The following is a 144,179-nucleotide window of genomic DNA, read 5'->3' as shown; positions in this document are numbered from 1 at the left end:
AAAGGGGCTAATAATCCGGTCCAACTATCTAACAAGTTTGGATCACTTCGAGGGACATGGATGTGTCCAACCACAACCATGGTAGGACACATAGCTTGTCACCTTCGAGGAAAGTAAGGGGTCGATCTCCTGTTAATCCCCCGAAGAGATAGTTTCTTCACCTCTCATACAGTGGAACTGTAGAGGACTCAGGACAAATTTGAATGATTTACATCTTTTAGTCCAAGATTTTAAACCGTCAGTATTCTGCTTACAAGAGACATATCTAAAGCAGACTGATCATTTTGACTTACGTCAGTATAATGCATATCATTGTTTTTCTCCTCTGGGCGATAGAGCCACTGGAGGATTTTCAATCATTGTTCAGAATGATGTAATCCACAGCCCGGTTGTACTTAAAACAAGTCTCCAGGCCGTTGCAGTAAGACTTACTTTGCATGTTGCAGTTACTCTGTGCTCTCTGTACATTTCGCTTTCATCATCTGTTCAGCAGGTTGCTCTTCATTCTCTGTATGATGAACTCCCTAAACCTTGTATAATCATGGGTGATTTAAATGGGCACAATCCACTCTGGGGCAGTACTAATACAAACACCAGAGGTAAATTACTGGAGGATTTCATTTCAAATAATGATTTATGCATTTACAATGACGGTTCAACTACATATTTATATCCTGGCACAGGAACATATTCAGCTCTTGATTTATCTATTACTGACTCCAACCTATTGAGTGAATTCGAATGGTCAGTCCACGACGACCTTTGTGGAAGTGACCATTTCCCAACAATACTAAAACCTGTGAAGTGAATCCATCTGACGTTCCTCCATCATCGAGATGGAATTTTAAAAAGGCTAACTGGCCTTTATATGAATTTTTCTGTGCTGACAGACTCAAGCCTGAACTTTTTAATGATATTCCTGATGCCATACAATGTTTTTCAGATGAACTAAATACCATAACTGACGAGTGTATCCCAAAGTCCTCTGCAATTCCACACGTACGAAAACCATGGTTTAACGACAAATGCAAACAGCAAGGAAGAAAGCTGAGCATTATTTTCGTCGCCATCCTATGGTCCACAATTTAGACAAATTTAGAATTTTAAACGCTAAAGCACGACGTACTTTCAAGCAAAATAAACGCCACTCTTGGCGAAACTATGTCTCAAAAATCGTTTCGCGCACACCTATATCAAAGGTGTGGAATATGATCCAGAAAATCAAGGGTAAGGGCTCTAAATCTAGCATTCACCATCTCAAAGATGGGAATCAGTTATTGACTGATAAATCAGATATTGCAAATAAACTTGGTGAGACGTTGGCCAAACATTCTTCCTCATCTAATTATGTACCTGAATTCCAAAAATATCAAAAACAGCAAGAAAAGAAATCTCTTAATTTCAATTCAGATAATGGGGAAGACTACAATGAAACCTTTACGATACATGAGCTACATACTGCTCTTGATCAGGCTCATGATACTGCTTCAGGGGCTGAAGCACTTACCTGAATCATGTTTAGAGACGCTCTTACATATTTTTGATGACATTTGGACATCTGGAAATTTTCCTTCGTCGTGGCGGGACGCTATTATTGTTCCCATACCTAAACCTGGACGTGATCATACTGATCCCTCTAATTATAGACCAATTTCACTCACTAGCTGCGTTTGCAAAACCATGGAACGTATGATCAACAATCGACTTGTTTGGTACTTGTAAACCAATAACCTTATAACTAATATACAATGTGGTTTCCGTAAAAACCGTAGTACCATCGATCATGTAGTACGTTTAGAGTCTTTTGTGAAAAATGCCATAATTAATAAACAACATGCAGTGTCGATCTTTTTCGATTAAGAAAAAGCATACGACACGACATGGAAACATGGGATTTTAAAAGATTTACATGACTTTGGATTACGAGGCCGTTTGCCTCAATTTATATCCAACTTTTTAAATGACAGGCAATTTCAAGTCCGAGTGGGTTCAACCCTCTCTGACCATTACAATCAGGATCAGGGTGTCCCGCAAGGCAGTATTTTGTCTGTCACATTGTTTAGTATCAAGATAAACAGTTTATCCAAGGTTTTAAACAATTCAATTGATGGATCACTTTTTGTTGATGATTTTAATATTTCTTGTCGTGGTAAAAATATGCATACTATTGAACGGCAATTGCAGTTGTGTTTAAATAAAATAAATAAATGGTGTCTTGAAAACGGCTTTAAATTTTCCAAGTCCAAAACTAATTGTCTACACTTTTGTAGAAAATATAAACCGCATAAGGATCCAGAACTATCTTTAAATGGCACTCCCATCAAAGTTGTTAAGGAGGCCAAATTCTTGGGTCTAATTTTCGACTCTCATTTAACTTTTTTGCCGCATATTAAATCACTTAAAGCCAAATGCCTGAAGGCACTCGATTTGTTGAAAGTTGTTTCCAACTCAAAGTGGGGAGGGGATCAAGCTACGCTCCTCCACCTATATCGATCATTGGTCTGCTCGAAACGTGATTATGGCTCCATAGTATGTGGTGGAGCCTGCAAAAGTAACCTAAAACTACTTGATTATGTCCACCACCAAGGCCTGGGACTTTGTCTTGGGTCCTTTAGAACCTCTCCTATTGATAGTCTATATGTTGAAACGGATGAGCCTTCTCTTACACAACGTCGTCTGAGGTTGTCTTTGCAGTACATTACTAAACTATATTCTAGCGAGTCTGGCCCTGCATTTGACTGTGTCTTTAATCCCCTCTATACCACAAAAAAATCTTCTCTTGTTCCGCCTCTTGGGCACAGAATTAAGCCCTTCCTTTCTGCTGCCGGCATTGAGCTGGAAAATATAGCTCCTTCCCGTCTTCTCTCTTCTCCTCCTTGGCAACTGGTGAGGCCTGAAGTTGACCTAACTCTGACAGGGTTTAAGAAATCTGTAACTAATGAATTACAGTGTAGGCAAGAATATAGTCAATTAAAAAATAAATATAATACTCGCAGGTCCTTGTTCGCAGATGGGTCCAAGGATGGTGGCGCGGTGGCGTGTGCCGCTGTCATTGGATCCAGAACAATATCTTCTCGGCTACCAAGTGACAGCTCTATTTTCACAGTGGAGGCTGGCGCCATGTTGGCGGCTCTTGAATGTGTTGTTGGACACTGTAAATATGAGCAATACATCATCTTTTCAGATTCTCTTTCTTGTCTTCAGGCTATTAAAAGTCTTTCTTGTAAACATCCACTTTTATTAGAAATTATTGAATTGTATAATGAGCTTGCTACTGGCCAATGCGACATCTTTTTTTGTTGGTTACCCAGCCACGTTGGCATTTCTGGTAACACAATGGCTGATCTTGCTGCTAAGGCAGCACTCAACAAACCTGTGACACCACTTCTGATCCCATACTCTGATTACAAAGCTGCTATAAGATCTTATATCCGTGATCTGATGCAAAAGGAGTGGGACACCCAAGTAGGTATCAATAAGTTACATGAAATAAAACCCTATATTGGTTACACCTACTCGAGTTGTCAGTCCAGATTTGAAGAGGTCATCATACGACGATGTCGTATTGTCAACACAAGATATACGCATGAGTACCTATTAAAAGGTGAAGATCCTCCGTTTTGTATCCCTTGTGATGAACGAATCACGGTCAAGCATGTCTTGCTTGACTGTGTTGAGTACTCCATCACAAGGGATATCTATTTCAAATCCCGAACTATGAAGGATCTTTTTACTCATATAAGTCCTCATTTAATTATTGCTTTTTTAAAAGAATTAAATTTGTTAACAGATTTGTAAATAGCTAAATATTTTATGATTGGAAGTTTGAATTAGTAACACAGATTGTTAGTGGCTGTATCCTCGAGGGGGGTTAAAGTACTGTAAAATTATTGTCCTCCTGAGAGGGTATGTAAGTCCCAAAATATTCAAAGTCAATTTCAACTTCCCGGTTTTTAATCGTAGAATATGTGTAATTTTAATGTATGGCTAGATATATCTCAATTGCTAACAGCTGAGGGGGTGATGTAAATCCAGCTAGGGCCCATGCAGGAAGCAAATGTACTGTAAGTCCCCATTGTCCATAGTATGGTGATCTACCTTCAGTTGTTGGCAATCTATAGCCTGTTTTTATATTGTATTGTCATTTATAGTTCCAATATTTTAGATTTAATTGCTAGTTTTAAATGGATATCTGTGATACACTAGTAGTTTTACTGTTCTTCGTCAACAGGTTTTTTTATGTCCTACTTTATTGATCTATAATATAATTATAAACTGTTCTCGTCACGATATGGCTGAAATATTGCCGATGTGACGATAAATATTAACTCACTCACTCACGAGACGGATCTCCAGTTGAGCCACCATTACTCCTTTGTCCAATATAATGCTGTGGAATTGCAGAGGACTTTTCAAAAAGCTTCAAAGAAAAACAGTTATTGAATTTAGATGTTTAAACGTCAGTAGTATGTCTCAAGAGACATATCTAAACAATACAGATACAAATATTTTACGTCACCACAGCGCTTATCATTCAGAGTCTCCTCTAGATAAAGCAACTGAAGGCGCTTCCATTTTAGTATGACAGAGTATCATATATAACCCTGTCTCTCTTAATACATATGTGTAAAACTGTTGAAGTTCGTCTGACTGTGGACACTGCGTTGACACTGTGCAGCATGTACATATCTCCTTTCTCTGCTCACATTCAAGAAACCAGGAAAATAAATTACAATATTCACAAGAATTTGATCAGCTAAGAAGTAAACATAATAAAACAAATCTTTATTTACAGATGGACCAAGGATGGTGGCGTATTTACCTGTATCAATGTGATGGGATCCAGAACAAAAACATCTTATGATTTGCCAGATGCCATGTCAACATCCACCTTTAATCACCTTGCTACTGGCCAATATGACATTGTCTTTTTGTTGGTCGCCCAGCCACGTTGGAACTTCTGATAACACAATGGCTGATGCTGCACCTAAGGTAGCATTCAATAAATCCGTGACACTTTTTCGGAATCATACACTGATTGAAAATCAGATATTAGATCATCAGACATCTACTGCAAAATACGTGAGACATCAAGGAAGGTGTCATTAAACTATATATGCAATGAAACCGACTATTGGTTACACGTAGCTGTCGGTCCAGGTCATTTTAAGACTACAGCCATTTTGGCCACAGCAGATATACTCATGAAACGTTACTGAAAAGGCTACGCGTGGCTTGTGAAGAATAAATCACAGAGAAGCATGCCTTGTGTTGAATTTTCCATCACAAAGGGTAAATATTTCAGTTTAAATACAGTCACGGATTGTTTTGATGAAGTTGGTTATTATTTAAACATCGATTGTTGAAAAGAAATGGAAGTGATTAAAAGATTGTGTTTTGTAAATGGATTTATGTTATTTGATAATTGGTAGATCAGATTAGTATCTGACATTGTAATCGTCAAAGGGGAATAAAGCAATGCAAGAATATTGTCCTCATCAGATCAATTTTAACTAAGTTTCATAAATGTAGAATATTTTAATTGCTGGCTTAATTTGTCACAATCGCCGGCATCTGAAGGTATGGTGTAAGTCCAGCTAAGATCCACGCCGGAACCAAACGTATAGTTGCTGGTTATCTGTTTTTATCATGTATATTGACATGTTGTTGTATGGTTTCTTGCTAGTTGTAAATGTAATCGAATAATGCAGTGATATTATTGTTATTTTATTCTCCTTTTTTAGACAGGTATGTGTATCGTATAAGATTGTTTTAAGTGATATATGGTTTTCGTAGTCACGACACTGCCAATGTGACATGAAATGTTGACTCACTGACTAACTCCCTGTCGTATTTCCAGTGTGATGCAGGTAAAGGTTTCGGTTGTGGTGGTGTCACAGACGAGACATGTCATGGCTGGGTTTTTTCGTAGTGCATTGGTAGCAACTAAATGACGACTTGACCTATGGAGACCAGTGTGCTCATATCTACCCATGAAGATCCGGGTTAGAACTGGTCTTCATTAACCAATGCTTGTCCGAAGAGGCGACGGACGGGATCGGGTGGTCAGGCTCGCTGACTTGGTTGACACATGTCATCGTATCCCAATTGCGTAGGTCGGCGCTCATGATGTTGATCACTGGATTGTTTCGTAAAGACTCAATTATTAGCAGGCCGCCGCCTTATATCTGGAATATTTCTGAGTGCGGCGTTAAACAAACAAACATAACAGAAATAATCAATTACAACATCGTTGGCAACATATTTCACTGTCATAAAACATTACATGAATATGTTTCAATAATGAAGGGAATTATCTCTCATTGAAATATCAGGAGCATTTATTACAACTTATTTGAACAAAGAAACAACACATATACACGCGTAGAATACACCATGAACGGAATGTCTAGCTAAACCACTGTCGGCAGTAGTCGATATGTAATATATACATGAAGTATTGTTGGTCGTGGTTTGGATTCAAGATTTAGCATGTCTGTGAACCTTGTTATAATTACTCGTTTACCAAACCACAACACACAATGAGCGAAATATGACTGAAATGTTGCGAAATGCACTATTACTGACTGACTGACTGAGTATGGTTTTACGCCGCTTTTAGCAATATTCCATCAACATCACGGCGGGGGACACCAGAAATGGGCTTCACACATTGTATTCATGTGGGGATTCGAACCCGGGTCTTTGGCGTGACGAGCCAACGCTTTAACCACTAGGCTACCCCACCGCCCCAAATGCACTATTAGGTAACATTAATTTGAATGAGGAATAGCTAAAGCTCCACAATAATCTAGTCCATTAAACACCCAGCACGTTATTAACTGTGAGCACTCATATAGTCATTTGCAACAACGGTTCTGTAGTCAACAACAATCTATGACAAAGTAGCCTATACACATACCGTTTATGACAGAGGGAACTATTGTCGAAGCGATCGACGCATGACATAATGACGTTCACATCCCAAATCTGAAATTGTAATAGCACGCTAGGCATTCCCATAGAGAGTAAGGAGATGGCATTTCGACCTACAGGCACAATCTTTTCTATACATAAAACACCAGCAGGGACATCAGTGCCAGAAGCAGGAACACTCCGAACAAAACGAGGTCAGTTTTTGTTGCACACTTCAGATGTGGACGTTCGGTGCCGTTCGTGGTGACTTTGGCATTCGCTGGCTGTACACCCGTCTTGGTCTGAAGTAGCAGTCCCCTACTGCGGACATTGAGGATGGCCATGGTTGTGATGATAGCCAGGCAGCTCTGGCAAAGAACGAGGCTCAGGTACACAGACAGTCGACACACGTCTCCAGACTTGGGAATTGAGTCGTTGACGAAGTTCATGAACACTGCATATGACACCAATATGGAGATGAGGTAGGACATCTTCTCTCCGGAGTCAGCTGGTAGGAGGAACACACAGGCGTTGAGCAGAGAGAGAAGAGTCATGGGCAAGATGATACTCACTATATAGAACATGCTTTTGCGTTCCAGAAGAAACTCAAACGATGCAAAACTGGTTATTGATGTCATTTCGACGTCTTCCGCGTTGGCAAGTATGTCAACTAACTCCCATTCACTGTTCTCAATGAAGAAAGACGGTAGCCTCTCGCCAAAAGACGACTTAGATACTTCAAGTGTGTAACCATTGACAGGCATGAAGAGTACGCTGCATCGCTGCTGGTCAAACGGGTACAGAGAGATGTCTATTTGACAACTGGTCTTGAAACTCTCAAATAATAGAAGCTGTCCAACTCCTTCACTGTAAATGACTGGTGATTGTGCTGAAGTCGGTACAACGTTGTCGATACCATTAGGGATGACAACAGAAGGTACCCACACGTAATCTGCAGAGATGGTCACGTTTTCAATACCATCATACTCAGTTTTGTTCCAAGCCAAGTTTTGGTCGATCCATTTCATGTTGACACCAGCACTAAAAGTGAAAGTCTGTTTGGCTGCATTGAGACTGGAGATGGACATCGGCAATATACTAATGTTCACGTGTCTGCCCTCAGTGAGGTCAACACTAATACCAGCAGTTTCTGTTTCCCCTTGGAGATATGTCTTAAGTCTTCTTATTGTTGACCGGGTTGTATAGTAATTACTGGCGTCTGATAAGATGACGAGTGAAAGTAGTGTTAAAGCCGACATGAAATACATGATGTCACTGTGCAGTGGTGATGCTCAGAATGGTTTGCATTGATATATGCATGTCTTGTTTCAGTTCAGCTGATTGTTTATGTTATCGCAGTGACTGATTGGATCATACACCACCCATTAGCTTGAATATACAATGCCATGCATCCATTAAGCAAGGACATTACCATCAGGAACTTTGAAAACATCTCTTAGTTATCAGTAAGTGCTTCATAAACAGATGCTTGTTGCACTTCCTGTGAAAATGCCTGCCTCCACCTTCTGCAAGCTATCACTTTACATTGAATCATACTGAATTTACATTATGCACTAACAATGGAGTTGATTATGTAATGGGAACAATCTCAGATCCATGCTTTTGTAAATTCACATAAATGTCATGTTTGCTTCTATTATTCTATATTGATTGAGATAATGTGTCATCGCTGCGGAATGTATATTATTAAGCCATATCCAAGGACCTGTCGATTCTCAAAACAAATGTAATGCATTGCAAAGTAAATTACCAATAACTGTTGAAGTCAGTTCACTACTTATAAACCGGCATGTAAACCTAACAGGGCGGCATGATATATTTGCTTTTCCTACACACAGGTTGACTGAGAAATGCATTCTTGTGCTCTGGAGCTTAGTTAAATATGTTCGCTGTTATGACATACGTTTCATGGTCATATAAGTGTAATACAAGTTATAGGACTGGAATTCAGTTTTCAGGCTCAAAATAGGTTAGCAATGCGTGCGTTGTGAAGGCAATCAGCCAACCTGATGAGCACCGAATCGTTCGTCGGCGTTCCCCTTACTGTCTCTGCTCACACGACATTAAATACAAGCAAAGGAATCGTCGTTGGTTGTTGTTCAAACTAACACTTATCTATTTCCCTTTTCATCTCCGACAGCTCCCAAATCGCTGAAGGCAGGTTACTTCAACATCCGAATCTGCTCAGGTGTTTTAAATGCCAGAAGTTTGGCCATGGTGTAAATACTTGTACATTGTCCGTTTTTGTGTGCTCACTGTGGTGAGAAGACACACACAAATGAAGATTGCACAAGTACCTTTAAAACAATCCAGTGATCAACATCATGAGCGCCGACCTACTCAATTGGGATACGATGACATGTGTCAACCAAGTCAGCGAGCCTGACCACCCGATCCCGTCCGTCGCCTCTTCGGACAAGCATTGGTTAATGAAGACCAGTTCTAACCCGGATCTTCATGGGTAGATATGAGCACACTGGTCTCCATAGGTCAAGTCTTCATTTAGTTGCTACCAATGCACTACGAAAAAACCCAGCCATGACATGTCTCGTCTGTGACACCACCACAACCGAAACCTTTACCTGCATCACACTGGAAATACGACAGGGAGTTAGTCAGTGAGTCAACATTTCATGTCACATTGGCAGTGTCGTGACTACGAAAACCATATATCACTTAAAACAATCTTATACGATACACATACCTGTCTAAAAAGGAGAATAAAATAACAATAATATCACTGCATTATTCGATTACATTTACAACTAGCAAGAAACCATACAACAACATGTCAATATACATGTTAAAAACAGATAACCAGCAACTATACGTTTTGCTTCCTGCGTGGATCTTAGCTGGACTTACACCATACCTTCAGATGCCGGCGATTGTGACAAATTAAGCCAGCATTTAAAATATTCTACATTTATGAAACTTAGTTAAAATTGATCTGATGAGGACAATATTCTTGCATTGCTTTATTCCCCTTTGACGATTACAATGTCAGATACTAATCTGATCTACCAATTGTCAAATAACATAAATCCATTTACAAAACACAATCTTTTAATCACTTCCATTTCTTTTCAACAATCGATGTTTAAATAAAAAATGCAAACACAGGGCATATTTCTCTGTGATTCATTCTTCACAGGCCACAAGAAACCCTTTCAGTAACTTTTCATGAGTATATCTGCTGTGGCCAAAATGGCTGTGGTCTTAAAACGACCTTGACCAACGGCTTCGTGCAACCAACAGTCGGTTTCATTGCATATAGTTTAATGATACCTACTTGGGTGTCTCGCTTATTTTGCAGTAGATGTCTGATGATCTAAATTTGATTTTCAATCAGTGTATGGTATCCGAAAAAGATCCACGGATTTGATGAATGCTGCCTTAGCTGCAACATCAGCCATTGTGTTACCAGATGTTCCAACGTGGCTGGGCGACCAACAAAAGACAATGTCATATTGGCCAGTAACAAGGTCAGCTATGTTGATTAAAGGTGGATGTTGACATGGCATTTGGCAAGTCAGAAGATGTTTTTGTTCTGGATCCAATCACAGTGATACAGGTCAATACTCCACCATCCTTGGCCCATCTGTAAATAAAGATTTGTTTATTATGTTTACTTCTTAGCTGATCAAATTCTTGTGAATATTGTAATCTATTTTTCAGTTTTCTTGAATGTGGTCAGGAAATGGAGATATATACAAGCTGCACAGTGTCAACGCAGTGTGCACAGTCAGACGAACTTCAACAGTTTTACACATATGTATTAAGAGAGACAGGGCTATATATGATACTGGTACTAAAATGGAATCACCTTCAGTTGCTGTATCTAGAGGAGACTTTGAATGATAAGCGCTGTAGTGACGTAAAATAAATGTATCTGTATTGTTTAGACATGTCTCTTGAGACATACTACTGACGTTTAAACATCTTAATTCAATAACTGTATTTCTTTGAAGTTTTTTGAAAAGTCCTCTGCAATTCCACAGCATTATATTGGACAAAGTAGTAATGGAGGTTCAACTGGAGATCTGTCTCGTGAATGTGAGGGGTATAAGATCCTTCGCCTGTCCCGTAAGGACAGATTAACGCCCATATCTAAAGGTCCAAAAGTGTTTTGGAGAGGAACGTCTACAGTGGAAGGGGCGCCAGATGGTATTTCTCTATATTTTGTTTTCCTTTCTTCTTTTTCGAATTACCCATACCTGATCGTGAAGGAGACGTTTCAGAAAATTTCTCAGGCTGAAGTTTTATCTGAGATGCAGGTGCAAATTGATTGACCAGTGAGTTGTTTGATATGCTGAAGCTGCAGTAGGTTGAACTGATTATACCCACGTCAAGTCAGTCTGACATGAAATGTTGGACGTTCTTACAGAGCGAGTGACTGCATCGGAGAAGGTTTGGCGGACTTGAAGTTTCTTTGGTTTACAATTTTAGTCATCAAAGTATGGAATATTTTGTTTGTTTAAATTGCTTAACATTGCCACACAGAACAGGACCTTGGTGAGATGAGTGAGAAAGTGAGTTAAGATCCGCACTCTTTCAGCCACATGGTGACTGAAGAAGTTCTAAATGTATGGTAAGTACATTCAAATTATAAGAACCAAAGGACACTAAAAACAACTCAAATATCAGAGAATTCAAAACTAGCATTTAACTCTAAATGTGGATTTCTAAACAGAACAACACAATATACACACCGGGCTGAAGATCGCCAACAACTGAAGGCAGGTTAGACCTACTAGGGACCAGGATCTTCATGAAGCAGGGGGCTTTGGGGTAGCCTAATGGTTAAAGTGTTGGCTCGTCACGTTGAAGACCCGGGTTCGAATCCCCACATGGGTACAATGTTTGAAGGCCATTTCTGGTGTCCCCCGCCGTGATGTTGATGGAATATTGCTAAAAGCGGCGTAAATCCACACTCAGTCAGTCAGTCAGTCATGAAGCAGGACAGGATCACAGTTGGTGGACTTGAATCTATATGGCAGTCAGAACCCTCGTAGCAATCATCACAACTGTAGCATATCACAGAGTTACAAGATTGTCATCCGTGGATACAGTTTTGAGTCTGTTGACATGTACACATCAATTCTGACATTAGAATAACCTGCTTTAATCGACTGTGGAATGGTCGAAAGAACAAACGGCAATATATATGTGTATATTTTGGTAAAGATGCCTTCTTTCGTGATAATGAATTGATAAATATTAAGTCTAACTCACTCACTCACTCATTCACTATCCATCTCTGCAGATAGACAACTTGCCCTGTTATGGGTGATGTCACAAGAGTTCAATGTTCTATACACAGACACAGGAACCGTGATATTTGCACAGGTTTTTACAGATACAGATCGAGAGATGTCGTCTGTACACCTGAAGCGAAATACTACAGAGGCAGGTAACGATCTTCACTTCTCCACAGACCATAGAGATAACTTCGAAATAGCAAATGAGTTTGCTGGGTAGTTTATCCATAGCTGCAAGGACTAAAAATGTAGTCTAGGAATCAACGTTCGACGGATTTGGTCATGTTGAGTCATCTAGTTCGTCTGGACGTCTCTTCAAGATTGACCAGTTTATTGTGAGATAATGAACGGAAAAGATTCCGCACTACTGCTCCTCATCCACCATGGATACAGGGGTATTATACACAAGTGAATGAGTGAGTTTGAATTTAATCAGTATTTCAGGCATATCTCGACTGAGAAGTGGTAAATTTGTAAATTCATAAATTCATAAAAACAAACTTAGTTAATATACTTACCTGTTTGCAAAGAACAGAAAATCCTAGTCTATCACAGATTTACATTTAAAACTAGCGTATAACCATAAAACACCATTTCTATCTGCAACAATACAATATAGAAATGTGGTATAGATTGCCAAAAACTGAAGGTAGATCAACATAGTGGGACCATAGAGACTTTCTGATTAGGCCTTAATGATTTAGTAATTAGCCGTGGAAGATATTTTTCTATTGAAAAGACCCAAAAATTATGTTAATTCTGTAATATTATCTAAGATGAATTCCATTTTTATGATATTTGTCCTGTATATGTAAAGCTAAGAAATAATTATCTACCACAATTGCCTTTAACTCATTTCAATGTTTAACTATTGTCTCCCTTACTTTCCTGCAAAGAACCCTCAAACAACACAGAGTAGCCCTATTTATTTACAATGTATTTTTGTTAAGAAAAGAAGTGGTTAGTTAGACGTTGATTATATATGCAATTGCTAATATGAATCTCATTTGTGCATCTGCCTATGGCTTTTCATGCAATAAAGAATTGAACTGAATTGAACGTAGGAGTTGAGGTGTATGTCCTCAATCCAGTCCAGTGTTATGTATGTCAGAAGTTGGGTCACGGATTAAAGTCTTGTAAAAACTTTGTGGTGTGTCTCTCTTGAGGAGACCTCCATGGGGATACAGATTATGAGATAAATCATAAATGCGCGAACTGTGATGGCCTGCATTCTGCGTCAACCAGATCATGTCTGTGTGGCAAACAGGGTCCAAAGTCATGAAAACATATATCATAATTTGAGGCAAAAAAAGCTCTTCTCAAACCAGACATCACCTCAATCGAATATCAGTCGAAAACATCGTAAATATAAACAATACACAATCTTTTCAGACTCTCTTTCTTGCCTTCAGGCTATTAAAGATCTCTCATGCATACATTCAATTTTATTCGAAATAATTGAATTATATGATGAGCTTGCTACTGGCCAATGCGACATCGTCTTTTGTTGGTTACCCAGCCACTTTGGCATTTCGGGGAACACAATGGCCGATCTTGCTGCCAAGGCAGCACTCAACAAATCTGTGACACCACTTCTGATCCCATGCTCTGATTACAAAGCTGATCAACCTCAGTTGTTGGCGATCTACAGCCTGGTTGTATATTGTGTTGTCCTCTATAGTTTAAATGTTTTAGATTTAATTATTGGTTTTAAATTGTGTTGTCCTCTATAGTTTAAATGTTTTAGATTTAATTATTGGTTTTATATTGGGTTGTCCTCTATAGTTGAAATGTTTTAGATTTAATTATTGGTTTTATATTGTGTTGTCCTCTATAGTTGAAATGTTTTAGATTTAATTATTGGTTTTATATTGTGTTGTCCTCTATAGTTGAAATGTTTTAGATTTAATTATTGGTTGTATATTGTGTTGTCCTCTATAGTTTAAATGTTTTAGATTAAATTATTGGTTTTATATTTATATCTGTGACAATCTAGTTATTTACCTTCCTCCGTTGACAGGTTTTTGTAATCTAATTCAACATATTATCAATTTATAACTTTTTAAGTCACTATATGGTTGAAATATGGCCGATAAACTGATAAATTTGGATTGATAAAATTTGTAGATACACTTATTTAATGATTGGACGTTTAAATTAGCAACTTAGATTGTTGGTGGCTGTACCATTTAGGAGGGTTAAAGACTTATAACATCATTGTCCTCCTGAAAGGGTACGTAAGTGAGTGAGTGAGTTAAAATTTAACGTCACCGCGGCAATATTTCAGCCATATAGTGACGAGAAATATAGTACATACACTATACATACAAGTAGTTAAATAGCCAGTCATCGACGGACTGTAAAATAACTAAAGTATCACAAAAAGAGTTAAAACTAGCTAGCGAAAGGGTACGTAAGTCCCGAACCTTTCAAAGTAAACTAATAACTTACCAGGATTTTAAGCATAGTAGTTTTGTGATTTTTAATTATGGCTAACTTTGACTACAATCGCCAGCAGCTGAAGGGATGACGTAAATCCTGCCTGGGTCCATGTAGGTAGCAAAGGTACTGTAAGTCCCCATGGTCTCTGGTATGGTGATCTACCTTCAGTTGTTGGCGGTCTGGTTTCTGGTAACATAATGGCCAATTTTGCTGCTAAGGCAGCCCTCAACAAATCTGTGACACCCCTTCCTATACCACACTCTGATTACACAGCTACCATTAGATCTTATATCCGTGATCTGATGCAAAAGAAGTGGGGCACCAATGTTGGTATTACAATAATAATAATAATAATAGTAATAATCTATTTATGATGAAATGTGTGACATACCTTTAGAAAAACGGAGGCCAATTCATCAAACAAATGTATCTTTTCCCAAACATGAAACTAATTTATTAAATGACATTATTTCTATGAAACTTTCTGCGGACTGTTCATTACATGAAGTTAATTGTTGTGTCTATGCTGCCGCTCGAACCTTAGAGAAAATTCACACAGTTTCCAAAGAAAAAAATCTAATACTAAGAACAATACACCAAAGAAAAACCGGTTTCACGTAAAACTAACGGAAACTAGAAAATACATTTCCTGGATAGAGCTGTGCCTGAAACTAAGATCATCAGGGAGTCCAATGTCAAAACGGCAAAAGACAATTTGGAGAAAATTAAAATTGCAGTACAAGACAACCATAGAAAAGGTATTTCTCCAAATTGTCGATTCCCGTAAGGCAAAAATATAAGTTTGGATTGAAAGAAAGAATAAATGGGAAAAGAAAAATAAATTCATCAAACAAAATAAACTTTTTAGAAATAATGAAAAACACTTCTACAGGCAACTGAAAACAAAGGGTGATGGTGAGCTTGATAGACGGCCTTCAATGGATGCCAATGAAAGGTTCTGGAAACAGTTGTGGTCTATAACCGACGACTGTAACCTTGAGGCACCATGGGTCCGTGATTATGACCATGCAATGCATGAGAAAGTAAATAGGTCGTTTGTCTGTTACATCTCACCAGATTGCCTGAAAAGTGTCATCAAAAAGTCCAAATCTAATACAGCTCCAGGGCCTGATGGCATTCGAAACCGGTATTGGAAACTGTTCCCCTGTGTCCAAACACCATTACTTCACTGTTTCAATTCTCTTGTGGATACAGGTGATGTTCCTCCATGGTTCTGCAAAGGTCGCACAATACTTCTCCCCAAGAGAGGAGATTTGACTGATCCCAAAAACTTCCGCCCTATCACATGTTTGAATACTCAGTATAAAATATTCACAGGGTGTTTGACAAACCTGGTGTCATCTTACTGCTCTTCCAATGATATAATTTACAGAGAGCAGAAGGGGGCGAGAAAGGGATGTTGTTGGTGCAAGGATCAACTTCTTGTACAAAACATGATTTTGGAAGAGGCTAAAGCATATCACCGCAACCTCTCCATGTGCTGGATTGACTACAAAAAAGCATACGACTCTGTTCCTCACGAATGGATTCTGAAGTCTCTTCATTGTATTGACCCCCCAGAGCGACTACGTGATTTACTCAAGTCTTTAATGAGTTGCTGGTCGACTCAACTTGAGATGTACTCGCAAGGGCAGGTGCAGACTTCGGAATCTATTCCAATCAGAAGGGGGAATTTTCCAGAGAGACTCCTTTATTCCTTTGCTTTTTTGTTTGTCTCTAAATCCTTTGAGCTTTCTGCTCAATAAAGAGGAGGGTTACCATCCCGGACCTCCTCAGCACAGATCCCCAACACCGCTTACTCATCTCCTTTACATGGATGACATCGAGCTCCTTGCCAAAGGAGATTCCAATTTGAAAGAGCAGGTTCTCCTTGTCGAGTCCTTTTCTAATGATATTGGCATGACATTTGGACTCGACAAATGTAATACTCTTCATTTGAAACGTGGCAAGGTAGTTAATGATGGATTTGTCAAGTTACAAGGGGGCGGAGTTATTGAGTATCTTGTGGAAGATCAGGCCTACACCTATCTTGGAATGCAAGTTCGAGACAAGCTCCAGAATGCCCAAATTCAAGAAAAACTTCGGGCCGAGTACAAATCTCGCTTCAAGTCTTGACCGTCTGACCAGAAGGATCATAAGGATAACAGAGCCCACCACCCTCGTTCCTCTCTTAACCGTTTATACATGCCAATCAATTCTGGAGGTCGGGGTTTGATTAATGTCGAGGCTCTTCATGATAGAATTTTATTGTGTACTTTTGCACATATTTATTTATCGGATGATCCTCTAGTGATGCATGTGAAGACTCATGATGAAAGCAAGGAATTCCACAGCTATTTTAAGCGTGCCAAGGTTGTTGGACAGAATCTGAAATATGAGGTTGATTTTGTTGATGGCGATATACTGCTGGACGGTACAGTAATGGGAGTAAACCAGGTGAAGTCCTTCACCAAGTCTGCCCAGAGTCGGTCTTTTTGTGGAGAAGCTTTCTGAGAAGCCATTGCATCGTGTGTACATGCAGTGTGTTGAACAGAATAGCAATCCCACCGACTCCTTCGTCTGGATGAAGTCGGCTGGTCTTAAATGTGAAACTGAGGGCTTCCTTTCTGATGCTCAGGACCAGTCACTCATAATCGCCTAAATGTGATTCTTAAAGAGAATATTAACATGAAATGTTGACTTTGCAATGAATTCATAGAGACTGTCCAACACCTTGTCAGTGGATGCCCTTCCTTGGCACAAACAGCATATCCTAAACGACATGAGGGCATGGCTCGTTGCTTTTACTGCCGTCTCCAACATGCCTGTGGCTTTGACTCCGAGGTCCATCCATGGTACGACCCTGAACATGTCCAGGGCGTCATGGAAAATGATGCTTTCAAACTTCTCTGGGAATAGGCCCATATACAGCCTGAGGAGAATTCCAGCCAACAAACCTGATCTTGTGCTTTTTGATAAAGCCAATGAATATATTTATATCATTGAATTTTCTGTCCCTTTTGACAGCAACGTGATTAGCAAGATTCAGGAAAAGCATGATAAATATGCGGACCTCGCCTTTGAAATGTCTCGCTTGCATCCCATGCACACTGTCGTCAGGTTCCCCGTTGTTCTCGATACCCTTGGTTTGATACCTCCTGATCTGTTGGCGCAGATCAGGGGAGTGTCCGGGCTCTCCACCGGGAGCACAGCCCTTCTGACACTCTGGGTAATGCAGAAGGCTGCAGTGTTGGGGAGCCTTCATATTCTCTGGAAAGTTCTTGGTGGGTTCGACTAGGCAGTGTTTCCTAGGAGAAGTCCCATTCGCTGTCCGGGCTGCGTGTAGAGGGGGCGCGGGCCCTGAGCTAATGATGAGCCTTACCAGCCTGACTGTGCCAGGACCACCCGAACCCTCTCTGCTGCATTTTCATATTTAATCTCTAAAACATAATAATAATGATAATCTTTATTTGCACTGAAAAGGCCACAGGCCTATAGTACATAAAGTATGTTACATTTGAGAGGAATTTAGATCGGGTAACCATAGCATAGTAAATGAACATTGAAATATTTTTGATGAGAACTGGATTTTTACGACTTAACAGTGAAGAGAATTTTATCAGATTTGATTGGACATAGTAATATTTTTTAACATATGTGGTTCGCAACCGGTCATAAAAAGGACATATTAGGAGGAAATGTAATCCATCTTCCATTTCATTTAAAAATGCAAAGTGTATACAATATATTTTCTCTTTTTACATTCATATATCTGCCTCTTTTAATCAACAAATCATGAGAAGAACATCTGAATCGTGCCGGTGCTATTCTAAACCTTTTTACATTAGCACAGGATAAATATGACTCAATGACTATGGCATTTTTAAACAATGAATAAAACATGCATTTATTTGATAAGGATATCCTTTCACACCATGTTTGAATATACATATCTTTTAGTCTTGCGTTAAGGATTGTATGAATAATGTAGGTGATTCGACATATTGTGCATTCCATGTAATTCCAAAACCAATAGAATATAGAAAAGTATTTTACATTAGTTGCCCAGTTTATTTGTCCATATTTATCATATAACAACATCATATTATAACACTTCATGGGTAAGCTATTTGAAGGCATAATCAACGGTTTTACCGTGTATTTAATAACTTTAATGATTGTAAGAATGTGCATTGGATACCTACCGCATTCACCATAAGTCACTGCGGTAATAGTGTTAATTTTAACCCCAAGAAATTTTTTGTATGCAAACAGCTCCCTGGGGATCATACAACTCTTGCTGCCACAAGGCGCACCGAGTTATTGTGGCTTTCCCAGCCTTACGAGGTACCCATTAACAACTGGGACACAGAGTCACAGTACTTTGTCCAAGTTTACTGCACGTTGCTGTACCCGCAACTAGGTGTTTGCACGTATTCATGTGGCCACCATCTGGTCATATACCAACGGATTCGTGGGCTTTTTAAGTGCACTGGGCTGAGTACTGTACACTAGGGGTTGTGACAACACTGGAAAAGTCTGCACACAAAGTTGACTCCAAGGTTTTTACACCCGGTCACAGGTGGGCTCGTTCCCAGCACCTCATGCTTACTGGATCACTAGCCTTGCGCCTTAGCCAGCTCGCCCGCCACGCCCCCATTTGGGACATATTTTCGCAGTCCTAAAAAGAAACGTTTAGTTCGATTTTCCACTGCGCTGATTCACGAGTAGTTACTGGTTCCCCAAATGCTAGCTCATATTCTAGGACTGACCACTCCATAGTATCAAATAGCGTTGAAAAAGTCTTGTATTGCATCCCTCCCAGGAACTTGTACTTTGAAATGAGTAGACCTAGGGCTCGACAAGCTGAACTTGCTGCTGATTGTGCCATTCCGTTGAAGTCTAGGAATTCTGTCATTAACAGTCCGAGATAGTTATAGCACACAACAAGCATTGCGGCACCACACGTAAAGGTCTGGTTGATCTTGGGGATGGAACGGTTTCGGAAGTGTTTCACCTTTGACCTATTATTGTATATAATCATCTTGTTTGTTGGCTCCAGGTGTATAGACAGTCCAACATGTACATTGGATTAAGATCATTTTCAGACTCCGCTAAAAGAATGATGTCATCAGCGTATGCCAGGATTCCAACGAGAGATTCGTCGATTGAACCTCCAAGGTCCAGAGCAAGAATAGAGCATATAAGGTCGTTTATGAACAGGTTGAACAGTAGAGGTGAAAGCAGTGAGCCTTGCTTCAGTCCGCTTTTGACATCTAACCAGGGGGTGTAAGATCCATGTAAACGAACAGAGCACTGAACAATTCTGTACAAGGAGTAGATGACGTCCAACATTTTCCCTTTAATTTCCGAATCCATCCTTTTTTTTCATAGAACATTACGGTTTATACAGTCATAGGCTTTTCTGAAGTCAATAAAAGCAACGAAAGTTGATTTCTTCATACTCTTCCTTGTCTCTATTATTGATGTAACACTTGATATGTGCTCAGTTGTCGATGTACCGTGTCTGAAGCCGTTTTATAGGTCACTTATGAGTCCATGATCATCACTGAACTTAGTAAGTCTAGAGGTCAATACACCACTGTACAACTTGGATGAAGCACACTCTCGGGTGATTCCCCTATATGACAAGGGGTCTCTAGGGTCACTGGTCGACGACTTTGGAATTGGATATATAATTCCTTTGCGCCAGCTATCAGGAACTACACCCGAGTTAAAACAGAGGTTAAAGAGTTTATGCAAAAATACAAGAACACTTTCATTTTTAAGCATATGATCTATTCCTGGTGCATTTCCATTCTTGGATGGTTGTATTGCTGTGGCTATCTCCTGGATGGTTATGTCTCCATTCAGCGTGACATCATCAATATACTCATTAACCATCATCCATGTTTGACGTAGGGTTAAATAAGTTGGAGTATGCGTCCTTCCAGGTTTCCAGTACAGCATGGTGGTCTGAGCTCACACATCCGTCCACCAACTTCACATCCATGGGTATAGACTTCTTTCATTCCCATCCCACACCAGCTTTTCCATTTTGCTTCCAAAATTCTTGTTTGTTGGATATACAGAGATTATCAAGGTTCTGGATAAGTGACTGCGAATTGACTCTTTTAGATTTCTGTACTTGTCTGTCTAACGTTTTCCGTTTCTGGACGCAAACGGCTTTAAACACATGCTTGTTTGCACCACGGCACTTCACCCATTCCTTCTCGGCTTGACACATGTCCTTCCAGAGCTGGTCCAGATGTGGGTTCCACCACTGCTTGCAGCGTCGCCGTGGTTTGTTTTTCCAGGAGTCGTACTTCACGTGTCTTGTGGGTAGCTCGCTATGCATTGACAACACATCTAGTGAACCATTCATAAGCACTCTTTATGTCATACTGCTGTATCTCAGATGCGTCCAAGTCTGCTATCACGTCGTTTATCAGCCTCTTGTTTTCATCAGATGAAAGTTTTGAACACTGTTCATGGGTCACCACGCTCAAAACTGACAATACCCAGCCAGCCATGAACTCACTAATTAGGAGTTAATCATAAGGGTCTTCTCATAGTGCAGGCACCTTTTGTTTATAACTACTGAAGCAATCAGGCATGTCAAAATAGCAAAACAAAGGGATTACTGGGGGACCGTATCAGTATATACATGTGACACAAAATTAAAACTCTTATTTTCCAGTACAGTAACATACTCAAAAGTACTTATATTATAAACCATACAATGTATATTAACCATATATACTATCCAAAAAAGAAACGCATAGGCGTTTTGTATTTTTCAAAATCTATTAAGTACTTTTTGTGTTCAAACAATCGTCAAAATATGTAAGAAAAGTGTTGATAACAAGATTTTACACAATTGCACTAGCAAAAAATCGACTTTACCTGAAAATGTTGATTTTGATGAGGTTTCTTACAAGAATTAAAAAGGCATCGCCACAAGGCAACCGAAATCACATTCCAGTTGAAATTGTGCAGCAAAGTGCATGCACTGTCTGGCTATAAAAATCCAGATTACTTTCGGAAATCGGCATTCGTTTTGAAGGAGTTTCAAGTTCAAATCACTACGCTACGTCTTGACTGCGACACGGAACATCGCCATTGAAAGAATGCACGCTGGAGATTATTAATCTTCTGTTGCCAGGCGTCTGAATATTAGTCTGAGCACGATATCACGGCTTGCAGCTTCTTACATCCAACAGGTAATACAAATGACCGTCCTCGTACGGGCAGACCTCGAGTCACCACTGCAGCCCAAGATCGGTACATCCGGGTACTACATTTGCGTTTCGTACTGCCACGGGTAAGAGCACAGCAGCCAGTGTGCCTGAACCTCGGAGGATATCCGGTCAAACAGGTTGAGAGAGATTGGACTGAGAACCAGGAGACCCGACGTCGGGACCATGCTACGTCGTCACCATGTCGCTCACTGTCTCCGTTATCTAAAATGATCCATTTGGTTTTATAGACATTTCCTTCTTCTATACCGATGTAAAACTTCATGTACTAAAGTCTATTTGTGGACGAGTTATACATGTTTGAAAATACACAATATTCGCAACAGATTTCTGGTATATCTGTTTCTTTCTTGGGACAGTATATATACACACACTCATTCAAAAATATCAAAACTTTACAAGAAGAAATAAGCACTGGACTACATAGCACTGCATGAACTACATTTTATGTTAGCAGTGAAAAACATTACAGTTAAAAGTCCAACAAAGCAAAGGCAGGCTGAAGATGGATATTCTGTTCTGATGACGTCTGTTTAATGATGCTGAAGAATCTATGGTAGGTGGTCTGTTTCGTGTCTGGAAGTAGTCCATAAATCAGACAACATCTTGTTGATGACCATGGCATGGATAGTGTACAGCTGGTAGTGAATAGTGGGCTTATGCCGAAAGTGCCGTCACAGTAGAAGGTGTTGGCTCTTGAAAGGTGTTGTAGGTTGGAGGTTGTGGTGAAGAACCAATTAGAATCCGACATTAACTATGGTCGGATTAACAGCGGGCAAAACGGCAGTAGATCACTCTTTAACAAATAATAAGTGACTATTTTGAAAATTCAAAGACTATATACTAACGGAAAAATGTAACTGTGCATAGCATATAGTTGCATAAAATAAAAGCTATTTGAAAAGTTATAAAAATAATTCATAATAAACCCATAAAAATTCCGAGTTTGTTGTTATTTTTCAAACGTAAGCTAAGGTTTGTTGACAACAATCCGTGCTTTACATAAGCCTACTGGGAACAAGATGTCCTCAGGCAGTCAACTGAGTGATCAGTAGAAAATTCATTCGTAACTACTCGCCTCTTTCCGTGACCTACAAGAAGACTCGTACCCTGTCGTACGCCATTATTGCCAAGAATCGTGGCAAACCTATCACATCGCGAGTAGTAAAACGCATTTCGAAGCACCGTTGAACTGTGAAACTTCGCTAAACTATGCACAGCACAATTTAAACATAAACTTTGAGCTAAAGAATCAGCAACTTTAAACACTGAAACATATTTACAAAGGGAATGACTGTATTGCTGTTTTGCCCACGGGATGTAGGTACCTGTTTGGCAATTCAGAGTTATCTTTTTCCTTGGTAATAGTACTAGACTACTTTCATCTCGATGTCCGTTTGCGCTTACACAGGGCCCAGTCGTAAACATCGGCACCAGAGGGGCACGAGACGCCATCCGGCTTGCCGGAATGATACGAGTAGTTACGAATTAGTTTAGTTTAGTTTAATGATTTGTGGTTATTGAAATCGCATGTTTTTTTATTATAAAGTAAGAATAACATTGTATGATAAATACATTCTCACACTCGTGTGTTTTGGGATGGTTCATATCCTGCCTTAGGAGTAAACACGATGTGGTTTATTCTAATTCAGGATATTAACCATCCCAAAACACACTCGCACGATAAGCTATATTTATGACAAGATATAACTTTTTGCCAAATTGTCCGTTTTTTTGGCATTACTTGTGATATATGACTGATACTTTATATATACTACTGGAATAAAGTAACTGTGCATTTTTGTTAAGTCATTTTTAAAGCAACAAGATAATAACATGATTTGTGGAGTTTTCCTTAATCACTGTGTAACTGTTGACAGGATAATATCGAAATCTGTATGATTTGACAATAGGCACCTTAAAGAGATGTCGTGTCAAATAGACGACATTAAGCGATAGAAGGAAGATTGGGCAATTTTGCATGACCAGTTTTAGGTTGAAATTAACGTATTTTCCAAAACATTCAGAGGCTAGAGAATAATTAAACGTTTTTCATTTTTCAATATCATGTGTGTGAACTTCAGATGTCAAAAAGCACGCTAAAAGTAAGTTCCTTGTGCAAAATCTGCACGTGCCACGCGCGACACGTGACATCAAATTTCACACAAAGTACTTTGCTACATGTTTATTTAAGGTTATTTTTATAACTTTTCAAAGAACTTTTCTTTTATGCAACTATATTGTATGCACAGTTACTTTTTCTGTTACTGTATAGTCTTTGATGTCATACTTTTAAGATTGATTTTCAATTAGAACTTGATATTAACTGGTTCTCGTTGCGAATAGCCAGAAAACTGGTGATGCGGCGTAAAACAATACTCATCTATTAATTTGTCACGCCGAAGACCCGGATTCGATTCTCTACATGGGTGCAATGTGTCAAGCCCATTTCTGATGTACCACGCTGGAATATTGCTAAAAGAGGCGTGTGTCTCTTGCGTCGAGGTGTTCACCATCAAGTATATTCTGCTTTACAGTGTGGACTTTTCGACTGCAAGTGATTCACATTATGATGCGACAAATCTGAAAGATCTGTTTTCTCGCGTGAGCGGGCCTCTGATTGTTAACTACCTGAGGGAAGTTGATCGGTATCATAAATTTTAACCGTAACTAATTGCGTGCTTTTGAATTTAGTGCTGTTACATTTTCTGTTTCTAAATGACAGTGATATGAATATATACGTCTTTGAAATAAAACTCATTTGGATTATGTATTTGAAATGTTTATTGAAGCAGACTTGATCTCTACACTATATGGCTGGAAAAATGTCGATGTTATGTAACGCCCAACTCAACTCAACTCATTGTATTAGTATATGTCACATTCGATGGAAAAAGACCGACGTTTAACACGCACATAATTGGAGACTCTAATTTGAACCTAAAACTTGAATTGTGGCTTCCAATCCCTATAATTTGTATTACACTGGTATTACACAACCATGAAACGTATGTCATAACAGCGAACATATTTAAGTAAACTTCAGGGCACAAAGAATGCATTTTTCACTCAACATGTGTGTAGGAAAAGGAAACATAGCATGTCTAATGTCCCTTCAGGTCTGATGGCTGTCCATAAGTTGTGAGCCGGCCTCAATAGTTAATGGTAATTCAGTTTGCAATGTATTATATTTCTTTATGATAATCAATATATCCCAGGATATCATTTACTAGTATACATTATCTGCCAAATACGCATTATCTCAGTCAATATACAATAATAGAAGCAAACATGACATTAATGTGAATTTCTAAAACTGTAGATCTGAGATCGGGCACGGAATACACAATGCAGTTAGGCGATTGAAAATTCGTAGGAAATGCAAGGTAAAAGGCATTTTGATCTTTACCTCTGAGCAAAGCATCTATTGACGATGTAAACTACGACACCGATTTAAGCAGCGTGAGATTGTTGCCATGACAACCATTTCCTGTATTTCCATCTTGATTCAGTGTAAAGTGATAGACCTCTGCTTGCAGAAGGTGGAAGCAGGTATTTACACAGGAAGAGCTAACATCTGTTTGTGGAGCACTTACCGATAACTAAGAGATGTGTTCAAAGTACCTGGTGGTAATATCCTTGTTTAATGGATGCGTGGCATTGAATATTCCAGCAAATGGGTTGTGTATGATCCAATCAGAGTCACTGCGAAAACATAAGCAAACAGTTCAACTGAAACAACACATGCATATATCAATGCAAACCATTCTGAGCATCACCACTGCACAGTGACATCATGTATTTCATGTCGGCTTTAACACTACTTTCACTCGTCATCGTATCAGACGCCAATAATTACAATACAACCCGGTCAACAATAAGAAGACTCAAGACATATCTCCAAGGGGAAACAGAATCTGCTGGTATCAGTGTTGACCACACTGAGGGCAGACAGGTGAAAATTAGTATATTGCCGATGTCCATCTCCTGTCTCAATGCAGCCGAACAGACTTTCACTTTTAATGCTCGTGTCAAAATGAAATGGATCGACCAAAATTTGGCTTGGAACACAACTGAGTATGATGGTATTAAAAACGTGACCATCTCTGCAGATTACGTGTGGGTACCTTCTGTTGTTATCCCTAATGGTATCGTCAACGTTGTACCGACTTCAGCACCACCACCAATCATTTACAGTGAAGGGGTTGGAAAGCTTCTATTATTTGAGAGTTTCAAGACCAGTTGTCAAATAGACATCTCTCTGTACCCGTTTGACCAGCAGCGATGCAGCATACTCTTCATGCCTATCAATGGTTACACATTAAAAGTATCTAAGTCGTCTTTTGGCGAGAGGCTTCGGTCTTTCTTCATTGAGAACAATGAATGGGAGTTGGTTGACATACTTGCCAAAGTGGAAGACGTCGAAATGACATCAATAACCAATTTTGCATCGTTTGAGTTTCTTCTGAAACGCAAGAGCATGTTCTATATAGTGAGTATCATCTTACCCATAACTCTTCTCTCTCTGCTCAACGCCTGTGTGTTCCTCCTACCAGCTGACTCCGGAGAGAAGATGTCCTACCTCATCTCCATATTTGTGTCATATGCAGTGTTCATGAACTTCGTCAACGACTCCATCCCCAAGTCTGGAGACGTGTGTCGACTGTCTCTGTACCTGACCCTCGTTCTTTGCCAGAGCTGCCTGGCTATCATCACAACCATGGCCACTCTCAATAATATCCACCTATTTCAGCCCAAGACGGGTGTACAGCCTGCGGATGTACAAGTAGAGACGAAAAGCCCTGAACGTCCGTGTGTGAAGTCTGCTCCAAACGCCCGTCGAAGAGAACGCGTCTTGTTTGGGGTGTTCCTGCTTCTGGCTCTGGTGTCCCTACTGGTGTTCTGTATGTAGGAAGGACTGCTGCTGAAGGTGGACATCCTCAATGTCTGAGGGAATGCCTCAAGTGTAATTACCTTTTCAAATGCATGCTCCTAGTTGACTATGTGAATGAATACGTGATTACAGTCAATACAATCATGTGTTTAAATGTTTAAATGTGGCACAGTGTGGGCTTTCCTTAATGGTATTTACCAGTGCAGTTAGCAACATTCTCGACTGTGTATTATAGAATCTAGCTGAGATATATATCCACACCCATAGCAGTCAAATGAGATAACATTTATCGTGGAACGTTGAGAGAAGATGTACCCTTCAACATTAAAAACGAGTGTGAACAATCCAATCAATTCCAAGACTTAAAAACAGAAGTGTGGCCTTGAACTCATTCAACATCTCATCTCCATTTCTTACTGTTGCAAAATACGTAGACAGCTTTAGCCCCACCCCAGGTCAAATCAGTTGTGGAGGACAATTTGATCAGCCAAAAGAAAGACTTCTGCAAACGTCCATAAAATTCGTGCAATACTTTGACATACGTGTAGCTGGACCAGTGAACACAAACAAGCTAATCCATGGATCCACAGCTATGAGCAGCCAGACCTAAGGAACATACCTGCAGTAAACAACAAAGTGTGACACATTGACTTACTTTCACATATTTCCAAACGAAATACTTCTGTTCTGTGTTGTTTTTGGTTTCGTGCCTGAATTAATCTTGTGTATTACTGTGTGTTTATGTTTGTATGTGTAAAAATGTTCGCAGTGTACATGTGATATTCAGGGGGCAGTGGTGTGCTATAGATGGACTTTGGGACACCAGAAATGGGCTTCACACATTGTACCAGTGTGGGGAAAGGAACACAGGCCTTCGGCGTGACTTGCAAATGCTTTAACCACTGGGCTGTCCCACTGCTCTTTTTGACACAGTGATACTTTTGTATTCGTGTGTATTGATTTGTGAACTTAATTACTTTTAGAATAAAATTGTTCATTACATCACATATCTTTGGTGTTTGTTGGTATTCCCTTTCCCAATTGATGCCTTGGGAGCCTTTTAGCGTCACCTAAGCAGTCAACACGTAACACTGTCACTCTAGCCGTTGATAGGCAAAGATAAAAATACGATGGCTTAAATCATGGTTTATGTCGATGTTTTATGCAAAATCCTCATCAAATATATTCCGAAACAATACCCGTTGAAAGGAGCAATGCCATTAATTTTAAGTGCATCTGAAGTTTGCTATTGTTGTTGACACAGATTGCATATCGCCGAATGCTAGCAGAATGCCATATGATTGAGCTGGAACATCCTTCTGCATAGGTGTATTTGTTGTTCCACTGTTTTGATGACTTGTATTAATGATGTGGATATCTCCACCAAAATATAATTTCCTTCATCACTGGAACATATGTATGTAATGTTATGTAACAATAAAATGTATCACTTTACAATATTGTAATTAAATAGTTTTTGCTATATTTACCCCTTAGTTTAAAGATATGTCCACCACCGCTTTTTTATTAAAGTGAGTGAGTAAGTTAAGATTTTCAGTCATATCGGCGATATTTCAGCCATATCGTGACTAAAAAACTAAGTTATAGTTGCGTAATAAATCATGGTAAATTATAAAAAAACCTGTCGGCAAAGGACAGTGACAATAACTAGGATATCACAGATATAAGTGTAAAGCTGGTATGAAAATCTATAATATCTTAACCTAGTGTGGTGCTCTGCCTTCAGTAGTTGGCGATCTATAGCCCATTTTTATGTTGTAATTCCTAAATAGTACATAATTTTATGTTAATGCTAGTTTTAAATCTCTAACTGTGACATACTAATTACTTTACTGTCCTTTGGCGACAGATTTTATGAAATAAAACTATAAAGTATTTACTGTTTTAGTCACGATATGGCTGAAATATTGTCAAAGTAACTGTAACTTTTAACTCACTCACTCACTTCTGGTGACTCGTTTTGACTCGTGTTGATGTGGTATAAGATGACAGAGGCAATTGTACAGTGATGTAGAGACTTCCATACCATGCTGGATTAGTTTATAGCTGTTCTCGAAGATGCCAGATTAATCCAAAAGTATCTAACTTTCTACACAATTGCTTTCATCAGAAATTCACTTCTTATCGCACACTACGTCAAGACAAATTATTTTGCCAAGAAATTTCTGAGTGGATACATGACATTATGTTCATTAATATATGACTCCTTGATATATTTCTTTATGCGGTTCAAGTAATAATGGTTCAAGCTAGCCTTATTCAGATTCATTTCTTTGGTTAATCTTCTCATTTGATGAGATATATGAAAGTGCAGCTTTAGAAAACGTTTTCTGTGAACATTTATGCCTGAAAAAACCAGAATTACACCAACTTGCAATTATTTGGAACCCTGGATATTGTGTACGCCCCATTGATTGTCGTCGATTGAACCCGCCAGGCCTTATATTTGGTAGACAGCTGCTGCATATCTTCGTGTCATCCACTGTAGTATAACGCTCCTTGGACTTGAATATCTTGAATATACACTGCAGTATAAGCCGCTCCTGGTTGAACACATTTCCTTTTGACATGGCTTCCCAACATACTGGTTAAAAAAGACAGGCTTTAAGGAAGGGCAGCCTCTTCGTGGTGAGTGCTGTTGGACGCTATAGCTATTCCCTGTGTTGACCCGTAGTAGAACAGAACCTCGGCATCACATTGCTGGTCACATGAGGCGACTATACTGGCTAACCTGTTTGCCGTGGGCCCCGTGTTGATGGAGGACGGGATTCTGGTGGCTGAGGGCACTGGTTCCAGAAACAGCGTTCCTTTGCACAACACACCACTTCGACCCTTACTTCACCTGGTGGTAGAATCGGTCCGGTTCTATCAATCGACTGGCCATGTCAAGTCCTATGTTTGAACGTTTGACATCTACTTTACTCAGTAAAATCTCTTTTGTGTAGCCTTCTGTTCACAAAGGTGTTTAATATACTGTCCTAAAGCATAAACCTAGAAGGCGGTGGTTCATGGGCCAATGTGGTTGATCTTCCGGAGAATATCATTCCTGTATACTTTTGATGTCAGTTTGCTGGAATACTGCTTACATATGAGATCGCCCTTGCTGGCGCTCCGTGAGGGCAGGGTGCAGGGTTGCCGCACCACAATATATACATCATGGGTAAACTCAATAAAAAGAACCCCGTGAACTTTTAGAATCAGCGTCCATTCAGGAAACAAATGAACTGTAAGTCCCCATGGTCCCTAGTATGGTGAGCATCCTTCAGTTGTTGGCAGTCTATAGCCTGTTTTTACATTGTCTTGTGGGGCGGTGGGGTAGCTTAGTGGTTAAAGCGTTGGCTCGTCACGCCGAAGACCCGGGTTCGAATCCCCACATGGGTACAATGTGTGAAGCCCATTTCTGGTGTCCCCCGCCTTGATGTTGCTGGAATATTGCTAAAAGCGGCGTAAAACCAATCTCACTCACTACATTGTCTTGTCATTTCTAGTTAAAATGTTTTAGATTTAATTGCTAGTTTTAAATGGATATCTGTGATAATCTAGTTGTTTTACTGTACGTCCTTTGCAGTATATTAGCTAACTTTGTGTTTATACATTTATATGTGTACAACTTTCTTAATCACGATATCGCGGAGATACTGCCGATGTGACTTTAAATTTTAACTCACTCACTCACTCACTCACTCACTCACTTAGAATCAGATTCGGAACTTGATTCTTCTTCTGATGAATGTGTCTCGTTTTCTCCTCAATGAAGCAAAGGGTGAACGTAGCCTAACTTTATATTCACCATTTCTTTTGGCTAAAGGGCTACAACCTGGTGATTTCAATGATGACACAAAGCTGCGTTCAGGCAGTCGATTGGTTGAGTGTGTCAGGAAGTATCAATTAACCCTATGACTGCAACAAAATTGGCTGATACCTGCTCTGCTCACAAGACCTTATCGCTAACATTAGAACTTACATCCGTGATCTGATGCAGAAGAAGTGGGACACCCAAGTGGGTATCAATAAATTACATGAAATAAAGCCAACTATCGGTTACACCTACTTGGGTTTTCAGTCCAGATTTGAAGAGGTCATCATGCGACGATGTCGTATTGGCCATACTATACTGGCCACATAAAGAAACTGTGCACACAGAAAATATAAATATAGGCACACAGCGTATTTATACATAAATACATTTGTGAACATAGCAAGTATTGGAAACAATCAAACGCTCATGCACGTGCCAGGAGACGTGACGTCATTGACGGTGGCCTTAGGCCTTGCAATGTGTTACTGCACGTGCAGCCCGTACAGATTCACACAACATGTGAAACTCTGAAACTGCAATCGCCAATGGCTGAAGGGATGGTATAAATCCAGCTAGGGTCCATGCAGGTAGCCAAAGTCCCCATGGTCCCAAGAGTGGTGATCTACCTTCAATTGTTGGCGATCCTCGGCCTTTATTATATTTGTATTGTCCTAATCTGAAATCCTATTTTAGAGATATATGCTAGTTTTATTTCTTGATATTGTGATATTCTAGTCGGTTTTACTGTACTTCGATGACAGGTTTTTATAATTTACCATAAATTACTATGCATAACAATAAAATGTTCTCGTCACGATATGGCTGAAATATTGCCGATGTGACGATAAATTATAACTCACTCACAAGACCTTATCCTTCTCCAAACGTCTTATACAAGAGACCAAAGGTTTGCTAATGAATCAGTTTGGCATATTTTGTCTGAGTTAAGATGTCAAGATGTCATTGAGGGAAAACGTTTTACCTATCGTAAAGATGACCGTGTGTTCCTATTGACCACATTTCTCTTAACATGTGACTCCCCGGTACTACCTAGCTCTATGAAATTTTGTTTTTCGATTCGTATGGAACTTTTCATCTCAAAACAAACACGTTGTTTAATTGTCAGAAGTATGTTCATGGGCAAAATACGTGGAAGAATAAGCTCACTTGCTGCTAATGTGGGGAATTTGATCATGATGCCAAAACATGCACTTTCGCAATCAAGTGTTTGCATCACAAAGGCCACCATATGGGTTCTTCAACGGACTGCTCAGTATGGAAGGCAGTATGAGGCCACTGTTAAAAAAATAATGTCAGCTACTTTGAAGCCATAAAGCAGGCTCGTCTACTCACACCTGGAAACAGCAATCGCCCATCATATGCTTCTTTAGCGAAAACGTAACATCAGTTCCTTGCCAAACACCAGAACATCCCAAAAACAGTACTTAATGAAATATATTCATACACTATCTCCGATCAGACATCAGAAAGGTAGCGGCAAAGCTCATCAACCGTAACAGAATCAACGATTAAACCTTCGAAAGCTAATAAAGTTGACTCGAGGATGGGTCTCTACGTGTGTGACATGGTTCAGTATGGTTTTATCACTTCATTTCTAATTTAGTAAATTTGTATGTAATATTTTGCGGTGTATAGTTTCTTTTGAGCACTAGTTTAGATAACATCAAATAAAGAACAACTATCGGTTACACCTACTTTGGTTGGCATTATAGATTTAAAGAGGTCATCTTGCGACGATGTATTGGTCACATCATATGTGAGCACCATTGAAAGGTGAAGATACTCCGTTTTGCATCCATTGGGATGAAAGAACCATAGTCAGGCATGTGTTGCTTGAATGTTTTGCTTTTTTCCATCGCAAGGGGTCGATATTTCACAGTTTTATCCCTTACTGATATTTTTTATAGTGAACTGTACTGTTCACTATCACCATTATCCACGTGAAGAAGGGGCAACAACTAGCTCATAAGATTTGTCTTGCAGAAACGTTGTGAAAAAATAAATCAACTCCTGAAAGTTGTTATCCATAAGATTTGTCTTGCATTTTTTATTCAAGTCGTGTATTTTTTTAGCAATAGAATCGTTAAATATTTTGATGATGTTCATATGTCAGTGGTCTGACCTGTCTGCAACATGCCACATGGTGTTGATGATGTTCATATGTCAGTGGTCTGACCTGTCTGCAACATTCGTTGTTAAAACAGCAATGCCCTTGCAGCTTTTATCTTAAAATCATGGCCTTTACATGGTGTTGATGATGTTCATATGACCTGTCAACATGCCAGTGTCAGTGGTCTGACTGATGATGTTCATATGTCAGTGGTCTGACCTGTCCAACATGCCACATGGTGTTGATGATGTTCATATGTCAGCCACATGGTGTTGATGATGTTCATATGTCAGTGGTCTGATGATGTTCATATGTCAATGGTCTGACCTGTCTGCAACATGCCAACATGCCACATGGTGTTGATGATGTTCATATGTCAGTGGTCTGACCTGTCTGCAACATGCCACATGGTGTTGATGATGTTCATATGTCAGTGGTCTGACCTGTCTGCAACGATGCCACATGGTGTTGATGATGTTCATATGTCAGTGGTCTGACCTGTCTGCAACATGCCACATGGTGTTGATGATGTTCATATGTCAGTGGTCTGACCTGTCTGCAACATGCCACATGGTGTTGATGATGTTCATATGTCAGTGGTCTGACCTGTCTGCAACATGCCACATGGTGTTGATGATGTTCATATGTCAGTGGTCTGACCTGTCTGCAACATGCCACATGGTGTTGATGATGTTCATATGTCAGTGGTCTGACCTGTCTGCAACATGCCACATGGTGTTGATGTTCATGTCAGCCACATGATGGTCTGACCTGTCTGCAACATGCTACCTTGATGTTCATATGTCAGTGGTCTGACCTGTCTGCAACATGCCACACGGTGTTCAAATGTCAGGATTAAGCTACCTTGAAGCCTAAGGTCTGAAGGCACTCGATTTAGTTTTACCCGTTTTATTATTGTATTGTTTTCTTTCATGGTATTTTTTATGATATCATGAAAGAGAAAACTTATTATCTTCGATGTACCTGCAGCTTCACTGTGCATCAACGGCAGGTTTTAATGTTCTAAATGTATTGATCTTTAATATATAAATTGCGTTAGTCACGATATGACTAAAGTATTGCCGATGTGACGATGTGACTCATTCACTCACTGAATGCGGTGAGGCTCACAATACCCTGCTTTATCATTGCCAAACATCTGTAAAAGAATTTGACGCCATCTGAAAGATGAGCATAAGAATTTTGAATGGCATTCATCGGAAACAATGTTTGTAAATGGCAAGGCATGACCCTTACATATAGTGTAACTGTTCCGGAACTTCTGTCATATTCTGGGTCGGGCTATGCTGGAAAGGCCCATACAAGAAGATTTAGACAAAAGCTAACGAGTGACGTGGAGAGACAGATTATATTTCCCCAGTTATATTAATTACGTAATGCTCGAGCCTCAGCGAGAGAATTACATAACTAATGTAACGAGGGAAAGATAATCTGCCATTCCCCGTCATGAGCTGGTTATTGTTCTTATTGCCATATCAGTTCTAAAAAACGATCTAAAAAACGCTAAAATGAAAACAGTAGTTTCCCTATAAAGATACCCTTGAAACCAACGTTCACTAAAAGGTGTAACCTCCCTAAGGACTTATAAGGTGACCTCCTTCCCATATGGGCAACAATTATCTTGTTCCGCCTCTAGGAATAAGAATAAAACCATTCCACAGAAGCAACCTTTTAGTACCATACAGTACTGTCCAGAACTGTCCGTGTAATTATACCATACCACTGCCCCCTACAGAAGGTCAACAGAAACAATGTGATATACTTGAATTACTGTATCACAGTGAATGACGCTGCACATAACGGTACGAAGTACGTCAATGTACGTGTGCAATTGCATCCAAACAACTGACCATTTAAAAACATAACGGTTCCATACCGTACCCAGTGTGGACTTCACAGAGTCGCGGCTTGCCTTGGGAAAATTTGTTACATCCATGCCACTGCTGAAGGTCTTAGCACACAAATGAACATTCTTGAAACAGTCACATATTTGTTAGCGTATGGGCTCAACTTGGCAGTTGACTAGCATATTTATAATAGAAGGGGTGACAAAAAGGAATGGTGGAAGGAGTGCCATCCACATGTCAGTACTGCCTTTTAGTTGTGGTTTATGTCGTGTCTGATGGAAACGTGACGCCATCTTTAATTGTATATATGTCACGGTGTGCAACGTCCGCCATCAGACTATTTTAGGTCTACTGTGTTTTTAATGCCTTGAAGTAACTGACGTGCAATGCCTATATATTCCCTATATAGAGCATATTTTTAAAATCAGTATGCTGGTTAATAGGAAACAGTACACTACATTTGAGTGTTTCTAGTCTACTCATACTTTGAAAAGCTACGAAGCATGTATTACTTGTTAGTTAAACGTCAATTTATGATATTACGGTGTATATAAACATATGATCATTGTCATCAGTTTATCTGTTAGCACATCAATTTCCGTTATTTTGACTGCGTCATGTCTTATAAAATCACTTTATCTCTGCTTAATGATGGCAGGGGAAAATATTGACGGAGAAATATTATGTTTCACTTAATTTTCACTAATGGATGTGCTTAAATCTGCTATTCTTGTTTGCTCATTTAATTGATCAGTGCCGAGTCAATATAATAATCTAAGCAACAATCTATAAAATGAAAAGCTGTTGGATAGCCCTCATTGTGAACATCATCACTGAACACGGAAACATGTATGTTAAAATCCTGTACGTTTTACTCGCCACACTGTTATGTGTCAATACCATTGATGGAGCCAAGTCGGCATTAGGGAGACTGAAGACACATGTCCAAGAGGATAGAAATGCTGGCATCAGTGTTGATCTCCACAATGAGAAACAGGTTAACATAAGTATGTTGCCAATGTCGATTTCCAATCTCAATGCTGCTGAGCAGACATTCACTTTCAGTGCTGGTTTCTCCACGACGTGGCTCGACAGAAATCTGGCTTGGAACAAAACTGATTACGAAAATATTACGAAAGTGACCATCTCTGAGAAGCATGTGTGGACACCTGTCTTTGCCATTCCTAATGCCCTTGAAGACGTTACTATGTCGTCAAAGCAATTGCCGAAGATTAACATGTATGGAATAACAACACTTCAGTTTCTTGAGGGTTTCAAGACCACTTGTCAAATAGACATCACTCTGTACCCGTTTGACCAGCAGCGATGTAGCATCCTGTTCACGCCTGCAAACAATTTCGATCTTGTAATATCTACGACAGGTTCTATTATACAGGGACTGCCATCTTTCTTCATTGAGAACAGTGAATGGGAGTTGGTCGACATACTAGCCAAGGATGTACACGTTAACAAGCCAGGGATATCAAGTGTTGCATCCTTTGAATTTCTTCTGAAACGCAAGAGCATGTTCTATATTGTGAGTATCATCTTTCCCATGACTCTTCTCTCTCTGCTCAACGCCTGTGTGTTCCTCCTACCAGCTGACTCCGGAGAGAAGATGTCCTACCTCATCTCCATATTTGTGTCATATGCAGTGTTCATGAACTTCGTCAACGACTCCATCCCCAAGTCTGGAGACGTTTGTCGACTATCTATGTACCTGACCCTCGTTCTTTGCCAGAGCTGCCTGGCTATCATTACAACCATGGCCACCCTCAATGTCCGCAGTAGGGGACTGCTACTTCAGACCAAGTCTGGTGTACATCCAGCGAATGCCAAAGTCACCACGAATGGCACTGAACGTCAGCATCTGAAGTGTGCATCAAAAACAGACCTCGTTTTGTTCGGAGTGTTCCTGCTTCTGGCACTGATGTCTCTGCTGGTGTTTTGTGTATAGGAAGGATTTCGTCTGTACGTCGAAACTCCATCCCCTCATTCTCTATGGGAATGCCTAGCGTGTAATTAACATTTCATATTTGGGATTCGCAATAACATTTTGTCATGCGTCGATTGCTTAGGTAATTATTCAGTCTGTGGTCAACTAATGTCAGACCAAGACGGGTGTACTGCTAAACGACACTAAAAACACGAACGGCGCTCCACGTCTGCTCAAGACATATGGCGCTTACATCAACTTTTCTCCTGTTTGCTCTTATTTATTTGGCACTGATGTCCCTGCTAGTGTTTTGTGCATAGGATGGATTCAGCTAGATATAGATACCCAAACCGTTTTCCACAAAGCAATACAAATGTAACGTTTGTCGTTATTCTATGCTAACGTTGTTTAATATATCCCTCATCTTTCGAACATGTAACTGTTGTTTCAATTTTGTGATCCTTCAGTGATTTGTATGTGTAGATTATTTTGTTGACTGCGATATAATGAGCCGTATGTTCTTATAGTCAATGATATGTATACATGTATACTGTTTTGGGAAGTTATGTTACGGATTTGTTAAACATCCTCAGATTACAGGCATTACCCCAGCGGGTTAAGGAAAAACCGAGCAGCTGTCTTTGCTGCGGTTAATGGTTACACAACATTCTTTTTGCCATGACAAGGAATTGATTTTCCGTTATTCTCTGTGTATCGTAGACACACAGTAGTGTCGAATCTGCATAACAATACAATCTTATATGTAACGTTCCATAATGCCAAGTCCCGAATATCCTCTGAACAGACCCTCGAATACCACCTCCCGAAAGGGATGTGGCAGCCATTTACACGCTACGTTCACTTTACTAATAAATCCACTACGTATTCAGTTCCTAGTATGGCGATGTACCTTCTGTTGTTGGTGACCTATAGCCCAGTTTGTATATTGCATTGTCCTGTTTTGTAATAAATGTTTTAATGCTTACATGCTAGTTTTAACTTTGTATCTGCGATACCCTAGTTGTTTTATTGCCCTTTGCTCACGGATTTTACAAAATAATTTTTATTTATTTGACAGTATATATTGTTATAGTCACGATATGGCTGCAATACTGCCGATGTGGCTCTAAATCTTAACTCACTCACACAAGTTCAGAGTATCCTCTGAACAGACCCTCGAATACCACCTACCGAAATGGATGTGTCAGCCATTTACAGGCTACGTTCACTTTACTCATACATCCACAACGTATTCAGTTCCTTGTTCCTTAATACTGAGGAGTTTAGGGTGCAAACAACATAGATATCTCGTTTTGAAAAGATGTTCCGTACGTGTTTGTTTATTGTCAGACATTTACTTTCATACTTACATTTCCAGCTTCCGTTTTCATTTTGACTCAGTAGACCCCAGAGACACATCAGGTACTTGACACAGAATTAGAGCATACATGCGACTGACACGCGGTTTCTATCAAATTTGAAAATCTTTCAATCAGATATATTCGAAAATTTGCGTGACACATGTTCTGTTGAGAACGTTAGTGACGGTAACCAGTGCAGTTGACTGCAAAGTGTGTGTGAGGTGAAATGTGCTTTTACGTCGTACCTAAAAATATATCGCTCATATGACGACGTGCATGCGTGTGTATGTGTGGCTGCTTGTACTAACCCAGACTTGAGCTAGTTTTATAGTGCATAATGTAGCTCGCTGAGATACCATGCTGCAGTTAAGCATGAATACGCCCACTCAAACACTTTATACTGACTCTGCTGCCGAGCGCCAGCCAGGGACCAGTTTTTGATAGATGGACGGGATGGGATGCTGGACGCCCTTGCGGATACGGTGGATGCCTTTTGACGACAACCACAGTTTTCTGGGTGAAAACGCCAACAGGAGGTGTCATATGAATTTGGACGCTAGTTAGAACAGAGTAATTACTACTTTTGAAAATGCAATAGCAAAAAACACCACGGGTAGGTAGAACTGTGCATTTGAAGTATTTGGCTCCTGGATTGAGTGAGTGAGAAATAAGTTGACTATTTACAGGCCTTGGCGCTATAGCTGGGATATTGCTGGAAACATCACCAGTATTTCCCTCACAATTACATACTCACCTATCTAGCAGAGACTTGAAATTCAACAAACAATAACACAGAAAACCTTGCATGGAATATTTATTACTTCCATCCAATATTGGCACATAAATATTATCAAGACAAAGTAATATGAGAGACATTACCACAAATCATAGATGAGTCATGACCTCGAATGGGTATGTCCAGATTCTGTAGTTGCTATGTCATTGTGACTACAGTGATGGCAATCCAACTACAGCCAACCATCCTTCTCATGTGGAGACTAAATACCTGTCTAAGGAACAGTTATTGTAAGAAAATAGACATCATTATCATTCTCTGTGGATTAAAATCTCCTCTTGTGTTGGCATGTGCCAGCAATGACTGTGAAACAACATGGCTTGTCTAGTGAAGTTCTTTCAGGAGAATGCTTCTTGCTTTAAACTAAAGAGTGAGTGAGTTTATATATATACGCCACTTTCAACAACATTACACCATTGTCATTTCGTTAAAATGTAATAACCACCATGTTCCTCCAGCTCAAAAACATTACTTCCACCTTGATCATTTGGCACGATACATTCAGACACAGTTTCAAAATACAGTTTCAGGCCTGTAGAGGCGTAACTATGAAAACAAGAGCTTTGATCGTAACCCTTTTAACGAATGCGAAATCATAGACAATGAATGGATAAAATTTAATGATACATGCATTTTGCGAGAAAATATGATAGGTTGTTTGGTGAAGTTTTTACCCTACTGTATGTCATTTTAAGGACATTGGGAAAAAACCATGATAGTAATCTCAAAAATCAAAGCAGTTCACTTGGTGACAAGACAGCTAACGTGGTTGCAAAATTAGTTACGAAGCCAATCGAGAGGACATAAAGTTGATATCATACTGTCTTTCGATATTAAATTTTCAAAGGCAGAAATGTCATCATTTGCTAAAGGACGTGACCTTTCTGCAAAATGCCATTGTTCATATGTCAATGGTTGGATGTGTCTGCGACATGCTGTTCATGTTCATATGTCAATGGTCTGACCTGTCTGCAACATGCCACATGGTGTTGATGATGTTCATATGTAAGTGCTCTGACCTGTCTGCCACATGCCACATGGTGTCGATGATGTTCATTTGTAAGTGCTCTGACCTGTCTGCAACATGCCACATGGTGTTGATGATGTTCATATGTAAGTGCTCTGACCTGTCTGCAACATGCCACATGGTGTTGATGATGTTCATATGTCAATGGTCTGACCTGTCTGCAACATGCCACATGGTGTTGATGATGTTTATATGTAAGTGCTCTGACCTGTCTGGTGTTGATGATGCCACATGGTGTTGATGATGTTCATATGTCATATGTAAGTGCTCTGACCTGTCTGCAACATGCCACATGGTGTTGATGATGTTCATATGTCAATGGTCTGACCTGTCTGCAACATGCCACATGGTGTTGATGATGTTCATATGTAAGTGCTCTGACCTGTCTGCAACATGCCACATGGTGTTGATGATGATGTTCATATGTGTTGATGTGTTCATCTGACCTGTCTGCAACATGCCACATGGTGCCGATGATGTTCATATGTAAGTGCTCTGACCTGTCTGCAACATGCCACATGGTGTCGATGATGTTCATATGTAAGTGCTCTGACCTGTCTGCAACATGCCACATGGTATCGATGATGTTCATATGTAAGTGCTCTGACCTGTCTGCAACATGCCACATGGTGTCGATGATGTTCATATGTAAGTGGTCTGACCTGTCTGCAACATGCCACATGGTGTTGATGATGTTCATATGTAAGTGCTCTGACCTGTCTGCAACATGCCACATGGTGTTGATGATGTTCATATGTAAGTGCTCTGACCTGTCTGCAACATGCCACATGGTGTTGATGATGTTCATATGTCAATGGTCTGACCTGTCTGCAACATGCCACATTGTGTTGATGATGTTCATATGTCAATGGCCTGACCTGTCTGCAACATGCCACACGGTGTTGATGATGTTCATATGTCAGTGTCTGACCTGTCTGCAACATACCACGTGGTGTTGATGATGTTCATATCTCAATGGTCTGACCTGTCTGCAACATGCCACACGGTGTTGATGATGTTCATATGTCAGTGGTCTGACCTGTCTGCAACATACCACATGGTGTTGATGATGTTTATATCTCAATGGCCTGACCTGTCTGGAACATGCCACATGGTGTTGATGATGTTTATATCTCAATGGCCTGACCTGTCTGGAACATGCCACATGGTGTTGATGATGTTTATATCTCAATGGCCTGACCTGTCTGGAACATGCCACATGGTGTTGATGATGTTTATATCTCAATGGCCTGACATGTCTGGAACATGCCACATGGTGTTGATGATGTTTATATCTCAATGGCCTGACCTGTCTGGAACATGCCACACGGTGTTGATGATGTTTATATCTCAATGGCCTAACCTGTCTGCAACATGCCACACGGTGTTGATGATGTTTATATCTCAATGGCCTAACCTGTCTGCAACATGCCACACGGTGTCCATATGTCAGGATTAAGGTGCCTTGAAGCCTAAGGTACTAAAGTATTGCTGATGTGACGCTAAACATAACTCATTCACTCACTGAATGCGGTGAGGCTCACCATACCCTGTTTTAACATTGCCAAACATCTGTAAAAGAATTTGGCGCCATCTGGAAGATGAGCATAGGAATTTTGAATGGCATTCATCGGAAACAATGTATGTAAATGTCACATGTACTGTGAGATGAACAAGGCAAAGGCATGACCCTTACATATAGTGTAACTGTTCCGGAACTTCTGTCATATTCTGGGTCGGGCTATGCTGGAAAGGCCCATACAAGAAGATTTAGACAAAAGCTAACGAGTGACCTGGAGAGACAGATTATATTTCCCCAGTTATATTAATTACGTAATGCTCGAGCCTCAGCGAGAGAATTACATAACTAATGTAACGAGGAAAGATAATCTGCCATTCCCCGTCATGAGTTGGTTATTGTTCTTATTACCATATCAGTTTGCGATCTAAAAAACGCTAAAATGTAAACAGTAGTTTCCCTATAAAGATACCCGTGAAACCAACGTTCACTAAAAGGTGTAACCTCCCTAAGGACTTATAAGGAAAATACTACCCTGTGACCTCCTTCCCATATGGGCAACAATTATCTTGTTCCGCCTTTAGGAATAAGAACAAAACCATTCCACAGAAGCAACCTTTTAGTACCATACAGCACCGTCCAGAACTGTCCGTGTAAATATACCATACCACTCCCCCTACAGAAGGTCAACAGAAACAATGTGATATACTTGAATTACTGTATCACAGTGAATGACGCTGCACATAACGGTACGAAGTACGTCAATGTACGTGTGCAAATGCATCCAAACAACTGACCTTTTAAAAACATAACGGTTCCATACGGTACCCAGTGTGGACTTCACAGAGTCGCGGCTTGCCTTGGGAAAATTTGTTACATCCATGCCACTGCTGAAGGTCTTAGCACACAAATGAACATTCTTGAAACAGTCACATATTTGTTAGCGGCAGTTGGCTAGCATATTTATAATAGAAGGGGTGACAAAAAGGCACGGTGGAAGGAGTGCCATCCACATGGCAGTACTGCCTTAAGTTGTGGTTTATGTCGTGTCTGATGGGAACGTGACGCCATCTTTAATTTCTTATGTAAATGTATATATGTCACGGTGTGCAACGTCCGCCATCAGACTATTTTAGGTCTACTGTGTTTTTAATGCCTTGAAGTAACTGACGTGCAATGCCTATATATTCCCTATGCAGAACATAGTTTAAAATCAGTATGCTGGTTAATAGTAACATAACACTACATTTAAATGTTTCTAGTCTAGTCATGTTTTGAAAAGCTATGAAGTTTGTGTTACTTGTTAGTTAAACGCCAATTAACGATATTTTCGAAATACGCATCACGGTGTATATAAACATGATTATTGTCATCAGTTTACCTGTTAGCACTGCAATTTCCATTACTAGGACCATGACTGCATCATGTCTCATAAAATGTCTTTATCTCGGCTTAATGATGGCAGGGGAAAATATTGACGGAGAAATATTATGTTTCACTTAATTATCACTAATGCATGTGCTTTTAAATCTGCTATTCTAGTTTGCTCATTTAATTGATCAGTGCCGAGTCATTATAATAATCTAAGCAACAGTCTATAAAATGAAAAGCTGTTGGATAGCCCTCATTGTGAACATCACCACTGAACACGGAAACATGTCTGTTAAAATCCTCTACGTTTTACTCGCCACACTGTTCTGCTTCAATACCATTGATGGAACCAGGTCGGCATTAGGGAGACTGAAGGCACATCTCCAAAAGGATAGAAATGCTGGCATCAGTGTTGATCTCCCCAATGAGAAACGGGTTAACATAAGTATGTTGCCAATGTCGATTTCCAATCTCAATGCTGCTGAGCGGACATTCACTTTTAGTGCTTGTTTCTCCACAACGTGGCTCGACAGAAATCTGGCTTGGAACAAAACCGATTACGAAAATATTACGAAAGTGACCATCTCTGAGAAACATGTGTGGACACCTGTCTTTGCCATTCCTAATGCCCTTGAAGACGTAACTATGTCGTCAAACCAATTGCCGAAGATTAACATGTATGGAATAACAACACTTCAGTTTCTTGAGGGTTTCAAGACCACTTGTCAAATAGACATCACTCTGTACCCGTTTGACCAGCAGCGATGTAGCATCCTGTTCACACCTGCAAACAATTTCGATCTTGGAATAGCTACGACAGGTTCTATTATACAGGGACTGCCATCTTTCTTCATTGAGAACAGTGAATGGGAGTTGGTCGACATACTAGCCAAGGATGTACATGTTAACAAGCCCGGGATATCAAGTGTTGCATCCTTTGAATTTCTTCTGAAACGCAAGAGCATGTTCTATATAGTGAGTATCATCTTTCCCATGACTCTTCTCTCTCTGCTCAACGCCTGTGTGTTCCTCCTACCAGCTGACTCCGGAGAGAAGATGTCCTACCTCATCTCAATATTTGTATCCTATGCAGTGTTCTTGAACTTCGTCAACGACTCAATTCCCAAGTCTGGAGACGTTTGTCGACTGTCTGTGTACCTGACCCTCGTTCTTTGCCAGAGCTGCCTGGCTATCCTCACAACCATGGCCATCCTCAATGTCCGCAGTAGGGGTCTCCGACTTCAGACCAAGTCTGGTGTACATCCAGCGAATGCCAAAGTCACCACGAACGGCACTGAACGTCCACATCTGAAGTGTGCAACAAAAACAGACCTAGTTTTGTTCGGAGTGTTCCTGCTTCTGGCACTGATGTCTCTGCTGGTGTTTTGTGTATAGGAAGGATTTCGTCTGTACGTCGAAACTCCATCCCCTCATTCTCTATAGGAATGCCTAGCGTGTAATTAACATTTCCGATTTGGGATTCGCAATAACATTTTGTCATGCGTCGCTTGCTTAGGTAATTATTCAGTCTGTGGTCAACTACTGTCAGACCAAGACGGGTGTACTGCTAAACGACACTGAAAACACGAACGGCGCTCCACGTCTGCTCCAGACATATGGCGCTTACATCAACTTTTCTCCTGTTTGCTCTTATTTATTTGGCACTGATGTCCCTGCTAGTGTTTTGTGCATAGGATGGATTCAGCTAGATATAGATACCCAAACCATTGTCCACAAAGCAATACAAATGTAACGTTTGTCGTTATTCTATGCTAACGTTGTTTAATATATCCCTCATCTTTCGAACATGTAACTGTTGTTTCAATTTTGTGATCCTTCAGTGATTTGTATGTGTAGATTATTTTGTTGACTGCGATATAATGAGCCGTATGTTCTTATAGTCAATGATATGTATACATGTATACTGTTTTGGGAAGTTATGTTACGGATTTGTTAAACATCCTCAGATTACAGGCATTACCCCAACGGGTTAAGGAAAAACCGAGCAGCTGTCTTTGCTGCGGTTAATGGTTACACAACATTCTTTTTGCCATGACAAGGAATTGATTTTCCGTTATTCTCTGTGTATCGTAGACACACAGTAGTGTCGAATCTGCATAACAATACAATCTTATATGTTACGTTCCATAATGCCAAGTCCCGAATATCCTCTGAACAGACCCTCGAATACCACCTCCCGAAAGGGATGTGGCAGCCATTTACACGCTACGTTCACTTTACTAATAAATCCACTACGTATTCAGTTCCTAGTATGGCGATTTACCTTGTTGTTGGTGACCTATAGCCCGGTTTGTATATTGCATTGTCCTGTTTTGTAATAAATGTTTTAATGCTTACATGCTAGTTTTAACTTTGTATCTGCGATACCCTAGTTGTTTTATTGCCCTTTGCTCACGGATTTTACAAAATAATTTTTATTTATTATTAAAGTATATATTGTTATAGTCACGATATGGCTGCAATACTGTCGATGTGGCTCTAAATCTTAACTCACTCACACAAGTACAGAGTATCCTCTGAACAGACCCTCGAATACCACCTACCGAAATGGATGTGTCAGCCATTTACAGGCTACGTTCACTTTACTCATACATCCACAACGTATTCAGTTCCTTGTTCCTTAATACTGAGGAGTTTAGGGTGTAAACAACAGAGATATCTCCTTTTGCAAAGATGTTTCGTGTGTGTTTGTTAATGGTGGAAGAGAGAGTTTGGGGAGGTTATTATCAGACATTCACTTTCATTTTCAGCTTCCGCTTTCTTTATGAAAGAAGTGTCGGATGACTGAGACACAGGTTGCCCTGGCAACATCTGATATATCTATACCAATGTTCAAGATCATAATCACATGTAACCCTCTTGAAATCTTGGAAGCTGACATGACGTTTACGGATAAGTTCTTCTTTAAATTAAATTCAACATTAAAGGTTATTGAACATTATTTGCCTGTGTTTTGCTATTACCGTTTATGTTAATATGTGCAATTCACGAAATTGAGCTCTGCGTTTAATTGCGGTTTTACAATTTGATCACCAAAGTGGACAGTTTAATGACTAATGCTTAAATACGGGAATTCCTGGTAGAAAGTGTCTGTGATAGATGGTTGTGATCGGATGCTGGAGGGGGATGTATTTGCGAATGTCACACGAAATTGGACACTGAACACTGGGCATAACAGTAATTACTACTTTTGCAATTACAATAGCAAACAGTTACAAAAACACCATGGGTAGTTAGAACTGTGCATTTGAAGTATTTGACTCCTGAATAAGTTGACTATTTACAGGCCTTGATGTTACAGCTGGATGCAGCTTCAGTCATTCACTAACAGAGACTTGAAATTGAACAATGACAAAGAAAACATTGCATGGAATATTTATTACTTTCATCCAATATTGGCACATAAATATTATCAAGACAAAGTAATATGTGAGACATTACCACAAATCATAGATGAGTCATGACCTCGAATGGGTATGTCCAGATTCTGTAGTTGCTATGTCAGTTTCAATGTGACTACAGTGATGGCAGTCCAACTACAGCCAACCATCCTTCTCATGTGGAGACTAAATACCTGTCTAAGGAACAGTCATTGTAAAGAAATAGACATCATTAACATTCTCTGTGGATTAAAATCTCATCTTGTGTTGGCATGTGCCAGCAATTATTGTGAGACAACATGGCTTGTCAAGTAAACCTCTTTCAGGAGAATGCTTCTTGCTATAAACTAAAGAATAAGTTATATGTGTGCCCCTTTTAGCAATAGTCCAGCAATATCCAGTGCGGACACCAGAAATAGGCTTCACACATTGTACAGAGAAAGCTGAATGAACTGATACCTGCACCATTGTCATTTCCTTAAAACCTAATAGCCACCATGTTCTTCCAGCTCAGGCTTCCCCATTGAACATTTGGCAAGATACACGCAAATACAGTTTCAAAATACAGTTTCAGACCTGCAGAGGCATTACTATAGAGCTTTGACCTTTTAGCAGAACCTTTTTAAAGAGGTTCAAATCATAGACATTGTATGGATAAAATTTAATGCTACATGCATTTACATGGATTTAAATACATGTAGTTATTAGCACAACCTCCACAGGTAAAAGGGCTGGTGGTTAAAGTGTTCGCTCCTCACGCCGAAGACCCGGGTTCGATTCCCCACATGGGTACAATGTGTGAAGCCAATTTCTGGCGTCTCCCACTGTGATATTGCTGGAATATTGCTAAATGCAGCGTAAAACTAAACTCACTCACTCCACAACTAAGTGAGACAAATCTGCATTTGTTCAAGCAAAACAGAATCCTGTTGCAGGCAGAAACCTTGAAAACAAAGTTAAAATCATTCAAGGAATCTGGTTGCTGTTTGTAGTTGGTAACACTGTGGACAAAACATTATTGCAGTTCACTAGAATAAAGAGATCTTTGCTTGACAATTAAGGGCATTCCACACTATTGTACCTCTGACTAAATGTTCTTTAAACACTCAACACAGTCATTCATTCTGACTCAGGCAGAGTCTATACAGTTTTCATATTAAATATACAGTTACAGCACACAATATGTACATCGGTATTAACAAAAGGCAGTGTAACTTACACACAACAGCATCGAATGCAAATTATACTCCAACAGAATATAAATATCAAGATTGAGGTTAACAAAATAAGTTGAAAATAGAAACTATATCCAAGCTTCATGACTTGTTGACAAGACAGCTAGTATGGTTGCAAATTTAGTTACTAAGCCAAGAGGACATGAAGTTCTTTCATTTCATCATACAGTCTTTCAATAATAAATTTTCAAAGGTGAAAATGATCATTTGCTAAAGGATCATTGACTCAAGGACATGACCTGTCTGGACCATGTCACATGGTGTTTGATCACATGGTACAGTCGGTTGCGATGCCGACCACACACTGAGGTACAAGCTGGACAGATTTCCATAGAGCAGTTCAGATCCAGAGTGAAAGTGCACTGCAATACTTTGTGACAATTCAAGTATAATACTGTAAAACTATTTATACTATGCAACATTCACCATAGACATTTAGTATAGATCAATACAAATCCATTCACACAATTACAGCAGAACAGAAATTTAGTATGACTACGGATCTTTCTAATCGTCCATACCACTTGTCAGATGTCATTGTTTGTCTACGTGACTCGAGATTACTAAACTGTTTTATTGAGTCTCCAGTGTGATATCAAGATTATACTATGACAATTAATTAACAATGCTACTGAGATACCAAACATGAGATCTGTGGTTTCTGTAAGCTGAAGGGTAGAGGCACAAGCTCCAAACACTGCTATCACACAACAGCTTTTGATGACTTTGGATAAAATGTTCCCTTATAACGAAGGTATAAGAGAGCAGTCTGAAAGTTGAATGTTGGATAAAATTCTTAATTCCTTATGAGGGTGAGGTGAGGTGAGGTTGAGGTGGAGGTGAAATAGGATATATGTCACTTTGTTCACTCAGAGTTAGGCCTAAAAAAAAAATGTTGTGGTTCCGATTACCCGACCGACCCTTGAATTCTGGTGCCGACCCTACTTTTTTTAGCGGAATGAATAAATAAGCTTTCAGATACCATTGTGTTTTCCCAGCACCAACAGATATTTGTCATTCTGATAGAGAAAGTCGATATGATGGCCACAAGCTTTATTGAATAAACAATTACACATTGATAAATGTGTTATTAGTTTGTACTATACTTCTAAAAAAAATATGTAAAAAAAATAAATTCTGACCTACCTACTCTAAATTTTTAAGAGGTGTAATCAGAACCACAACATTCTCTTTATTTGGCCTTATGTAGGATGTGTGTTGATTCAGTATAAAGGCTACTGAGAAACCACTACCACAGTACAACATGGATATATACACTCAGGTTTGGTTTGGCTTGTTGTTTTACGCCGCACTCAGCAATATTCCAGCTATATGGTGGTGGTCTGTAAATAATCGAGTCTGGACCAGACAATCCAGTGATCAACAGCATGAGCATCGACCTATGCAATCGGGATACAATGACTTGTGTCAACCAAGTCAGTAAGCATGACCACCTGATCCCCTTAGTCGCCTCTTACGACAAGCATGGGTTACTGAAGGCCAATTCTAACCCTGATCTCCATGGGTACACTCAGACGTAATATAATGACCCTGCACAAGCCAGTCCATGGTCTGTATCCTCCAAGCTAAGCAGGTCAGGTAACATCGCATGCCATCTCAGATTGTTTGGTGCATGACGAGGCTCGCTGCAGTCAGACATTCCTTCCACAGGGGTGAGTGTTTATATTGTTAATTCAATGGAACCACGCACTGCAGTATCAGGTGTTCAGAGTATGTAATACAAAATATTTAAATATTTGAAAAAGGAAAGATTATGAAAATTGCAGGTAAAATAATTTGATAAACAAGAGTGTGAGTTGAGTTTAACACTGCTTTTAACACTAGGGTTCAAATACAAGAATGAGTGCCAGGCAACAGACTTTAAGATGTGTTGGTGCACACATTCAGTTGAGCTCTATGCTAACAGAATTTAGCAGTACTATAATGGTATGCATGGTTGTCTGTCTGAAAGAATTCAAGGACCTCAACCTTTTCAAATTAATGTGTTTAGGTGGTGAAGATGTATGAACCAGAACGTAAGGAATTAAGTGTTCTTATCCAACATCAATTCTTTCATTTGAAAAGAAGTTCATAGGTTTCTTGGACATGGTTGCTATAGACAGCCTGTGACTGATACAAAGTAAAACTTCACCAAAATACTAAAACAAACAACGCAATAAACAAACATAAACACATAATTAACAAAACAACTAAGGTTCAGCAGAAAAGAAAAACAAGTTAACTAAAACATGCTAGAATATTAGCAAAATTCCCAATCAGTTTGTTAGAAATAATTTGAGCAGTACAAAGGAACAAAGATATTGTTTGTCAGTGTGCTTCGGAGAGTTGTCTTCACCTGGTAATGTTCCAGACTTTTTTGACTTATACCAGCACTGGTATCAATAGTTCAGCAGCAATTACACCCTTTTTTATTTGTAACATCAGTACTGCGTACTACAGGAATAGGTTATTGTTGTTGGAAAGTGGCGACTGTCGTGTTGTATAATGATAGATTCTACTGGCATCCAGGAGAGAACCAGTTTTACTCCCTTGTCTTCATCGCAACACATTTGTCACTTCTGTATTTTGATTTCTGTAAGGGTACACGTATGTAGAGCTCAAGTGACATTTGACCCTCTTCATTTTCACCTCTTCTTGGAGTAAATACTTAAAAAAATGTGATGTTCATCTAGCTTTACACCTTTATGCTTATGTAATCACTAAGTAACTCTTCACTTATTCGGTCTTGTCGGATCTGATTCTTTAAACACCAGCTACAAATATATACAATCAATCTCCCTTAAAATTCATCATTTAGTGAAACCATATCACACAAAATCAACTGCAAACTAAAAAATAATGGATGCAACTAACTTTTTTGTGATAGTGCATTGATAAGGCATCATACAGAAAAAGACATCTTGGAGTACAATGCACAATGCAATGTGAACTACCCTTTCACCATGAAACAAAAATGTTGAAACCCTGTGAGAGCTACAGAATGTTCTTTCCCCCAATCAGTGCTGCCATGAGTAGTATATAATGTTAGTATACAGAGAGACAAGAAAACAGAGATAGCTTCTAAATAGATAAATGCCCTGGTGTATAATCAGAAATTCATAGACACGCCTATACTGCTTAACGTCTCAGTTAAGACTACAGTGTACTCACACAAACTGGTAAAAATAAAATGCATACATAATAAAACCCCAAAATAAAACAGTAGTTGTCCTAACCCCCACTAGACATCACATAGTGGAACAAACCACTTTGGCAATACTGGTTAAGACTAGTTTAGACTAGTCTGTACTGGTGGCTAGAGCTGGTGTTGGCTAGTTTGTAATGGTGCTGAGACATCATGTGGGCTGCTTAGTACCAGAAATGGGTTTCCTCTTCCTTGCTGTCAAACCCTGAAACCAGATTGTGTTCCACTGCAGACCAGCTGAACATGTTTATGGCAGTTGTCAAGCAGTTACCTTTAAAATGGACTCAATGATAAACTGCTGCACAGACTCTGAAATATTTAAATGGCATGTGTTACGGCCAAAACTGTATATATTTTGAATTTTTTGTTTTTGTGGGTTTGTATGAAATATGTTATGGTTGACAGAAACGCCTCTACTTTTGTTTGTCGTTAAATATTTTAGCGGGTTGCATTTAGGGGTGTCAAGGGGAGATAAGTTTGGGTAGTTATGTGATTCGTGATCAGTATGTCACCTGCTTGCCATGTGAGCGTGTCAGAGAGCAGATGGTCTACAAACGTCAATCCATAGCAAGGACAGTTGCGTCGAATTGGCCCGAATCTGCTTAGAAATCCAGAATATTGTCGTTTCAATATGAATATGAATCATGATGAACTTGAGAGACACTTGCGTTGAATTGGCCCGTATCTGCTTACAAATCCTATTGACATTTCAATATGAATATGAATCATGATGCACTTGAGAGAAAAGAATAAAAGCAATTCCTGAACTACAACTATTGCGTTGAAACTGACTCAAAGAACTACAGCATGTCTTGGGAACTGATTTGTTTTATCAAATGCATTGAATGTTCTGAAACACCAAATAACATACAGAATATGACTTACTGTCCTATGTAATTTTGAATTTTTTCTTTGTAAAAGAGAGATGATTTTTTTTCAATGACTTGTCTCCCTTACTATTGTAGTTGCAAGTATTTGTATGTTTGTATTTTAACTTAAGCCCAAATCAGGTATATTGCAGGTCTGTCATGGGTGTTCTCAATATAATCAAGTCACCAATCAAGCCAATGACTGTCCTGTCAAACTGCCACTCATGACCAGCAATAAAGTGTTGTAGGTGTCTTTTGCGATGGGCTCACCTCAGCTGCAGAGTTCTCGGAGTTTGAGCTGGAGTATACAGGGTTGGTCTCCACTGCAGGGTGATCCTCCTCTTCATCGTTTTCATCCTTCTCAGCATCATGCTCACTTCCATCGTCATCAAGGAAACCATCTTCCTCTATTATCATTTCTTCATCAGTGTCTGAAGGAGAAGAAGGAGCACGGTTTTAGGTGATGAGTGAGTGAGTGAGTTTTTAGCAATATTCCAGCAACATCACAGCGGGAGACAACAGAAATTGGCTTCACACTTTGTACCCATGTGGGGAATCGAACCTGTGCGTTCAACATGAGAGGACGCTCTAACCATTAGGCTACCCCACCCCCTCTTGGTGAACTGATGAAAGAAATAAGTACTCATTTCAATACGAGAGTCTCAGAATAAACTGAATCCCTGACAAGTCACACTGGCATTGACTAAATACTCCGACTTGCTCCTGGTCATCACCGTGACGTGGAACAACCTATAAGGGGGAAGTTCAAGAACTGCCAGAAAAGAGACACAAACATAAGTGTCAGAAACTGAAAATGGAATCTATTGACTGAATTTAAGTGTCATAATTTCCATCAGGTGAAATTAATTACCAGGGTCCTTTCAGAAGACATAAGGTTTTTGACAATGTATACTTACACTCTGTCTCATATTCATCATCCGTGAGGTAGAAAACGGTGGACTTGGGCTTGGTGATCTTAGACACCTTCTCAGCCAGGTCAGTGAAGTAGGCCATGACAGGGATGTGGGACTGCTGTAACACAAGCAGGTAATAGCCTCACTGCAACACTTCCAGGAAATATCACCATAGCAACACAACCAGTTATCATTTACACAGTGACACAACCACTATCAAGAGAGAAATACAATATAACCAGATCGATCCATGATTGATCAAGACATCTCATACAAATGGTATATTGGTGCATACAGAGGTGAAATTGGGTTTAACGTCGTGCTTGAGAATATTTCGCTCATATGACGATGTGCATGCGTGTGTATGTGTATGTGCGGCTGCTTGTACTAGCCCAGACTTAAGCTGGTTTTATAGTGCTAGCTCACTGAGATACCATGCCGCAGTGAAGCATGAATACCCCACTCAGACACATTATACTGACTCCGAGCCGACCAGTCCTTGTTGTACCCATTATTGCCGAGCGCCAGGCAGGGACCAACAAGTACCATATTTAAACGTCTTTTGGTATGACGCGGTCGGGCATCGAACCCGCGACCTTCCACTCTCCGGGCGGACGCTCTAACCACTACACCACGGAGGCGGTCGGTGCATACAGAAATGTGAGGCATCGGTAAATTCTTACTTTCAAGCCAAAAGTCAAATATTTGAAGCAGATTAAGATCTGAATAAAAAATGAATATATATCATTCATAAAGACAAGCCTTCATTTAGTTTGCATTCATCACAATATTTGTGTAAGATTTCCGATAAAGAAATGTTGATGCCTTTCTTGGCTAAGCAATAACATTTGATGAATGCTAGTATAAATTTCAATGCCTCTCATAGCTAATTTATAGTACAGTTATGATGAAAGTCGCTGCTTTGTATCAAATGCATTGATTACAAACTCAAAGTTTTTTCAAGAGTGTATGAACCACGGATGATGAATCATGACAGCTTGGGGGCATCCGTTCATTTGACATACATACAAGTGTAAGTATCGTCCATTCTGTGTACTGCTGTGAAGCATCATAGGAGTGTTAAAAGGCAAACATCTGCCCCCGATTTCTCGAAGCAAACTTAAGTCTGAGTTTTGACTTAAGTTCGAGTTTTTACTCAAATAGAGAAAATGCATTTAGCAGAATGAACTGAAATTGATATTAAACTCAAACATACTAGACAATTTGAGTTTGGAGGATGGATTGCTTAAGTTGTTTGGGCTTTTTTATTTTAAAAATGCAGTTGAGTTAAAAATTCAGCGTTTCAAATTGTCAAACTCAGTTTGAAATTTGAGTAAAAACTTAAGTTTGTTTCGAGAAATCGGGGCCTGATGACTACCCACAAGCAGGTGTGTCTAAACTGCTACCTGGTATCTTCGGGTGAGAGGAAAAAAGCCAAACCACAAAGCCTCTAACTATGTTACCCATGTTGGAAATCAAGGCATGGTGACTGAACAACTTAACAACGATGCCAACAAAATGATGGATAGTTCTACTGCTATGACACTACTATGAATATAAGGAAAATTGTATCCTGTTCATTTCTATTCAATAATGTCAACAGAGTATTAAGCAAGCTCTTCAACAACTACTGACTGAGTTTGATTTTTAGCAATATTCCAGCAACATCATGGCAGGGGAAACCAGAAATGGGCTTCAGTCACTGTACCCACTCCAACAACTACAGGACAAGTATGTCTGTATGTGACTCAGTACCTGCTGTTGCTTCTTCTTCAGCCCTGCTTCTGTTTCCTTCGTCTTCTCAACAAACAGTTTGTCCAGGTAGCCTCCCTTCATCCAGCCATTGAACAACGTCTTCCCATAGTGGTAACCCACGTCCTGGGGAGGAGACACACGTAAAATCATGAGGGGAGGAGTGAGTGAGAGTATAGATTCTACAAGCTTAAATATTTAGAGACCTGTTTCAATTTTAAGTCCACAAATTTGATATCAGGCTTTCCTCCCACATCAGTAAAATTCAGAGTGAGTGAGTTACTTTTACGCCACACTCAGCAATATTCCAGCTATATGGCAACGATCTATTAATAATCGAATCTGGACCAGACAATCCAGTGATCAACAGCATGAGCATCTTTCTGCGCAATTGGGAACCGATGACACGTGTCTACCAAGTCAGCGAGCCTGACCACCCGATCCCGTTAGCCGCCTCTTACGACAAGCATGGGTTACTGAAGATATATTAATTCAGAAGGTGACAATGTTTAGGTCATTGGGAAGTCCGTCATAAAAATCATTCCGCTCCCCCAAACATCAATTATTTTTTTCTGATTTCTAGTAGTCTGATGTAGTAGTCTTGCATTTTATAATATCTAACCCTAATTCCATATAAACAATCTCCCATGCATGACACAGGTTATAATGAGTAGACCAAGTCAACCAAATCAAACAACATGGCCACAGAATCTCTAGTTGCTTTTAACTATTGACATCAGTTAGGGGACTTGGGAGTCTAAATGGGTAGAATGAATTAATCGTATCACCAACTCACCGAGATATCATCGTAGCTACCAAACTGAAGAGTACCATACTTGTCAATGGGAGGTCTCATGTATTCACAGTAGTCGCTGCTCTTGACCAGGTCGAGTTGTCTCACACATGACACGTACGCAAGCCGGGACTGGATCTCTGTCATGTCCAGCACCTGAGGGGAGAGCATGGGGTCATATACATAATGTTACAGCAATCGAATGCATTCATCACTTCATCACAGCCTCACACAGCAAATCTATTCTCTTGGGTTTTGGTTGCATTTTGAAGAATGAATATAACATATTAAACATAGTCTTAAACAGAACCATTTTTTAGATGTGAACATCTAAATGTCAAGTTAATGCCTCCATCAAGTTACCAATGGGTGATGAAGAAAACAATCACATTCTATGTCCAGTTGGTACTCACTTCATTCATGGACACAAAGGTCCAGCACAGCCTTCAAGATTATTACACTTGTGACCATGCACATGTGTGTATAAGTGGCTGTTTGTACTATTCAGGACTTACGCCAGCTAAACAGTGCCAGGCCACTGACACAGTATGCTCCATACTGACATGGTTACAAGACTCTGACACATTATACTGTCTGGGACAGGCAGCACATACTTTATCCATTCCATGCCAAGCATAAGGAAGTGTAACAACAAGAGACACCTTTTAATGTCAAATTTCAATGTCCTTACGTGTGACACCTTTTAATGTCTTTATGTGTGTTTTGCAGTGGAATGAAAACAAAAATTCTAATTATTTAATCCAAATTTTATTTTCCTACAATTGTAAATTTATATATTCACTAACGAATGCAAGATACTGTACGAAAGCTTCTATACCTTGCTGTGGTCCGATCATGACCAAATCATCTCAAACACGTCAAAATATCCAACATCTAACACACAGATGTCTGTTAGACGCAACCCTCTAACATTCTAACACTAATCTCTAATTCTCCAACACCAATCTCTTAACACTCTGTCCGAAGTATCACGAAATACGTTTATATAACAAACATTCATGGAATTTTTGTGCAGTAGCATTTCCGCGAAGCGTTGTGTTTGCGCATGTACAACATTGTCCGAGAACAAAACACAACATCCATAGGATAACTGAACGTCCCAAAACGCAACTGTTCTATAACCTTAACCGAGAACATGCTCATCTGGTGTCCGTGGTCGCAGTGTTTCGGATATTCCATGAACTGTTCTTCAGTCCAATGTGTGACATCTTTTAATGTCTTTAGGTGTGACACCTTAGCTTTTAATGTCTTTAGGAGTGACACCTTTCATTGTCCTTAGGTGTGACACCTTTTAATGTCCTAAGGTGTGACACCTTTTAATGCCTTTAGGAGTGACACCTTCTCATGTCTTTAGGTGTGACACCTTTTAATGTCTTTAGGAGTGACACTTTTTATTGTCCTTCGGTGTGACACCTTTTAATGTCCTTAGGAGCAACACCTTTTAATGTCCTTAGGAGTGACAAGGCTTGGGCTCACCAACATACTGCTGTCCTTGCAAAAACTCTATGTACCAGAACACAGACATTTGATTTACTTGGGCAAATAATTGAAATTTTAACTATAAATTGTATATTTATATACTTATCCTATCTCACGACTTGCACCTCTCTCTCTTCATTCGACCATGAGTGGAAACGAATTAAAACTTTGCTCAAGACCTACCTTGCCCCTCTCCCCGTGCTGTGCATGCCTTCCTGTCTCAGTCGTGCTCACTAGTCCATGACAGCACGAGGCATGCGCAGTCCTCACCCACGTGATCACCTCACATACTCATTCTCGATCTTGGAGCCATAAAAGGACAAAACCGGAACGGTGGTAATCTATGTAGTGGGGAGGTAGGGAGGGACTTTATCGCGTGAGATAGGATAAGTATATAAATATAATTTATAGTTAAAATTTTCAAATTTTTAAACTTATCCTATCTCACGACTTGCACTTATCCCACGGTAGGAAGGTGGGTCATAGATTACCGAAATTCAGCGATAACAGCTAGTGTTACGCCCAAACAACCGTGAGGAAGCAACTGCAAGGTAGGGCAATAACTACCAAGTTACTACGTCATGAGGGTTAGGTCGAACCCATTGACTAACTAAGCACAATTGCTCCCAGGGACCGAGATTCCCGAGCAATGTGGTGTTCAGTCACTACCTTCACTAAGTGAAAGGGCGTGGCTTAACGAAAGTGTAATCAGTCGCATCGCCACGATTTCAAAGGTACCCCGTGAGTAAAAGTCAAACGACTGGTATCGGGCCAGCCCCTGCTTGAAACAACCCCCACAGACACCGTCCCGAGGAGGGTGAAAGAGAAATTGAATCGGTAAAACTCACAATTTTAACGTTCAGTACCACAACATCATCTTATGACTTCCATTACTTACCACAATAAGATCACATAGATGTGTATAGGCACTTAGGAGCATGAACGCTACGAAGTGTAACACTGGGAAGGACTCACTTCACTGACTTAATTACTCCGTGGAGCAGAGGACAGTAAGTGAGGTGGCGACTCTCTGTAGTCTCAAACAAATGAAAGGAGAAAATCTAAATCCCGGAAGAAATAAAGGCGTAAATCAGAAAAAGTTTTTCAGATTTATTCAGATTAATACACAAGCAGAAACGATCGCGACTTGGGATCAACTGCACAGTGGGATCCATATAGCATCGGAGCACAAGGAAGTTCATTATCTGCGATGTTGTGCCGCTGATAACTGCTGGGCAGGACGAGTGGTCCAAACTGATGAAGGCCTTGAATATCCGTCACCGACACATCTCTGAGGTAATGAGACGAAAATACCATGTCAGATCGCCAAAAACACCCCTCCATTATGGCAGTTAACGAACAGTTGCTATGCAACGCCATAGTAGAAGCCAAAGCCCTGGTTTCATGAGGGTTGACTGCCGTGGGGTGGTGGCAAACCGGCAAAAGTGTAGGCTCGTAGTATTGTAGCTCGTAGCCAATATGAGAGTGTTGTGCGAGAAACTTCCGCTTGGAAGCCGTGAACAAGGGTATAAATAGTCTCTCTACGCAGACGGGCGGCTCTTGCGATGCTTTAAGGTAAATGCGAAGTGCTCTGACTGGACAAAGAGACAGATCTTCAACATCTGCTGGACCCAATATGGTAGACAAAGGCGGGATTGTAAAAAGACGATCAGGTTGACCCGGCAACTGTTTTTTTGCAATAAAATCCCAGCGCAATCCCAACAATACCTTGCCATGTCTACTCTGTTCAAAACGGACACGGTTGATATCTAGAGCATGCAGTTCTGATATACGTGCGCTGTGGCCAAGGCAATAAGAAAAAGGTCTTGAATGAAACTTGTTCAAACTCCTTGTCCTGTAAGGGTTCATAATGCTCGGACACTAAGTGGTGCAGGACCACGGATAAGTCCCAAGCTGGTGGATCGAAATTTCCTGGATTGGTCGGCTAGCTTAAAAGAACGAAGCAAATGCAGTTCGGTACCGTGAAACCTTCGCATTGCCAGAAGTCGGTGGCTAGGACCGAATTAAGAGCAGCAAGTAGGTGGCTAAAGTGGAACCCTTGAGTTTCCTTTGTAGCCCGCAAATGTTGTTAATATTCCGCAACAACCTGGGGCTGGAAGCAGTAGTAGGGAAGCGATCCCTCTGACCCGACAATAACATTCAAATTTCTTCCACTTATCGTCATACAAAGAACGGGTAGACGTACGATGAGCTGCAGTGATAGCTGAGGCCACTCTGTGAGAATAACCTTTGGCTATTAGTGATTTCTGCAAATGTGTCATATGTGAAGATTGAACGTCTGTGGTGACTCGTGATACACCGAAAGCGCGATGAACTAGTAGGTCGTCCCGCGCGGGGAAGAGGAATGCTGCTTGACTGACTAGACTTTTAGGCCGGCGAACCAACTTCTTGCTGGCCAAAATGGCGCTACCAAAAGTAGTTGTACTTTGTTGGTTAACAGAATTTTCTGAATGACCTTGTGAAGTAGAGCCGGAGGTGGAAACGCATAAGCGTTGAGGCCTTCCCAAAAGGAATGGCCAGGGTCGTGATCCCAAGCTAGTGGATCTGGAATTGGAGATCTGAATCTCGGCAGTTGGGAGTTGAACCGAGTGGCAAACAGGTCGACACTCGGTCGAGATCGGGTAAATTATCGTCCGAAAAATCTTGGGCAGGAATTGCCACTCTGTGTAGGCGACGGGCGACTGGAGCGAGACAGAGTGTAGCGGCAATCATGTTCTTTGTTCGGGGAATGTGCCTGGCTCTTGCGACGATGTTGAGAGAATCTATCAGAAGATAGAAACGAAACGTCCCACTGTAGGAGTGCTGCTGAACCCGTCGACCCTAGGTGATTGATGTACCACACTACCGTCCGAGTTGTTGGACTGTATCAGCAGGTGAGACATCTTGAGTAGAGCCGCCCAGTGCTGAATCGCCAGTAATACTGCCTTGAACTCCAGAATGTTGATGTGGAGTGACTTGTCTTCGGACGACCACTGCCCTGCCACTTGATGCTGAAGGAAGTGGGTGCCCCAACCTTCTAGAGAGGCCCACAAACAACTGATGGGTTGGACTGAAGGGCACCAAAGAGACGCCGGGCGCAAACATTCTGTACGTTGAGCCACCAACGTAAATTGGGCGTAGTTCCCTGGGTAACCGAATCAACACCTGAGGGTTGTTGGTTTGAAGATGAGGGTGCAGAAATAACTGAAGTGGGCTAAGCTGCAGTTGACCTCTGTAAGTCAGAGCCTGAGCTGATCGTTAAGACGCCCAGCAACTCCTGCCACTGGCGTAGAGTTCTGGGGTGATCCAAGGCTAGCGGAACCAGGCGCTGAATTTTGGTCCACCTGTCCTGGGGAACAAACAACTTGGCTTGTTCTGTGTCGAAGATTGCTCCTATGAACTGAAGTCTGCGAGTCGGTGTTAACTCCGACTTCTCAGAATTGAGGAGCCACCCTAACTGTTTGAGCAGCCTGATGGTGAACTCCCCGATGGATTTGAAGAACGTTTGGATCCTGTTGTGCCTGAATACAATCGTCGATATATAGCTTTCGAAAGTCACTCCCGAGAATGTAGGAAACTGCTGATGGGTTTGGTCACCCGAGTAAAAAGCCACGGGCCGTAGAGATTCCAAATGGAAGGACGTTCCATTGGTAGTGATGGCCCCCGAAGGTGAACCTTAGATATTTCCGATGATCTGGGTGAATCGGAATGTGCAGGTATGCGTCTTGAAGATCGAGGGATATAAGGAAATCCCCTTTCTTCAGAATTGAGCGGAGAAGACTGACCGATACCATGCGAAAATGAGGTGGTTGTTGCAGGAATCGAGCGTTGAATGTCTTCATATTGAAGATGAGGCGCAACTTGCTGGAGTTTTTCTTTGGCACCAGAAAAATCGGGGAGTAAAATCCTGGAGTTATGCACACCTGATCTAGGTGTTCTATTGCATGTTTCTCCAGTAGAGTTTGGATTGTAGTCGAAAGGACTGCAGCCCGATCCAGAGGATATATTTGCTGCAAGGGTTGAGTGGTGAGGGGTGGATCCCCGACCACAGGCAGTCGATAGCCGTGAATGAGAGTCATTGTGACAAAAGGATCTCCCAGAACCTCCCAGTTGGGAGCAAACAGACCTAACCTCCTTCCTACAGGGGAATCGAACACTGGAACCACCGGATCCGGCAGAACCAATCCGAGCTCTGACTTCCGTGAGTCACTGTTTGGACTGTCTATGTCCAGTTCCCGTCGGGTCGATAGGGCGGCGTGATCTGCGGAACCACGAAATGGCCTCCTGCCTCTGCCACGTGCTTGAGAAGGCGCCGTGCCTTTCATACAGTCCCGGAGGTCTGGGTTGGAAGGGGTAATTGTGCGGTTGGCGATGCCGAAATAGAATCTTGAGCTGAATTTTTGCAATTCCAAGAGATCAACAGATACTTGAAATTGGTTAAGACGGTCCACCTTGGATGCGATTTCAGCAATAGCCCCACTGAACACCGTATCCCCCGACCATGGTTGACGAAATAATTCAGCCTTGAATCTATCTTCCCATGAGGAGAAATTCAACGGACCCCGTCGCCGTATTGCAAGTAAATAGCCAAAAATGAGACAATTGCTCGAAGACCACCTGGAATTGGTCTAAAATCAGAGTCATACTACCCCTGATGTATGCGTCCTGGTCCGTATATGCATGATTGACCGCCTCCGCCAACAGCGTCAACAGCTGAAATAATGCAGCTAATGGCAGGGATAGCATGGCGAACCGTAGTATCTAAGTGAGCCAATTCCCTGTCTTCCACCAAATACGGCGAAATGGAACGCTTGCCACAGACCATGGAAATGTCATCATCGACTGAAGGTGCCGCTGACCAAAGTTTGGTCACACCATGAGTATGTGCCGTGGATGGTCTGAACCTTGGAGCAGACAAACCATCCTTCGTCCTTCTAAGCTTGTTGAAAGCTGCGTCAAGAGAAGAAGGCAATTGTTGAAGACATGGACGCAAAGGAAGTGTGATACTGGCAACATCTCTATTAGTCATGGCATAAGACGTGGCCAAATCATCTGGAGATTTACTAAGAGGTAGCTGAAGTTTTTCAACTATCCAGGCTAACACGTGAGCCGGTTCAACAACATCAAAACTGCCATCAGGAGTGGAGATGTCTGACTGCCCAGGTGAAGGGAAAGTAGTCTGAGATCGAGTCCGATCCCTCAAATTCCCAGAACGATTATTGCTAAGTACGCCAGACGATTGTTGAACATGTGAGGACGAAAGTGACACTGATTCCAAGCAGACGTAACGGCACGAAGCATGGTATCTAAATCCGGCTGGAGCGGAATCAATAGCAGGATTCCAAGACTCAGCAATAATCTGTGACCGGGCAAAATAGAAGTGGAAAGGCGTGAAGGTGAACGCTGATCCACTGAAGCGTAACGCTGCCTAGCAGGTGAAACCACCCGTACAGAACGGCGTTGCTGATGTGTACTATCATGTAAAGGCACTGACCGTAAGACGTTACTAGCACTAGGCTGGCTAGAGGGGATATTCTGATTCCCCTGAGGTGAATGAGACCGATTCCTATTATCCCTCTGACGCAAAGACACCAAGCGGTTAGGTGAACCGGATGGAAATGGCGAACCACTTCGACTAGGTGAGACTGAACGACTACGGGAATCAAAACGCTGTGGTGAGTCGAAACGGAAACACCTGTTGAGGTGAATTGAGTCGGTAATGTGAACCGGTTCGTCCTGGTGAACCTATTTGAGTACATGAAACAGTACGGCCAGAGGAACCCATTCGACTACGTGAATCAGTTCGATCAACTGAACTCATTCGAGGAAGTTCTGGTGAGCCGGCTGGGCCGTGTGAGCCGGTTCGGCCTGGTGAACCGGCTTGGCTGTGTGAGCCGGCTCGGCCGTGTGAGCCGGTTCGGTAAGGTGAGCCGGTTCGGCTATGTGAGTCTGCTCGGCTGTGTGAGCCGGCTCGACGTTGTGAGTCGGTTCGGCAGGGTGAGCCGGTTCGGCAGGGTGAGCCGGTTCGGCGGGGTGAGCCGGCTCGGTGGGGTGAGCCGGCTCGGGAAAGTGAACGAGACCTAGAACGACTCTTGCCAGCCGTGGAAGAACGCATTCGAACCTTCGCACCAGATGGTGATTCAACTCGTGTGGGTGAATTGTTCCGGTTAGATGAAACCGTGGAATTAGGAGAACGGGTACGTTCCAACCGCACCGATCCCCGCTTTGACGATGAATGCTTAGAAGTTCTCGAAGTCTGTGATTGTTCCCGAAGAAACAGACCTACGAGATAATGTAGATCGCAGGTCTGGCGTAGAAGAAATATCGGTCATTACCACCCTGGTACGCTCCTGAGAACGTAACCTGGGTGAGGGAAGCTCCCCTAAAAGCCTTCTAACGTTCTCAGATAAATAGGAATCTGACGAAGCGTCCATAAAATCTTCGTCAGGCAAGACGGGCGATTGAGAACGGTGAGCAGTGAGGGTGGGGCGATCTAAGCATTGTTTCTTAGCGGGAGATGGACCAGACCCCGCAGAATTAGTCCTAGCCCTATCTGCCAAACGTCTGGCACAAGCACGTTTGTAAGATTTAAACGCCTCATTAGACAGACCTGAACACTTAGGACAGCGTGTGTCCCAGTCACAAACACCCACACAATCAACACACGATGTGTGAGGGTCCCATGCTGAAAATACTTTATTACAACGGGCGCAAAACTTCCGTTTACTGGCCTTAACAGGCTTAACCATTTTGAGCAATTCTCAGACGAAAATTTTTCACGTCCACTCAGTGGAGCGACAAGAAAGAGAATGAGTATGTGAGGTGATCACGTGGGTGAGGACTGCGCATGCCTCGTGCTGTCATGGACTAGTGAGCACGACTGAGACAGGAAGGCATGCACAGCACGGGGAGAGGGGCAAGGTAGGTCTTGAGCAAAGTTTTAATTCGTTTCCACTCATGGTCGAATGAAGAGAGAGAGGTGCAAGTCGTGAGATAGGATAAGTTTAAAAAATTTGTGATTTAAGTAGCAACCTTCATCCTCAACCACGTAGCCTGGGTTTAACTTAAACTCACCTGAGCTGATTCCATCAAATATAACATAACCTTTCACAGGTATAATCATCTAAAACATACCCCAAGCTCTATTTTCACAGGGGCTTGAGGAGAAGTACCCTATCTGTAACACTGAATTTCGAACTGGAAACTGATGCTGCTATATCTTACCTTGACATTCTCCGTCCATGGATTCCACCGTTTCCATAGTAACCACCATCCTGAAACCTGGTCCCCATAGTTGAGGAAGTTGGACTCCTCCTCACTGCCGACGTCCAGGGCGAGGGTTGTCTGGGCCCCGAATGCCCTCATCACATCAGCTGGAGGGAAACCATCAGTTCAGTAGGAGGTACATCAGTGTACACACTCTTGGGATCTTATTGTCTGTTTCTTGTTGATAAATGCGGTACTTAACAGTAATATAGCTATATGACAACGGCCTGTTAATAATCAAGTCTGGCTAAAACCATGTGACTGATAGCATGACCAACACTCCACACCATCACGATGTGATGACACAAGTGAAGTGAGTCACTAAGACAACCGGATCCTTTTGGACACTTCTCACAACAAATGCCAAATACTTTTAGGGATTTTAGAGACACAACACTGAGTGAGTGAGTGACTTAAGTTTTATGCCAAACTCAGCAATATTCCAGCTACATGGCAGCGGTCTGTAAATAATCGAATCTGGACCAGACAATCCAGTGATCAACAGCATGAGCATCAATCTACGCAACTGGGATACGATGGCATGTGTCAACCAAATCAGCGAGCCTGACCACCCGATCCCGTTAGTCGCCTCTTACGACAAGCATGGGTTACTGAAGATCAATATTCTAACCCGGACATTCACGGGGAAGAGACACAACAGATCAATTGAAGTCAAATTATAGTTTGGGATTGTAACATATGAATATTTGTTTGAGACCATATTTGCATGTTTACCTGGAACATTGTTGACATATCCTCCGTCCAGTAAGTGGTGACCATCCATAGGGTCACACATCGGGGGCAGGTAGCCAGACAGCGACATGGAAGCTCGCACATACCGCCACAAACTACCTGTACACACAATACACTTGTATTCAACTAATAATATGGTTAATGATTCACAGAAAGTTAGATATATACTTTAGAATAATAATTCCAGACATTCCGAATTGGTTCAGTTTAGGGTTGTCACCCCTGCATCATGTGGATATTGAAGCCACATCATTTGTGCTGATCAACTCTCAACTCTGTGTGAACCTGTGACAGGTTGATGGTTACACTGTTAACAACTGCTTCATACTGGCAGCAATAGGTTCCAAATATCACAATGCTTCTGCCAAAACTGTATGAGTTGTCATCTATGACAAGGAGATGCTTGGTACACCTCATTTCCTTCTATCCTGGGGCGGTGGGGTAGTCTAGTGGTTAAAGCGTTGGCTCGTCATGCCGAAGACCCGGGTTCGAATCCCCACATGGGTACAATCAGTGAAGCCCATTTCCTGATGTCCCCCGGTTCGAATCCCCACATGCCGTGATATTGCTGGAATATTGCTAAAAGCGGCGTAAAACCAAACTCAGTCAGTCAGTCAGTCCTTCTATCCTACATGTGGAGTGTTAAGTGGAGCTGTGTTGGAGACAGACCTGTAGTGTGTATCCTCATGCTGGAGTTGGAGATGTCGGTGGTCACACAGAAGTATGGCAGCCACAGGTCCTCCACCTGCCTGTCCTTGAACACCTGTTCAATACATCGGTTGAAGGCACCACCTGTCAACATGGTAAATATACTCTGGTTGAAAGCATCTTTTGATATGCCCACCTGACCAACATTGTAAATAAGCACTGGTTGAAAGCACCACCTGACAAAATGGTAAGTATGTATACATCACCTGTCAACTTCAGTTTATCTAGATTTTATATATCTAGCTTACTTCATCTTTCTAGCTGACTATCTAGTCTACTGTCTATCTAGATGACTACCACATAAATAGCTAAGGAGTTAATTAACTACAATCTATTTAGCTGACAACACTTAATTTGGCTGGTTATTCCTTAGAATGGCTATCAAGCTAGCTACCTATCTAGCTGAGTATAATATATAGAGAATACTACACGAGGCCTCATTACATAAGAATTATACAAAACGAGTGTCCTTCCTATGGCATCCTATTAAAATTGTAGAATGAATGAATTCACGTGTTTGTAAGGAATGAGAAAGTAGTCCTGACACAAAGTAACCTAACTGAGAGGTCATCGGTTAGCTGACTATATGGGTAACAACATATATTGCTGACTATATAGGTAACAACATATCTCGCTGACAATATAGGTAACAATCTAGCTGACTATATCTAAGGTAACAACATATCTAGCTGACTATATGGGTAACAACATATATTGCTGACTATATATGTAACAACATATCTCGCTGACCATATAGGTAACAACATATCTCGCTGATCATATAGGTAACAACATATCTAGCTGACAATATAGGTAACAACATATCTCGCTGACCATATATGTAACAACATATCTCGCTGACAATATAGGTATCAACAAATCTAGCTGACTATATCTAAGGTAACAACATATCTAGCTGACTATATCTAAGGTAACAACATATCTTGCTGACCATATAGGTAACAACATATCTAGCTGACTATATAGGTAAATGTAACAACATATCTAGCTGACTATATAGGTAACAACTATATAGCTGACTAACAACATATCTAGCTGACTATATAGGTAACAACATATCTCGCTGACCATATAGGTAACAACATATCTAGCTGACCATATAGGTAACAACATATCTAGCTGACTATATAGGTAACAACATATCTAGCTGACTATATAGGTAACAACATATCTAACTGACCATATAGGTAACAACATATCTAGTTGACTATATCTAAGGTAACAACATATCTAGCTGACTATATAGGTAACAACATATCTAGCTGACTATATCTAAGGTAACAACATATCTAGCTGACTATATAGGTAACAACATATCTCGCTGACCATATAGGTAACAACATATCTAGCTGACTATATCTAACGTAACAACATATCTCGCTGACTATATCTAAGGTAACAACATATCTAACTGACTATATCTAAGGTAACAACATATCTCGCTGACCATATAGGTAACAACATACCTAGCTCACTACAGTCTATCTAGCTGACCATATATCTAGCTGGTATGTTAACTACATACCATCTATCTACCTCAGTATAATCTCACCTGTAAACATTGAGGTAACTGGATATGTCAGATCAATAATTTTCTTCCAGAGAGAGGTCATGTCCTGCAAATAAAACACATTTATAGCAGAAATGTTATTTGTTCAAAAGATTCAGGTTAATGGAAAAAAATCTCAATATATTTGATTTGATTGTACTGACAACTTCACTGTGAGCAAATTGCTGGTCTGATATAGCTGTTGATAGACTGGAATTTACCAAGATGAAGTATGAGTTGAAATATTTGACTGAAGGTGTTATACTGTACACATTAAGTTAAAGGACACTGAGCTATGTCAAAGTCTGACTCTAGTTGCTCTGTCATGTGTGGCAGGGACAGCATGCTATATGTGGGTGTCCATTAAGTTCTGTTGAGAAGCATAAAGGCTGTTGTTTTGTAAATGCGGTGATTTACAGTAATTTCACAATAGTCAAAATGGCCTCCTGACACATGCACATCATTGACACTGGTGGTTATGGCTACTCTCTGCTTGTAAGTACTCAAAATCTACCAAGTTCTTAGCTCTTTTATTCCAAATCCTTTTACGATAAGTTGCCTGTTAACAATCTCAACACATTTACAAAGAAATTGGTTCAGATGTTTTAGAGTCCTGCATTAAGTATATGACCAAATGATCATGACCAATGTTTTGTCAACACCAGACAGTGAAACAACTCACCATTGCCCACTCTCTGGCCCGCTGTGTGAAGCGAGTGTAGTTCTGCTCCTCACACCAGAGGGCGCCGATGAAAGATCCCATACTTGTCCCCCCGACCATGTCTATGGGGATACCCGCTTCTGTGATCGCCTTGATCATACCAACATGAGACAGTCCTCTGAGGGAAAAACACATTCAACAGTTACATAAAACATCACTGATTCATTGATGAAGGTAACGAAACTTGACCAATGAAATAAAGTATGTATATGGGGAAACTTATCCTTGTATTACGCAGACTCTCACCTGGATCTTCCATCAACTCTATAATCCCTCCCATGTTCACCTTACCAAACCCTCACCTCCTTAATCCCACCCGTTCTCACCTGAGTCCTCTCTCATCACTTCAAACAACCCCATTCTCACCTGGCTGCTCTTCCACCAATTTAAACTTCCCCATTCTCACCTGGCTCATCTCATTAAACAATCCTCACCTGATTCCTCTCTCATCACCCCATTCTCACCTGACACCTCTTCTACCACTCTAAACAACCCCATTCTCACCTGACACCTCTTCTACCACTTTAAACAACTCCATTCTCACCTGAATCACCCCCAACCTTTTCAAACAACTCCATTCTCACCTGAATCCTCACCCACCTCCTCAAACAACACCATTTCTCCCCTTGGCCTTCATCTCTTTAAACAACGCTATTCTCACCTGAATCGTCTTCCACCTCCTCAAACAACTCCATTCTCACCTGATTCATCACCCATCTCTTCAAACAACTCCATTCTCACCTGAATTGTCTCCCACCTCCTCAAACAACACCCTGTCTCCCCTTGGCCTTCATCTCTTTAAACAACTCTATGCTCACCTGAATCGTCTCCCACCTCCTCAAACAACTCCATTCTCACCTGATTCGTCACCCACCTCTTCAAACAACTCCATTCCCACCTGAATCGTCTCCCACCTCCTCAAACAACACCATTTCTCCCCTTGGCCTTCATCTCTTTAAACAACTCTATTCTCACCTGAATCGTCTCCCACCTCCTCAAACAACTCCATTCTCACCTGATTCATCACCCACCTCTTCAAACAACTCCATTCTCACCTGAATCGTCTCCCACCTCCTCAAACAACACCATTTCTCCCCTTGGCCTTCATCTCTTCAAACAACTCCATTCTCACTTGAATCGTCTCCCACCTCCTCAAACAACACCATTTCTCCCCTTGGCCTTCATCTCTTTAAACAACTCTATTCTCACCTGAATCGTCTCCCACCTCCTCAAACAACTCCATTCTCACCTGATTCATCACCCACCTCTTCAAACAACTCCATTCTCACCTGAATTGTCTCCCACCTCCTCAAACAACACCATTTCTCCCCTTGGCCTTCATCTCTTTAAACAACTCTATGCTCACCTGAATCATCTCCCACCTCCTCAAACAACTCCATTCTCACCTGATTCGTCACCCACCTCTTCAAACAACTCCATTCCCACCTGAATCGTCTCCCACCTCCTCAAACAACACCATTTCTCCCCTTGGCCTTCATCTCTTTAAACAACTCTATTCTCACCTGAATCGTCTCCCACCTCCTCAAACAACTCCATTCTCACCTGATTCGTCACCCACCTCTTCAAACAACTCCATTCTCACCTGAATCGTCTCCCACCGCCTCAAACAACACCATTTCTCAGACGGGCCTTCATCTCCTTAAACAACTCAATTCTCACCTGGCTCCTCCACCACCCAGTACCAGGCCAATGGACGTTCCTGTGAGATAGCGAGCCAATCTGGAGAAGTCCTTCTGTCGATGTGGCGGCTTCTCAAACAGTTTGTCATACATATCAAGCTGAAACAAACCCATGACATGGGCCTTGTATTCATTCAGAATACAGTATGTATACACTCATGCTTCATTCCAAGTACATAGTAAGCAAAGTCAAAGTTAACACAAGATACAATTTACGAATTATACACACTATTCTTTGACAAAATTTACAAAGAAGTGCCATGACTGACTGACTGACTGAGTTTGGTTTTACGCCGCTTTTAGCAATATTCTTAGCAATATCACGGCGGGGGACACCAGAAATGGGCTTCACACATTGTGCCCATGTGGATATTCGAACCCGGGTCTTCGGCGTGACGAGCCAACGCTCTAACCATTAGGCTACCCCACCACCCCGGAGAGCCATGAAAAGAAACTTAATTCAAGAACACCAGCAACTTTCACTTTCAGAGATTTTGTCATAGTCCTTAACCTTACAAGCTTTCTAAATCTTTATAGTAGTGCTGAGGTAGCCTGGTGGTTAAAGCGTTCACTTGTCATGCTGAAGACCCAGGTTTGAGTCCCAACATGGGCACTATGTGTGAAGCCCATTTGTGGGGTCTCCAGCCGTGATATTGCAAAAATAGGCATAAAACTAAACTCACTCACACTAAATCTTTTTTTACGGAACAAATATCAGACTAAATATTATTTAACTGGACAAAACTAACACATTTCACATTTGATGTCATACTTACCCTCTTCTGTAGAGGTTTTTTACTGAAGACCCTGGGTGGACAGCGGATATGATGATGATGTGAGCACCAGTCCCGAGCATTGAGCCAGTCTGCAGTTCGCCTCGGAGTCTCTGCATCCTCTCTGTGCAGCAACACCAACTCCTTCTGGGCCCTGATGGCGATTCCTTCCACCTCCTTCTCAACCTGGCGACATGGCAGCATGAGGAGTTTAGTCACTGCCATGGCAACAGTATACACTAGCGGATAGCTACCATTAACTCCAGTTAGGTCAATATTTTAAAAAGAAGGCAAGCATTAGGGGTGCAACATTTCACCATCTGGTTGGTCATCCCAACTGCTTTAATAATGAAAGGATAGTAATCTTAGCTTCACTGTGTATCATATTGAGACCTCACTATGTATTGTTCAGTCTTCTGTACAATCTTCCTTGTAAACCATCCCGCCATCCCATGTATTCTCTACTGTATATCTGTACCTCTTATGCCGAGTATCCCCGCCTGAGTGTAATAAATGTTCTGTTCTGTTCCTAAAACTGTTGTGGGCATGTTCCAATGTGTATGCATCATTCAAGCTTGCAGGTCTTAATTTCTAAAACATCATTTAATGATGCCTGTACATTGTGTTCAGATTGTACTGGTCAATGCTAAGCAAATTTGTTGAATTGAGACTGGTTAAAAAATGGAATCAAACCCAGGAAATCACTGTAATTATTTTTTCAGAGAAAACAAATACCGTGAAAAATCTGGGAAATGTCTATCACAAATATTCTGTCTCTACCTTGATATAACTAATCTCACTTGCATACATACTGTCTTGTGATACCAAGTGTATTGTATTGGTCTATGGCAACACTTTCAATTACAGGAAAATCTACACATGCTAAAGACTTCATCGCTGATCTCAACTGGTCACTTACAGTCCCCACACGGTGTGGTCATGGTCAGCTTGAGCCACAATGAGGATACAGTCAGCCTGCCTGATACAGTTCTTGGTCCACCTTGTCATGGTGTAGTCACACTGATACAGCACCATACGATGAATGTCTTCCTGCTGACCCAGCCAGCTGAACAGCCGGAACTCATTCACACTGAAAACACCAACAAGCACACTTAGAGTGAGTGAGTGAGTGAGTGAGAGAGTATGGTTTTACGCCGCTTTTAGCAATATTCTAGCAATATCACGGCGGGGGACACCAGAAATGGGCTTCACACATTATACCCATGTGGGGAATCGAACCCGGGTCTTTGGTGTGATGAGCGAACGCTTTAACCACTAGGCTACCCCACCGCTTGATGTCGAATATGAAGAAAATCCAATGAACGGTTCTTGAGGTATCTTGCTGACAAGCTTAACATGCAGCTTAACATGCTGAAATCTTCAGAGTGTCGCTATGACCTTGAGAATTAAGTGAAGGTCAACAGAATCGACTGAGCCCTGCATCTTCCGCAGACAAAGCTTGGTGTTGAATATGAAGAAAATCCAGTGAACGGTTCTTGAGATATCTCGCTGACAAAGGTAAAAACGTTAAAGTCCCCTTGTGACCTTGAAATGAAGGTAAAGGTCACTAAACCTGACTGAGACATTTCTTTTACTGTGAGTGAGTGAGTGAGTATGGTTTTATGCCGCTTTTAGCAATATTCCAGCAACATCACGGCGGGGGACACCAGAAATGGGCTTCACACATTGTGCCCATGTGGGGATTCGAACCTGGGTTTCGGCATGACGAGCCATCGCTTTAACCATTAGGCTACCCCACCGCCCCTCTTTTACTGTGATGAACCTAGGTACCAAATATGAAATAATCCAGTCAACGGTTCTTAAGATATTCCAATTCGTACGTACGTATACGTTCGGACGAACGGAGCCTAATACTATATCCCCCGCTTCGCGCTAAAAGTGAGGCGGGGGATAATAATAATTTAACCAAACCTGAAGAGGTTTTAAATTCTTCGAAGAGAGTCGTCCTTGGGGTACATATTATGCATTTTCCGAGCTGAAAATGTCCTGTGACAGTTGTATCAATGTTTTTGAATAAAATATTGTACAATAAATAAAAATCTTTTTATTTATTATACGGCCCCAACCCCGTGGAGTTACCTCCCGTTACGCATGCTCACCAACTGGGTAAGCACCTAGGCCCGTATCATCATTCCTTCTGCTGAATAAATCAGTGAACAGAATTGCGGGGAGGCGGGAGGCCATACCCCAAGGACGACTCTCTTCGAAGAATTTAAATCCTCTTCAGGTTTGGTTAATTCTTCTTCATAGAGATCGTCCTTGGGGTACATATTATGCATAAACACAGACTCCCAAAGACCGGAGGCCAGGGAGGAGGGAATTCTGTCAAAGCACACACAAATAGCGATCGTTAATTGAATAATGTAACAGACGCCATAATCACTCACCTGTCACATGTCCCGGTTTACGCTTCCGCGAGAGGCATTATGGGAGGGTAACTGACAGGGAGGAATTGTACTCAGAGACGACCTCGCAGGTTAGCATAAGAATTCGCACATGGTGCGAATGTAAACAAAAACCCACCCACCTTGTGTCGATTAGAGAGCACCGGAGGGGAAAAACGCTCACTACCGACCAGAATCTCCGAAGAGGATCGAAAGGAGGTTATACACCCAGCAGCGGATAGGTCAATAAAAACACAGTATTGAACAGCAGCGTCAACAAAACCAATGAACCAAGACTCACTCGGTCAGGGTGGCAGGACACTGTCCACTGGAGAGAACAGAACGGCCAAAGCTCGCACGATTACGGGAATGTGTATCGAGCTGATAGTGCCGAATAAACGTGCTAGGCCGGCTCCAAATAGCGGCAGAGCAGATCTCTTCAATGGGGAGTGCCGATGCAAAAGCTTTTGATGCGGCTACTGCCCTGACCGAGTGAGCCTTCAACCCCTCAGGGGGAGGCTTGCCCTTAGCCTGATACGCAGCACAAATAGCCGAGACGAGCCAGCGAGACAAAGTCTGCTTGCTCGCCGGCAGCCCAGCCTTCCCGCCACCTTAACAGCAGAACAGATGGGTACCCGTACGGATCCCTCGTGTTCGTTTGATATAGACCTTGAGAGTCTTACGGACATCCAACGGGTGAGTGCTCGTAGGAGAGGTCCCCGAAGTGGAAGGCTGGGTAAGAGTAGGATGTTCGATAGGAGCTGTCACATGGAAAGCGTGATCGACCTTCGGGCGGTAAGTATCCGGGAGGCGAATACTGACACGATCAGTGTGGAACACAGTCAGCGCCGGGTCGGACGACATAGCATGTAAGTCTCCAACCCTATGCCCAGATGTTACCGCCACCAGAAATACAGCCTTCCAGGTTAACAACTGAATGGAAATAGCCGATAGGTGTGAGAACATAGGACCGGACAGCCAATCGAGCACAATTGACAAATCCCAAGGTGGGCTGGTTCGCCTGACAGCAGGTCGAACCCGATCCACGCCAGCTAAAAAGCGCTGTACAAGAGGGTGCTGCCCCAGAAGAGCACCATCGACAGGGGTGTGAAAAGTGGAAATAGCGGTGGAGTAGCCACGAATGGTCGAAGCCGCCAGGCCTTCTTCCAAACGAGCTTGCAAAAACTCCAATACTCGGACTAAATCCGCAGAAAAGGGATCTGCAATCCCCCTATCTGAACACCAGCGCGCATAGCGGGACCACCTATCCTCGTACTGAACGTTTGTCGAATCCCTCCTCGAAGCCAGAATTGTGTCTGCAACTGCTGCAGGAATTCCGCGTGCTTCGAGGTTAGACCTGACAGAGGCCAAGCCACCCACTGAATCCTTGGATTGGGGTGTGGCGCGCCATTCTGAGTGAGAATGTCCGGTCGCAAAGGTAATAGAACAGGAGGCTGAGCCAGAAACCTGAGAATTACCGGAAACCAGCTCTGTGATGGCCAAAGCGGTGCCAGTAGCACAAGCAGTCGAGCTGGCTGGGTTGACAGCTGTGAGAGGACACGGGGAATGAGTGGTAACGGCGGGAACGCCCAGAGCACTTTGCCCGTCCAATCCAGCAGGAAGGCGTCGGCAGCCAACGCCCTCGGGTCCGGTATTCGAGAGCAGAACACGGGTGTCTGATTCGTCCCGCCGGACGCAAACAGATCCACCTGGAACGACCCGTACAACTGGGAGATAACTCCAAATATCTGCCGGTCAAGCATCCACTCGTGCGGGGCCAGGATCCTGCGAGAGAGAGTGTCTGCTCGCACGTTCTCCAGCCCCGGGAGATAAACAGGGAGTACCTGACAATCGCACTGGTCGCACCAGAGGAGAAAGTCCCATGTCTCCCGGAGGAGCTCTCGGGACACCGTGCCGCCTTGCTTCAGGATGTACGACATGGCCGTCTGGTTGTCCAACTGAAGACGAACCACCTGGCCCTGGACATGCTCTCGGAAGCGCTCAAAAACCAACCGCACAGCTCTCAGTTCCAACACGTTGATGTGAAGGTGGGCTTCGGCTTCGGACCAGAGTCCGGACACCGACAGACTGCCCAGAACACCCCCCCAGCATCGGTCTGAACTGTAAGAGCTGGCGTCGGGATTTCCAAGGGGACCCCCCTGGTGAGATTCCCGACATTGGTCCACCACTGAAGGTGAGGAGACAACCACCCGGGGACTGTGGACTCCGCTCCAGGTCCTCCGAGTGAGCCCACAGACTCGCCAAAGCTAGCTGTATAGGGCGCATCTTCAGCCGCGCCCGCCACACTACAGAGATCGTCGCCGCCATATGGCCCAGTAGACGGAGTCAAGTCCGTGCTGGTGCCTGGGGCTGGGAGAGGAACGAAGACACCATCTCCCGTACTCTGGTGACCCGGTCGGGCGACAAGGAAAAAAGATCCTTGTGTGTTTGGAACCTTGCCCCGAGAAAAACCAAGTCCTGGGTGGGTACCAGGTCGGATTTCTTGAGGTTGATGATCCACCCCAGTCGAACTAGAATGTCTATCACCTTGTGAGTAGAATCTAGGCTCGCTGGCTGTGTTAGTGCACCGAGCAACCAGTCGTCGAGGTAAGGGTACCAACGCCTTCCTTGCGAGCGAGCGAGGGTAGCCGGGACTAACATGAGCTTGGTGAACACCCCGGGGGGAGTGGATGTGCCAAAGGGGAGCACCGTGAATTGGTAACACATCCCGTCGTAAGAGAACCGAAGGTACTGCTTGAACGATGGATGTATGGGCACATGCAGATACGCATCCTTGAGGTCGATTGACGTGAGCCAATCGCCGGGCTGAACAGAGGAGATCACCGAGCGCAGTGTCTCCATCTTGAAGGATGGAACTTCGAGCATGCGATTCAACCCCTTGAGGTTGAGAATGGGACGGAACCCGCCGTCTTTCTTCGGAACGAGGAAGTACGTGGAGTAAAATCCCGCCTGTTCCTCGCCTGGTGGTATGCGCTCGATAGCGGACTTGTCCAGCAAAGCCTGGACTTTGTCGCGCAGTATGTCCGCCCTTGCCTGACATGACGGCACCGGAGTGCGGCGTATGCCGGTGAAGTCTGGCGGACCTCGCTTCCACAGTGGTAGATGGCCGACACTGACGGTGGACAGCACCCAAGGGTTGCTGGTAGCCTTCTCCCACTCCGGCAGGAATAGAGAGAGGCGGCCTCCCACTGGGACGGTGGGTAAGAGCGCGTGAGTGGTCCCGAGTAGCGGAGCTGACTGGGAGTGACACACGTCCGGTTCTACAGCCTGATGGGTTAACGGGAGGTCGGGGCAGACCTCCCGCGCCCGCGAAAAGGCTGGGAGCCAGTCGAAGAGGACTGCTCTTTGCCCTTACCCTTGGCGGGACGGTTCCTCCACCTACCCCTGCCTAGCGGCCGAAGCCAGCCAGCAGACTCGGGTGTAGGCTGCACCCCGGCGGAGGAAGTCGGAACGGGAGCGCGGGTGCGAGAAGCCTGCGGGTGCACCAACAAGGCCTTGGAGTCCTTGAAGGAGGTAGCTGCAGCGGCAGCCTCCCGGATGACCTGCTGTGCCCCAGGAAACAGCGTCGCTCCCAGACGGTATGGGAGGGCCAGCAAGGTCTGCTGTGTAGCAGCCGAGTACCGAGACTTCGACAGCCACAGCTTGCGCATCCCCATGACTGCGCACAGAGAAACTTCTCCAGCGTGCCCCTCCGCCTCCAGGGCCGACCTCTGGATCGAGGAGAGGTAGGCCTCGTGGACCACTACCCGCAGCTGCTGCATAGCGTTCCGGTAGACCTCCTCGTAGGTCCGGTACGCATGCCGCAGGGGAACGCCCGCGAGGGCAAAAAGTGGTGTCAAACGCCCTTGCCTGGCAGCCGGAGCTGCTCCGGAGGAAGCCGAGCCTCCCCCCAGGGTGACCGAAGTGAAAACAGATTCGTCGACCATTGGTATAGCGAACAGGGAATCTTCCCGCAGCTGGTACCTCCGGACAAGCTCAGGCAAGTCGAAACGGAGACGGGACCCAGACAGGAGGGGATCGACCACGTCCTGCACCAAGGACGGCAGAATGCGGAGCAGCGTCTGCATAGGCTGCCGAGGGGCAAACGCCTCGCCTGGCAAGCGGAACTCAGTCGAGTCCGAGCGGCTGGTAGGCACCGCGGCCTGGGGAAGGAACTCGGCAATGCGCTGCCAGACTTCCCTCAGAGCCGACGAAAAACGGAAGGCACCCTCCTGCTCCTCAACCTCCCCAGTGTCCATGGACTCGTCGCCCTAGCCCGAGTCCGAGGCTGGGTCTCCTCGCGAAGAGGACCCGAACCCCGACCCGGTGGGCGGCCTAGCACCAGTCACAGAGGAGAGGGAAGAACAGACAGAGCGCCCCGCGTCAGCACCCGCCATCACGCACGAACCCCGGTCCCAAGACGTTGGAGGCAGACCAGGCAGAACTGGTGCCTCCGCTCTCATGGGGCGGGACGGCGCAGGGACCGGAACCCCAGGAATCCTCAACGGACCCTGCGCCAACTCCGAGAGGGGGACTGGGAGCGAAGCAGCCGAGGCGTCCGGACCCGAAGCCAGAGGCAACCGATCGACAGACGCCTCCAGGCCGAGGGATCGAGCCGGGCTCGGCGATCCCACCCCCAGACTCTCCGTCCCCTGCTCCGAGTGGGCGAGGAACTCCTGGCGGAGACCTCCAACCGACTCGTGAACAAGGGACTTCACCGAGTCCATGTGCTGCTGGAATAACTGAGTAATCAGAGACATATCAAATCCCGCTACTAGGAGCAGTGGAAGGCGACTGACTGCGCGACTTTCTGCCTTTACTTTTAGGCTTTTTTGCTTTGGACGGGGGGACCTGGGTCAATTCCCCTCCCGCCTCACGCATCTCCCTATAGAATAGGAAGTCGGCCGCCCGTCTCTTCTGGGCCCGGGGGGAGAAACCCATACAGATCTCGCAATTGTCCGGGGTATGGCCGGTTTTCTCAAGGCACACGATACACTTATCATGGCGGTCGGCCCGGGGGATACTTTGCCCGCAGACCGAACATGAAGAAAACGCCTGAAAGCAAACACGCAAGCATGTAGCTAGCAGCGGACCAGCAGCCTAAGATACACGTAGAAACATTGAAAAATACATGAATGCGACCACGGGAAGAAATAGTTGGTTCAAACGCAATATAACAACCACGTGGCACGCTAAACTTCCCGCCATGGAATAGCAACACGTGCGTAAACCACGGGAAAGTGCTAGCGTAAATAATTAATACAAAGTCACAATTATGAAACAACCGACCGCAAAGCTTTACTGTTCCTTTCAAGGACAAAATAAAGACCATACATACAGGTGGTGGCGTCTCAGACATTATTCTCTTTAGTTCACAAGAGTACAGCTCTGCTCGACACATGCGTCTTTACAAGGCAGTGACAGCAGAAGGAATGATGATACGGGCCTAGGTGCTTACCCAGTTGGTGCGCATGCTAACGGGAGGTAACTCCGGGGGTGGGGCCGTATAATAAATAAAAGATTTCTATTTATTGTACAATATTTTATTCAAAAACATTGATACAACTGTCACAGGACATTTTCAGCTCGGAAAATGCATAATATGTACCCCAAGGACGATCTCTATGAAGAAGAATTAGATGATGCTGAAAATCCAGGATAAAGCCAATCCTACCACATTGAAGCGTGTAACTCAGCACAGCCAAAGATTTAATCTCTTTCATCTTCCAAACATACTGCACCTTATAACCCTAATAACATTAAAAACATTCAAGCTGAATTCTAGCTTGGCTAACTTACATCATTATCCCTATCAATAAAAATCATTGTGCATCCATAACCAAGTAGATCAAGACTGCAGATTTACCTGTCCAGGGCCGAGCTTCCTAGCCGAGTTTTGATGATGTCACTTGACAAGCGAGTTGTCAGACCTGTTACAAGATATAAAATCAGCTGATTATTTCTGTACTGCTTGTCTTGTACTCAGTATGAATCACCAGTGTGATCTATACAGTGACATACTGAGGTAGGTAAGCAGGTTTACAGATTCCTAATAATGGTGGAATAGGCAAGGGTGAAATGTCGCATTCGTGACTGAGTGAGTGAGTTTAGTTTTACGCTGCTTTTAGCAATATTCCAGCAATATCAAGGCGGGGAGACCAGAAATGGACTTCACATTTTGTGCCCATGTGGGGAATCGAACCCGGGCCTTCGGCGTGGCAAGTGAACGCTTTAACCACTAAGCTACCCCACCGCCCAGCATTCATGACAACTGCACTTATATAACTGGGACATGTGTGTGTGCTGGGATGCTTGTACTAGTCCGGACTAATGCTGGTTTTATAGTACTATTCCACGGAGATACCATGCCATAGTTCAACATGGATTCCCCCCATTCAGTATACAGACTCCCAACCAACCAGTGCTTGTTTGATCTTACTGCAGGGGAGGCTACATCGGTTACATCGGTCTGACATCGCAAGGCAATCAAACCAATTACTTCTCTTTCAAGTATGACAGGATCAGCATTGAAAAGGAAATGACATTCCTATTACTATAAACAATAACACTGAAGGTAAAATCTAGTTTTGAGCAATTGCATGTACTTACCGATAGCACTGAGGTTGTGCTGTAACTCCAAGGTGAAGTTGGTCAGGGGAACGTCATCTGAAGCTGGCAACACAGCTACAGTTGCCAGGTTACACACTGATCGACTCTCTAAACCAGGGTTGTCAGCTGTGTAGTTATGAAACAATAACATGAATGTAGTGTCACGTTTATATCTCCATCTGATACAACATCCATCTATTGTAAATCCTGTTTCCTGGCCACTGGGGCAGATCCACCCTTTGGCATCCATGACATCATTGCAAAAACACTTACAAAATACTTAAGAACACTAAAATCCTCTACACTACGGTATTGTAACATTGATGGGATTATGAACTGTGTAAAATATGACATGATGGTTAGTGTGATATGTCCTGAATCTGGAATCTAACTTAACACAACCAACAGTCTAGAGCTCTGTGTTGCAACAAGTCAACATCAAAATCATTTCTATACCGAGCAGCACAGACATACCACAACTGGGAATAAAACAGACATCTAATCCTCCACTGCTCCTCTAATTGGCAGAAAGGCTTTTGGAGAGTACTGTTAGAACAATGATGGTGTGTCGAACGAGTTACATGGACTCACTTTACAAGAAAGAGCTCTTTTTGTAAATGTTGTAACTTTGTTATTTATCCTTGTAGAGAATCATGGTGTGCAATACAGAACATGGAATATCAAATGTTATGAAACGTATACATGTCTGACATGAAATCCTGTCATACAGCATGTGCAGTGAAACCTGGTTAGTTCACATCCTCCAATCAAACCTCACCTTTATGCATACAAAATGAAATCATCTGTATCTACAGGGGTCGATTTAAGGAAATGAAACCTACTTGCACCCAGTGCAACCTAAGGCAATCACCTTGTTGCACCAAACAAAAACAGGCTGCACCTCCTGCTTTTACACTGTGTATAATGCTTGAGTTTTGGTAAATACGGTTTAGAAACGTATTATAACAAAAGAAATCTGTAGTTATCTTACTTCCTAAACTTTCATGAGCAGTAATTCCTTCAGTCACTGTTCCTACAATAATCAGAGTCACTGTTCCAAGTCAGTTCCTTTTTCTGTTTTCCAGCTGAAGTGTGTTCTTTGAACACAAAATATTAACATACACTGGGTGCAAGTTGATATACATGAGAAGTTGCATTTAGCAGTTACAGGTTGCACCAGTGCAAGTTCTAAATGCTTAAATCGAGCCCTGATCTATGTCTCAATAATCTTGAAATGTGGACAATTTCACTGAAAACACTACTGTGTGCAATGTCAGGATTCTGTGTAGCTGCTTGGTATGTCCCTCTATATCTACTTACTTCTGAAGGGCATAGATATGTGAGCACCGAGTGTGTTCCGACTCTGCAGGTTTCCCAGAATCCTCTGGCCCAGTAGGTGAATAAGTCGAGTGACAATCTGCGGATACTTCCTTTTGATAAGATTCAGCAGCTCTGAGGGCATTTTAGCTACCTCCGTGTCTCTGAAAGTGAGTCAGTTACAAATTAGGTGATAATACAGTACTATGTAATTTCAGACTAATATATACATCACTTGCGGAATCCAATCCAATTCAAAATGTTGGCCTATGGTGCCAAGATGACCACAAGGGACTCTAAGTGCCTGACAGTGTTGCCAGTGATCTGTGACTATTACCTGACGGCCATGACGGTGGTGGCCCTCTCTGTCTGTGTGAGGACCTCAACGATGCCGACCAGCTCCCCACGACCGTACCTCCTCAACAAGCTCCTTCTTGCCACCTAGGAGTGTTATCACCGAACGCAGACGCCCCGTCAACACAATGAACACACTCTCTGAATTGTCACCTTGTCTGGGAACCAAGAGAGAACAGGTAAACATTGACAATGGGTAATTTAGGCCTCACAGATGTTTCTGAGCAGTTCTCTCACATCTATGTCATGTACCTTTTATGTATAGTCCTGTTGATAACGTACAACAAAGAAAAGAAATCTTACTCCTTTTAAACCAAAAGAGACATACAAAATGAAACCAACTTAATCTAATACTGCTGAGAAACAAATTAAATGTATCAGATCCGCATTGAAGACCTTTGTACTCATGAAGATGTAGCTGACAGTGATCTTCCATAAAATATATATTTCACTACCTAACTCCTCTAAAATAGTTTCCTTCTATGCATGGATCAGATTTCACGTGAACAGTTGCAAATAGACCATGCACGGACATATCGGGTCACACCTGAACAATGCCTTTCCTGCTTCAGTCATCTGCCAGTCCAGAGCAAAATCAATCTGACGTACAAATGGTGTCATTCTCTTCACTGTTGTGTGAGCAGCGTTCAGAACAACAAACGGCTCCTCCCTCATGATGCTAGAAACAGCAGACGCCATGTTGTTAGTGCAGCACAGCAGCAAGGAGCAAGCTGCACTTGGAATAATGCATATTTTAATGACAATTTCAATTGATTGCTTACAGAAAGTTTAACATTCATACTGAAATATACTGAAACAGTTTCAAAGCATATCATTTTTAGGGATATATGTATGTTTTCTCTTGCTATGACTGGCAGGTTGACTCACATGTAGAAGTCTTCCTTGGAGATAGAGACCACCCTAGAGTCTGTCTTGGCCTTGATGGAGAAGAGTGACGGCTCTCCTGTCAACACAGCCAGCGTCCCGACAATCTCCCCGGGGTCGGCGGTGAACAATATAGCCTGGACACAACAGCAACAACATACAGTCTCCATGTAAGTGAAGTGACGTGAGGGTGAGGTGAGGTGAAATTGGGTTTAACGTCGTGCTTGAGAATATTTCGCTCATATGACGACGTGCATGCGTGTGTATGTGTATGTGCGGCTGCTTGTACTAGCCCAGACTGAAGCTGGTTTTATAGTGCTAGCCCACTGAGATACCATGCCGCAGTGAAGCATGAATACCCCACTCAGACACATTATACTGACTCCGAGCCGACCAGTCCTTGTTGTACCCATTAATGCCGAGCGCCAGGCAGGGACCAACAAGTACCATATTTTAACGTCTTTTGGTATGATGCGGTCGGGGATCGAACCCGCGACCTTCCGCTCTCCGGGCGGACGCTCTAACCACTACACCACAGAGGCGGTCAAGTGAAGGAGAGAGGGGGATAGTCAGTGAATATTGTTCACAATCAACAGTAAGCAAATCCACATTCACCAAAATTTCAGCTACATGCATAAAATCTGACCACAATGCTATGCATATATCCAATCAGTAACACATTCCTGTATATCCCATCAGCAACACATAACGTTACACACCCTATCCAGCAACACATTATTGTGTATTCCATCATGAAAGTATCCTGGATAATGTATGACAATGCATGACTCTGGTTTGTGCTAAAATCACAATCCAATCACATCATTGTTTATAAGAAACAGTTTTCCCACCTCCGTCATAGTCTACAATAAGATCACAAAATATACAAATTTTAAACTAGTAAAGGAATGTGGTGGACAATTCTCTTTCACATATGTACAACAAGCATTGTCACTGAGGTGACATAATCCCCCGCCACAAAATATCAAATCAAAATGTAATTTTTCAAGTAAAATTGATATTTTATACTTATCCTGACTCATGATCTTTTGCATATCTCCCTTTCCTATGTGAATGGTAGTGGAACACTTGAATCCTTTGAAGTTCCCGAAGCGGACGTAAAAATACACTCACCCAAGAGTTACCTCCCTTTTCCCGCGTAAACAGTCATGTGACCAGCCTTACTTGTCACTCTCTCCTGATTTTTCTGCCTATGCACTTGGATCTACTGTGAAATCCAAAGTGTTTCCAGCGGGGAGGTTGGGAGGGCTCGACCTCATGAGGCATGATAAAATATCAATTTTACTTGAAAAATTACATGTCTTTCTTATCCTGACTCATGATCTTTTGCTTATAGAATCCTTCAGATTGGTGGTGGGTCACTCCACTTCCTGGATTCATCAGCTGTCCTTAGATACATCCTGTATCCCCCCCATGGGAACTGCATTGATCCTATTCTTCCATCTTCCGTTATAACTCGGGGGTACCACTTTCTTGTCTTACTTCCATCTCAGACAAGTTGAATCATGTTGATTCATGTGGCTTAATATATACTAGTATCTTCTTTTTACTAGATATCTATAACAACCCATAGATTATGATAAGATCTTTATCATAAATGAGTTGCGACCCCTTAATGTACAGGTAAGATCTTTACCCGTACAGGGTCTTTAATCACTCATGCTAGTCTGTCCTAGACTGTGCGCATGGACTTTCAAACTAATACTTTTCCTTAGTAAAAGTTATCAACAAGTCAACGTGATAAAGGGTGAGATTTTCCAACTCAACACCTTTGTGGAGCCGTTAGTTGCTGTGCTACAACGAGAGGCCCAAATTGGTGAATGCCGGAGACGTCTTTGGAGGCTATATCTCGGAGGTAGTGGTTGTCAAACACTGTGTCCGACTTCCAAAAGCAGCCCTCCATAATTGCTGATATAGAGCAATTTCCATGCAGAGCTAGTGTTGATGCCAGTCCTCTGACTTTGTGTGGGTTGGAAGCTCTTGGAGGTTCTAGTCCTGCTCTCAATATAACAGCTCTCATCCAGAACGATATTGTCATTCTTGAGACTTCTGCTGATGTCTCTGTAGATAACAGGATGAACAGGCTCTTGAGTTTGCGTCTCCTTGTTTTAGTCTTTTGAAGATATATCTTCAGGGCTCTGACCGGACACAAGGCTAAGTCCTGTGTATCCTCTGGTCCGAGGATAGTGGATAACGCTGGTACATGGAACTGTCTATCTGGTTGACCAGGTAGTTGGTTCTTGGCAATAAAGTCCCATTTAAGTCGTAAATGTACTGCAGCATGTTGCCCCGTGTCAATCTAGTTCGAGCTGCCGTGGCTAGTGCAAGCAGGAACAGAGTCTTCTGTGTAAGCAGCTCGAAGGTAGTCTGATCTAGAGGTTTGTAGGCATCACTCGTGACATGACGAAGAATTACATTCAGATCCCAGTCCGGAGCTCTGAATTTCTTTTGCTGGTCCTCCAGTTTAAAGATCTCAGCAGAGCAAGTAATTCTGGTACTTTCGTCAACTTGATGCCTGTCTTCATGGTGATCACTGTACTGATGACAGCGAGATACGTGGATAATGTCGAACCTTTCAGATGTCTAGTATGTCTAAGATGACATAGGTATGCCGCCACTTGAGGATGAGTAGCTTTCATAGCAATGAAGCCTTTCCGCCTTGCATAAGTCTCAGGTCTATGCATGGGGATCCTATTTCCCTTATGATGAGCCGGAATGTCCGGATAGAACGTCCATTCTGTAGGTGACAGGTGCAGGAATGTCCGGATAGAACGTCTGCTAGCACATTCTTGGCTCCCTGAATGTGATACGCCTCTATCCAGCTGTTTGCATCCTCCGTGATGTCGAACAACTGGAATGTGAGCTGAAGTAGGCTTGGTGATTTTGTTGATCCTTGCCGATTTATGGAGAATGCCACTGTAGAGTTGTCCGTGTGGACCATCAGCATTCTGTTGATCAGCGAACTTCGACCATAGCTGTACGGCGTTGATCACAGCTTTCATTTCTAGCAGACTGATGTGAAGATCTTGTTCTGTTTTGGACCACTTTCCTGATGCAAATTGGTTGTTGAGATGCGTACCCCATCCCTGTAGCGATGCATCACCGTAAAGATGTGTGTCGAAGGCCGGCTCTTGTAAATAGGTTCCTCCACAGACATTCGACCTGTGAGTCCACCATAGCAGGTACCTTATGAGGTTGTCTGGTAGCGAGATAAGGTCGACACTGTCCAGATGTTTTACCAGGAATCGTTGCAACGGCGTGAGTTGTAATCTTCCTGTGCGAGTCAAGTCCTGCGCTGAGGTTAGCAGACCGAGTAGACATCATGGCTTGTTTCTTGACCCAACGATCTTCTGGGACCACAATTCGATTCTGTGTTGATAATTCTTATTCCCAGCAATTGAAGATCTTGTTTAATTCTAACTCCAACTTCATCAGGTTCACTAGCCATCCTAGTTGCAGGAGCAACTTAATTGTGAAGTTCAGCTGCTGTCTGAGTTGATTGGCACTTTGAAGAACCTGTATGCCGTCGTCCAGATAACCGGCACTGCGTAGACCTTGATGATGCAGATAGGTGCCGATAGGCTTGGTTATTCGTATGAATAATCATAGAGAGGATGATATTCCAAACAGTAGGACGTTCCATTGGAAGTGCTAACCTCTGATTGGAAGTGATGATACATTATTCTTCCCCTTATATACGCAGGCGATCTGTGTTGATCAGCATACATCGAATCGTTGTCTATTTATCGCAAGGCAGGCTCCAGTGTAGTATCGCAGGGGACAGGTACTCATACCGGCTTTTATCAGCGACAACTTCCAAGATAAACCTTGTTTATCCTGCTGTCAATGCTAGACATCTATTAAGATTCCCATGATGATAACAGGCCGTAGTTGTATACTCTTTTCAAGGCTGTCGGTGAAGTATTCCCCCGTACAACGGGTTTGTTTACAAGTCAGTAAACTTGCTGGCGCCTGCTCTGTCAGTAGGGGGCATTAACTGACGTGGACCAATCAGCTTCCAAGCATGACATCACTGGTGTTGTAGCAAGTTGGCCTTCATAAAATCTGGTGCAATAGTTGGTTGAGTAAAAGCGCGCATAGTTCTACGCTGCTCATATAAACCTCTTGTATAAGGGTTCCTCCAAGTATAAAACCTTGTGCAGTGATATTAATCACGTATTTCCATTGTGGATAATATAAGCCAGCATGATGAAGGAGGCTGTCGAGACATATGTCTGTATGGATCTTGAAGAATACCGATGTTAAATCTAGTTGATAGGATATAACATCCTAACCCCCTCGCTGAGTGACGAGTGTTAATAATGTCATCTGCACGTCCGTTCAAGGATTCTTGAAGGCATTGTTAACCTTAAGCCCTTTACGAAGGTCGCCTTGAGGTTCTCCAGTACTTGAGATATCGGCTTCATAGGTGATATCATATTGGAGTTGAAGTCATCAGCGTATATGCAGTACGTCTTTGTTGGGTTGGAGTGAGTGAGTGAACGACAATATCCGCAGGCCATCTGCTACCCAGGATAAAACCTCCGTATCCGTGTAGATGAAGATATTCCTCTCACCAAGTAGGTTGTCGTCTGAAACTGAACCTACTACAGGTGTAAGGTTCGTGCAGGTTGTAGAGTTGTGCAGGCTGTAAACTGTAGAGATCGCACATGTTGTTGATCTTTTAATCATTGCTTCGTTTTATTCAGCTGTATGGTAATAGAGTCGACGTCATCATCCTGCCTGTTGATTTAAGGGTTCGTTAACCCTGTACATGTCTGTGTTGCTGTTATCTGCCTGTATATCTGAGAGTTCTCGAACCTTGTAGATGTCTGCAGCTTTCTCAAAAGCTGTGCGTAGTTTAGAAGGTACCTTGGATATAGGTTCAATCGGAGGAATAGTCACTGAGTCAAAGTCGTCGTTGCACATCTTATATGTGTAGACTTCATCCACATCCTAAGAAGGAGACTCCAAGTTCAATCCATTGGCTACCCAAGCTGTAACCTCTGAGTCGGGGAAGATGAAGTCGGCTTGTTCATCAGATATATCTCGGTCCGTAGAACTATGCCTCCGCGAATCAGCCTTCTGCGAACCTGTATCCCTAGAGTCATCCCTTCTCGAACCTCCATCTCTTGCATCATCCTTCCGCGAACCTCTATCTCTAGATTTCTCCCTTCGCGAACATCTATCTTGTGAGACCTCCCTTCGCGAACCTCTGTCTCTAGATACAACTCTTTGCGAAACCTCTGTCTCGTGAATCCTCTCTTTGCGAACCTCTGTCTCATGATAACTCTCTTCGCGAACATCTATCTCGAGATCCATCCCACGAGTTGAATCCTGTCTCCGCAAACTTGGTTCTCGCGAACGTCTGTGAGAGATGTGTGATCTCGATCTAGAGCGGCTTGGTCTTGGAGATGGATCCTTAGGTGTTCTCAAACGTTGAGGGTTCACAGATGTAGATTTCGTAGATCTATGAGGAGTAGTATGTTCATGCAGGTCTGAGGGTTTGCGCACATTGTCAGCAGATGAGAGGTTCTGTCGAGCCGTCGCCTCTTCCTCGAACCTATCACGGCGATCATCTGGTTAGTGAATTGCCTCATGAATTCATCTGGATCAAAGTTCTGCGTTGATTGCAGCTGCTGCGATGGAGATGAAGCGTTTGCTAATGCTGAGGTGATGTGTGCTTCAACTTCACTACGTTGAGAAGTTGGTGGTTGGTCGTCAAACAGCTGGCCAGCTGTTGTAGTTGCAGGAGACGATCTAGTAGTCGTGGAGGTTGACTGCGTCGCCGATCTAGTAGGTCTGATAGGTACTTCAGGCAGAAGTATCGGTGGTTCATCAAACACGTCTGCTTCATGAGGTGGGGTGATCTCCTCATTAACCGACCTCTGATGAGTTGACTTGCTTGGTTGCGTTTATATCGATGCTGATCTAGTTATAGATGCCCAATTCTGCGTTGTGGATGATGAAGATGTCTTCTTCTTACTCTGAGAGGGCGTCAACTCCGTCGTAGCAGACCTCTTCTTAGACCCCGTAACAGACGACTGCCCCTGCAACGTACTCGACATAGCACTTGAATTATGTTTCTCTGCAGTAGCATACGGTTACCGGCTTGATCAGGTTTATCAACCATGAATTGTGATGAATTCCTCACCCGATCCATCGCACGTCTATAGATGTAAGACAAATATTGATTAGATTGTAAATTTGATAAACCAATGCAATATGTACAACGCAAGGTGGAAGAACATGGCTTAATGCATGACGGGCACTGGGGGTGAGGATCAGCCACTGACAGCTGGTACATGCAAAAACTGAAAGATTTCGTGAAAAGTAAATAAGTTACATTACGATGAAAATATGTCAGAAAATACAAAGAAATTCTTCAAAATTTTACATATAATACAACCTAGTTATAGCCAAATACCATACATAGTGTAATTTCGATAAATAGGATCTCAATATAAAGGATATATGCCTTAGACGGGACTCCAGTGCTCGCCCAACCATACGCTTGGGCGAAAAGGGAGAGAGTGACAAGTATGGCTGGTCACATGACTGTTTACGCGGGAAAAGGTAGGTAACTCGTGGGTGAGTGTATTTTACGTCCGCTTCGGGAACTTCAAAGGATTCAAGTGTTCCACTACCATTCACATAGGAAAGGGAGATAAGCAAAACATCATGAGTCAGGATAAGAAAAATCTTAAAAAGTGCAGGTTGTAGTTTGAGATGAAGTGAAATGTCAACAAAAGCATGACCAGTCAAGGTGCACCTTCCCAAGATAATGCTTTGTGTCAAATATGAAGACAATCCAGTGAATGGTTTTTGAGATATCTTGCTGACAAGCTTAACGTGCAGGTTTACATGCTGAAATCTTCAAAGTGTCGCTGTGACCTTGACAATTAAGTGAAGGTTACCAAAATCGACTGAGCCCTGCGCCTTCCCAAGATGTAGCTTGGTGTTGAATATGAAGAAAATCCAGTGAACGGTTTTTGAGATATCTTGCTGACAAGGGTAAAACGTCCCCTTGTGACCTTGAAATGAAGGTCAAGGTCACCAAACCTGACTAGGACCTTTTGAACACTGTGATGAACCTAGGTACCAAATATGAAAAGTATCTAGTATCAGTTCTAAAGCTATTCCAATTCATACCTACGTAAGGAGCCTAATACTAAACGTGCAGCAGGGGATAATCAACCAACAGAAGACCAAGCAGGCACAGCCTCAGGGAGCCATGACTTACCTCCCTTGTCTCCTCCCCAACTATCTGTTGCAGCATGTGCAGCGTCCCAGTCACTACAAACACCAGGCTGGCATCCTGGAATAGAACCACAGTCAGTACCTGACACAGGTGTAGTTAATTACAAGCAGTTTCCAAAATAAGGACAAGGGTCCCTGAGCATAACCATTATGTCCATTTAATTCAGAGTTGACTCCAACATCTACAGAAGATGATTTTTACATACAAAGTCAGTTCTTATGAACACATGTCAACCAAGTATAATTTCGCAGACCACTTTGAAATCATTAACACCAAAAATCAACAGTAGACAAGAGTAAAATATCAGTAAAATCTGTAACACAAGTGCAGCCAATTCTATACCCTGGATAGCAATGTGAGATATAATACTGGTTGAATGCCTACAAAGTGATATGTGACACGGTGCTGGTTTGGTGTCCACATAGTGACATAGGATATCTTCTTGCTTCTAACACCACCTCTGTCAACAGCACATACATGTTAACCACATCCATGACACTGGTTACAGATATGAACCTCAGCTGGGTGATGGATTACCCTCAGCAGGGACACACTTCCATCAGTAGCTAAGATGACATTACACATAGTCTGCAGTTACACTAAGTAAGGGTTAAAGTAGAGCTGAGGAGCCCACACCTGACAACCTTATCTACACAGCACTGTCCCTGAAGTGTCCTTTCAGCACTGGAACAACTTAACATACCTGAGTCAATCCTCAACATACCTGATCTCCTTGCCAACCCAGCATAGTCAATGCCTCGACATACCTGATCTCCTTGCCTACCCAGCATAGTCAATGCCTCGACATACCTGATCTCCTTGCCAACACAGCATAGTCAATGCCTCGACATACCTGATCTCCTTGCCTACACAGCATAGTCAATGCCTCTCCTTGACATACCTGATCTCCGACATACCTGATCTCCTTGCCTAACACAGCATAGTCAATGCCTCGACATACCTGATCTCCTTGCCTACCAGCATAGTCAATGCCTAGACAATGCCTCCTTGCCAACATACCTCAATGCCTCCTTTGCCTACACAGCATAGTCAATGCCTCGACATACCTGATCTCCTTGCCTACACAGCATAGTCAATGCCTTGACATACCTGATCTCCTTGCACAGCATAGTCACACAGCCTGATCTCCTTGCCTACACAATGCCTCGACATACCTGATCTCCTTGCCTACACAGCATAGTCAATGCCTCGACATACCTGATCTCCTTGCCTACACAGCATAGTCAATGCCTCGACATACCTGATCTCCTTGCCTACACAGTATAGTCAATGCCTCGTACATACCTGATCTCCTTGCCTACCAGCATAGTCAATGCCTTGACATACCTGATCTCCTTGCCTGCCCAGCATAGTCAATGCCTTGACATACCTGATCTCCTTGCCTACACAGCATAGTCAATGCCTCGACATACCTGATCTCCTTGCCTACACAGTATAGTCAATGCCTTGACATACCTGATCTCCTTGCCTACACAGTATAGTCAATGCCTTGACATACCTGATCTCCTTGCCTACACAGCATAGTCAATGCCTCGACATACCTGATCTCCTTGCCTACACAGTATAGTCAATGCCTTGACATACCTGATCTCCTTGCCTACACAGTATAGTCAATGGCTGTACTCCCTTGTCTACAAAGCGCTGTACCGGCCTTGACATACTGTAGACTCAGGTGACCCTCCAAAATACTTGGATCCTGCAACAAAGAGACATGATTTACTGCTGTAGGCTTCTTTATAAACAATGAGTTGGCAAATGGAGAAAACCATCTCCCAATCTACAGGGTTTGTGAAACCCCATACCATGTAGGTTATATTGGATTGTACCACTAGCAAACTTTAGCTGACTTCAGAATGATAGGAAAGTACAATACAGTTACAGAGTATGAATAGGGGTCATTGAGACCACATGATCTGAATCTGTTGACAAGAAGTATCCAATCAAATTGTAACCTACCTGATTCAACACAATGACATATACACAGTATTGAACCATGCTACAAAAATAGCAGGAAGGTACAAAGAATGATATGGAAGTCTTTCATAATCCTAAGTCAAAGAAAAAAGATCTAGCAGACTAGTTTGTTCAATAATTGTTGACAAAGGGGAGTTAGTTCATTCAGTTGAGTGGTGTTTCAGGGGAGGTCAACGGAATCTGTACAATATCACTAGTCAAAGAAAAAAGATCTAGCAGACTGATTTGATAAATTGTTCAATAATTGTTGACAAAAGGGAGTAACTAGTTCATTCTGTTGAGTGGTGTTTCAGGTGAGGTCAACAGAATGCCATGTACAATATCACTGAGAGTATGGTGATAATCTCTACTGTCATTCATACTGTTTACACTGATTAACTACTTGTGAACACACACCTGTAATCTGTTCAAAACAATTAACTCAATCTAGGAACCCCATGTTACCTTGTTAACAACCAAAGAGGGAGTTATGTGTTCTGTCCCCCAAACCACCACACCGCACCCCTGCTTTTCAGCAATATTTCAGCAACGTAGTAGGCAGCTAGGCGAAAGAGACCATGCAATGTATTTTTTTATTTATTTATTATTTTATTACAGGATATTTTATAGCGCACATAACCACGCACCAGTGCATGCTCAAGGTGCTGGTATTTTTTCCCTCGATCATTGGATGTCAATCTCAACGGCACATCGCATTATCAATCTCAACTCCCTGGGGAGTATACAACTCTTGCAGCCACTAGGCACACCGAATTATTGTGGCTTTCTCATCCTGATGAGGTACCCATTCACAGCTGGGTGGACTGGGACACATAGTCACAGTACTTTGTCCATGTTCACTGCACGTTGCTGTACCCGCAACTAGGTGTTTGCACGTATTCATGTGGCCACCATCTGGTCAAATACCAACGGGTTCTCGGGTTATTTTAAGTGCACAGGGTTGTGTACTGTACACTAAGGGTTGTGACAACACTGAAAGAGTCTGCACACAAAGTTGACTCCAAGGTTTTTACACCCGGTCACAGGTGGGCTCAATCCCGACACCTCAACCTCGCTGGATCACTAGCCTGGTGCCTTAGCCAGCTCGCCCACCGCAGAGATTCAAACAAAGTTTTTGGCATGATAGGCAAACACTCTATGCACTTGTCTACTCTGCCGCCCCATCAACCATATAGTTGTTGTAGCATATTTTTTTATCATGGTTCAGAGGCAAAATTTAATATATTTAATATTTTTGGGGTCTGTTGTCATTAGACCACCAAAATATGTCATCAACAACCAGCAAATGCATGGAATACCCATAGCCGTATATGATGTAACCTGATACCAACTCACGGTGAGTCCAAGGAGATTGAGGAGGTCCTTCTGTGCCAGCTCCAGGATGTACTCGTCTGTGTAGCTGTCCGACATGAGCCCCAGAGTGTCCCCGTGACCACTGGATCTCTTGGGCCTATGTCGATAGCTGGGCGTTGTTGGACCATCAACATCCGACTCCTTGAACAGCTGGAAATATAACAATCTTTTACTGAAAGGGCTTTTACAGAATACTACAGAAGTACAATTCAGAAGCAATAACAACAGAAACAATAATATTAGATGGGACTGTAAAAAATACAAAAGGATTGATCAAGGATTTTTAAGTTCACATGGAGGAATATTTAGCTGTCAAAACCTCATGTTACATCTCCAAATTAGTATATTTTGGTTGCCATACTCTTAACATTCAGAGGTATTCAAACAGAGGTATAAAGACAGTGTCTTATTGAGTTCAACTAAAGAGTTTTGAAGGTGCTTGAAAGCACACAGCACAGATTCAAACACACAAACACAGATGCATACACAGGCATACACAGAGACAAACACACATACACAAGGCTTTGGACTGGGTAGAGACTCAGGAGAATTAATGACAAGAGATCTGACCTGTTTGCTTGGTGGTGAGCCTGTGATGGAGCTGCTGTAATTGTCTTGCTTCGGAACCCGGGCTCGCATGCAAGCAGTGTCAAAGTCGGATGGGTGGCGATCTTTGTCCGAAGTGCTGCTCAATAGCTTGGTACGACCTGAAATACATGCAAGTACACTCATGTCAGCAGCTACATATCATGAGCATTCCAGTCCACATCCATCTGTCTTTTTGTGTCTCACATGGACGTCCCTTTCTATAGTAGTTTACAGTATACAGAAATTTGAAAATTTTAATATAAATTGTATATTTATATACTTATCCTATCTCACGGTATGCACTTCTCTCTCTTGATTCGACACTGAGTGGAACGATGTAAACCTTTTTCCCTAGGCCTCTCTTGTCCATCAGCCCAAGCACTCCATGCTACCCTCATTATAAGACAGCTTCCTAGTTGTCATGCAAAGCATGCGGCATGCACCACTAGCTGCCCACGTGACTATCTCTGAATCATCATTCTCATTCTTGGAGCCACTGGATAATATCCATCTTGGAGAATCTGTATAGCGGGTAGGATGGGTGGGAATCCGTCGCGTGAGATAGGATAAGTATATAAATATACAATTTATATTAAAATTTTCAAATTTTTAAACTTATCCTATCTCACGGTATGCACTTATCCCATGGTCGGATGGCGGGACGCAGATACCCTGTGTCTTGACAGTGCCAACAGCAGGAACTGTGTAGACTGGAAACGACCGTAGATAGCGATGCACACGGGAGGCATATTACGCATGCACGCAACTCCTATGCTTGTGCTGAGAGTTCTGTTGAACTCCTTGGCTTACTAAGCATGTCTCCCAGAGATCTCCCGAGCGATGTGGTGTTCGGCCGCAAGCTCCGAAGAAGCACGCAGCTCAGTGAGAAAGGATGTCACTTCGCCACGATTTTCAAGGTACCCCCGTAAATTAAAGTCGGTTGACAATAATCGGGCCAGCCCCTGCTTCGAGAAGACGGGTGAAAGAGAAGCACAACTCGGGAACTCCAAGTTTAAACGTTCAGTTCCGGGACAGCATCAAATTGACCCTCACTCCTTTGCATAAGCTTAGTCAAAGGATGTGCCCGGCAACTACGGAGTCGGAACGCAACGAAATCCACTGGAATTCGGGAGTGACACACTTCAATGACGTAATTGCTTCAAAAAGTAGAGGTCAGAAAACGTGACATGTCGAACCCTTCCACATCGTGATACAGAATCAAGCTCCAGTTTTGTCCAACCACCGACGTGGCAGAATCTCTGTGTCTTAGTATAAAACTAATTGAAGTAGTTCTAACCCATAAGCAATCAAAACATAAGGCAGACAGCAGGTTCAGACTTATATTCAAGAAAATTCAGGAGAAGCAGCAACCGTGAGGGACAGTTCCCTATCTGCGTTGGTGGGCCGTAGACAGCTGTTGTGCGAGCACAAGGGGTCCAAACTGGTGCAGGCCTTGTACATCCTTGACTGAGAGGTCTCGAAGGTAGTGCGAGGAGAAGACCGAGTCGGATCGCCAGAAGCATCCTTCCATAATGGCGTAGAGAGAGCAGTTACTATGCAGAGCCATTGTAGACGCTAACGCCCGTGTCTCGTGTGGATTGGAAGCTGTCAGGGCTGGTAACCCAGCGAAGGTGTAAGCCCATAGGATGGTGGCTCTCATCCAGAAGGATAAAGTGGTGCGAGAAACTTCCGCCCTTGATGTTGAGGACAACGGAATGAAAAGGCGCTTGCGGAGACAGCGGCGATCTTTAGAAGCAGCAAGAAAAATCTTCAAAGCCTTAACAGGGCAAAGCTGCAGGTCTTCATTGTCATGCGGCCCAAGGATCGTGGACAATGGTGGGATGGTAAAAGTATGATCGGGTTGTCCCAGCAACTGATTCTTCCCTACAAAATCCCAAGGAGACCGAGGAAGACTTTGCCATGCTTCTTCCGTTCAAACTGGACTCTGTTAACGTCCAAAGCGTGGAGTTCAGAAATCCGAGTAGTTGTAGCCAAGGCCACAAGGAAGAAGGTCTTGAAGGAGATCCTTCTGAGCTAGGGGTTCATAGTCCGCCGAGGCTAGATGACGCAGCACCACAGATAAATCCCAAGCAGGAGGTCTAAACTTCTTAGACTGATCGGCCAACTTGAAGGACCAGAGTAAATACTGAAGCTCAGGAACCGTGGAGACCTTAGAGCCTGTGGTGGTAGCCAGGACCGAGTTGATCGCAGCAAGATAAGTGGCCAAAGTGGAACCCTTGAGCTTCTTAGACGACCGCAAATGCTGAAGAAACTCAGCGACGATTTGAGGCAAAGTAGAAACAGGAGATGTAATGTCTCTGGACGTGCGATATCTCTAAAAACATTTCCACTTCTCATCATAAAGTGAGCGGGTGGAAGTCCGATGAGCAGAAGTGATGGCCATAGCCACTCTCCGAGAATACCCCTTGGCGATTAAGGACTTCTGCAGATGCAGAAGAGACAGGGTGTGTAGGGATACATGACGCCAATCCGCGTGAGGGTGTAACAGAAGGTCGTCCCGATCGGGAACAGGAACTGGGTTTAGGTCTGCGAGCTGTGCGAGATCGACAAACCAACTCCTGACTGGCCAGAATTTCTGGATGACTGTGGGTAGAAGAGCCAGAGGTGGAAAGGCGTAAGCGTTGAGTCCCTCTCACGAAATCGCCAGAGCGTCGAGATCCCATGCTAGTTGGTCTGGTACCGTCGAGACAATCTGTGGGAGCTGATGGTTGAACCGTGGCTGAATAGGTCGACCTGGGGCCTTGATAATGGGAAGACCAGTTCCTGAAAGATCTGTGGGTTCAATTGCCACTCCGTGCGAGACGGCCGATCGAAGCGGGACAACGCATCTGCGATGACATTCCTGACTCCGGGAATGTGTCTGTCTCGAGCATTGATGGCGAGGGAGTCGATCAGATGGAAGAACGAAAACCCCAACTGAAGAAGGTTCGCTGAACCCGTCGACCCGAGATGGTTGGTGTACCAGACGACTGAGGAGTTGTCTGTCTGAATCAGCAGGGTGGACCCCGAAGTTCCGTCGCCCAATGTCGAATGGCGAGAAGAGCCATCAAGAACTCGAGTTCGTTGATGTGCAAGTCCCGTTCTGCAGACGACCACAGCCCAGCTGTCTGATGATGGAGAAAGTGAGCCCCCAACCTTTGAGTGACGCATCGATGAACAAGTTGGAATGAACGGCATCAAACAAACTCCGGCGCAAATGTTCTTTTAGACAAGCCACCCCTGAAGAAAAGGATGCAAGGGTTCGGGAAGACGAATCAACTCCTGGAGATTCTCTGAGACGAGATACGGACGCAGTAAACGTTGCAACGGACACAGTTGCAATTGTCCCCGCCGTGTCAATGCCTGTGCCGATGTCAAGAGGAACCAGAAACATGGGGGAATAGAATCCCGGAGTACTGGGCGCCGGGCCCAGAGACTGGACTGCGGGTAGTTTCCTGCGCAGGAGTCCAGGAATCTGGTACAATCCGAGTAAAGAGACGCAAGGAGGCAGGAGTCCCGTCAGAAGTCATAGCACGCTGAGATCGCAACTCAGAATACCGTTGATTAGATCGATGATCCGTAGAACCATATCCATGTCTGGAGGGGACGAACCGGGAGAGGATGCCAAAATGGAGACCTGCTGAGAACGGGAGCGAGGAGGGGATATATCGCAACGATAACGACGATCCCTGGATCTTGAACGATAGGCAGCAGTCAACCATGTAGGAGATCTAGGTTGACGGGTCGAGTGCGCAGAACCGGAAGTCCCATGATGACGAGAGGACGAATTCCGAGGAGGTGACTTGGAACGAAGAACCGATCTCAACGAAGCAGAGGGAGGTGTGGGCTTAGTTGAACGCGAATGAGTCGAAGAGTGGTGTCTCGGCAGTGAAGTAGACCTATCAGGTCTATCCGGTGAACAAATCCGAATAATAATAGGAGACTGATCCAGACGACTCAGTGAAAGCCGCGTCCGTGCTGAGGAGGCGTGACTGTAGGATCCAACAGAGTTCGGGGAAGTACTCAGGTGATCCGGAGAGAGGCATTCTGCTGAATACCACTTGGAAGAAGGCCGTTTCGGTGAAAGTCTATTCATCACATGCCGTTTCGGCGAAGTCTAAAGTTTTGGCAAACTTTGTTTCAACGAAGTACGATTAGGTGAAGTCCGTTTAGCACACGATCGATCCGGAGAATGCTGACTCTTAGACTGGTGTTTCGATGAAGACCAGTTCGGCGAAAGCTGTTTCGTAGAGAGCCGGTCTAATTCTGGGGAAGGTGGACAGTCCGGCGGAAGTCGAGGTGGAGGGGAGCGGACAGGCGAAGCGTGATCGGACGAACTGTGATTCCATCTGGCAGGCTTCGGCAAAGCAGAGGATCTAGACAGCTGGACACAAGACACACTTCTTTTCGCCGAATGGGAAGGAGACAGCGAAGTAACCACTGACAGACGCGTTGGCGAGGTGGACTGGTTCCTCTCACTGCTTGATGAGCGGCGAAGGCGAAACGGCTTCTGCGCATGCGCTCTGCGCAGTCAGGTGTAGAGATCAGCTGATTCTTGTCTGAAACAGATAAGCCAGGTTGCCGAGATAACTGGTCCGGTGAACGAGAGACAGAGAGCGTAGTTCGAAGGTCCCGCTGTTTAGAGGTATCCTGAGGGGTTGTAGCACGCTCAACAACCACTACCCGTGATGAAGGACTCGGGCTTGAGTGTTGAGAGCCCAACAAATGCCGAACATCTTCCGATAAGAAAGAATCTGAAGACGCACTCATGAAATCCTGGGGAGTGAGGGGACTGTGACCGTCGCGCAAAGTAGGATGCTTAAACTTTCCTTTCTTGGAGGGACTGGGTCCGTCAAGTGAAGCGGCATAACGTGCCCTGTCAGCAACACGACGAGCGCAACCACGAGTGTAGTCACCAAACGATCCTTGCACTTATCGCAACGAGAGTCCCATTTACACTGTCCCATACAGTCAACACAATATCCATGTGGATCACTCACGGAGAACACTTTATTACACCGGGAGCATTTTTTCCTCTTCTTTGGTTGGTCAACTTTCCCCATGTTGTAGACTAAGTTGAAAACGTTGAGCAAAGCAAAATACGTCCACACTCGTGTGCGACAAGAAAGAATGATGATTCGGAGATAGTCACGTGGGCAGCTAGTGGTGCATGCCGCATGCTTTGCATGAGAGCTAGGAAGCTGTCTTATAATGAGGGTAGCTAGAGTGCTTGGGCGGATGGACAAGAGAGGCCTAGGGAAAAAAGTTTACATCGTTCCACTCAGTGTCGAATCAAGAGAGAGAGAAGTGCATACCGTGAGATAGGATAAGTTTAAAATGTCCACTTGTCCAGTAATATCCCATTTGAATGAAGACTGAGCAAGTGATTTGGTCTGGAATGCATACCTGGAACTTGCTCAGATGTAGATCTGACGTAAGCAGGTCGTTTTGAGTCTGCATCCTCGGCTTTCTCCTCTGCCTCCACGCCACCAGCGCCAACTGAACTACTGTGGGAGTACTTGTGGATCTTGTGAGGGCTGCCATGGTGGGCGATGGTTTGAATGGACAGAGTACGAAGATCTGTACGACTTTCCTGCAAGAATGTGTAGCACATTATGAGATTCTCAATTTATTTTAAAACTGAATATCAGTTGATACAGACATATTTTGTATCCACATGACATATTAAAAACATATATCAATACCCTTTAGAATATTGATAAAGAAGAGTCACATGGCCATTTAGCTTTACTGAATTTAGAATAAAAATGTCAGAGATGTTGAAGGTGGATTGGAATGCAGTGTGCAAGTTACAGCTCCATACACTCGAACAGAAGTTAGAGAAAGAAACAAACCACTAGGCTACCCCACCCAGCCCAGCAGTTACAGACTGCCTTGTAAAACCTGTTGGTCTAGTGTCATGGTGATATGCTGGTTAAGCTATCAGTATCACCAAACTTTGCGTTTTTGTCTAACATCTCTCAAACTGCCTTTTACATTTTAGTGAGAACCCATGATACTGACAAGCCAATGCTGGAATTCCAACCCTCACACCGGCATTTGCTGCAGTTACTAAGGGAGGTAACTGGTGTACTTACAGGGTTGATGAGCTCACTGCTGAGACCCAGATAGTTGTGGAGAGCCATGAATGTCACTCGCTGCAGTCGGATCATCATTATCTGTGGAACAGACATAAGGTTTTCATGTTAAGTGATCTTGTGTAATAATTTTCTAGTATTTGAAAATGCATGTTGGCTTGTCTCTGAGTGGAAACTAAATGGTGTCACAGCTTCATTATGGAAAAACGGTCAACATGATGGCACGCATTGTTCATGACATCACAATTTCTTTATGTGAAATCATCTGAACAATAGGCTGTTCAGTGAAGTTTCTCTGTGATGATGGCATTAAATACACTGTTTCTGCAATTCTCATAAAATAAGCAATTGAGTTTTGATTCCTAGACTGCCTGACTGAGTTTGGCTTTACGCCGCTTTTAGCAATATTCCAGCAACATCACGGCGGGGTACACCAGAAATGGGCTTGTACCCATGTGGGGATTCGAACCCGGGTCTTTGGCGTGGCGAATAGCGCTTTAACCACTAGACTACCCCACCGCCCCCTTTGATTCCTAAAATATGTACAAGGCGTGAAACCAATAGGTGTCCATCTCACCAACACTGTGTAATAGTTCTAGAGAGTTAAAGCATATTCATCAGCAACCCATGTGTTTTGGGTAGTCAGGCTCACTGGCATTACTGCATGTCATCGTAACCTATAATTGCACAGATCAATGTCAGTTACTGAATTGTATGGTCGAGCCTTGAATATTTACATATAGCTGTAATATTGGTGTGAGCTGCATTAAAAAGACAGACAAAACAGAGATCAAAGTTACAACGGAAGTAAGTCATACTAACCTGGACAACCCTGACAATAGACTCAGGGAACTTCTTGAACATTGAGCTGAAGGCTGACGCAGGCAACCTGGGAGAGTTACATAGAAAGGCAATCATTCCATCCTAACACTCATTCTCAAAACCACATTAGCCTTGCTCGTCATCAACTATGTCTCACCAACAAGCTAATAACATCTTGTGCATCCATTTTCTTAGAATATAGATCTTAATCATCAATCAGGTTGTCTTAACGGGGACCACCATTTTCATTGACACAAACGCATGTATGATAGGTGAAATCTGATTAGCTATCAGGTCTGGCAGAAAGGATATAACTGGTACCGTAGGAGAAATTTAAACCCAGTTCGGCAAAGGTTGGAAGTGGACTTTCATAGTTAGGGACCGTTCATAATTAATGATTCGGGGGTGATGATGATTTGACTGACTGACTGAGTTTGGTTTTACGCCGCTTTTAGCAATATTCCAGCAACATCACGGCGGGGGACACCAGAAATGGACTTGACGCATTGTGCCCATGTGGGGATTCGAACCCGGGTCTTCGGCGTGACGAGCCAACACTTTAACCATTAGGCTACCCCACGGCCCTGATGATGATTTGAAGAGAGGAGGGGTGTTTGCATCAATTTTGTACACATGTAATAGCGGAGGGTAGATTGACTTTCTACATGACATGCAGAGAGGAGAGGAGTGACACTTACTTTGTACATAAATATTAGGTGGGGTCATTCACATTGTATACATGTGTCTCCATAAAAATCATCAGCCCCCTTGACATAAATTATGAACAGTCTCTTATCTCCTTTGTCTTGGGAAGATTCACACAAGCAAAATTAATGGCAGATGTGTTACTGCAGCATTAAAGACATGTTAAAGTATTTAAACTTTGATACAACAGGGTCAAGCTTGTAAAACCCTGTGAAACACACAGTGCTTCTGTAAATGATGAGACAAAGAGTAAGCTCCCTTTTCATATCAATCTTCTTTTTCCTATAACTGATTTTTTAAGACTTATTCATATTTCATATCCAAAGATTGAGGTCAGAAAGTGGGACGGACAGGGATGGGTTTCATGTCATTTGAAAGGAATTCCAGTTGTATGTCTGCATAATGAGGATGAGAACCAGGAAGGATGCAAGGCTGGGCACAAAATCATCAAGAAACAGAATATGGAGATTCAGATCATCAGGTTTTGGCCGGAGTTAGGAAGACACCTTTGGACCAAGTTCACAAGTCCAATCTGCACTGACACAACTTACTTGAGGATGAGTGAGTCCACTGCTGCCTTGGCGGAAACAGTCTTGTAAGGGGCTGGGTGACCCTGCAACACAGTGTCACATACAGGAGATGGACAGGGTGCAGTTACATGTACATGTGAATTCTAATTACATTTCTATTGTCATTCAAATATATTTCTCTAATTATGTAATTTTCTGACTAAAATTGATAGTTTATACTTATCCTGACTCATGCTAATTATGCTTGTCTCCTCCCTCTTGCGAATGATAGTGGAACACTTGAAATCCCTTGAAGTTCCCTTCTAAAAGAGCGGACGTAAAATCGCTCACCCAAGAGTAGCGTCCCTTTCCTCCCTTTTGGAGCCCAAATGGTCACATGATCGGCCATATTTGTCACTCTCTCCGTATGTAAGCCCGACACCCAGACTTACAGGGAATTCCAGAGTGCGGTAAGTGGGGATGTTGAGAGGGCTAACCTCATGAGTCAGGGTAAGTATAAAATATCAATTTTAGTCAGAAAATTACATATTTTTCATTATCCTGAATCATGCTAATTATGCTTGCAGAATCCCTCGGAAACAGTGGTGGGTCAGGCCACATTCTGGTTTCACTGGTTGTAGATTTACTTCCTGTATTACCCCCACCCCCCCCACCCCCCATGGGAACTTATGACGGCACTGTTGAAGATTCTGTTCTTTCAACTTCTCTCTGATGAGTCTGGGGGACCACAACTTGTCTGATTTCTTCGACATTTTGTCATTTTTCTTGTGGATTTTAGATCTACTAATATTCCATTAGTTATCAATTGCAACTCCATCTCTTGATGCACGCATCAAGTGGAGATCCCCTCTTCATGAACAAGTATGTCCTATTTAAGTTACAGGGTCTATCACGCCATATAGCTGGAATATTGCTAAGTGCGGCGTAAACTAAACTCACACACTCACACACATGGTCTATCACTGATGCTAGTCTGTCTTAGATGTGTGCATGGTGATAATTGTACTGAGGGCAGCTAAGTAAGTTGAGAGTGTTGAACATTTCAAGTGTCTCGTCTGTCGTAGATGACATAAGTATTCTGCCACTTGAGGATGTGTTGCTTTCACCGCTGTAAAGCCTTTCCTCTTTGCATATTGTTCAAATCTCTGCCACTTGTCATCGTACTTGTTGATCTTGTTGACCCATCTTTGTTGATGTAAAACGCCACTGTGGAGTTGTCCGTGTGTCCCCTGAGTCATGTGTTCTTTAGTATGCTGGGCCAATGTTGTAAAGCGTTGATTACTGCTTTCATCTCCAACAGATTGATGTGTGACTTCTCATCCTGACTCGACCACTTTCCTGCTGCCACTTCGTTGTTGAAGTGCGCACCCCATCCTTTTAGGGAGCCATCCACGAAGAAATGAGTGTTGCAAACCGGCTCTGACAAAAAAGGTTCCTCCGCAAACGTTTGACTTCGAGTCCACCATAGGAGTTATGGTTTCAGGCTGTCCAGTAGTATCAACGGATCTAGACTGTCTAGGTGGGCGTTCATAAATACTTGTAGTGGGCGCAACTGTAATCTCCCTCTGCGAGTCATGTCTTGAGCTGAGGTGAGTAGACCAATCATGCTTTGCCAAGCATGTAGTGTCAACGGAGAGAGCAATGCTTGAAATATCATCTGTTGTATCTTGACCCAACGATCCTCTGGAATGACTATGCGATTCATTGGTGTGATGAGTCGAATTCCTAGAAATTGCAGATCTTGTTTCGGCTCCAGTTCCGACTTGAAGAGATTTACTAGCCATCCTAGTTGAGTGAGCAGCCTGATGGTGAAGTCTAGTTGACTGAATTGACTGGGATCGTGATGAGCTTGAATCCTGTCGTCCAGGTAGAAAGCACTGTGTAGACCTCGACAATGTAGATATGTGATGATGGCTTCTTCACTCGAGTAAACAACCAGGGGGCCGTCGATATTCCAAATGGTAGAACATTCCACTGGAAGTGATATCCGTTGAAAAGGAATCGTAGGTATTACCTTGAGTCTGGATGTATCGGGATGTGGAGGTACACATCTTGCAGATCTATGCTGGCGAGGTAGTCTGCTGAACGAACGAGATGTCGGAGCTGAGGAAGATGTATCACCTTGAATTTTGCTGGTCTGCGTAAATACTCTCGGTTGAACTTCCTCATGTTGTAGATGAGCCGAAATTTCTCCTAGGAATTCTTCTTCGGTACCAGGAAACTTGGGGAGTAAAACCCGGGCGTGATGAGATCTTGATCTATCTCTTCTACTGCCTCTTTGTCGAGTGGGGTCTTGATAGCATCTTCCATTCTTTTTCAGAGAGATCGTCCTTGGGGTACATATTATGCATTTTCCGGCTGTAAAATGTCCTGTGACAGTTGTATCAATGTTTTTTGAATAAAAAGATTGTACAATAAATAAACTCTTTTATTTATTATACGGACCCTACCTCACGGAGTTACCTCCCTTAGCGCATGCGCACCAACTGGGTAGGCTCCTAGACCCGTATCATCATTCCTTCTGCTGTCACGGCCCTGAACAGACGTTCGTTGTGATTACCTTTCATGAGCGAGACGGCGCTGTGTATTTTAAGATGTCTGAGACACCACCTGTATGTTTGGTTTTATTTGTCTAAAACAATAACAGTAAAGCCTTACAGTGGTTGTTTCATAATTGTGACTTTGTATAAGTTACTATCAAAATACGCGAAACTTTCCGTGGTTTCACGAAGTTTGCTCTGCCATGGCGGGAAGTTTAGCGTGCGGCGTGGTCGTAATTATTGGCGCTTTAAAACCAACTATTACTTCTTCCGGTGGGTAACCTTCACGTATTTTTCAATGTTTTCTACGTGTTTTCTGCTGCTGGCCACAAGTTAACTAGCATGTTTACGTGTTTGTTTCGAGCTTTTTACCTGTTGTTCGGTCTGTGGGGAAGTATTCTCGGGCTGACAGTCACTCCCAATGCGTGGCCTGTCTGGAGAAGACGGGCCATGTGGCTGATACATGTTCACACTTGTTCGGCCTTTTCCCCGGACACAGAAGAGGCGGGCTGCCGACACCCTGTTTTACCGCTGAGATGCGTGGCGGAGGGACCTGACGGAAGGTTCCCGCCAAAATCTAAACGTGGCGTCCAAAAGGAAAAAATCCCGCGGCCCTTCCCCTCTCCTACCACTTCCAGTGGTTTTGACATGTCTCTAATGGAGTCGATGTTTCAGCAGCAAGCAGATGGACTCAATGAAGTCCTTCGCTCGAGTCGGTTGGAGGTCTCCGCCAGGGAGTTCCTCGCCCACCCTCGACGGGGCGGGAGAGTCCGGGTGGATCGCCGCCTCGGCTTGATCCTTCAGCCTTGAGGCGCTCTGTCGATCCGTTGCCTCTGGCTTCGAATCCGGACGCCTCGGCTGCTCCGAGAGAGAGGGAGGTGCCCCAGTCCCCTCTCGGAGCTTGGGCGCTTGGGCCGTTAGTATTTCCTGGTAGGGCTCCGGTCCTCCTGGCGCACACCCGGGCCTCTACAAGAGCGGAGGCACCAGTTCTGCCTGGCCTGCCTCCAGCGTCTTCCGCGGGACCGGGAGTCCACGCGACGCCGGCTGGCTGCCGATGGAAGCAGTCGGTTCGTTCCTCCTTCCTGTGGTGCCCAGCGCTAGGCAGTCCACCGGGTCGGGTTAGGGTCCTCTTCTGGCGGAGGGAGACCCAGCCTCGACTTTCGGCCTCGGGCCGCCGGCAATGGAGCTCGGGGGAGGTCGAGGAGCATGACGGCAGCTTCCGCTTTGCTTCGCCTTTGCGGGAGGTCCGGCAGAGAATTGCCGAGGGCCTACCCCAGGCCGCGGTGCCTGCTGGTTGCGTGACTCTCGACTGAGTTCCGCTTGCCTGGTGAGGTTTGCCCTAGGCAACCTCACACAGACGAGCCGCAGCTCCGCGATTCTGCCATCGTTGGTCGGGACGTGGTCGATCCTCTTGTCTGGTACCGAAGTCAGGTTTGACTTTACCTGAACTCGCGGCGGCGCTACCAGCTTGGGGGAGGATTCCCCTGTTCGTCGTGACCGATCGTTGACGAAGTGTGTTTTCACTTCCGCCCTGGGGGAACGAACTTCCTCCGAGCAGCCGGCTGCTCGGCAAGGCGCGCTCACTCCACCTTTTGCCCTCGGCGCTTCCTGCGGCGCTGCATCGACCGGACCTACGAGGTTCACCGGAACGCCATACAGCAGGTGCGGATGGTGGTCCATGAGGCCTACCTCTCCTCGATACAGAGTCGGCCTGGAGGCGGAGGGGCATGCTGGCGACGTGTCGCCGCGATGTCGAAAAGCTACTCCGTACAGCTGTCGGAAGTTCAGGCTCACCTCGGCGGCGACTCTTTGCGGTCTGCTGCGCCGGACGGTGATGTGCGCAGTCATGGGGATCGCGCCAGGCTGTGGCTGTCGACGCTCTAGGTACTTCGGCAGCAACACAGCAGACCTTGCTGGCTCTCCCTTTCCGCCTGGGAGCGACCACTCTTTCCCGGCACAGCAGGTCATCACGGGGAGGCTGCCGCTGCAGCTACCTCCTTCGAATGATTCTAAGGCCTTGTTGGAGCACCAGCTGGTGTCTCCCGGCAAGGCCGTGCCACCTTCTCCGCCGAGGTGCAGCCTACACCGAGTCTGCCGGCCGGCTTCGCCGATGGTAGGGGTAGGCGGAGGAGTAGGTCCGCCAAGGGTAGGAGAAGGAGCAGTCCTCGACCAGCGCTCCTTAGCTCTTTGGCGGAGGTCTCGCCCGACCTCCCGTTAACCCAACAGGCTGCCGCTCAAGCCGCGTGTCACACCCAGTCAGCTCGCCATTAGGGTCCGCACGACGCTCACCCCATATCCCAGTGGGGAGGCGTCAGCTTCTCTATTCCTTCTGCCGGAATGGGAGAAGGCTACCAACAACCTTGGGTGCTGGCCACGGTCAGCATAGGCCATCTCCCACTGTGGAAGCGAGGTCCGCCCGACTTCACCGGCATACGACGCACTCGGTGCCGCCATGCCAAGCCAGGGCGGACATATTGCCGCGACGAAGTTCAGGCTCTGCTGGACAAGTCCGCAATCGAAATGCATTCCACCGGGAGAGGAACAGGCGGATTTTACTCCACGCATTCTCGTCGTCCGAAGAAAGACGGCGGGTTCCGTCCGATTCTCAACCTCAAGGGGTTGAATCGCATGCTCCGGGTACCATCCTTCAAGATGGAGACACTGCGCGCGGTGATCTCATCTATTCAGCCCGCTGATTGGCTCACGCCAATCGACCTAAAGGATGCGATTCGTCATCTAGCCTACCCGTACATCCCTCGCTCAACGAAGTACCTCCGGTTCTCTTTACGACGGGATGTATTACCAATTCAGGGTGCTCCTTCCGGCATATCGACGACTGCCCCAAGGGTGTTCACCAAGCTCATGTTAGTCCCAGCTACCCTAGCTCGCCGCGCAAGGAAGGCGTTGTTACCCTTACCTAGACGACTGGTTGCTCGGAGCACTAACACAGCCAGCGAAGTCAAGATGCTACTCACACAGTGATAGACATTCTAACTGCGACTGGGGTGGATCATCAACCTCAAAAATCCGACCTGGTACCCACCCAGGACTTGGTTTTTCTTGGAGCGATTCCAAACGAACAAGGATCTCGTTTCCTTTTGTCGCCTCGACCGGTCACCAGAGTTCGGGAGATGGTATCTTCATTCTCTCCCAGCCCCAGGCACCAGCACGGACTTGGCTCCGCCTACTGGGCCATATGGCGGCGACGATCTCTGAGTGTGGCGGGCGCTGCTGAGAGATGCGCCCCATACAGCAAGCTTTGGCTCGGCTGTGGACTCACACGGAGGATCTGGAGCGCAGTCTCACAGTCCCCGAAAGTGGTTGACACCTCACCTTCAGTGGTGGACAAATGTCGGAATCTCACCAGGGGTTCCCTTGAAATCCCGGACGCCAGCTCTCACAGTTCAGACAGATGCGCCCCTCACGGGCTGGGGCGTTTGCAGTCTCGTCGGCTTCCGGACTCTGGTCCGGGGCGAAGCTCACCTTCACATCAACGTTTGGAGCTGAGAGCTGTGCGGTTGGTATTCGAAAGGCTTCAGAGAGCATGTCCGCGGGCCAGGTAGTCCGCCTTCAGTTAGACAACCAGACGGCCATGTCGGTATATCCTGAAGCAGGGAGGCACGGTGTCCCCAGCGCCTCCGGAAGCGTGGGACTTTCTCCTCTGGAGCCACCAGTACGACATTGTCAGGTACTCCCTGTTTATCTCCCCGGGCTGGAGAACGGCGCAGCAGATGCGCCTTCTCGCCGGATCCTGGCCCCGCACGAGTGGGATGCTCGACAGGCAGATATTCACAGTAATCTCCCAGTTGTAACGGGTCGCTCGAGGTGGATCTGTTTGCGCCGGGCGGACGATCAGACACCCGCTGCGGTTCTGCTCTCGGATACCGACCAGAGGCTGCTGGCTGTCGACGCCTTCCTGCTGGATTGGACGGGCAAAGTGCTCTGGCTGCTCCCGCCCGCTACCACTCATTCCCGTGGTCCTTTCACAGCTGTCCACCCAGCCAGCTCCGGCTACTTGTGCTACTGGCACCGCTGGTCATCACAGAGCTGGTTTCCGGTAATTCTCAGGTTTCTGGCTCAGCCTCCTGTTCATTACCTTGGCGACCGACATTCTCACTCAGAACGGAGCTTCCCACCCAAATCCACGGATTCAGTGGGTGGCTTGGCCTCTGTCAGGTCTAACCTCGAGGCACGCTGAATTCCTGCAGCAGTTGCAGACACAATTCTGGCTTCGAGGCGGATTCGACAAACGCCAGTATGAGGATAGGTGGTCCCGCCATGCGCGCTGGTGTTCAGATAGGGCATTGCAGATCCCTTTCTGCGGATTTAGTCCGGTATTGGAGTTTTGCAAGCTCGCTTGGAAGAAGGCCTGGCTGCTTTCGACCATTCGTGGGCTACCCAATCGCTATTTCCACTTTTCACACCCTGTCGATGGTGCTCTTCTGGGGCAGCACCCTCTCATACAGCTTAGCTGGCGCCGAACGGATTCGACCTGCTCTCAGGCTTAACCAGTCCACCTTGGGATTTGTCGATCGTGTTCGACATTGGCTGTCCGTCCCACTTTCTCACACCTATCGGCTATTTCCATTCAGTTGTTGACCTGGAAAGCTGTGTTTCTGGTGGCGGTAACATCTGGTCGAAGAGTCGGCGATATACATGCTATGTCGCCCCAATTCGGGCGCTGACTGTGTTTCACACGGATCGTCAGCATTCGCTTCCCAGATACTTACCGAATCAAGGTCGATCACGCTTCCATGTGACAGCTCCTATCGAACTTCCTACTCTTTACCCAGCCTTCCACATCGGGGACCACTCCTACGAGCACTCACCCGCTGGATGTCCGTGAAGACGCCAAAGTCTATATCAAACGAACGCAGGGGATCCGTGGGTACCCAGCTGTTCTGTTGTTACGGTGGCGGAAGGCTGGTCTGCCAGCCGCAGCAAGCAAACTTTGTCTCGCTGGCTTGTTTCGCGGTATTTGTGCCGCTTTATCAGGCTAAGGGCAAGCCTCCCCTGAGGGGTTGAAGGCTCACTCGTCAGGGCAGTAGCCGCGATCCAAAGCTTTTGCAGCCGCACTCCCCATTGAAGAGATCTGCTCTGCCGCTATTTGAGCCGCCAAGCACTTTTATACGCCATTATCAGCTCGATACACATTCACGCTAATCGCGGCGAGCTTTGGTCGTATCGTTTTCCAGTGGACAGTGTCCTGCCACCCCTGACCAAGTGAGTCTTGGTTTATTGGTTTGTGTTGACGCTTACTGTACAATGATTCCATTATTGACATGTCTGCCACGAAGCACTCAGAGAACCTGTACCCCTTTCGATTCTCTAAGGAGTTACGACATCGCTAGTGAGTGGTATTTTGTTTTCCCCACGGTGCTCTTCAATGGCTAGCCACTTAGTGGGTCGGATTTCACTGACATTCGCACTACGCAATGTCTCATTATGCTAGAGGTCGCCTTTGAGCACAAATCCTCCCTGTCAGTTCCCTCCCATAATGCCTCTCGCTGAAGCTAAACTGGGTCGAGTGACAGGTGAGTGTTATGGCTACCTGTTCAATTTTTTTCCATGATACTGCATCGCTATATTTTGTGTGTGCTTGGACAGAATTCCTCCTCCGGCCTCCTCGTCTTTGGGAGTCTGTGTTTATGATAATATGTACCCCAAGGACTATTCTCTGAAAAGAATTTCCCAAACCTGCAGAGGTTTTCAATTCTTTTGAAGAGAGTCGCCCTTGGGTAGGGCCCACCCACCTCCCTAATTCTGTTCACTGATGAGAATTCAGCAGAAGGAATGATGATAATGGGTCTAGGAGCCTACCCAGTTGGTGCGCATGCTCTAAGGGAGGTAACTCCGTGAGGTAGGGTCCGTATAATAAATAAAAGAGTTTATTTATTGTACAATCTTTTTATTCAAAAAACATTGATACAACTGTCACAGGACATTTTACAGCCGGAAAATGCATAATATGTACCCCAAGGACGACTCTCTTCAAAGAATTGAAAACCTCTGCAGGTTTGGGAAAGTTTCTCTATCTGGTCGGCTGCATATCTGGTCTTGAAGGCCATCGGGTTGCTTGTGAGTGGCGGAGTGACTTCCAACTGTATCTTGTACCCTCTGTGCAGTATCTGGGATACGCAGTCATCCTGTAGTATTCCCCACTTCTCCCAGTACCGTTGCAGACGTAGTCGAAGACCATCGGGCTGAGGGTTAGCGGAGGTTGTACAGGAACAGCTGGGGGTGGAAGACTCCAGTCGTTCCAAACCTGGCCTTCAGCGCTTGATTCCTCTTGCACCCCTAGGTGCTCGGGGTTACCTCTAGGAGGTCCGGTTGGGCGACAAAAGGAGCCTCTTCCTCCTTTCATGCTGGAATACTTCTTTTCTCTGATCTCTGGACTCCAACAAGCTTAGATTTATTGGAGTAGCGTTGGGACGTCTGACGAACCACGTTAGCCAAGGTGTCGATGGATCTAATCATCATAACCTCCCTTGAGTCGTGAGAGACTTCTCTGGCGACTTCTTCAATTCCTTTGCCGAAGATGTAAGATACTGACCATGGGCTCTGTATAAGGACTTGGTGAAGCGTTCACTCCATGTGCGTGCTGACAATAACCCTTGTCTTTTCAGGACAAGCCCACTGTGGTGGATGCTAGGTGCTACGACATAAACTGATGGTCCCTCTTCTGCATTAGTAGAGTGGAGTATATCATCCGGTCTTCTTTGGGAGAGGAATTCTTGAACTTCGAGATGAGTGTTTCGTTGATAGCCCTCAATCTGGCTCATCCGAAGAAAATACGTCTGGTGGTTGTATCCAGCTGCGCTATCTTCTTATCCTCAATCTTGTAAGTTCTATGACGGGAGTCGGTGATAATCTTGTAGTAATCATCAACCTCTGGAACCTTCATGAAGGTGATGATAAGTCCAAGCCATTGGCGATCCAGGAGTTAACTTCTGTATCGCAGAATATGCCTTCACCTTCATCCTCTGATTTAGACATCTCTCACTCTATTGATGCACGACAAATGAGTCTGTATAAGATGATCTGTAAGATGAGCTTCCCACAGGCAATCGATCCCCATGCGATCTTGAATCCTTCCAGGAGTTTTGAGATAATTCTCTAGGCCCTCGCAAAGATGGGTTCCTGGACATAGCTTCCCCTCTGTAGGAGTGCCTTTGTGCAGGCTCTTGATTGGCGTCAGAGTCCGATGGAGATAAAGACTCATATCTGTGACGTCTGTAGGGTTCGACAGAACGCCTCGATTCCTTCCTGCGTGGAGACTTCTTAGCAACAATCTCTGGAGCGTCTACGTTGGTAGTGGACTCCAGACTCCTCACTTCAGATGGGGAAGATCGTCGTGTCCGTGAGCCTTCGCGCAGGTTTCCCTCTTCATCCGGATGTGGTTGGGAGACTGTAGAGCCTTCATGCAGGCTAGTAGTTGTTGTAGAGGTCTTCATAGCAGCCTTCTCCTGAGCGAAGCGACGTTCCATCATCTGGTCTGTAAACTGTTGCATGAACAGTCCCGGGAACTTCAGAACTTCAGTTCTACGGTGTCTGAAGAGACTGCTGCAGGGATGATGCATCTGATACTGAAGAGACGTCATCTAAGGCTCGCTGCACTTGTGAAGAGTTGACGCTGCTGCTATCTCTGGTACCTGATGTCTACGTTGATAGAAGGTCTTCTGTCAATGTCTGCTCTGATAACAATGCCGATGTAGCTGTAGAAGCAGCCTTCGTCTTACTGACGATGGTGACTTCAGGTATGAGGATGGGTGGATCATCATAAACATCTGCTTCTTCCAGAGGAACAATCTCGGCTGAGCACAACCTCGTCTTCTGTGTACAGCTGATCTTAGACTTCACTGATGTCTTCATGGTAGTAGCCCTTTCTTCTGCGAAGATGATGATTTAACCTTCTTTATCTGCGATGGGGTCAGCTCAGTAGACGATGATCTCTTATGGTCTCTGGCGTTCACCCCTGGTACATCGACCGGCTCCCAAGAAACGTTCAGCAATTCACTGGAATTATGAATATCTGCAGCAGTGGTTAACACACAGTTATCAGCGCAATCACTCGATATAGACATGACTTGTGAATACCTTCGTACCCAGTCCTTAGCACGTCTATGGATGCAAAAAAGGTAATTAGTAAATTCAACCAAAGTTAAATTTACACAAAACTTACAGCGAGAGCTGAAAGAACATGAAACAGTGCAATTAGGACATAATAAATGAGGGTCAGCCGTAGACACTCGCTACCTACAACGAATACAAGTTTTCAACAAATGTAAACATGAAGAAAACACATGTCAAACAACAGAAAATTTAGATTAAATTTCAAACCGTAATGTAGAATATAATCCTAAAAACCGTATACAGCAATAATTTTGCTTTAAGGTCTGAAAATATAAAAGGATATGTGCCGTATGAGGACCCAGGTGCTCTCACAACCGTCCTCAAGGGCGAAGAAAGAGAGTGACAAATATGGCCGATCATGTGACCATTTGGGCACCAAAAGGGAGGAAAGGGACGCTACTCGTGGGTGAGTGATTTTACGTCCGCTTTTTTAGAAGGGAACTTCAAGGGATTTCAAGTGTTCCACTATCATTCGCAAGAGGGAGGAGACAAGCATAATTAGCATGAGTCAGGATAAGGAAAAATTTGGGTACATCCTTAATCTATGCTAATTATCCACCTTTAGATTCATACAATCAAATCGACTATTGAAATTACTTTACAAAAATGAAATTTTTAGAGTAAAATTAATATTTTATACTTATCCTGACTCATGCTTATTGCTTGTCTTCTTCTTCTTGCGAACATAGTGGAACACGTGTATCTCCCAATTGAAGTTCCCTTCAATTAAAAAATCACTAATTAGTACTCACCATGAGTTACCTCCCTTCCACAAGCGCGGGAACGAAGGCCTGAACCCATGTGCCTCACTCTCTCCTTTTGTTTCGAGCCCGACACTTTATTTTTCCGAAGAAATCCAAAGGGTTAAGTGGGGAGGACGGGAGGGCTTACCTCATGAGTCAGGATAAGTATAAAATATTAATTTTACTCTAAAAATTTCATATTTTTCCTTATCCTGACTCATGCTTATTGCTTGTAGAATCCGACGGAAAAGGAGGTGGGAATATATATACTTTGGATTTTAATAATTAGTGATTTGAACTGTGATGATTGTAATAACCCTATGGGAACTTCATAAAGGCACTGAACTGATGAATTCCTGCTGTTTAACTTATCAGCTGCCATATAAAGGTTATTACAATTTATAGAATATGATAAAAGTATATACAACATTAATGTAAGCTGAAGCTATTAATGTGATAATATAAACTTCTGTGAGTTTATAGTGGATACTTTTATAAATTAACCAAAGTATTAAGCTTAAGATATGCATATATTTAAGCTATAATAGTATAGTACTGTGCTTAAGATATAATTATAACTTAAGCTGTATAATAGTAACCAACTCCTTAGAGTTTGTTAGCTAATACATTTAAGCATATGACCATATGACTGAGCTTAAGGATTGATGAAACTTAAGCTGAACATATATATATAGTAGCAAAACTCCTAGGAGTTGTAAGCTTATATATAGTATGATATAAAAACCATAGTACTGAGCTTAAGATAATAAATTAAACTGAAGCAAAATATATAGATAGCATGTAGCTATTAGTACTGTTATCAGATAAGTATAAATTCTGTAAGATAGACTTATCTTCTCCATGGAACTGTCAACTGTTGAGCGAGGACCATGGGACCGAAATGGTATAGAGATTCTGTAAATTGCTTATCCCAAGAGCAGGAGGCTAGTAAGCCTAGCCGACGAGCCATGGTAGTAGTTTCAGTAAGCGCTGATAGGTGCTCTGTAAGAAATTGGTGGTCTCTTTTCTGCATGAGTAGAGCTGAGTAGATCATTCTATCTTCCTCCTCTGTAGAATTCTTGAACTTGGTGATGAGAGTTTCATTAATCGTTCTAGATCTATTCAATCCAAAGAACATCCTCCTGGCGATGGTATCTAGTTGAGCGAATTTGCGATCGTCTACTTTGTAACTTCTGGACTTGGCATCGCTGATTAAATTAAAGTTGTCATCAATATCCTGGGACTTGAAAAAGGGGTCCATATTGTGTCCAGCAAATTTCTTGGCATTGAAGACCGGGAAATGAGTAGATTGGACTTTTGAAGATTTGGAACAGGCTGTATCCAAATTAGCTGGTACCGCTGCAATCGGATCAATAGGAGGTAAGGTGATATTGTCTACATCATCATCCTTCATCAGGTAAGTCTGAGTTGAATTCTCGTTCTTCGATGGGGAAGCAAGTTGTAACTCATTCACCATCCAGTATCTGATCTCAGCATCTGAGAAAATGATACCTTCTTCCTCTGATGTAGGGTCACATGTCGGAGTCCTAGATCTGTGGGAAGATCTATGAGAGGACTGTGGTGAACGTACTGACGAGTGGCTAGTGTAAGGAGACCTTGGAGGAGACATCCTCGGCGAATGCTGGGGACTTCGCGAAGCTCTTCTAAATCTTCTGGGCGAGGTAGATATGGAGCCACTTAGCCTTCGCGACCTTCGCGAATGTATCGAGTCAGTGTCCGAATCGACATATGAGCGCTTGCTTCGCGAACAACCTCTGTGTTCTACAGGGTGTGGGCTCGGCGAAGCGCTCCTTCTCCGCGATGTCCCTCGCAACTGGATAGGCTCTAGCTCCTTCGCGGAGGCGGCCTGGGACTTCCTTTGCGAAGTGATCGCTACGGGCTGGGTTGCCCTTCGCGGAGGCGCGTTTGTGGGCTCTGGGGCCCTACGCGAAGCCAAGGCGGGCTCTGGGGCCCTGTATGACTTATTAAGGGTTGGGCTCTGGGGCCCGTGGCTCTGGGGCCTCTGTAAACCGTAACGGTCCTCCATCAGTCTCATGATTTGGTTAACCAGGTCGTCTGGGATGGTCTGCGCTGGCGTTGAGGGTGGCCTCTCTGTGAAAGTGACGGGACCCTCAATCGTAAACTCAGGCGTCAGCGTAGGCATCTCTGGTTGCGTGTTTTCCGCGCTGTAGTGACGGTAGCAGATACTGGACGTTTCTTATGACGTACATCTGGAATGATAATCGGAATGTCATCATCATATAAACATAATTCTGAGACAGGTAGAATATCGGAGGAAAATTATTTATAGTTTTCGTAGATTTCCCTTTTGACGAAGCTGTGGACCTGGGGGTTCGAAGCGTACGTTGAGATGATGTGGACGCTTTCCTAGTCTTAGACTGAGAAGACGGAATGTCTTGAGACGCAGGTCGCTTCTTGGACATAGCGGACTGCGCCCCACGCTTATCCCCCGAGGGAAACTCCGGCATGCCACCAGCCGGTGGCGGGTCGTCAGTCAACAGTTGACAGGGTATAATAGCTTCCGATCTATTAGCCATGACTGAAGATTGTTTGCGAGATTTATCTGCCTTCCGTCTCAAAACGGAACATAAATATTTATCAGCAGCAATTGGTAAATTAATACATAATTTACAACGAGAAACAATAGAACATGGAGTAATGCAACTAGGGCATTTTAAATGTGGATCGGTAGCGAATAACGTGAGTTTACAACCTGTGCAGATTCTCATGAACGTAAACTGCTGAACAAACACGGCGAACCGTGAATAAAACAGCAGAAACACGACTAATAATCAATTCAAGTTGAATAAGGATACTAGTTACACCTCCATAACTGAATATAAGAGGTACTAAACTAAATATAAATAAAGGATATAGTGTGTTGGGAGACACAGACGCTCTCACGTCCAGCTCACTGGGCGAAGGAGGAGAGAGTGAGGCACATGGGTTCAGGTGGCGCCCTCGTTCCCGCGCTTGTGGAAGGGAGGTAACTCGTGGTGAGTACTAATTAGTGATTTTTTAATTGAAGGGAACTTCAATTGGGAGATACACTTGTTCCACTATGTTCGCAAGAAGAAGAAGACAAGCAATAAGCATGAGTCAGGATAAGGAAAAATTGTTAAAATTGATGCCAGAGCGGCACAACTTGATTCGTGAGGTTTAAGGACAACCATAAAATTTTGCTGACCTATAGTAAAGTTCCATCTTCTATTCTATTCTATTCTATTCGTGAACTAGCCTGAGCATTGAAAAAGTGTGAACATCAAAAGGATGACCAACCCAACTGGCAACAGTGTATTGTTTATAGACGTGTTCTGATTTGAATTACACTTTAGGACACCCTCTCTGATAGGTTGTCTCTAGACAAGTGATCATTTACTGCTTAGTTTCCACACTTGATATTCCCCTTCCCATGAATTATGACAGGCTAGCTGAGTGTGGGACTGACCGTGAGGAAGTCCAGCATACTGAGCAGACTGTGGATGCTGTCCCCAGTTGTCACCATCTTCACCAGGTGCTGGCTCCCATCCTGAAGAAAAAAGAAGCGGCATGATCAGATGAGACGTGAGTGGGTGACTCGGGTTTTAAGCCTCACTGACTGACTGATTTTGGTTTTTCGCCGCTTTTAGCAAATATTCCAGCAACATCACGGCAGGGGACACCAGAAATGGGCTTCACACATTGTACCCATGTGGGGATTCGAACCCGGGTCTTCGGCGTGACGAGCCAACGCTTTAACCATTAGACTACCCCACCGCCCCTTTAAAGCCTCACTGAACAATATTTCATATTTATATTGAAAAAGAGTGTATGGTGATGCCAGCTCTCTCAAGATGTTTATAGTAAATTTATACAAACCTGTAGAGGTTATGAATTCTTTGAAGAAAGTCCTCCTTGGGGTACATATAAGCATTAAAATGTCCATTTTAAATCCTACGACAGTTGTAACTATATTTTTAATAAAATATTTACAAAACAAAAAACTCGTTTTGTCTTGTGAGACCACCCCTACAGGGCCCCACCGGACCAACACAGCCAAGAGCAGGTAACTCTCGCCGTCTACCTCGTACCTCACTTTTCATGCTGAACGTGTCAGACAGAATGAGGGGAGGCGGGGCCATTAGACTTGTTGGAGGACTTTCTTCAAAGAATTCATAACCTCTACAGGTTTGTATAATTCTTTTCAGAAGAAGTCCTCCTTGGGGTACATATAAGCATATGACAGACTCCCAAAGATATTTGAGACGGGAGTGGCATTCTGTCTGGCAACAACTAAACCCGTGGTGGAGTGAAATCTACAACCGATACGAAATAGAAAACACTTGGCCACCTGACCGCTGATGTCAATCAGACGGGCGGGAACTAGAGAGCCCAATGTCAATTGGCTCAATATCAATGACATAAAACCCCCCCAACCATTACAATGGAAGGAATGTATGGGGACATGTCGAACAACTCCCAACCCTAATATAGCCCCAGCCAGACAATCGTGGGCTTAGAGGTATAAGGGTAGGGAAAGCGAAAAAATTTAAACGCTTACAAAGCCAATAACCCATGAGTCGAAGCTAATAAGTACTGCAACCATCGTTCTAATGCAGCCCCTGTTTGAAGAGGGCTTGCCGACCTCGATAAAACCCAGAGAAATTATTAGCCCTCGCTAAAACTTTCTGAGGAAATCGAACGAGTACAAACGCCATGCATTGTAATGAAGTGAAAAACACCCCACCAAACACTCTCGGCGGAGGAGGGTAAGTGTAGGCCACCATCCCACAAAGCTGATTAACACAGACTCCCAAATACGAAGGCTCGAAGAGGGAAAACTGTAAGCCGCACAAAAATCCCCTGAACAGCTTAAAAGCGTGAGTCAACATATGTTGGCTCACCATTACACTAACCTGGTCAACGGACATGCGTACCGAAGAGAGGCATACCAAACAGTGCCCCCGTGGGGGTTCGCGCACCCAATCGCCGCAAGACGCGGAGTTAATAGCATATGACTGGTTAAAGCGCTCAAAACGGACCTCGCCTCTTGAAGGGACGTAAGGGACGTATGTACACCCAAACCCGACCCAACCCGAAAGGATGGTAAGGCTAATAATGATGTAGTGATATGAAATATATCGACATTGAACACAGAACTGATACCAATGACCAGTTACTAACTTGGTCAGGGTGGCAGGTCACTTCCACTGGAGAGAACCGAAGAGACCGAACCGAGCACGCCATCCTTAGAATGCGTGTCAAGTTAGTAATGGCGAATGAAGCGTTCTGCTGGCTCCAAAGAGCTACAGAACCGATCTCTTCATTGAGCAGTGCCGCTGTGTATTGTCAACAAAGCGGCATCTGCCCTACCCAGTCTGCCTTCAACCCCTCGGGGAGGTAAACCGTATCATTGTAACCATACAATTACGGAAACAAGCCAACGAGATAAAGTGCGCTTTGCTAGCAGACTCCCCAGTCTTCCCGCCACCAAACAGCACACATGGGTACCCGTGACGGATCCCTTTTGTTCGCTCCTTCATGACAGGCATGGGTGAGCAATCGAAGATTGGTCCCCGTGCGAAGGCTGGGTAAGTGGAAGTGCGATATGAGCAGTCACGTGGGAAAGCAATATCGCGCACTGAGAGTGGTAGGTATCCGAAGTCGAATACGGACATGATCAGTATAAAATACTGTCAGTGTCAGGTCAGTGGGAATCACATTGATGTACCCGACCCTTCTACCAGAGTTCACCACAACAATTAAAGTCGTCTTCCACGTCAACAAGTGAAGTGAGAGAGACGATATACTTGAAAAAATTAGGGCCAGACAGCCAATTGTGAATAAGTGGCAATTTTAAGGTGGGCTGGTCACCGACGAGGCAGTCGAACCCTGTTCATGCCAGCTACGACGCGATGTACGAGGATGCTGCCTAGGCAGAGCACCATCGAATCGAGGTGTGAAACGTGGAAATAGCCATGGAGTACCCGGCAATGGTGGAGGTCATAAGGCTCTCAACCAAAGCGAGGTTATAGTAACTCCAATATCCGAACTAAGTCCGCAGAATAGGGATTATGAAATCCCCTATCTGCACACCAGCCAGCCGCCCCACCTATCAACACACTGAGCGAGGTGTCGAATCCCAGGCAGAATTGTGTCTGCAACGGTTGCAGGAATTCCGTGTGTTATACCCGACAGAGGCCAAGCCACCAAGTGAATCCGAGGATTCGGGTGTGGCGCCCCGTGCAGAGTGAGAATGTCTGGCCGAAGAGGTAATTCAAATCCCGGCGTGCGGGATCGAACACCAACCTGACTGCTGTCAATTCCAGCACATTGATGTGCAGGTTGTGACTTCGTCTCAAGAGGCTGCAGGTCACCCAGAACATCGCCCTAACCCGGTAGGGATGTATCTGGCTGGACTGAGAGCGGCGGTGTCTCCAGGGGTGGGGACCCTCAGAGAGACGCCTGACGTCTGTCCATCTGACTGCGTGAGGTTGCCTATGTACTGGTGACAACACCGGCACTGCGATCTGGCTATCTGAGCTGTAATAAACCTCAATTTGGTGAACACCCTTGGCACCGTAATGTAGCCTAAGGAGAGTACACGAAACTGGTAGCACGTCCCGTCAAACAAGAAACCGAAGGTAAACCTTGAAATCAGGGTGCAATGGAACAAGGAGGTACGCGACCTCGAGGTCGATTGACGTGCGCCAATCCCCTGTCTCGGCAGATGAGATCACCGAGCGCGGTGTCTCCATCTTGAAGGACAGTACCTTTATAAACTTGTTCAGCTCTCAGATGAGAATGGGTCTGAACATTCCGTTCGTAATGGCAACTATGAAATAAGTGGAGTCAAACCCCACATATTCCTGACCATTGAAACCACCACACTGGTTGCCTAGCCCAGCAAAGACTGGATCTGGGCACGGAGTATTATCGCCGCGTCTCGGGAAGCCGACACAGGAGTGTGTCGCTCCGCCCGTGTTCGCGGCAGAATATAAGTAACCCCAGCAGTCGGCAACTTAACGCTTGTCGATGCCTGGGCACCTGAGGAAGTAACGAAGCTCAACAGACTTCCGTATTCCTCGAAACTGTCCCGGGCGTATATGCCCATAACCGCCCTCATCATTTGACTGGCACAGCTACAATGCAGTCCCTAGCCAGATGAGAGTTGCCCCCGTCAGATGCCGCCCAGAGTCGCCGACGAAGAAAAAAAATTCCACCGGCGCTCTCTCCCCTTTCCACCAGCTCCCTCATCAGCGCTGAGAGATGCGCCGAGTGGAGCATACAGCGTTGAGCTGTGAAGGGGAAAGAACGGCAGACTTAAGGGAGAGTGTGAGGCCTTGTCCCGGATGCCGTGCCGGGTAGTCGACATGGACAACACCTGAGGCAACACAGCCGCGATTCTATCTCGCACTTGCCCTCAGGGACGAACCTACTTAGTGGTAAGTTCAAAGTAGCGAAATGAGCCGAAGCTCAAATCGACTTGTCCACTGTACGAGCCTGAACCCCGATTCCGAGGCACATGTGAGAAGCCTGACAATCAAGGTTTCACAAGCACTCAGACAGACCTCGGAGCGGCGAGGTGACAGTCACACCGGCACACTCGATGGCATCTAGGTCAATACGCCGATAGACATCAGGCGAGACCTGAACTACCGGCGCGAGACCTGAACTACCGAGTCGGGAATCTGCGCCTACCAGTGCCGAAGCCTGGGTCGGCTACCCACGGGTTCAGAGAATCCGCGAGAGCCGGTTAAGCTCAGCTGTTCTAGAGCCGAACCCCGATCCCGGTGCGAGGGAGTAGCCTGATAAATCAGGTTTCCCCAAGTACTCTCAAAAGCGCACTGAGCGTATAGTCAAACATAGCCTATAACGCTATATAAATACCCATACATACACATGTATGTAAGTGCTTTCGGTCGGCGGTTCGAGTTCGAACCCCGATCCCCAACACATGGGAGTGGCCTGACAATGCAGGGCTCCCTGGTGTACACCGGGTAGACCTTTGGCGCCGAGGTGATCGGGCAGCTCGTCACACTCAACGGCCTCTTGGCCAGGGCATCGATAGACATCAGGCCGAGACCTGAGCTAACAGCGCCGGGGATCTGCTCGCATGCGGGGCGAAGCCCAGGTCGGTGCTAGTCCGATCTGCAGTCCCGAGACACAAGGGAGTAGCCTGGCAATGCAGGTTGCCCCTGGTGGACACAGGTAGACCTAGGGAGTGCCGAGGTGATCGGCAGCTCAGTGGAACCCAGACCGGGCGCCGAGGGAACCTGCCGATATACAGGTTTCCGGGCAACCCGACTGACCAAGTGGCGCCGAGGTGTCCCCGAGCTGCTGGTCGGCGCCTGAAGCCGCCAGTCAGGGCACCAGGGCAAAACCTGCAGGGCAAAACCTGCAGGGCGAAACCTGCATCGCCGGCGCCAGGCCCGTGATCGAACCTGAGCCCGAAGCTAGGTCGCCATTGAAGGTGCCGAGGTGTCCCCGAGCTGGTCTGCCCTGGGCGACCGCCAGTCAGGGCACCAGGCGAAGACAGGGCAAAACCTGCATCGCCGGGCGCCAGGCTAGCGGATCGAACCTGAGCCCGCTTAGGTCGCCACAAGGTGCCAAAGGCACACCATCACCTGAGCGAAGCCAGGATCAAGCTGCCTGGGAGGCTGGCGTTCTCCGAGCCAGAGCTCGGGCGCCAAACCCCCAGATGCGTCCGATCCACCCCGGCGACAGAAGCGTGCTGAGCTCCTTGCGGAACCCAGACAGCACCGTGTCAATGCGGGCGGAATTTCACCACAGACGACACCTGGTGAACTTACCTTCGAGATCAACACTTTATGCGAGCCGAAGCTCTTACGGAGCCGGACATCGCGCTATCAATCATCGAATTGACATTATGTTGAAGAATATGTTGCTGCAATAGTGAAGTCATATTTAAGTCAGCAACATTGTTTGCGGGGGAAACGATAAAGGGATTTCCTTAGAAACCTTTTATCAAATATTATCCCCCGCCTGAAGCAGATTAGTGAAAAACATAAAATCTGCGTGTCGGAAAGAATGCGCGTGAGGCGCAGAAACCCAGACAAAAACCACAACCTCGGCCTCTGAGCCACATTGTGTGTAAACGTATGAAATATGTATCATAATACAACATAATGTAACAGGAATATTGGCCTTAAGGGCGTTTATTATGAGCATCCTTGATCGTCGTGGAGCGTCCTCGGCTAAACACGGAGGCACTTTATAACCATCCTGTGGCGGTAGTGTGCATGGCACAAACGCACAGGGCTTAAACTGCAACAAACAGAACCACGCCAGTGTTACTAGCAGGAACTGTGAAGTAGCAAACACATAAACACAAGTAATAGCAAGAATAATCCGCGACGGGCGATATATAAATGCTACAAGCTACAGCCATTTAAATACTAAACATACAATGCAAAGCAGAAAAAAGGCTAGCCACCCCTGCGTGTACTAGTGATAGAGTAAAGTTGAGTGATACGAAACGAACACTATCAAAATTACTCAACAACGACTTACCACAAATTCGCTGAAAAGAAAGAGAATTTAGGCAAGCCTACCTTATAATATGCAAACATAATATATGAACTCCCTACTACAAGCTACCAATAACATATAGCAAGGAAACCACGCGATCGCTGGGTCCGGCCATTTTGCCTGCCACATGGCTGGAAAACAGAGAACCCACGGCAAAGTTACAACTAAAGATGAATGAAAATATCCACATATGACGTCCATCGAACGCCCGTGCGTAGAGAAAGGAACCATACATACAGATTGAGACTCTTTTACACTCATCGTATCGGTAGGAGAGCAAACTCGAAACGAACACCACGCACGTCTATTCAACAGAACGACAGCATGAAAAGTGAGGTACGAGGTAGACGGCGAGAGTTACCTGCTCTTGGCTGTGTTGGTCCGGTGGGGCCCTGTAGGGGTGGTCTCACAAGACAAAACGAGTTTTTTGTTTTGTAAATATTTTATTAAAAATATAGTTACAACTGTCGTAGGATTTAAAATGGACATTTTAATGCTTATATGTACCCCAAGGAGGACTTCTTCTGAAAAAGAATGCATGTGATTCTGTGCCAATTGATTTGTTAACCAAGCAAAACTATTCAATATGACTTTGGCTGTTTCCTGCCTGAATGACCACAGATTGGGCAGGGAGTTAACAGATGAGGTACTAAGTCTTGTACATACCTTCTCAGTGACAAACACTTCGATCTGGCCACTCTGCACCACATATATACTATCATCCTGATCTCCAATCTTGAACAAGTAATTGCCTGTCTTGATATTGAGGGGTTCCATGTGTCGGCACAGCTCCAAGAAGAAGGGCTTTTCCAGGTGACCAAATACTCTGAAACATTACACAGCATCTCTCTGCCTGTCAGGATTTCATAGCAAGAGTGTCATTGAATATAGATACACAAAGATCAAAATAGTTGATGAGAAATGTTGGTTTCTATAGTGCTAGCCCACTCAGACATCACACCACAGGTTATCCAGATGCTTTAATGACATACAGTATACTGACTCCAAGTCATGGAAACCTAAGAAATGTTCCTAAAACAAACGGTGGCATTTGAAGACTTGACATTTTCAAAGTTTGTTCAAGAAATATGGACCAGTCTTAGATAATACTTAAAAAACAAACACTATCCACCCTCTAACCTAAGTACAATTTCCTATTGCAACCAAAACAAACTCAGAAGTCAAGAAAGTTTGGTCAAGAAATACTGAACAGTCTTTGTGCTGTTGGTTCTTGTTTCTTTGTCCTTTAATGCCATATTGGACAATAATCCAGCTATGTAACAGCTGTCTGTAAACAATCACGTCTGCACCACATAATGAAGTGATTGACAACATAAGCATTGATCCGTGCATGTTGGATATGATGACTTACCAGTCAACACAATCCCATCAAGTGACAGGTGGAAAGATGGACACCACCCATTCTATGCTAAAAAGGCACAGGGTAGCTGACAAAAATATTTTGCACAGCTTGCGTCTAGTGACTTGGTATCGTAACATCCATCCAAATCCCTTAGAATTCAAAGAGTATTTCGTACCTGATGCTTCTCAGCATATAGAGGACTTCTGACGGCAGTCTGTTGTCTATCTCCTGAACATCTGGTGTATCTGCTTCAAAGAATGATTTCGGCGGTTCCTTTAAGCGTAGCTGTGGTAGACTTGAATCTTTCCTTCTCTCTAAAAATCTGAAATGGGAATATTCATGACAGTCAATTACTCATCCCAGTTATCAAATCCAATTATCAAAAGCATGATCATCAATCTACACAACTGCAATATGATGACATGTGTCAACCAAGTCGGCGAGCCTGACCACCTGATCCTGTTAGTCACCTCTTATAGTCAACCGTATGGCATAATGCAACGTTAGAATCTCATAGTCTTCAATAAAACTTATATTTCTAGGTAAATATGATGCATACCAGCATGTTTAGTCACGTAAACCACAAAAAAAAAGAGACGTTAGTTGCCGTGTTGCGATTGATGTGCTTAGGTGCACGGAATTACCGGTCGTCATTGTAATTCTAACCCGGATCTTCACGGGTATCAACATGCTCCATACATGAATTACAACTGATGGTTACTGACAAGGTTAGTAAGCCATGTATCTGAAAACAATATCCCAACAAAAATCTGAAATTAAAAACACACATACAAGGATTTATCCAAGAATAAACACAACAGCCATTGACTCGAACATTGGGAACAATTGTTATTTTGTTCCAAATTGGGATTGTTTCACAGTTCATATTTTCCTATGACGCTCCTAAGGTAGCCAAATGCCTCGTCATCAAATTAGTGATGCACATGAATCAAAATCTCTGCGTCTACATCGGTGCTGTTATCAAGTGCAATAACAGAATTTAGAAATGTCTAATCCCAATCTGGCAATATAAGTCACACTTTTAGCTAATACAGTATCACTCTTCTAAGTAGCATGGCTAATCGCGACACCCCCTACCTGCGCAGTCTGTTCACCATGTCCTTCTGGCTCATCTTCTTTCGACCATGACGACTCACAGCTATTGTGCTCTTCGTGAAACTTCGAACCTGGGAATATGATGATTCATTACTTAGAAGACTTCAAATTTAAAGAATGGCGGTCCTTCTACAGCAATTGAATCTGGAGCCCCCTAAATCTTCATATTAACTGATAGCTTGATGACAAGCTCAACTTTGAGCGATGTTTGGCATTTACCTTTACAGCAAGTTTTTGACATGCATTGCCAGTATTTCCTCATTGTCCAAGAAGTTTGACTTGTCACGTAACATGTTTATGTTTGTCTACAATCACCCATTGCCAGAGTATACTGGTCTAGTGCGAACTATTCATGTCAAAATGGACTTTATAAGAAAGAGATCAATATCGGTTATGTTAGAATGTAAGTGTCATTGACAAGATCCTAACAAAGACAATGGCCATGTATGTATTTTGTGTATATTTTGTCTTTACTAACAGCAGCATGATAAGTCAAGTTATTACTGCAGGGTTTTCTTTTCAAATGAAAGATTGAGAACCCACAGCCAGCCCAACACTGTCAACAACATCCCCCCAAAAAAAAACACACCAAACACACACATGTACACCATACACACTCCCACAAGAAGCTTTCAGACAAGAACATTATTTGTTCAATATGTCAACAGTAATTCAGATCCAAAGCCACCTGCTGCAAATGAGGCCTTCATATCATGTTTATGTTTCCATCCTCCAATTTCACTGTGTTCATTGTTTACCACTACTAATTGCTCCTATCACAACAAATTGGTCATATTAATATCCTCATCGCTCCAGTCCATGTCAACCTGATGGGCTAATAGTTGCCTACAACAAATCAATATTGTATAAAGCCTTTTATTCACTCTGTCTACAAGCAATGTGGCCTAAAATGCAATGCTGGTGGTCTAAAAACATCAAACAATAATTTTCAGCTTTCAGAGTAGTATTGCTACTTATGAATGTAAAACAAACTCAAGATCACACTACCACAGCAGAATGACTGCAGAATGACACTTGAAGGCAATTGATTGGATTTTTCTTCCATAAGATTACAGATGTTTGTACATATTATTTAGCACTTCTTATGAAGAGCAGTAACATAACAAGGTACCATGTCACCTACAGTAAGACAGGAAACACTTTCCAAGATATTTATTCCCCCATAAGTGTGTGTTTTTCATTTGTTTGTCTGTCATTCTCATAAACCAACTAAAACCCACACAGATGTAACATATGACCTAATAGTCACCAGGGGCGGTAAGGTAGCCGAAGACCCAGGTTTGATTCCCCACATGGGAACAATGTGTGAAGCCCATTTCTGGTGTCCACAGCTGTGATATTGCTGGAATCTGGCTAAAAGCAGAGTAAAACTAAACTCACTCACTCACCCATTAGTCACCATGTTCACTGTGAAACACTTACTTTCCGTAACATCTTTCTGCCATAAAACAGCATCTTGTCTCGTTTCCTGAAGCGATACTTTTTTGTTTGCCTCACTTTGACTGGGCAACACTGGAAGAACAAACACACTGTTAGTGAGCATAGACACCAGCTTACATTGCAGAGGTTAGATGAAACTGATTCAATTTGGCATTAAACATGTTAAAAGTTACTGCACTTATATCATAACATGCATGCATGCACATGTGTGTTGGGGAGTGGTGTGTGGTGTTTGGGGGATTCGCCTTTTTTAAGAGGGACTTATGTTAATGTTTCACAGTGCTTGCCTTGAAGATACCATGCTGCAGTTTAATATGGCCACAAACCACTGACCTGTCAGCATGCAAAATGTCTACCATGTTGCTGTAGTGTTACAATGGAGGGACAGCTATAGATGCCCAGCATGCTCTTACCTTTTGTTCTGAACTTCCATATTCCAAAGAAGAGGACAACCAGGATGGTAATGGTGGCAACAACAAACGTGATCATGATGCTCTGTAATAGAAAACATTGGAGTGAGAGACTATTATATTTTCTAGGCCAGGACTCATCCACACCAAATTAATGGGCAATTACTATTTCACTTGTAGCACAGGTGGACAGGTGAATGGTCAACAACATGTAGTGGTCGACAAAATGTAGTGGAGACTGTATGCTTGTTACTTGTTTAATGTCACATTTAAGAACATTACAGCTATGATAGTTGTCTGGACCAGACGATCCAGTGATTCATATAATGTGCAATGATGACACTGCTGCACCTTGAGCATGCACTAGTGCGTGGATATGTGTGCTATATAAATATCGAATAATAAAAATAATAATAATACGACACACAAATAACCTGGTTACCAGGCCCGACTACCAGCCTACCAGCCCCCACGACCAGGCCCGACGTGACCAGCCGACGACCAGCCCGGCGACTACCCCCGACTTTGACCAGCCCCGGCGACTACCCGACCCCCGGCGACTACCAGCCCAGCCCGACTACCAGGCCCGACTACCAGCCCCGACTACCAGGCCCTACTACCCGACTTTAATTAGCCCGCCAGCCCGACTAGCCCTCACCAGGCCTGACTACCAGCCCGACGACCAGCCCGACTACCAGCCCGGAGGCCCGACTACCAGCCCCGACTACCAGGCCCGACTACCAGGCCCGACTACCAGCCCCGACTACCAGCCCGACTACCAGCCCCGACTACCAGCCCCGACTACCAGCCCCGACTACCAGCCCGACTACCAGCCCCAGACTACCAGCCCGACTACCAGCCCGACTACCAGGCTGACGACTACCAGCCCCACTACTGACCAGCCCGACTACCAGCCTCGACGACCAGCCCCGACTACCAGCCCGACTACCAGCCCCGACTACCAGCCCGACTACCAGCCCGGCGATACCAGCTCCCGACTACCAGCCCGACTACCAGCCCGACTACCAGCCCCGACCACCAGCCCTCACTCCGACTACCAGCCCGACGACCAGCCCGACTACCAGCCCGACTACCAGCCCCGACTACCAGCCCCGACTACCAGCCCCGACTACCCAGGCTACCCGACTACCAGCCCGACTACCAGCCCGACTACCAGCCCCGACTACTAGTTTCGACTACCAGCCCTCCAGGACTACCAGGCCCGACTACCAGGCCCTACCAGCCCGACTACCAGCCCCGACTACCAGCCCCGACTACCAGCCCCGACTACCCAGTCACTTCTTCACACCAACAAAGGTATTCAGGATTGAAACAGCACTTAATTTGCCGGCCATGGCCAGGAAAATACTGAAATGAAACAGATGAGATATCTTCACTGTGCCCTAGTGGCAAGATTAAAATGATAATAATACTCACCATTTATTTAATGGAAACTGCGATATAATTTGACCAACTCAAATGATTCAAAACCTATTTGTGCATCCCATGTTCATCAATTGCACTTTCAGTCTCACACCTCAGCATGGGCGTGATCATTTGAATGCAGTGTGCATAATAGAAAATCCTGTTTTCGATGATAACACAGTTTGTGGGTTCGGTTATGGGTCAAAGACAATATGAAGCTGAAATATTCTTACAGTCATGATAATGTTCAAGAAATCCAACTCTTAAGTTTACAGGTTTACATGATGCTACTGGTTTATTAAACAATAAACTGACACAGCATAATTGTTGTGATGTAAGTTGAATTAAAAGGTATGGGCACACTAACAGGGCCACCTAAATCATCTGTCTGGTGCCCAGTGGCACCCTTCAGAAAAAACACATTTCTATCCCTGGTACTGTATTTCAGAATAAATGTAGCTAATACAAAAGTGAATGCCGAAAAAGACAACACACCACATTCTAGGCAAACAGACATGTGAGCAAAACAATAGAACATAATTGTATGTCTAATTCCACTAAAAAACAACAGCGATAGAACATATACCAAAATTTGTAACACGTGCACAAATATGACTATGAACATCAGGGGTTTAATTTTTTTTTTAAAAGCCGCTTGCCACAGGGCAAGTGACTTTAAGAAAGTAACTTGTCCTGACTAATTTTCCACTTGCCCTGATTTTATGACATAATTATGATGACTGACTGACTGAGTTTGGTTTTACGCTGCTTTTAGCCAGAAATGGGCTTCACACATTGTACCCATGTGGGGATTCGAACCCGGGTCTTCAGCGTGACGAGCCACCGCCCCACATAATTATGATGATGTAATTATGAAAGAATAATATCAAAATGGTATTTGATGTTAATGTTTACTGGACTATTTATTGAAAAGTGATAAATAGCAAAGAAAGATAACTCTACTTTATTATCATTGCGAAATTTAATAGCTACATTTTGAGCAGATATGAAATTAAATCCAAGTTTATTTGCAGTTTGAAACCATAAGTGGAAATTATCTAGTAGCCCACGGACAAGTAAGACACCATTATTTGATTGCCCGAAATGAAAACTGACTTGTCCCTGGCGTCAGGCGATGGGATTGAAGCTCTTGTACAAAACTGTGGCATCGATTGATAGGAACAATAACATGAAGTTTCAGTTTCTTTAGACAAGCTGCTAAAAGACAGACAGACATGGTACATCCTGGCCATGACAATCAGTCAGGTGAGTTAAAGATAATAACACCATGCTTCAGGTAGTACAAGTAAACAGGTAAACAAAGGTTAAATGAAACCAGCAAACTTGAATCAAATGGTTGGAAAAACATGTTTCCAAAGTGAAAGCCAAACAAGCATCCCCCCATTCTCCTCAGCATTTAGAGAATAACAAACAGACCATGTACACAATGCATGAGGAAACATGTTCAACACATGGCCCAAGAGGGGCTGTATGACTATAACCCAACTTTTAGCACTTGAACTTCAGATACCACAATATACCAAAACGATAATTGTTTTCCAGGCCAAACTCATCTGCCATGACACAATGTCCGACATAGGTCCTCTCAGTGAGTGAGTGAGTTTAGTGTTACGCTTCACTCAGCATTATTCCATCTATATGGCAGTTGGCTGGACCAAACAATCCTGTGAATAACATCATGAGCATCTATCTACACAATTGGGATACGATGGCATGTGTCATCCAAGTCAGCGAGCCTGACCACCCGGCCCTGTTAGTGTTAGTCGCCTCTTACGACAAGCATGTGTTACTGAAGATGAATTCTAACCTGGATCTTCACGGGTCTAAGGTACTCTCATGTTGCAGTACCATGTAAATGTCAGTAGCCAGGAATGGTAGTTATTTAAGACCATGCCATGTCTCACACCTGTTACTAAGCATGTACAATATATTTGTATTTTGTAGACAATTTTATAAGAAAGTGTTTCAAATTAATCTTCGAAACAAATTACTCAACAAGTACTTACAGTGTTGATCTACTTCACTTGCAGGAAATGTACAGTCCTCACATGCCTGGGCAATGGAGTTTGCTGCTAGAGCTATAACATTCTTTTCAAAACCCACCAAATGAGAAAACCATTAAACAAATTCTAACCACAATTTATATTTACACAGACTCTCAATTCTTAGTTTCTGACAAACACATTGATAATGTATCTTTGTCTGTGCCACGCTTCCTTGTAATTACTGCAACATGCCAGATGTTTCCTGTAGATTGTCTTCCCGAACATTCTTACACCCAATTATAAACTGAAACATGCACAAGTTGTCAACTGCTAGTAGTTCTTGTAAATTTCATCAATCAAATGTAATCATTAACTCTTGCCATGACAACGTTGGTTTTGAACAAATATTCCTGGATCAATCAGATTAATAAGCTGTTCCTACATAAGCTACTTAACATGCTCAACAAGCTTATGCCGGAAAGTCTCCAAATCATCATCATCATCATCATCATCATCATCAACAAGCTTAGAGCTGAGACAGATCAGGTTACTGAGCTTGGATATGTTGTTAAGTTTCTAAATTTTATTTCTACAACATTTGAATCTTTGAACTAGCAAAAACTAAAATTATCCATAATTAACATTGACGGGAAGAAATATGAATGATAATCATTATGAAAGTTGTGGCATACACACACACTATTTTTATTAGTATTTATTATAATTATTATTTTATAAGTAAGTAAAGTTTTCATGTGCCAAAACGGAGATGTTATTGTCAGTTGTCGAAGACAAATGTCTACAAAGTTATTAATGCAAATGTGTGTCAACAGTAACTAATGACAACAAATATGCTGAAATATCTATTTCTATACTCCAAACCATGTTATTGTATGTAGAATACACATAATTTTAGATCAATAATGATCACACATATTCAGGAAACATCCTTGTGTGATGGTAAACTGATGAATACATTAGTAAATGTGGTAACCATGGCAACACTGCATCAAGTGCAGAAAGAAATAACCATGGTAACATAAGCATGGCTAGTTACCAATACCACTGTATAACCTGAGAGGGGGAACCAGTTTGGGATAATTACTTACAACTGCTTATGTACTGTGTAGTGATAAATAAACTTGTACCGCAATACATTCCAATACAGGTGGCACTTTGTAAATATTCAAATATGGACCAGACAAACCAATGGATGATATCATGAGCAACATTTACAGCATCATCTAATTGGACCCACAAACATGGGGGTCCCCTGGGACACCTAAATATTAGTTTTAAGGGTCCTTGCAGGCATTACGAGGGTCCTCTGTTGTAACGGTGTAGAGAACTGTATCTTTTGACAATATCCTTAGAGCCTGGAATGAATCATGATCATGTGGACTGATGGATGAAATGATGCATGTAACTGCTCTGAAAGAAACAACCAAACACTTAGCAGAGTCATAGATGTGTTGTGGGTACAATGAATAATATTGTGCAACCCATGGACACAGTGAATTTTTGTCTGCATCCATTCTCTACATTTGTGCATGCTGGACACACATTTGCAAATGTTGTAAAGCCCTGATTGACATTCTATCGGACAGAATCTAACCAAACATTCCATTAAGCTGCCAGTTATAATAAGCACATGTTGTTGGATCTATCTTAAACTAGCCCCTGGGGTATATATACAATCTCAGATGTCCTCTCAATCTAGTTGGATGTTGGGGTATGTCTGCATGCTGTCAACCAAATCACTTGATAAGTAACTCAACCTCTTACATCAGAGGGGGCGGTGGGGTAGCCTAATGGTTAAAGCGTTGGCTCGTCACGCCGAAGACCCGGGTTCAAATCCCCACATGGGCCCAATGTGTGAAGCCCATTTCTGGTGTCCCCCGCCGTGATTTTGCTGGAATATTGCTAAAAGCGGCGTAAAACCAAACTCAGTCAGTCAGTCTTACATCAGACATAGGTGTTTTGAGAGCCATTCTAACCCAGAATAAAACCTGTAATAATTAGCAGTAGATGGGTGGGTGTTGCAAAGTAAACCAAAACACAGAAGAATCACTTTATGTACTGGAATATAAACAAACAAAGATTTCTTACTTGACTTTTAAGACTCTGATAGCTGATGAAATCAAACAACTGAAACATCAGTATATTGTAGTGATTGCAGTGAGTTTTCATTCCATTACATTGTTTAGCAAGCAACGATATTATTGATATTATTGCCCAGTGTTCATTTATCATGCCAGTGGCTCTAGTCTACTCATAAGCATATGATGGCATATGTGGAAGTGGGATTCCATGTTATGATTCACCTTGTTGTAACATGTATGTCTCCACATTAGAGTCATATTGATACACCCAAATAACTTTCACCATCATATTTGAACCACTTCAATCAGACATGAAGAAAGATCGCAGAGACCGATATCTAGATTGTATTATTCAAAACGACCAAGCTGACATCCCTAGAGAAAATTTAGCAGCCTGCAACATTTTGTTCTAAAGTACACACCACCATTGTGATGCAAGGAAGCTGCAGAGAAGGGAAGTCAAAGCACTGAGGCTCAGTGGACAATATATTACAGTATGTGATAATATACAATTATAGACTGGTGATGAAGTCAATACATGTTTTTATGGACCCGGAAAAGCAATATTGACTTCGTCCTCGGTCAATATTGCTTTTCGCGGGTCCATAAAAACAGGTATTGACCAAATTCACCAGTCCATGATTGTTTTATTATGTAATTATTATATATATATTATATAATTTAATTATGTAAAAAGCTTCTAAAAGCCAAAACATGTCCATTTAGTTAAGAAAAGTAATTTTATTTTCGCTACAAACCAATAACGTTATGTCAACAATACTGTGACATGTAAACAATAGAATGACGCCATAGCTTGACGTCAAAATCTATTTTTAGTAACTCAAGTCAATATGACTTTTGGTAGGACCTGGGTTGGAGTCAATATGCTTTTCTGTCGACGGTCACATGACCGCCTCTAGACCAATCAGGTATCTGGAAAAATATGCTTACATGATAAAGTAGCATCCAAACTCAAGCCATGTTGATATTTCCGAGTTTCAAAGTAAACTCTTCACTGCCTGTTTGTCTAGTTTTCCCACACTTACTATAGAGTAAACTATGCCAGTGAAGTACCAATTCAAATACCTAATCCCCAGCACTCAAAGTGAGTCAGATCTGAATGGATTTGATTCCTGAAGTTGTGTGCTGGTGACTATATGCCTGACTCTGAGAGTGTGGATTCAAATCCCAGATGGGACTACATCCAAAATAACTACAAGCATCTGTACTTTACTGAGAAAGTGTAATCCCAAATATAACATATGTTATCTATGATGTATGGAGATCCATGAGCACCATACATATCTCTGGCTAATCTGTGAATCCTCACACATTGTATACATGTACGCCCTGTGATTTCCACTCAAGGTACATCAATCCATTCACACATACCTCACAAAAGAAGCTGCACATCATGAAGTCAGGTACGTGACCCTCTCCACTCTGGATTATTGTAATGGGTTCATCACATCAACGAATCCCACTCACAAAACTTCAGAAAAGTCAGAAGTCAGCAGTGCATGTGTTAGACAAATGGTATGACAGCATCAACTGCATCAGTTATGTCATTACACTGGCTACCCAGCCAAGCAACGATTCAGTATACAAAATATTGACCATCACCTACACATGTGTTAACAGCATGACCCAATCATTTCATACAGATCTCATCACATCCTATGATCATCTAACAACATCCACTAATAGTAATAACAGCTCAAAATCTTGTTCATACTCTGCAGATCTGTCACTGAATCTTAAGACATCACCTTCACTGTTTGCATTCAAATGTGGACAAAAGACATACCTCCTCAAAGTTTCTTACTATGAATAATATGTACATTCCCTGAGTTTAACTTTTATCCTTCCATATCATTTAGAACTATGAACAAATACTTGGATTGAAATTGGTTGTGCACAAATGGAACCATCATCATCAAGATCCCCATTTTTATCATTCAGCATGCTTAATGAAGTAAGAATAAGATTATTATATGAAATTGCCAAACTGGGCTGATAGGGTACAGAGATGTCTACCCTAACCAAAACCAAAATGGTGTCCACTACTACAAAACTGTTGACAATTCCATACTCCTCCAAATGAAATCGGTTCATGTTGTAGTTCTGTTTTGCCATGTTGATAACGAGTTCAAAAGGTGCATAAGTAAATACAGCATGTGTATGCTCCCTGAATGCATGACTGTTGTGATAATGAAAATCTCATATAAATTCAGAGATATATTTCGGAGAATATGAACTGCCATGCTGGATTTCAAAGCAGTTTGCCTTGTATGTGCAATGATTAAGTTTAGCCATCAAGGAATGGTATTCCAGAGTACCTTCTAGTATTTTATATAGTACTAAGATTTTGCACCAAATTTCTATAAACTGAAAAGCGTCTGCATTACATAGCCCTATGTATCAGTGTTACCACCTTCAACAAGATGGCTCTTGTAAAAACTAACAAATTAGACTCCATAAGAAATGTTTGTAAAATTGGGAGGATATGGTTTTATGTTGGACACTGCTGACAAATGAACGATACAATGAACCACGCAACACAAGCAAACAAAATTGTTTCACAATACTGACATTGCACACGTGAAGTTTCAAATCAATGCATGTCGGCTTTTTTCCAGGGCCAGGGGACTGCATTTTATTCAGATTTCTCCTTTTTAAACAGTTCAATAAAGTTGTCAGTGCCATTTCGGGAAAACACCAATGCCTAAAATACATCTACTTCATTCAGTGTAATGTAATTAGCCGACTGTCACAAAAATATGTTTTGATTTGACAGTTAGTTGTTTCGTAATTTGACAAGACGTTGTCAGTTTGCATGTGTTGCGTGTTTCCTTGTTTACAACAAAAAAACTGCGTTAGATATAATGTAACAAAAATAAATACCATGGTTAGTTCGAATTCTGAGAGATGTTTCAAGCCTTGATTAATCTGAGGACCTAAGTCCATAACTGTTTACGTTTTGTCTATAAACTTCGTCATGGGGTCAAAGTTTCGTTGTCTGCTGAACCATTTTGGTACGAGGATATCTAAGGGACATAACTCTTTCTCTCGAACTTACTAGCTTACCACACGAAATGATAATGCACAACCCTTTCATGTTCAATACGATTTAAATTGTCCGATTCTAGACATCATAACAAAATTCACAGCTTCATATTGTTTTCACAAGCACACAAAAGGAAACAAAAGACAACGTTACTCGATGCAAACTTCCTATTGTATTTTCGTTATTTTAACCAGGGATAATCTACAACACGTTATATAGTCTCTCTGTTTTAACGACTGTTGAATTTGAAACTTTTCTGTTGTTTGGATTTCTATGCATACCACAGAAACACCACACTGTAAATACAATAGTGTAAAAACAATCAATAGGTTAAATAAAAGGAGGGAGGATATGGCTTTATGTTGGACACTGCTGGTGACTGAATAATACAATGAACCTAATCAACACAAGCAAACACGATTTTTGAACGACATGCACTGCAAATACAATAATCTAAAAACAATCAGTAGCTTAATTAAGAAATATAAAGTGACGCAGGTCAAACGGGACCGCATTTTGAGAACATGATTCAGTGAATCTTCATTAATCCGAATCCTGTTTATAAATCCGGAACCCCTGCAGTAGTGCATCTATTAATAATTATAGGCGGATCAAGGCAGGGGTGCGCACGCTCGCGAGCACGCACGCACGCACACACACACACCATGTTGTCATGGAAGTCTATTTAATGACCATTGAAACTCTCGTCAAAACGGGTGAAAATGCGGAGTGCTGTATAAGCCCCAGTATGACTACTGTTGAGACGTATGTATCAGTGTTAAAGGGACATTACCGTATGTACCAATTATTCGATGCTAAGGGCTTATGTCCTTGGCTGACTGACTGAGTTTGGTTTTACGCCGCTTTTAGCAATATTCCAGCAACATCACGGCGGGAGACACCAGAAATGGGCTTCACACATTGTACCCATGTGGGGATTCGAACCCGGGTCTTCGGCGTGACGAGCTAACGCTTTAACCATTAGGCTACCCCACCGCCCCTTATTTCCTTGGAACAATGCCGCCTGCTCAACGGGGTTCCAGCACTGTGTAGTGTATATGAATTGTATTTTGCTGATGACTATACGTTAAGCATTGTTCAAGTCACCAATAGTCCATCTCTGATGATGAAACACGACTTCCATACTGGACAGATAAGAGTTGATATAGACCGACAATTCTGGTTTGGTACATTTGATATAGCTTGACAGTCCTTACAACCAGGGGATAATCTACAACGGTATATCGTCTCCCTGTTACAACAACAACGGGGGCGGTGGGGTAGCCTAGTGGTTAAAGCGTTGTCTCGTCACGCCGAAGACCCGGGTTCGAATCCCCACATGGGCACAATGTGTTAAGCCCATTTCTGGTGTCCCCCGCCGTGATATTGCTCTAATATTGCTAAAAGCGGCGTAAAACTAAACTCAGTCAGTCAGTCCCTGTTACAACTGATAATGGGTAACTATCGGTAACTAACAACTGCCATTAACTACATCAGAATTTCCTTTGTCTCAGGAACTGACAAATAATATGAGATATAATATTCGTAACGATTGAGTAAAATAAAAATTATTCAAGATAGAGCAGTGCGATCACCTGATGGTGATTGAGACATCCGAGCTAGGTTAATTCTTCAGAATGGTGCCTTCCGTCGTGTTATGACAGGTGACACTTCCGTGATACACCTGTGCTGTTAGTGAGGAACAGGAAATAAGAGGATTATTACGGGAAGTGTAATAATTGTATTATTACGTCATTGCAGAGCTCGAGACTTTATCGACCGCCTCCGTGGTGTAGTGGTTAGAGCGTCCGCCCCGAGAGCGGAAGGTCGCGAGTTCGATCCCCGACCGGGTCATACCAAAAGACGTTAAAATATGGTACTTGTTGGTCCCTGTCTGGCGCTCGGCATTAATGGGTACAACAAGGACTGGTCGGCTCGGAGTAAGTATAATGTGTCTGAGTGGGGTATTCATGCTTCACTGCGGCATGGTATCTCAGTGGGCTAGCACTATAAAACCAGCTTAAGTCTGGGCTAGCACAAGCAGCCGCACATACACATACACACGCATGCACGTTCTCAAGCACGACGTTAAACCCAATTTCACCTCACCTCACCTCGAGACTTTATCTAGAACAATATGTTGTTTGATGGTGTAATTATAGCTAATGATCGAATATATACTGATTTACAAGGAAAACACCTCAACCCCCATACAAAATCCGGAAAGACGTGTTTTGTGCTAAAGTCCATTTCCAACACCGAATGAAATCTGAAATTCTAAAATAAACTTTGACTTTCACATGGCTAAATACACATTAATTCGATTTGCGTGGAAATATTTCCAAATCTTACAAAGCCGGAATGTGTGTTTGGAGATTGCCCCGATAGATATGATTGAAATAATCAAGTTATAAACTCGTTGTAATTGTCTCCAGGCCAACAGCCACTCTGGTGCCACAACGTCCACCCACATGTGTGGGACATCACTCCGTCAATGGCGGGGCGCAAATAGCAGAGCTAATTGTCACTACTGTGTTTTGTTATTTCCTTTTGCAATATCTGCATCATTTCAAATCCACTTATTCCAAATGTCAGTTCCCAGATATACATTTATCAAACATGTCTAGTGTTTGCAGAATGTGATGACAGCAGATGTTCCCGAGTTCGGAGTGCTAATTGCTTTCATGTAAATCCATTGTTATCTACGATACATACCGAGATAAACTCATATTCCATTTTACGTCAAGAGTTTTCGATTTATCTTCTAGACTCAGACAGAACACTTTCTAAATTCACCCACACATATACTCACGGAATTGCCAGAAATTCTCTGTGCATCACGACTCTCGTTTCTCACAGCTACACTACTTAATTAATGCACATACAACTTTCTAAAGCTTCGAACCTAAGCCGAAATGTGATCATTTGTACCGTATAGAATAAATGTGCTCTATGTTTGGTAGAATATATATGGTAACATATAGATTATTAGTGGCTTTGCCATCAGAGGGTGTTGAAGTAGTGTAAAATCATGGTCCCTGGATTGGTTATGGAAGACCACGTCATTCGAAGTATATTTATTTACAGTGTTTTTAATCGTAGAACCCGTGAAGGTCCGGGTTAGAATATTGATCTTCAGTGAGCCATGCTTGTTGTAAGAGGCGACTAATGAGATCGGGTGGTCAGGCTCACTGACTTGGTTGACACATGTCATCGGTTCCCAATTTCGCAGATCGATACTCATGCTGTTAATCACTGGATTGTCTGGTTCAGACTCGATTATTTACAGACGGACGCCATATAGTTGGAATATTGCTGAGTGCGGCGTGAAACTAAACTCACTCACTCACTCAATCGTAGAGTATGTGTTCTTTTTATGCTTGGCTAAATTTGTCACAATCGTCATCGGCTGAAATGTGTGTGCGTGCGTGCGTGCGTGCGTGCGTGCGAGTGTGCGTGCGTGTGTGTGTATCCATGCAGGTAGCAAAAGTACTGTTAGTCCTCATGGTCCTAAGTATGGTGTTCTACCTTCGGTTGCTGGCGATCTATGACCCATTTTACAGTGTTGTTGTTTATTATGTATTCCTTTAAATGCTACCATCTAGTTTTAACTTGTACCTATGATAATCTAGTTATTCATATGCTTTCCTATTCGTAATGTATTCAGTCTTCATATTTAAATTCTTGTCACGATATGGCTGAAATATTGCCGATGTGACGTTAAGTTTCAACTCACTCACTCACAATCACCTAATCAGAAAGCTATATCAGTGTTGGATCGAGATTCACGCGTTCTATACCGGAGGTACTGGCTGTCAACGTGATGAATGTTAAAACTGCTTCTCATCTATGGAGGCCGATGTTAAGCAAGCACAAAAATATCACTACGTAACATAACGCTTATGTCGTGTCCAATCATAGTCATATATTAACTACAGAATCATACTCAACTAACAGAATATGATACAGTTTTTTTATTTATGTACACGTGTCATATTGCTCCCATTTCTAACATATCTGATGAAACAGAATATTAAGGTGAGGGCCTGCAAAAATGTCATATTAGGTCAGTTCAAAACTAAAAGTACAAACCAAACAGTTGATATAATCTTTAACATACAAAACAATGTAGACAATATTATGACAACGCAATAACGCAATGGATTACGGTGTAACATGTTTATAGATCCCGTTTTACAAATTTCTATTCTTTAACAGTTTGTTTAGTTAACAAATGGTTATATAAACAATTAAAATAGGTCGTCTCTGCTTTAGCACCATAATATTTGGGTGTGGCAAATGAGACTTGGACTAACGATTTGTTCCGGTAGTTTCAATCAATTTTGTAAATACTCTCTTGGACAATATTTGTCGAGATTTGATTATTTTAGTAAATGAATCATGCGTGTACATATGGCACAGTGTTATGGCTTTAATTGGGTTGTTACGTAGCAAAATATGGCTCAATATTTGGATCAAAACTGGAATAGCAGGCTCGTTATATTTGTTCACAAAACATATGGCGAAACGCTCCTTCAGCAGCTCCATGCTATGACTAAAGACGACACATTTGTTTTCAACATATTTCAGAATGTATTATACATTATAACACCTTGGTTAAAGATCGGCATTTCTACTCGGTGTCTTTCACTTGACCCAGAGATCATAAAATATAATACTTTATTGCCCGACAAAGGAATTCCTTTTACAACAGTGAGGCATACAGTATGGTCAAAACAAATTAAGCAAAGAACAACGATCACCTTAAACACACAGATAAACAGGATGAGAAGGATAACCAGTGTATACTGTAAGAGACTAGTAGTCAAATGCATTTAAAATTGTGTCTGGGTCTAACATTCATTTAAAAGTCTAATGCTAACAGGTATAAAAGATGTTTGGGACCTTTGGGAATCTACGTCCAGATGGTAAAAGTTTAAAACAAGAATGTAAATCGTGAAACGGGTCGGATAAAATTTTGTTTGCAGACATTAAAACACGATTCTCATACATATAACAAATAATATACATTATATGGTCTCTGTTTTACCATATAGATATTAGATTATCCGTGGACGACCAAGGTTCCTGGACATGAGCTATGTACGCTACGTCTGTCGGTGGTCATGGGCGCTCCATTCAGAGAACGTCATGGTGTGTTGGACATTCCATGTGGAGAAGGTGGTCATTAGATACAGGAGTATTTTAGTAGGTAGAATGTTCCGAGAAATGGTGAAAGTAGAATATTCCGCATTCATATCGAAATGTAAGTGTTTGAAGCGGATGCTGTCCACACCCAATGATATCCCAGGTCCCATAGAAAGGCAGTTGTACTATCAGCTGAGGTCGCCAGGAAGGCTTGTCGCAAGTTTTCATGGCGGTATGCCAACATTCGGTTTGAGGAACGAAGTATTCTATTAAAAACATATTGGTTTGCTTGCGAGTTCCATGACATCGACATATTAAGACGATATTACGTCACAATATAACAAAAATTACATACATACATATGTAACTTAAATATTTGACACACGTTCCCTTGAGTTAAGGAATCTCAGTCAAGAAAAAATATACTTTTGATTTTCCGACCCTTAAAATAATTACCCAACATAATAAACTGAATCTATTTACTGTTCGATAGGGCATTTGTTTTCAAGAAAGAAATTCGAAAAGTCTGTGCAATACCCCTATTCCACACTGACCACGAATCCCACGAATATCCACGAATTGATAAATTTTAAATGAGGATTCATTGAATTGTGCTAATTTTCTGGTTCATTTCGTGACGCTCTACTATTCAGTTACGATACAGGCAAGCTATTATCGAAACGTTCGTAGCTGTACGAAAGCCCATTTTTATCACATTAGCTACGATCAAAGTTAAGAATTCTTAACGTTTCGAGAATAAGGGCCCAGGTACGATAAAGTTACGAACATTCCTGGGATTCGGCTGGAATCGCAAGAATATTGTCAATAATGAACTACGATTTACAAGTATTTATTGCGAATACTGCACGAACATTAAGAATCAGTTACCGATCAGTTAAGAATACACCGAATGCACGAAGGAATCAGGGACGAATAAATGAATTCGTGACTATTCTTGACATTTCGTGGGAGATAGGTATAAAAAGGCCGTCAACCCTGTTTGGGTGTCAGGTGCAAAACGGATGTTTAACGTAGAGCAGCTGTAGTATTGGCCCTGAAATTGGACTATCAAAACCAGCTGCTGATAGATAGAAGATAGAAAAAAGAGAAGAAGAGTACTCATGTGGAGGGTTAGACTGTCGCTGACACCAGGTAGAAGGATAGAATATGGTCACTACAACAGACAGGAGCTGAGGGTGGAACATGGGAATGCCTTTGCTAAATATGTGAGAATTCCACCTCACATGTTTGATGAACTTCTCAATAAGATTAGCCCAGTCATCCAGAAGAGGATCATCCACATGAGACCAGCCCCAGATACCGGAATGAAGCTAGCCATGACCCTCAGGCACCTGGCTACAGGAGACTGGTATCACACCATCCAGTATGACTTCCGATGTGGCTACAGCACAGTTGTATGGCTTGTGCAGGAAGTCTGTCAGGCCATCATACAGGAGCTGAAGGATGAAGTCATGCCACTGCCAAAGACACAGTAGAACTGGAAGACCATTGCCCAGCAGTTCCAAGACCGGTGGAATGTTCCTCCTGCCCTGGGTAGATGGCAAGCACATGGCCACCAGGAAACTACACAATCCAGACAGTGTATTCTTCAACTACAAAGGCTTCTTCTCCGTGGTGCTGTTCGTCCTGGTGGATGCGGAGTATCAGTTTACCTGGATAGACACTGGTGAAGGTCATAGGAGCACAGAGGTGGTCTCACCGCCTCTTGTTGTAGATGAAGTCATTCCTCTCAGTGAAGAGGGCCATATCCTCGTTTTCTGTAGAGGTTGGACAAGACCCTGGCCTCTTGCTCTTGGACTGGAATTTGATACGAACTAACTACAATATTTTTTAACCGGGAGTTTGTGGCCAAACTTTTGAACAGTTAAATGTTTTGGCCACGAATTCCAGATTGCTTAAAAATGGCAAGAACTGACTACGACCATATACGAATTAGTTAAGAACTTCACGAACTGATTACGATTCAACCACGAATCCTCAAATTTGTCAATTTGTGGCTAGTCGTGGAATTCATGGACTGTGTGGAATATGGGCATTATCAGTTTTTTTGGGTTTTTTTAGATATTAACCAAATATATGAGTCAGTGGATTTCCTGATTGATCATTGAGTGTTTGTAGGAGTAGTAACCGTGATCAATTGCTACATTTCCGCCAGAGTTTGATGATGCTCTTTGACGTCTTCGTAGAGAGAACATGATCAATTGTATCTCAAACGTTGTGAAAATAGATATGAAACGTTTGGACAATTGATCGACATCAACGGAGATTTGACGATTTGAAAATTGGACTCATATTTGCTACCCAGCCAGGGGATAGTTTGTCCATTTAAATCTTTATACTTAGATCTAAACATGAAACAGGGTTTTATTATTCATCTGTTTCCAGCTCGGGAAACTCATCGGAAGGGAATACATAATCTGACCATTATTGAACGATATATTCATCAACGCACTTGAAGTGTAACCTAAACAAGACCTCTGTTCTCACGCTTCTGTTTACCATGGCTTTATACTGGTATTGACAGTGCTCTCGTCTTGCCCGTTGTTACTCTGATTGTTAAACAGATTGGGAGGTTAACACAAATAAATAGTAGTCATATAATGAACTTCAGATATGACCATGGAAACGCTTTTCTACTTCCTATGTTTGACTTATATCCAATTTTATTATTTTACTAATACCCATTTATTTGTTTTGTCTCTTATTGACGTATTTATAGCCTGTTGGTGTCGTAGGAACGTGGAACGAAACACCGAACTTCCACTGTCTCTGTTAGACATGGTTCCGGAGAGTAGTAATCCTGGGCTAAAGTCACTCAGATACACCCGATGTCATAGCATGTTTTACCACGTTTTCTATCCACGTGTTGCCAGTTACACAGGTCATGTAGGTTGGCAAATACTCACGATCTATTTTAATGTTTCTTGAGGAGGTCCAGTGTGATTAATGCTATAAAAACATACCCTCTAAAACACTGCACTTACCAAGTGGACGTTACCTGGGTCAGGCGTATTTAGTGCCCGGGCACATACCTAATTAACATCACGCTCGCCCTGATGACCTTTACTGACTATGTTCTTGTGTATGGTGCGCGCTAGTTCTGTTAAGAAGAGTTCGCATTAAACACGTAAATGAATTCTGATATTTGTTTCACGGTGCTAAGTCATCGTCGGAAATACCAATCATGCCAATATTCATTCAGGCCAATAATTATTCATGCATTTTCATTGTTTGCTTCTTTCAGGCTTTTTCCAAATGTCTATTGATATTGTCAAAGCGTGGTGTATGCATGTCGACTGGGGAATTTGCTCACAATTAAGATGAAGTGTGCGTTGATGAAGACGAAGGCATAGTTGAGTTCAAACGTCTTTAGTACATGACAAACAAATACACAAGACATGAGCGAGGTGAGCGGAGTGCCTGCTCAACCCCAGGACGTTTCCTACGAGCGGCATTATCCTGCTTGTGGTCGTCCCAACAGACAGTCCAAATGCCGATCTCGTACTCCTTCACTGTCTAGATGTGAGCATACTAAGTATATATACAGTTTTTGACAACAATGGACAGGCGACGACTCATCAATGAACAGACAGAAAAACAATAGCCCTTCCTTGACCAGTTGATGTGATGGCAGACACGGCCAAGGGGCATTGCCAATGAAGGTTATAAATGTCTTATACAATAATTAATGGGCCGACAAGTCAATTTATAATGCGGTAGTGATAAGGATGTTCAGTAGTGATTAGAATACAGGTTAGCGTCATATATATATTACTATAAAATCTCACATGCCTTGACTACATAGTTTTTGACTTTTTAAATATTTGGACGATGGCTGTCCTGAATTAGTCCCTATAACAATATATTTGAATCTGTAGTACGTGACATGCCACCATTTCTTGATTTCATGTTTTATCCAAGTTGTACTTGCTTATCACCAAGATGTTATAGAAAGCAAAAAACCTGTCACAGAATATATTGCATAAAATGTTAGCGTTTAGTCTGTTGATTAAGATAAATAGCCACAAAGTACAATGTCAGTGTTCCATGATGTTTCTGTTACAATATTTCGGTTCATGGTTGTAATTAAAATAGTAGCTGAATTTACAGTTTGTCGCCATATCCATATCCCCATTGAAGTTCCGTTGAATCTTATTTAGCAAGAGTTAAATATCTGGACATTCTTTCACGAACAATATGGCATATCAGGTAATCTGTACGAGCGATATGTCTTTCGCAACCATTACAGGAGTGTGTTCTCGTAGAGGGTCCGTCAACAATAATCCGAGAACAAATATCACTGTAGATGTATAGCAACGTTTCTGCCTGGATGTAATGATTTGCAGCCTATCAGTAATAACACCTCCT

The 144,179-nt window shown here is 43.2% G+C and overlaps 3 protein-coding genes across 3 annotated transcripts; 2 read left to right on the top strand and 1 right to left on the bottom strand.

The window, feature by feature from the left end:
• Nucleotides 1-35,458: 35,458 nt before the first annotated feature.
• Nucleotides 35,459-36,568, top strand: LOC124289319 (neuronal acetylcholine receptor subunit beta-4-like). Its single transcript, XM_046725932.1, has one exon. The coding sequence runs from the start codon at nt 35,459-35,461 to the stop codon at nt 36,566-36,568; it is 1,110 nt and encodes a 369-aa protein (XP_046581888.1).
• A 6,338-nt stretch (nt 36,569-42,906) lies between these two features.
• LOC124289309 (5-hydroxytryptamine receptor 3A-like) lies at nt 42,907-44,016 on the top strand. The gene has a single exon (XM_046725922.1). It carries the CDS (start codon nt 42,907-42,909, stop codon nt 44,014-44,016), a length of 1,110 nt encoding a protein of 369 aa, XP_046581878.1.
• A 1,989-nt stretch (nt 44,017-46,005) lies between these two features.
• Nucleotides 46,006-134,611, bottom strand: LOC124289283 (patatin-like phospholipase domain-containing protein 7). The gene is given in 38 exon segments (XM_046725897.1): nt 46,006-50,667; nt 51,602-51,762; nt 52,249-52,363; nt 54,001-54,123; nt 54,794-54,946; nt 63,515-63,663; nt 64,292-64,408; nt 64,979-65,101; nt 66,591-66,654; nt 67,270-67,426; nt 68,989-69,107; nt 69,785-69,967; nt 70,672-70,678; nt 70,710-70,871; nt 78,053-78,116; nt 78,796-78,921; nt 80,116-80,276; nt 80,450-80,526; nt 80,528-80,624; nt 81,014-81,145; nt 81,355-81,488; nt 88,616-88,690; nt 90,239-90,246; nt 90,281-90,350; nt 91,964-92,131; nt 92,552-92,688; nt 97,976-98,162; nt 98,668-98,748; nt 99,490-99,556; nt 100,746-100,807; nt 115,610-115,690; nt 122,359-122,518; nt 123,231-123,377; nt 124,154-124,242; nt 125,615-125,680; nt 125,682-125,704; nt 126,046-126,127; nt 134,480-134,611. Coding segments are annotated over 38 exon segments (4,044 nt in total). The 5' UTR covers nt 134,543-134,611; the 3' UTR covers nt 46,006-50,613.
• Nucleotides 134,612-144,179: the final 9,568 nt, after the last annotated feature.

The sequence above is a fragment of the Haliotis rubra genome, unplaced genomic scaffold (assembly GCF_003918875.1).
Source record: "Haliotis rubra isolate DU_JTF1 unplaced genomic scaffold, ASM391887v1 Scf1118, whole genome shotgun sequence".
Classification (NCBI taxonomy): domain Eukaryota; kingdom Metazoa; phylum Mollusca; class Gastropoda; order Lepetellida; family Haliotidae; genus Haliotis; species Haliotis rubra.
Note: the sequence above shows the minus strand (reverse complement) of the source record. Positions and strands in the feature narration are given on the sequence as shown.

Coding starts and splice junctions, on each gene's coding strand:
- LOC124289319 (XM_046725932.1), top strand. CDS start 35,459: ATGTATGTTAAAATCCTGTACGTTTTACTCGCCACACTGTTATGTGTC.
- LOC124289309 (XM_046725922.1), top strand. CDS start 42,907: ATGTCTGTTAAAATCCTCTACGTTTTACTCGCCACACTGTTCTGCTTC.